We start from the raw sequence: 142,889 nt of genomic DNA on the forward strand, positions 1-142,889 counted from the left end.
CTTTGGGTACCAAGTTTGTGACATCCGGGACACATTGAGCTAGAGACCAAGGAAGTTATTGGTAAAGCACAGCTCAAGTCAGTGCACTCCCAGACATGGGTGCGGGCATGTGTGAGAACATGCAGCAAGGGCTATCCAGGGTATTCATGCTGGAAAAGTGGGCTAAGAATTTGGCTCAGATCTGACATAGAGTAAATACTTCTCTTGGTCATGGGCAACTGGTCCACTTCAGTCATTGCCCACTGGGCACAGATAGGTCACGTTTTGTCTGTGTGTTGTATGTGGGTCATGGTGACATCATATCTGAGCATCCCTTTAAACTAGGGATAGGGAATCTTAGTCTATTTGAATACTTATGGCATCGTTCACAGGCCATATGAAGTTATCAACACAGGCAGACGGCCATGAGCAGCTGAAGAGAAGTGTGCGTGTCAGTCCCACCAGGCACTAAATGCGCTCACAGGCAATGAACAGCCTGACAAAGGCAGGGAACAAAACATTTACAATTTAAGTTTTAAGAAAAGGGTGGGTTCTGGCAGATGCTCCCTTTGAGACAAAGGAGTTATGTGACCTGCTATTTTGTGCTCAAAGAAGTTACTTTCCCTAATATTTCCCCCTGGAATAAGCCTTAAAGATTATCCCACTTCCTTTCCCATAGATTTCAATTATTCAGGCCAGTGGGTAATGTCAGAGGGAGATCCCTGCTATTTTCCCTTTCTTTTTACTAAATGTTACGGCGTAGAAAACAGTGTCTGCGTGTTTCTAATCAAGCTCTTCATTAATACAGCGTTTGGCTCTGAATTCCTGGCTCGGGTTTCCCATGTGTTATTTCCGCTGATCTCTCAGCTGTTCTCAATGGGGTAGCATCCCTGGTCCTCCTATTCACCTACCATGTGCTCCTCCCCACCCCCCAACCCTGGAGGGCCCAGCTTTCTGGGGCCACCTGTGTCAAATCCATGAGCACAGAAAAGAAATTCACTTTTGGGTACTTTTGAGGAACCCCAAATTCCCCTGATTTTCTTGTTTTGTATCATATACATCACCTTGAACTGATTAGTGTGTTCACTCAGTGGACACGGGCATGCTGTTCCGGACATATGGGGAGGTGCTAGGAGGCTGGGTGTTTCTGTAGGTAAGTGGTGGGGTGGGAGGAGGCTTGGACCCACAGCTGGCTGGCTCAGGGCTGGGGCTTCTGTCTCCACACACAGTACCTGCTCTCAACCATGCCAGATTTGTCCCCAGCAGCACAAAGTCCCAGAGAGATTAGGGACAATCGGCTCTGCTGGGTGGCAGGTAGAAGCCTCCAAACACTGGTTACTCATTACATTTTATTAAATGCTGATATGGCAAGCACTCATAAATAGGCCAAGGGGTAGCAAGTCACCAAAAGGCCAAACCAGACAAACAAGGGCCTTACTGATTAACTAGCCCTCTGTCAGGCTTGCCAGCTGCTAAACAGCCTGGAGGAGGCCGGAGCCTTCCACCAACACCAAGGTGGCCAAGGTCAGAGGCTCCTAGCCTTTTGGGCCCAGCTCATGGGAAGTCATGAAGTGAGAAGCAAGAAGGATCCCCTGGACTTTGGCAGAGCTGTCCTTTCAGCCTGTGACGCTGGTGTGGGGACAAGAAATCTTTCGATGGCTTGACCATCGCCCCTCTCTCTGGACTTAGGGCTTCCACTTGCACCCCTGATCTGGCCCTCAGGCTGGATCAGAGTTGGGGACACAAGTAGCCATGACCAGCACTCCTATGACAAGGCCCACAAGGCTTCTTGGCTCCCCAGTGTTCTCTAACAATGTGTGTGCCAGCACCAGAAAAAGGGGAAGAAAAGAGATGCCAAAGGGAAGTGAAGAGGGCTTAAAAGAACTCTGGCAACCACTGTCTCGGTTGATGGCTCTGTGAGAGTCCTGTGGCAATGTCACAAATTACTACTGATTTGCTCTCTTAAGTTTCCAGTGGGTGGAAGTCTACAATGTGGGCCTCTGGGCCTAGAGCCAAGGCAGAACTGCACCCTTGGTTCTGGGAGCCTTGCCCTTCCCAGCCTCTAGAGGCTTCAGCTGTCCCCTGGCTCAGGGCCCCTCAACTTTCGGGCCCACATGCAATGACATTGCCCCTCCCCAATGATTCGGAATGACCTCCCCATCTCTGGCTCGATAATCGAACTACATCTGTGAAGTCCCATGGATAGTGTCAGGTTATGATTTCCTAAATTCTGCAGATTAAGCAAGTAATGTCTGGGGGGGTTATACTTTTAAAAATTATCTTTAAGTAGTTGTACAAAGGAAGCAGTTTATGAATACTAAGTATCTTGAGCAATGTCACCCCTTTCAACATTTTGTCTATCCCTTCCCTATGTACTCCTTCCATAACTCTTCTTAATGTTGTAGGATATATAGTGAGTTCTTGACTGCATTTTTCCCTCTTCTCCTCTTCATTTGTCTACCCCTTTCCACTCTTTCAAGTAGCCACTTTGGGGTATTTATTTTGTTGAACTGTGACTTTGCCTTTCTAAGGAATTGCACTATTTGAATTCTCCCTTGAATCTAGCATATTTCAGTTAATACCTATGTATTCAGTTGTATATAACCCAACATGTTTACATTTATAAGTTTATAAGCTCATTCTAGCTTCCACTTTTAAAGGAAAACATGCTTTCTTTGTCTCTCTGAGCTTGCCTTATTTAAGTTAACATAATTTTTTCCAGGTCTTTCAATTTCTTTACAAATAATATCATCCTATCTAATGAGTGAATAAAATTCCATTATATATATGTGTGTGTGTGTGTGTATACATATCAAATTTTCTTGATCCATTTATCCACCAAGGAACATCTGGGATGCTTCCATACTTTGGCTATAGTGAACAGTACAACAATAAATATGGTTGTGCTGGTGGCTTTATTGTATCCTGGTTTGTAGTCTTTTGGATAAATGTCCAGAAGTGGAATTGCTGTATTGTACTGTAGTTCTATATTTAATTTTTTTGAAGAACCTCCATACTTCTTTCTAGAGTAGTTGAACAAGTTTATATTCCCATCAGCAGTGTATTAGGGTTCCCTTTTGGCCACATTCTCTCCAGCATCCATTACTGTTTGTTTACTTGATAATTGCCATTCTAACTGGGATAAGATGAAATCTCAATGTGACCCTTAGCAGAGTAAACAAATCTGGAGCTATAACAATACCAAACTTCAAACTACTGCAGAGCAATTGTAATGAAAACAGCTTAATATTGGCACAAGAAATTGGCCCAGGACAAATGGAACAGATGGAAGACCCAGAAATAAACCCACAGACCTATGGCCATTTAATATTTGATAAGAGAACCAAAAACATAGGCTGAAAGATAGCCTCTTCAACAAATGGTTCAAAAAAACTGGATATCCACATAGAGAAAACTGAAACTAGATTCTTGCAACAGTACAAATAATCTTGCAATATCACCTTGCAACAATATAGATTCAAAATGGATCAGAGACCTCAGTGTAAGACCTGACACCATGAAATGACTATAGGAAGGAATAGGAGAAACAATAGAACTCCTGGTCACAAGAAAGGGCTTTCTTAGAAAAGATTCAGAAGCACAACAAATGAAAGAAGGACTTGATAAATGGACTATGTTTCTACTATGACAAACCACTGAAACTCTGGACTTGCTAACTCTGACTGACACTTTTATTCCTACTTGCTTAATTATTGCTTGCATTTGTTCATTGAAAAGAAAACCACAAGAATGGACCCTGGTCTTTATGCTTTCTCAGCACCTATTTCCATTGCAGGTCACAGTCAAAGCTTGCTGAACCAATGGGCAAGCCCCACTACCACACTCCCCTCTAGAGAGAGGCGTTGCCAAAAAGTTCTGTGGCTGACCACTCATGGATCTACAGATTCCTAGGGATTTGGTTTCAAGGGCTCAGAATTCTAATGTTCTGCTTTCCTTTCTGCTGAATGCATTAGGTTTAATGGTTGATATTTAATCTTTTTTTCATGCTACAGTAAACAATAAGTTGGATATGCAACTCCATCCCTGTCTCTCTCTCACTCACCACACACACACACACAGACACACACACACACACACACACACACACACACACACACATAGACAGACAGACATGCAGACACACAGACACACACACACACACACACACACACACACACACACACACACAGATGCCCAAGGCCCTTTGTATTATATGCAAAATACTTGACTGAAGTTGGTGGAAGGCAGTGAAGGACTTTTACCTCACACCAATGCCTAAAACTTCCCAATGAAGTCAACAACCAAGTTTTAACTTTCTCTGGCCACTATGCTCCACTACCCAGGTCATTTTGGCACCCTTTCCTCCCATATAGCTCCAGGTGCAAGCTGTCATTCTGTTCTTCCTTTTCCTTCTCCACCTCCCCTCCACCTCCTTGAAGCAAACTGCTCTATTTCTAAGATGGTTATGCTTGTGGTCCATCTTTCACATTCTTCTACCGTGTGACCCTGCCACTCTGCTCTCAAGAGAAGGGAGTCTCTGTTCCCTTCCAATGACTCTAGGCTGTCTGGCTTATCTAAATAAGGTATGGCAGAAAGCATGTCCATATTTTCCTCCATTCTGCCATGGATGAGGCATCACAACGGCCTTCACAAGATTCATTGCCTGACTTTGGACTTCCTAGTCTCCAGCATAACTATAAGAAATAAATGACTGTTTAAAAAATAACAATACATTATTCTCTGTCAAGTATTCTGTTATAGAAGGACAAAACACATTGAAATACTTGCTTTTGGAAACCTGAGCTGACACATCAGGGTCCAACTCTGCTGAGGCCATGGTACTGAAAGGATGCCCTGACCCCACCCAGGGTCATGATGCCCTGACCCCACCCAGGGTCATGACGATGCCACGTCCATCCTCCTCAGCTGAAGCCACATCTACAGAAGGTGCTGAGGGAAGGCACAGATTGATGGCCCCAGCAACCCACGTTTGTGTCCCCAGCCAGCTGAGTCTTCCCAGCGGAGGCCAGTCATTGGTGATTAGGGAAGAGGCCCCTGCTGGGCCCTGTCCCACTTTCTGACTCACAGGTTTTTGTGAGCATGATAAAACTGTTGCTTCTTGTTGCTGGGCTTTGGAGCATTTTGCTTTACAGTAATACAGAAACCTACACTTTCTTGCCTGGCCCTCCCAGGCAATGAATACCCCCCACCCCACCCCACTTTCCTAAGCAGAGCAGTGTGGTCACTCTTTTTATCATCTGCCTTGCCTTCCAGTCTCATATTTTTGCCCCAGGAGACTCTTGGCAATATTTCCCTAAACAAAACCCTCTCTGAGGTCCTCTGATGCCAGCAATTAAAATGGCTAAAGAGTTTTGTCTCTGCCAAGTCTTGAAGCCCTTGGCACATTGAGATGTTCAATTAATGTTAGTTTAATTCCTTTCTTCTTTGAACCCCCTGGGGAGCAGGAAGATGAATGGAAGGCTGAAGAGAAAGCATAAACAAAGTCAGGATTCTAGAAATCTTCCATTGGCTCAGACTGGGCCCAGCATCTCGGTCAAACAAGACTTAGCAGTTGGCTCCTACCAGGAAGCAGAGCAGAGGAAGATCGGTACTGAGAACTAGGTACTAGTACTGAGAACTAGGTACCATGGGTCTGGAAGAGATGGAAAGTCTTATGTGCAGGGTTGCCAGCTACAATATAAGATTGCAAGTTAAATTTTCGTTCCAGACAAGCAATGATTTATTTTCATGTCAGTGCATGTCTCATGCAAATGTGGAGACAACTAGACTCAAAATTCTTTGCTGCTTATCTAGAATGTTAACGTAAGTGGGCTTCCTGTGTTTTTATTTTCTGATTCAGGGATCCTTACACAAGGCATCTCCTCCTCCAAGCACCTGGTGGGCGCACCTGAGGTAAGGAACTGAGTCTGCCCTGTCATGTGAACCCAGCAAGCGCTGGCTGGCATGGCCAGGTCCAGGAGGAGATGTGGCAAACCCCACAATACTACCTGGCTTATCAAGATGGGTGCAGTTTCCAGAAGGCCTTCCAACTTCCTGTCTTCTTATCTCCCTCGGCCTCTTCCTTCCCATCAAGTCAGTGGTAATTGTTTTGTTGTTGTTGTGTATTTGTTGGTTTGTTGCCCTCAGGAAAAAACTTGCTGGGTGGGATGAAAATCTAGGCTAGAAAAAAAATCTATAACCAGCTTGTGTTTTCATCCTACTCTGTGAATTTTTTTCTTTAAGGGTGGAAAAAAAAGAAAAAAAAACTATGACTAGCCAAGAGCCATCGGTAAGGAAGCCTGCATAATATAGCTGGCAGAAGTCAGAACTGAGAGACAAAGGCAAGACAGTACAAGGGTGAAGTGTCCGCACTATAAACCTTCTTATTTAAGAAAAAATACACCATTGGATGTCTACCACCACTTTTTAAGTCTACCTGATGTTTCTGGAAATGCAGACAGTGATCTTGACTTCTTTCCAGTTCTCCACGTTCTACAAATGAGTATATCAAGGTCTAGACAGGTTAAACAATCTGCCCCCAAGTCACATAAGGATGGGGCAGGGTCACTTCCTTGCTATACCAGTAGGAGCACCTCAGCTCTGCAGCAGGTGAGAGGAAGGACAGAAGTCAGGAAATCACTTGTGGGCACATCCATCGCAAAGGATGAGTCTGGAATGGGTGCCATCTTGATCCACGCCCAAGTGACTGGGCTTACACTACACAGGAAATGCCTTCTCCTTCCACTCTTCCTAAAAACATCAAGCTCATTCATTCAGTCAACCACACATGTTGGTATCCAAATACAGAAAGATGGATAAGAACTCCAGCTCTGGAGTCTGATGGCCAGTTGCAATCCTGAGACTGTCGTTTATTGTCTGTAGATGTGAGGCCAGCTAAGGCCACTTTGTCTTCATCTATGCAATGGAGATAGTGATAAGGATGATGATGATGATGATGATGATGATGATGATGATGATGATGATGATGATGATGATGATGATGAAGATGGTGATGATGGTGATGAGGAAGAAGAGGGGGATGTCTACTTTACAGGCCACGCCCCACACATATCTGCTACTGCTCACTGTTCTAGGTCACCTGCATGTAAAGGGCCAGCAGCCATGAATGTGAAGGCCAATGGATCCTTCCCCGGGAACCTTCAGCACAGTGCTAGGTACATAGTCTGTGCCTTAAAGATGTTGGTTCCCATTATCAGAAAGTGGTCTTTTTTTTTTTTTGCCAGTCCTGGGGCCTGAGTTCTGGGCCTGGGAGCTTTCCCTCAGCAATTCAGCTCAAGGCTAGCACTCTACCACTTGAACCACAGCGCCACTTCCAGCTCTTTCTGTTTATGTGGTGCTGAGGAATCGAACTCAGGGCCTCATGCATGCAAGGCAAGCACTCTATCACTGAGCCACCTTCCCAGCCCTAGGCAATGATCTTGATTAGCTGTCATTCCAGGTTCTTGGTGTCTTGAAGAACTGTCCACACATAATGAGAGAAGTGCAGGTTTATTGGGTGAAAGTAAAAATAAAATGGGAATATAATTTACAGTGTGGGAATGGGCTTGAGCCAGAGAGTTCCAAGGCCATGAGAATGGTCTGGCACACTTTAAGGCTGGCTTAGGTTAAGAGGAGGCTGGAGGTCCCGAGCCTCAGGAAGGTCCTTCATGGTGGACGGTTTTGAGCAGCAGGTAGTAGTTCTACAACAACATCTTCACTTTGCATGCCCATTCCCACAATGCCTTGTGTTATAAAGACATGAATGATATTTGGTGCATAAATAAGAATCTTCTGAAAGTTTGTTTAAGAACATTTAAGTACAGGATTGCACATATACCACTAAGGGGGATTTTATTTTACTGAGCAATTGTCTTTGTTATTGGGACATGACAGTCCTTTGCCTGGACATCTCGCAGTACTTTTTGATGGTCATGGATTGAGGAGTTAGGAGGGGGTCTTGTGGGTGCCCCAGACAGGGGTGGAGAAGGAGGTCAGTCCTACAAGAGGCTTATGGTAACCTTGGACCCCGTTTTGTCTTCCTGCTTCAGTTTCTGTTATACATGCTCCTGAGGGTACAAAGCTGAGTCCCTGTGTACCGTGTCACGGGGGAGTGAGAGGTGCAGGGACTGCAGCATTCAAGCTCGTTTTCCTGAGCACTGATTTGCCTCCTGTCCTTAGCCCCAGGGCAGGCAGAGGCTGCCAGTCTGGTCGGCAGAGAGATCAGCACTCTTCTTAGACCAGTGGACATCTGGTCTTGTAGAGTAGTAAAAGAGAAGGGTCTCAGAGGTGAGGAACAGCCCTGCAGAGGTGGGGAGGTCAGTGAGGAGCAGGGCGAGATATGGGGTACAGTGAGAGCAAGAGGAGAAAGGGGCTGGTGCGGAGACTGGGGGTCAGCAGGCAGCAGATGTGGGCCCGGCCCGTGAGGAGCTGGCTTGTCCTTAGTGCCAGGCTGTAGTTTGTGTGGAGTTGATTCCAGGACACTCACTGTGGCAAGGAGGGCAAGAGATTGCAAGCTGAAACCAACCTGGGGCACGGGCTCTTCTGTCCATCGCGGACCCCAGCCTCTCCTCTGACCCCTTACTCCCTCGCAGCACCCAGATGTGGAGAGTGCTGCATTCCAGAGCTCCCGCCCAGCCTAACGCCTCCAGAACAGATTCCACCTCTGTCCCTCACCCTCCACACCCTGCTGGGGGCCCTGGCTGGGCTGGTTCACAAAGAGTTCTTGGCCTTCTGACCTGCTCCGCTCCTTCACCCATGTCGGTTTTGTGTGTGAACCCAGAGACCTTTGAAGTCTAAGGAAGGACAACAGTGCTGCTCAGGAACTCCGCATGGGCCTCTTCCCCCACCCCTGAGCCCCGACCCAAGGTGGAGCAGTGGCCTCTTCTCTAGAACTCTCTGCAACACACAAATATGACTGCAGAGGCCCCAGCCCAGGAGAAAGTCAGAATATGGAATAGTGTACAATGTTTGTGAGAACTTGAATTCAGCATGAAGGAATTGCCTGTGGCAGACTGAGCCCCCTGATCTAGGCTGATCCCCTTCTCAGGTAGACTCTGCCATGTCCAAAGTCCCGGCCTGAGCACTTAGACTCTGGGATGTCCTTCATCCACTCAAGGATGGGGGAGTGAGACCACCAGAGGATGGAGCAGGAAGAGCCTCGTGGAAGCATTCCACCCAAAGCTGGCTGTAGTTTGTTCTCCAAAACCCATACACTAGTGGCTTTGTCCGCCTGTCGTGTGACGGGACATGCAGGAACTATTTTTTTTCATTTCTACAAATATTATTTTGCATTTTCAGAGGCACAGAAGCATTGCACCGTTTGATTCCTCCCCCAAGAATATCCTCCTTTGGTCTTACTGTGTGTGAATTCCTCTAGAGGACTGAGTATTTTATTTATTCCTGCGGTATTTTAGATCTAGCTTCTGCACATGAGAGAAAACATGCACCATTGGTTTCTTTAAGCCTGCCTTAACTCATTTACCATGATCTTCTCTAGGTCCATCCATTTCCCTACAAATGACATACTATTGTTCTTTCTGATAGCTGTGTACAATTCCATTGTGTATGGGTACCACACTTTTGGGATTCACTTGTCTATTGTACAGGGCTGTTTGCATAAGTTGGCTGTTGTGCAGCAATGAACATGTATGTGTAAGCATCTTTCATGGTATCCTGGCTCATTTTATTCTAGGTAGATGCCCAGGAGCGGTATGGCTAGGTTGTAGGGAAGAGCTATGGCTGCTGCTGTTCATAATGGTTTTATCAGTTACATTCCTACCAACAGCGCACTAGGGTTCCACATCCCCATCAACATTTGCTGTGAAAATTCACAACGCTGGCCTATCTAACTGGAGGTGGAATCTCAGAGTTGTTTTGACTGAGACGCAGGAACTCTTAAGAGGTGGTCCTAGGGGGAGGAAGGTAGGTAGCTGGGCAAATGCTGTTGAAGGGGGGGTGGGGACTGGCTCTGGTTTCCTGGACACCATGAGGCAAGCAGTTACTTCTGCCATGAGCTCCCACCATAGTGCTGGGCCTCTTCAAAGCCCCAGAGCAACGGGACAGGAGGCAAGGGACTGAAACTGTGAACCCAACATAAATATTTCCTCCTGGTAACTTGCTCATCTCAGGCACTTGGACCCAGTAATGGAAGGCTAACGCTCACCTTCGCCCTGAGGTTCAGGGGTCAGAGGCGGTGTGTGCGACCCTGCAGCACTGCTGTGGTTAAGGATGGAGTCCCTGGTCCTCTGACTCCACATCCACTTTCCATTGACCTGTCCACCTGTGCAATGGACTTTTAAAAAGGCTCCTTTCCCCCTCCAGCCAGTCCTGGCTGAGCACCTGCTGGATACCAGGCACGAGACTCCAGTCTGAGAAAGCCAGAGAACCAGTCTCCTGATGAAGAGGTCCTTAAGAGAGGAGCAGACAAGCAGCAAAGACACAGTGCTCAGAATACGAGGTGTTTCGCTGAAGGCTGGGGATGTCCTGGGCTGGAGGGCTCGTGGGGGTTGGGAGGAAGTGTCTAACGCTCTGGCCATGATTGGAGAGGGTCATGGGTGATTTTCCAGAAGACTAGAAAGCTACTCCCAGGGAACCACCACAGCTACTGGGTCTAGGACTGGTGACAAGGGGCTGGAGTGGGAGCATGGTTTTTCAGGAGCCCTGGGAAACATCTGGGGAGAAAGACAACCCCCACCCATCACGGCTGCTCGAACGCCCCGCCACCCTGTGCCTGCCTCATCCGGACCCCAAGGTATCTGCCGGGAACCCAGTTGACCCAGGACAGCTGTGACTCTGCACTTCCCACTTTGATGCAGAAAGTTCTGCTGGTAGAGGGAAGCCCGTTCATGTAACAAGAAGTCTGATTTCCAGGACATGCAACGCACACTGTTCTATTTTGGGAAGGATTCTAAAGGCTTCGATTTCCTTAGAAACACATGAAACCTCTGTGGGCTGAGGGGCAATGAGAGGCTCGGCCTTCCTCTCCCATTGTTCCTGATTCTGATCCTCCCTCCCCTGCAATCCTAAAGACTTGCTGCCCAGAATGTGTAACCTGTACCCCTTAATCGTGGCTTCTGGAAGAATCCCCACCCATGGAACATGGTCCCCAGCAGCTCAGGGCCTTGGCCTCTGGCCAGAGGCCCAGCAGCACAGACGGCTCTTCCTGGATTGTCCTTCAACGCAGGGCAGTGAGGAATCCTGGTCTCACCTTTCCACTGCTACAGACGCTTGCGACGTTGAGCAAATCTTGTAATGAACTAGGCCTCGCCTATCAGCATCTAAGAGGAGAGTTGAGCCCATTCAACTCACTTCCCAGGCCTCCTTTGACCAAATTTTGCCAGTGTGTGCCAGTGACTCATGCCTATAATCCCAGCTTCTTAGAGGATCATGGTTTGAAACCAGTCTAGACAGAAAAGTCTGTCCGATTCCAATTATCCAGTGAAAAGCTGGTCTGGAGACCTGGCTCAAGTGGTAGAGCACCAGCCTAGAAATCACATACCCCTGAATTCAAACACCAGCGTTGCCAAAAACAAAAGACGTGCTTGTTTGTTACTTCACAGATTGTTAAAACGGATGTGAAATTCTGACAACACACAGTTAACCATGTGGACACACACTAGTTGTTGGCAAAAATACATCTATGATGTGTGATCACCGTATCTACTTAGTCTCAAAAGTATTTTCATCAACTCCAATTGTAACCCCTTATCTTGTAAGCAGCTACTTTTCACCCCCACTACCCCACCCTGAGGCCCCTCCCTACCCACGTCTCAGGACATTACTAATCTGCTTTTCGTCTTAGAGATTTACGCATGGACGTTTCACGGACATGGATCCTGACCGCGTGCGGCTCTCTCTGTCTTCTTTCACCCCGTCATGTTTTGTGCGTTTGATCCACATCCACGTGAACCCGGGCTATCGCTTCGATGGCGGAGTGGTATTTCCTTGGGTGAACGGCCCCGTGGCCTGCTGCTCTGTCTTCCTGTCGAACGTGAGTTCTGTGTTCCCGTCCTGCTGTCACAGACTGGGCTGAGCAGAATGGAACGGGGCTCATGTCCTGCCTCCCGCTACCCGCGGGTTACGCATCCAGGAGCAGGCTGCTGGGCCATGCTGGCGTCTCCATGTTTAACTTTTTGAGGATCTGCCAAACCGTGTTCTGCAGCAGCTGGGCCTTTCTTCATTCCCAGCACCCATGCACAGGGTTCCAAGTTCCCCCTGTCCCCGCCAACACCTGCAGCTTTTCACTGATGGCTTGATTACCACCGTCCTGGTCACTGTTCCCTCCGGGTGGTTTCCTGATGAGTCACAGTGTCAGGCTCTTTTCACTGTTGTCTGCTTGTGTGTCTTCTTTGGAGAAATGTCTATTTTAGTTTTTAGAGATTTGAACTCAGGATCCAAGCTAGCTAGGGTGGCACAATACTGTGAAGCCATGCCTCCTGCTTTATTTTCCCCTGGTTAATTTTAGGATGGGGACTCATTTCTCATCCAGATATGTGCCAGAGCCACAATCTGCCCACTCTTGGCTTCCTGTGACCCCTGAGTCACAGGTGAGTGCTCCCACCCCTGGCTTCCTGTGACCCTGAGATCACAGGTGAGTGCTCCCACCCCTGGCTTCCTGTGACCCTGAGATCACAGGTGAGTGCTCCCACCCCTGGCTTCCTGTGACCCCTGAGATCACAGGTGAGTGCTCCCCCTGGCTTCCTGTGACCCCTGAGATCACAGGTGAGTGCTCCCACCCCTGGCTTCCTGTGACCCTGAGATCACAGGTGAGTGCTCCCACCCCTGGCTTCCTGTGACCCTGAGATCACAGGTGAGTGCTCCCACCCCTGGCTTCCTGTGACCCTGAGATCACAGGTGAGTGCTCCCACCCCTGGCTTCCTGTGACCCTGAGATCAGAGGTGAGTGCTCACACCCCTGGCTTCCTGTGACCCTGAGATCAGAGGTGAGTGCTCCCCCCGGCTTCCTGTGACCCTGAGATCACAGGTGAGTGCTCCCACCCCTGGCTTCCTGTGACCCTGAGATCACAGGTGAGTGCTCCCACCCCTGGCTTCCTGTGACCCTGAGATCAGAGGTGAGTGCTCACACCCCTGGCTTCCTGTGACCCTGAGATCAGAGGTGAGTGCTCCCCCCGGCTTCCTGTGACCCTGAGATCAGAGGTGAGTGCTCCCACCCCTGGCTTCCTGTGACCCCTGAGATCACAGGTGAGTGCTCCCCTTGGCTTCCTGTGACCCTGAGATCACAGGTGAGTGCTCCCACCCCTGGCTTCCTGTGACCCTGAGATCAGAGGTGAGTGCTCCCACCCCTGGCTTCCTGTGACCCCTGAGATCACAGGTGAGTGCTCCCCCTGGCTTCCTGTGACCCCTGAGATCACAGGTGAGTGCTCCCACCCCTGGCTTCCTGTGACCCTGAGATCACAGGTGAGTGCTCCCACCCCTGGCTTCCTGTGACCCTGAGATCACAGGTGAGTGCTCCCACCCCAGGGTTCCTGTGACCCTGAGATCACAGGTGAGTGCTCCCACCCCTGGCTTCCTGTGACCCTGAGATCACAGGTGAGTGCTCACACCCCTGGGTTCCTGTGACCCTGAGATCAGAGGTGAGTGCTCCCACCCCTGGCTTCCTGTGACTGCTGAGATCACAGGTGAGTGCTCCCACCCCTGGCTTCCTGTGACTGCTGAGATCACAGGTGAGTGCTCCCACCCCAGGGTTCCTGTGACCCTGAGATCACAGGTGAGTGCTCCCACCCCTGGCTTCCTGTGACTGCTGAGATCACAGGTGAGTGCTCCCACCCCTGGCTTCCTGTGACCCCTGAGATCACAGGTGAGTGCTCCCACCCCTGGCTTCCTGTGACTGCTGAGATCACAGGTGAGTGCTCCCGCCCCTGGCTTCCTGTGACTGCTGAGATCACAGGAGAGTGCTCCCACCCCTGGCTTCCTGTGACCCCTGAGATCACAGGTGAGTGCTCCCACCCCTGGCTTCCTGTGACCCCTGAGATCACAGGTGAGTGCTCCCACCCCTGGCTTCCTGTGACCCTGAGATCAGAGGTGAGTGCTCCCACCCCTGGGTTCCTGTGACCCTGAGATCACAGGTGAGTGCTCCCACCCCTGGCTTCCTGTGACCCCGAGATCACAGGAGAGTGCTCACACCCCTGGCTTCCTGTGACCCCTGAGATCACAGGAGAGTGCTCCCACCCCTGGCTTCCTGTGACCCCCCGAGATCACAGGAGAGTGCTCCCACCCCTGGGTTCCTGTGACCCCCCGAGATCACAGGAGAGTGCTCCCACCCTGGTTTCCCTCTATGGAGATGGAGTCAGTCTCTCGGCCTTTTATTCCCAAACTGTGAATCTCCCAATCTCAGGCTGTCCTGTAATTCAGAACAGAAGAGCTCTCTCTCTATTCTGATAGTAGACCATTTTCTCTAGGATTACATTACCTGCACATGTTTTATCCTCTTGTCTTTTAGATGGGTTTGTTTTTGATGCTCATTAGAAATAATTCAAATGAAGCCAGGACCGCATCCTCCACCCCCAAGGGGCCGGGGTGCCGCCCCGCCCCCATCCTGATGTCACAGGGTCCTGCAGCCAGCCGGCTCTGTGTGCCCTGCTGCGTGTCTGCCACATCTTCCCTGTCCATCCACCAGCTGAAGGACTCGTAGGCCGACCCCATTTCCTGACCATGGTGAATAGTGTGGAAAAGACCTGGGGGTTCAAAGACTTCGCATCCACACGCTGATTTCGTTTTCCTGGCTGCATGCCTGGAGGTGGAGTAGCCAGGTCCCATGGCCGTCCTAACTGTAGAGTTCTGAAGCTGTTTCCCATCAGGCTGCACTATCTTACCAAGGACCGAGAGTTGGTGCTCATCTTGATGCAAAATCCTGGAAAGGTTTAACCATAGAGACAGTGCCATCACAGGACCATGCGGACGGTCCTGGGTCTGAGTCCTTGCTGAGAGCCTTCAGCTGCGAGGCTGCGGCATCTCCTGACTTCCTCCTTGGCTTTGCACCCAGCCGTCTATTCTGGTTGTCTCTGGTTATGACACATGGCCCCCAAGACTCTGGAACCTAAAACAACGGTTCTAATGGATCCAGCTCACAAGCCTACCACGGAGTAGCAGGTCCTCACGGGGTGGCACAGCCCTGCTCCACGTGACGTAGTCTGGGCAGCTCCGCTGGCGCTGGAGAATGCTCTTCTAACATGGCCCACTCACAAGGCTGACAAGTTGTGTTGGCCTAAGTTCCTGTCCACATAGCCATCTCCAGGGAACTCCTTGAGCTTCCTTATGCTATGGTGGCTCCTGAATAAGTCTTCTGGGAGATGGGAACTGGAAGCTTCCAGACTCTTGAGGCCTTCCAGACTCTTGAGGCACAATTACATCTACCATTTTGTATCAGCCAAAGAGTTCCAGTGCTTGACTGGGTTCAAGGAGGGTGGATGCCCTAACCACAGCAACGTCGAAGAGGCTGGAGCTGCCTTTACCCCTCCTCCTCGTGTTTCAGAGGATGTGACCAAAGCCAAGTTTTCAATGTGCTTTGTTGGCGGGTTTTGCCCCCTTCCACACGTATGCTGGGCCAAGAAATGTCAGACACAAGAGAGAAGTCCTGGATTGCTGAGGCCTGACGCAAGGTGAGTAAGTGGAAGCCTGACGCAGAGACCTGCGAGTTTGTTATAGATGTATGGGTTGTTACACAGCAGCTGACTGATGCATTGACGCTTGGAATTAGGTAGATTCATTAGTAGTATTACTAATTATTAATTAGTAAAATACCAGCAACATATATTTCAAATTAGTAATTTATATGACGTTGATATTACCCGATTGAAATGTAAGGGCCTAATCTAGGTTGAGGGGGAAAGGCCTGGTGGAGGTGGGTGGGTTTGGGGGGAGGGAGGTTCCTGGAGGAAGGGTAGAAAGAGTGGAGGGGAAGGGCTAGGGGAGAAAGGCTGGCAGGGGAAGGCTGATGAGAATAAGCTGCTGGAATCCGAGGCTTATTTGTTATTGCAGCATTAGCTTGCTTCATGCTGACTGATGCAGAGTCAACTGTGACCCCACAGACAGAAAGGACTCAGGACCCAGTAACGAGACTTTGCTCAGTATCTACCAGGTCACTTAATACCATTTTACAGATTCAGACTGTATGGTTCAGAGAGGCTGCGACTCCCCCTCAGGTCACACAGCCAAGAAATAACAGGAGTGTCAAGGAGAATGGATGCAGATGAAAGGCCAGGAGAAACCCTCAGGCCTAGCAGTTTCTACATGTCAGAAAACAGTGTGCCACACGGCGTTACCAGACAGGCCACAGAGCCAGCCAGCCCAGCCATGCTGGCTTGGCATTTGGAGCTTCTCCAGTTGGGCCCAGACCACTTCTTTCAACCTGTTTACTGAGCTGAATGGCAGAGAGGCCGTCCTTATCTGGGAGGCGTTAGGTTTGTTAGAACTACAGTAGAGGCAAAGTCCTTTCAAGTCCTGATCTTGCACCTGCGCCCCTGCTGTCTGTTCCTAGGCCAGACTGCTAGCCAGCCTCCAGCTGCCAGCCTTGCATGAGCTCCCTCTGCAGGTGGCTCATGGCGCCCTCTGGTGGTCACCAGCACCAGGTGCTCTGCACAGCTGCCTCACCTAGAAGACTTCAGCCCTGAAACAAGCCAGCTCTACCAGCCAGAACTAGCCTGTGGGGCTCACATGCAAGGGACCGTAACCTGAGGCATCCCCCTGCGAGTCTGCTTGTCTCCCCAGGGGACAGGGCTCTTAGACCCCTCACGAGCACTCAGCCCTCACTTCTGAAGTCTTGCTGCACCCTCCATCACCTCTCAGCAGCTCCCCTCCTGACCCAGGGTTTCCTCTGCTGCCTGCCCAGGCCCCCGCTCTGCCACCAGTGTCACCGGGCCGCAGGCATCCTCAGAGCTCCAGTCCCCTCCCTGCCTGGCATCAGGGTATATGGAGATGCTGATTATGGAGACAGTGAAATGTTCGTAAGCGAATTGGAGCCAGTGTACGCAGGGGGTGAATGAGCATCCTAGAGGCCTGTCTTCAGCCCCAGGCACTTTCCTGGGTTAATTCTTTGCCAGAGACTCTGGCTGAGGCCCAGGTGCCACTCAAAGCACAGGACCAAGGGTGACTGGGTGACCTGCTGACCTATGGAGTGGCAGGGAAAACACTGGTGTGCTTCCACCTAGTGGCCACTTGTGCACATTGCAGCTATGAAATGCGCCAACCTATATTGTCTGGGGAAAGAAATCAGGGTGGGAGATGTTAACAACAGAGCAAGCAAGCCTGGGAGTGCAGACAGGGCCTTCATAGAGAAGTGCTAGAGGAAAGAACATTCTAAACATTAAGAAACCACTTGGAGTGCTGGCGGCTTCCTGGGTGCCAGAGGCCCTGCGAAGTCCATGGCCAAGGCAAACGCCTAGTATCCTCAGGACAAGTGTTCATGTAGGCGTTAAGGCACCCCAACTTTACCTGGTGAGGAAGCTGGGCTCACACAGGCTCCACTTCACCCACAGCTCATCAGCCTGGGCCCATGATACTAACGGATCTGCACACTTTGCTCCTGGATTTGCATGTTTTTGCTGTAGGGAGAACTCCCGAGTGGGCCGTAGGAACACTGCGGGGTGTACACAGTAACTAGGAGGCAGCAGGGTGGACAGGAAGCCTAAACCCCACCTCTACTCACCGCCAGTCCCTAGCCTTGAGAATTCAAGTTCCTGCCCAACAAGGTGGTGTGCAAGCTAGAAAGTGCCACACATACCATGGACACCAGCACCAACTTTATCCCAGACTTGTGCTTTGTTTTGGTTTTTGTTCCAGTAGTGGTTTTAGGCCTCAGGGCCTGCATGCTGTCCTTTAGGTGCTTTTTTTTTTTTTTTTCTCAAGCTTGGTGCTCTGCCATTTGAGCCATAGCTCCATTTCTGGCTTTTTAACAAGTTAACTGGGGATACCATCTCATAGACTTTCCTTCCCATGTCAACCTCAAATAGAGATCCTCAGATCTCAGCCTCCTGAGAAGCTAGGCTTACCCTACGTGAGCCACTGGTGCCTGGCTTTTTTTTCCCTCTTCTTTTAAAATGAGAGATTCATGCCAACTTTGAACCTGACTTGTGTGTCCTTCCCTGGGTGCAATGATCTGTCACGAGTGGACTCTTCCTCTGTACATTACGCTGTCTGGCCAAGCAAATACTCAGAGCAGCTGAGCATCCTGAGCTTGTGCTGGTGATTTTACTCTGCTCTGTTGGTTCTCATTTGACCTGAGACTCAGAGAGGTCAGGGGCTCACCACAGTCACACATCAAGGAGCAGCACAGCTGCACCCAGAATGCTCTGCTCCTCCCAGAATTCCCTGTGGGCACTTGGTGGGGGAGGACCCTGCCCCAGGGACTCTGGGGAGATGGAATGTGGAGCCATTTCTCCACTCAACCCATCAGCCCATTGAAACATCCTGTGGAGAACCAACCACACCCAGAGCCCTGGCTAGAAAAAAACACCAAACACACCTGAACAATAAAATAGCTCTGTTTTAATTCACTTTGATTCGGATCATTGTAAATATTCAACAATAAATAAGACAGCGGGGGCTGGAGGCGGCAAACTAGCTAATGTCATTCAAAAATACACCCAGAGCAACTGACACGCGGCTGCAAAATGAACAAAATGAACGTGGGGAGAGGAAGCAAATTTCACATCACCACCAACCAACCAGAGGACATGGCAGAGAAAGAAGAAAAAGTGCTCAAGTACTTTTGGCTTTGGAAGGAGTTGTGATTGAGAGGGCCACACCCTCCCTAGCCTGTGAGGGGAGGGGACAACACACTCAGGTTGAAAGCTTAGCCCTGCTCTGGGCCCTTGACAGGGAGCAGCCAATGGGGGGGGGGGGAATCCTGACCCTTAACCTGGAAGGAAAATGTGGCTTAGAAGCAGGCTGGCTGTTTTGTCACAGGGCTACGCAGCCCCATGCATGGTAAGGGGACACCTAGGCCCCAGCTCAGGGGCCCAAGACGGACACTATGACATCTAGAGCTCATGAGGGCGGGAGATGGCCACTGAGAGCACACGGCCAGCGGCCAGCCTCACAGCTGCTCCAGGGCCTTTCTGGGCTCGGCTCCCCAGGATGGCCACCATGGCCAGATAAGGGAAGCCAAGTGCTATTCCTATGCTCCTTGTTTCAGGGGCTCCTGGAACAAATGTCACCATCTGAAAAGTTCTTGTGGGTTCCACCCCCCTCCCACTGCCCCATCCCAGCTGCTACGGCCCTAAGACACCCAGACCTTCGTGGTCCTGTCTTAACGCTGCCCATGAATCCTTGGTCAACAAACTCCTGGTTTGGGGACTGGATTTTTGGATGTAGCTTTTCCCATCAAGCCCAGCCCATGTGGATTGCTAATCGACGCTCCCAGATTCTCCCAGCCTGCCTCGGGGTGCTTCCTGTCCCTTCTCCTGGGCTGTCAGAGCCCCTCTGTCTCCCCTCCACGGCAGGGCAGGGCCGAGGCACAACCTGTCAAAACTGACTCCTGCTTCACTGGGAAACAAGGCTGGGACAGAGGCTGCTGATTGGCCCCAGGATCCTGGGCTGCCCCTGCATTGGGGGCTTCTGGTCTGGCTGTGGGGCGGGCGGCCCCTTGGCTCCTTGAGGAGGGCATGCTGTTCTCTGCCCTGCAGGCCGCCCTGTGGGGTATCACCCCCTCCTCCTTCAGCCAACCAACTAAGCTTATTGGTGTATTTAATTCTGGCCACCCAGACTGGTTTTTATTCAGCTCAGCACCTGTTACTACAGCGATGAGACACAGGTGGTACCTAGTTAAGTGAAGATGTTGGCCTGGCTGCCGGAGGGTGGATGGATGAGCCGGGCATGCGCAGCGTCCTGGGAGGGCCTGAGGATGGAGCCAAGAGCCCCTGGGCGATTTAAACAGAGCCAACTCTGTCCTGCTTTGGCTCAAGCTGTCCATGAGCACGGGGTCTCACAACAAGCCCTGTCGCCTATCTGGGCCCTTGTTTCTCATAGTAAGGTGGACAGTGGGCTCGTGGGCTGGAGGGGAGGGGCGGGAGGGGGGCAGGCAAGCAACACGGCAGCATGAGCTCAGGGCAGCTGATCCAACTCTGGGACCCGTCCTCCCATGGTGCAACCCAAGGAGCCACAGCCTGGCCTGAGCCGGTCCCTGCTGCCTTCTCCCCTCACCCGGCCCGTGGCAGGAGGAAGGGGTGGGGCTCACACAGCCCTGGAACCCCAGAGGTACGGTCCAGATCCAAGGCCTCACTGTGACTCAACCACCTCTTAGTCTGAAATCTGAGAAGATTGCAAGGCTGAAGATTGCAAGGCTGAAGCAGGTTTGTATTTAAGAAAACAAAAACCATTGGGCTATGAATCTTCGAGAATCTACTAAAAGCTCTGACAAAAATGCTCTGATAGTGGGGTGCTGGTGGCTCACGCCTGTCATCCTCATCCTAGCTACTCAGGAGGCTGAGATCTGAGGATCATGGTTCAAAGCCAGCCTGGACAGGAAAGTCCATGAGACTCTCATCTCCAATGAACCACCAGAAATCCAGAAGTGGCGCTGCGGCTCAAGTGGTAGAGCACTGGCCTTAAGCTGAAGAGCTGAGGGACAGTGCTCAAGTGGTAGAACACTGGCCTTAAGCTGAAGAGCTGAGGGACAGTGCCCATGACTGACCAAAAAAACAAACAAACACAAAAAAATGGCTCTGATACAGACTCAGGAAGAGCACACAACCTTAGTGTGCATTTTCTGGAGACTCTCACCTATGACCTAAAGCCATGTATAGCCCCTGACCAAAGCGCCTTCCAAGACAGTCATCCTTCCCTGGGGGTCTGCAGAAGGGGCGTGGCGAGAACAGAGCCCGCGGATGTGCACCCCGCTGCCCAGGGCCTGCCTCCGCCTCCCCCAGCCCCGTGAGCAGCTGCCTGGACGCAGGAGGTTCCCAGCCTGCAGGAGGCAGAAAGAAGTAAGGGCACAGCTCATGTCTGTCATCGAAGTCACTGGGAAGGCTGAGCTCTGAGGAGGTGGCTCAAAGCCAGCCCGGGCAGGACAGCCTGCCAGACTCCCATTTCCAAAAAAGAAGAATTAAAAAAACAACAACAACAACAAAAAAAACCCAGCAGTAGAGCTGTGGCTCAAGCAGTAAAGCACTAGCCTTGAGCAAAAAGGCTAAGGGTCAGTGCCTAGGCCCTGAGTTCACACTCCAATACTGGCAGAAAGAGAGAGATGGGCAGAGGCAGGGAAGGAAGGAAAGTAGGGAAGAATGAAGGAAGGAAAAAAGGGAGGGAGGGAGCACAAGCTCATGCACAGATCATTTCCCGAACCCCGGGGCTGCACCCCTCACACCCCGAAGCCCGGAGAACCCAGACCCCCACCCCCGTGAGGACTAGGAGAGGGGCGTCCTTCAGCTCCCCGCTCCAAGCTCTGACGCTTAACGCAACACCAGGAGCAGCAGAGCCAGCGCATGCACGCCGTGTCGGCTGAACTTGCTTAAAATACCAATAAATAACCAGGAAGGCAACGAGGCGAGGAGAGGAGCGCAGACAGGACGGAGTGAGACGAGGTATGTAGAGAGCCGGTCGCCATTTCATGGGTGTCCCCACTCCAGCCCCCAGGAAACCAGAGGTGGCCCCTACTTGGCCCAGACCTGAGGCCCCCGGGGGCAAGGCTGGCTGCTGGGGGGGGGCCTCGTGTGGCTTTCGAGGGTCACAGACACCAGGCTGGACGGTGTGTCCAGCCCGCGGACATGCCCTGAGTGACCCCCACCATCCTAGCTTCATTCCAACTCCAGAGCTGGCTCAGAACACTGGGGGGAGAAAAGGATGCCCGCTATGCAGCAAAAGTCGGGGTGCTGGTGGAGCCCCCCCTTTCTGGAGTTGGAGCTTTGGCCTCCTTTCAGCCAATGCATGCGTGTCTCCCCGAGTTCAAAGGCACATGATGCGGGCAGGCGTGCTCTGGGAGGGGATCACGCATGGGGACGCACGTGACTCCTGGGGGAAACGGGCCACGCCCCTCCGGGAGCTTTGGAAACAGAGGGGGACCGAGGGGTGGTCACGCCAAGCAAGAGGCCAGGCTTCATGCAAAGGGCATCACGGCCGCCCTGTGCCTGCATGGCCCAGCGTGGCTGTCCTGGAGGTAACGGTCATTTACAAGCATCCCGGCGGGAGCTGGGTGCTGAGTGCGCTGCAGCTCTCCTCGGGAGTCAGCCTCCGCCCACTTTCCTCCTGGGGGACTGCCTGGCCTCTGGAATAGGGGAGTCCACTGTGTTTTGTGCCCTGAAATCCAAAAGCCCCAGTGATTGTCCTCTTTGAAGCTTGTGTCCTTCCCAGCATCCTCCCACCCTCCCCCGGCCTGGGGACTGCCGTGGGGCAGGGGCCGGGGCCTTCTTTGCGGCCCTGGCACACAAGGGGGCAACTTGGATGTCAAAGGTGGAGATGCGAGAGGCCAGGAGCACGCTGGAGCATACCCGAGGCCGGCCCTGGAAGCTTCCAGAACGGATTGGCTCCAGCAAGATGCTGCGGTCGTGAGCAGAGAGAGGCGCGAGGTGGTGCAGGACACCCCCAGGCCCCCCCTGGGCGTCATCTCCCCTTGAAGATGCGGATTTTGTTGATGGCCGCCAGGGCGGCGGTGACGTTGGACTCGAAGTCCGCGTCATGCACCCCTGTCTTCCGGAAAGCCCCCGCCGATGGGTTGTTCTCCCAGTAGTGGTGCCAGTTCCCTTTGCTGTCTGCCCCAAAGCCGTACAAGTCCACCTGCAGGAAAATCGGATGTCAGGGACAGACAGCAAGGAAGAAGAGCCGGAGGGAATCATGGGAACGGGCCCAACTCCTGCACAGTGACTCCCCCAAATGCCTGCTGAATGTTTTAGCGTCAGAGCTCAGGAAGAGGTGGGGACACAGAGGCTGAGTTCTCGGGGGAAGCAGCCCCCGAGCGAGCCCCTCTCCACCTCGCCAGCACACTCACACACGCATGCACGCACCTCGTCACAGACGTGCATGGAGAAGATGACCGAGAGGATGCCGGTGGACGGGTACCGCCCGTGGCCCTGCAGCCAGTTATCGAAGACGTACTTGATGAAGGCCGGGTGGTAGATCAGGATCTGGGGACAAAGATGGGGCCTTGGGTGAGTTCAAGTCAGCAAGGAAAGGGGTCAGGGGTCACTAATGGGGTACCCTGGCCACGATGGTACGGCTGTAGAGGATCCTGATGAACACCCTCCTCCATAGTGGGTTGGGGCAAGGCACACAGCTCCATTCCTGAGAGGCGAGGAGAGAGCTAAGCGCGACGCAGAGAACTGTGGCCACAACTCCTAGAAAGAGAGTCCCCCAGGGGTGGTGACATTGAAATAGAAATCCCAGGAAACTCAAGAATGAGACCTGAGATCCCCAAACCAGGGGTTTCCCTGGGGTAGAGAGCGATGAGGAAGGATTGGTGGGTCTGCCCGGGAGAACTTGCTGCACCCAGGAGTGACGGTCAAACTACAGCCTGGAGGGCAGGCGGAAGGCCTGGATCCCTGGGTGGCCCACCCAGGGTGGGCTGTGGGCAGGCGTCTGTGTGGTTGGACCGAAGACTTGAATCTGTGTAAGTTTCCCCTGCTTTGTGGGTCTCTCCCCTGCAGCGAGGCCATGCTGGTGCCCCTGCTTGAAGACAGTCTCAGACTCTCTGTAGCCCAATGGGAGGCTGGGAGGAGGCAGCTGGGAGGAGGCAGGTTGAACCCCACGCACCTTATCCTGCTTCACTTTGATCTTCGGGGGGACAGGGACGTAGGTGCTGCGATTAGGGAAGAGAGAAGATGGTTAGTGTGGGAGAGGCCGCCTGGGGACCCTCTGGACAGTGAGGCCGGACCCGGAGAGGAGACCCAGAGGGCCTCTCCAGCCTCCACTCCTGCTTTCTGAGCCACCCTCCTGCAGCAGCCCCTGGAGGACGCCAGGGGGCGATCTTGGCTGGTTTCGGGATGCTCTGGCGTTACAATGTTAGATGCTCCAGGCACAGTGTGAAGAGTACAACACCTGTGCCCAGCTGCAGAGGAGCTGGGTGATGGGTGACTCAGTCCCTGGTGCTCACCCAAGACGTCTATGAAATTAGACTTACTGGTGCCATCCAGGCTGCCAAGTACCCTGAGGGGCCAGGCTGGGGAAGATGGCCGCTCAGAGGGCCGCCTGGCCGGGTCCTCCCTGCCAGGTTCTTCCCTCACTCCCAGGAGGCACTGCCCTACGCAGTTCCAGGAACACAAGATCCTGGGTCGGACTGTGTTCCCAGAAGACCTGGCCTAGGACCAGGAAGGCCTGAGGACCTCTTAAGAATTAGATCCAGATGGCCGCATGGGCTCTGGATCAAGTGGTTTGGTGGAGACTAGCGCTAAAGACAGTGAGGATTTGGTGACAGATAAATCTCATGGACTGGGTGTGGTGCATCATGGGGAAAAATGCCTGCACTCCTAGGGGACAAGCACTTACCAGAGCCGGGCATTAGAGGCACAGGCCTGGAGGCCTCTGATCCTTCCCCTCGGAACTACCACACGTGGAGGCCCTTCTAGTATGTTCTACCCAAGAGTGCCCTGGGAGTCTGGGCAGCAAGGCCCTGGCAGAATGCTCTGGGGCCTGAGGGCACTGTGGTCAGGCCGGGCCCCCGCAAGGTGGCCGGGCTTGTTTGTGGTCAGAGAACAGCCCGGTGGGACACGGGCCGTGAGGCCGCGCGGAGGGACTCACTGGGTGATGGTGCCCGTGGTGGTGGCGCTGATCACCCACTGCAGGTCTGTGGTCTTGAAGGGGACTAGGACCATGCTGACGTTCTCTCCCAGCTCCCGGAAGCTCTCGGGGTACACGAGATGGTGGGTGGTCTTGCTCCCCACGTCGGCCTCAAACCCCATGGTGGGTGCCTTGTTCATCCTGGGGGAACAGAGGAGACAGCGAGGTGGCGCTTAGTGGGGCCCGGAGCTAGCTCTGCGGTGACCTCGGGTGAGGAACCTGCCTCCGTGTCCTCATGTGAACAAGGGGCCCCCAGCCTTCTTGTTGGGCTCTTAGGAGCTCTAGTTGAGCTGACCTATCTCCTTCACAGATCACCGGTCACTAGCAACCACGCCCAGTAGGCATCGTACAGTCTTTCTGTGTGACCCAGGAGACCTGAGCTCAGAATGCACATCCCAGGCCTCGGGGCCCGCAATAGCGGCCCTGAACTTAGTTCTCTGTGAATCTGACTCTCCTCCTCAAGGGGACCTTCCCTTGGACACTAGGAGAGGGTCTGAAGACAGAGTTACCGGATGAATAGAAACACGAGACTTTTCTAGAAGGCGGGTGGACAATAGGCTGCCCCTCCTTGACCTGGGACTCCATCTTGTGAGTGGTGTGGTGAGGATTGTGCGACCTCCTGGGTAGACTCGGGGTCTCTTCCAGGGGTGTTTACTTGGGGACATGGGAAATGCATGACATTAAAAGCATATTGGTTCTGCGATGGCCTAGGCTGTGAAATGGGGGTGAATTCCAATGATTGCCAGCTTGAGTTGATTTGGGGGAGTTGGGGGGCCATGGAGCTTGAAACTATGAGCCTGAGCAATGTCCCTGAGATCTTCAGCTCAAGGCAAGCGCTCTACCACTTGAGCCACAGCGCCACTTCCGGTTTTCTGGTGGTTAATTGGAGATAAGTCTCACAGATTTTCCTGCCTACCCTGGCTTTGATCCTCAGATCTCAGCCTCCTGAGTAGTTAGGATGACAGGCCTGAGCCACTGACGCCCGGCTCTCGCTTGAGTTTTTGTGTGGTCTCCACACCCAGAGGTGTTTCTCCATCTTTCAACAGTGAGGGGAAACTGAGGCCCAGAGTGTGCAGGGAGTCCAGGGAGGGAGCCTTGGCCTTCTGACCTGAGCTAGGACCTGGGTGTGGGGAGGGGCGGCCTGCGCAGGGCACCCACCTGAGCACGAAGTCGTGGCTGTCTATCTCAGCCCCGTAGAAGGACTCCCGCAGGTTGCCCGAGTTGCCCACGACGGCGCAGCGCCGGCAGCCCACCGCCCTCTTCTCCAGCACCGGGTCCACGTCCCCGGGCACTGTGCTGAACAGCTCCTGCACGATGTCGCTCAGGTTTCTGGGCTTCCGCTCCCGCTGCAGCCTCTGTGGCGAGAGTCGGGAGACACAGTGAGGGGCGCGCTGTGCTGACCGCCTGGTGCGTTGTGCAGACGGACACCGAGTCCCCAGGCCACCAGCCGTGGATGGCTGGGTCCCCTGGAGTCCCCAGGAGTCCACACGAGAGACACAGGGAAGAGCTCACACGTTCACTCTGCATGGGTTTGTTGTGTACCTACTAAGCGTGAGGACCTGTGCTAGCCACGAGGCAAGGACGCTGACCAACCTGTGTCAGGCACCTGCCCTGGCAAGAGGCAAGATTCCCACCAAAGGGGGTGTCAGTGCCATCCTGCTCCTGATCCCCCCCCAAGCAGACTCTAGAGCCTGGGCTGCAGGGCTTGTTTATTATGCCCTTCAACAGAGTAGCAGCAGTAGACTGGCGGTGTTGGCTCACGCCTGTAATCCCAGCTACTCAAGAAGAAGCGGAGATCTGAGCATCTCAGACCAGGCAGGAAAGTCTGTGAGACTCTTATCTCCACTTAGCCACCAAAATGCCACAAGGGGAGGTTGTGGATCAGGTGGTAGAGTGCTAGCTTTGAGTGATTTGAGGGTCCGTGCTGGGGGAGGTGCATGATATGAAGATACCCCTGTACTGCGACAGCCCTTCTCTCGCCAGGGCCGGGCCGGGGCCAGGGGATTATCATGACACCGAAGCTGGACCAAAGCCACCACCGCAAAGATGGTGCAAGATGAAGCAGGACTCGGTGAACAGGGAGACTGCGAGGTCACCTGGGGGAAGCCACCATGGCAGAGCTGAGAGCACCTGGTGTCTTTCTACAGGCTAGCTCCCCCGGTTTCCCACACATGGCGGGGTGAGCTCCAGGGGATTTTCTCTGTAGCACCCCATCGGCTTCCCCGGAAGGAATGTTCCATGGAATAGAAGTTACAAGAAAGGGAGGTGGACATGGCAAAAGATGCCCAAAACCAAGACCCCGCCTCCTGCCATCCTGACTAGCTTTGCATACCAACGGTGTGCAGTAACAGATGTCTGCTGCTGGTGATTCCAGCTCCTTGAAAAAGCCTGGGCTGTGGTGCTGGGCCAGGGAGGCAAGCGTTCAGAATGCGAGTGGAGCATGAGTCGGGGAAGGCTGGGTGCAAGGGGTGCTGTCTCCATGGGGTGCAAGGGGCCGCAGCCTTGACTCCAGGAAAAGGTCGGGGGAGGTGTCGAGTGCATCACCCCACAGGGCAGCCCTCTCCAAGTACCACCCGAGAAGCGGCATTTCCACATCTCCTGGCCTTGATTACACCCAGATCCAAGGACACGCATCCTCAAAGAGGAGAAGGAGGCTGGACACAGCCCGGAGAGCCAAGGAAGGAGGCACATGCAGGGCAGAGGCAGAGCAAGACACAGAGAAGCCCCGGAAGTTGGAGGCATCACGGAGGAATGGATGCAGTGCAAGGGTCTCCAGAAAGAATCACCCTTGCCAACGCGTCCTCCACTTTAGACCACTGGCCTCTGGAATTGTGAGACCAATCATTTCTGTCATCTCAAGCCACAGGCAACTCATCAAGAACAATTTGCTCGGCCTTCCAAACCACAGCTACTCGATAGTACTGAGTGAGTGAATGAGGGAACACACTGCGATCATCTACCTCCTGCCCAAGGCCTGGCAGCACCCGGGGGGGGGGGTGCCCACAGATCTGAGCACGTGGCTCTGTGCCCCGCCCCACCCCACCCCTCAGCTCCCACCCCCGGCTCACCAGCCACCACTGGTAGGTGTCCTGGGGCATGAGGGCGTTGTGGGCATTCATCAGCGGCTGCATGGTCTGGTTGAAGCGCTGGTCGAACCAGGCTGAGACCCCGTGCTGGCTGAGGCAGCTGGCACAGGTGCACGGCTGGAATTTGATGAGTTTCCTGAAGTTTGCTGAGAGCTCCAGGACCATCTGCTTGGGGAACCAGGTGGTGGGCACCCCGGTGTGGGAGTAGTTGAGGAAGAAGGAGGTGAGGAAGATGAAGAGCACGAGGAAGGTGAGCAATTTGAGGGTTCGCTTCCTCATGGCCATCGCCGTGGCTTTCCGCGGGGCGTCCCTGCGAAGGTGGGAGGAAATCCCACCCAGCTGAACGGAAATGGGAAGCAGTTCCCAGAGTCACCGTGCGATCGAAGTGGCCAGGGGTCCACAGAGGCCGCGGGGGAGGGGGACTGCTGAGGCTGACGTCAGTGTCGTGGAGAGGTGGCCAGCCTGCGTCCGACGTCTCCGCGCGTCATCCAGCCTGCGTCTGTCATCCAAAGGCCATTAGAGGTGTGCTGGCTGGCTTCTGTCTCTGTCCTTTAGGAAAAGCCCAAGATAATGCCTCTCAGCGAATCGTGATGACAGTGACTTCCTTTCTCACTCCAAGGGGCTCAGGGGCTGTTAATCCTTGTGACAGGCCAGGGACCCTCGGGGAAGGAAGCCAGGACAACTCTTGGGATGGGGTGCAGAGCCACCAGCTAGGCCACCGTCCTGTGTGAAGTGGGGCTGGCAACGGTCCTTACTTACTCAGAGCTTTGCCTGTTCCGGGAGGTGGGGGTTAAGCAGGCATCTTAGTGAAGAGACACAACCTGTCTTCTGCAAAGAAAAGAAGAAAGAGACATGAGAAAGGCGGGCACTGGTGACTCATGCCTGTCATCCTAGCTATTCAAGAGGCTGAGGTCTGAGGATTGAATGGGAAGCCAGCCAGGGCAGAAAACCCAGGCAGATTCTTATCTCCAGAAGAAAAAACAAATACAAAAGGAGAGCTGTGGGTCCCGTGGTAGAGTGTCATCCTTGAGGAAAAAAGCCAAGCAAGAATGAAAGGCCCACACCTATAATCCTAGCTTACGTAGGAGGCTGAGATCTGAAGACTGTGGTTCAAAGCCAGCCCAGGCAGGAAAAGCTGTGAAACTCTTGTCTCCAATTTAAAACTGGAAGTGGCTCTGTGGCTCAAAAAGTGCTAGTCCTGAGCAAGAGAGCTCAGGGACATACCTAGGCCCTGAGTTCAAGCCCCAGGACCACCACCAACAACAACAAAAAGAGTGAAAAGCCTTAAGTTCAAGCCCCAGTGCTGACACAAACAACAACCATGAGACATGCATACTGTGATCTCTCCCATCCTTCCACCAGGGCCTGCCCTGGCTTCCTCCTGCAGAGACCAGCCTGGCAGGGGCTGTGGATGGCTTATCAGCTTCCAGTCTGAGTTTGCAGTTGTGTAAGAGAATAAATCGCTTGTATTATATAAAGCAGATTGTTTTATTTGTGACTAGGAGCAACATGACGGAACCCAGGCCACACTTGCTCTTGCCTCTGGTTCCTGTCCAGAAAACACAGCTCCCTGGCCCCCAGGACTGGACCTGGGGAAGACTGCCCACCCCAGAGGTGAGTTAGGGGCTTCCTACGTGAGCCCCTGTGTGTCATGGGCTAGACGCTTTGCCTCTCTGATGGTTGGCTCCTGAACCCACAAAACGGCATGGATAATGGTCACATGGAGGGCTGAGGTAGGTGACGTGACTTGGAAAAACAAGTGACCAGACCAGAGTAGGGGTGTTCCACACATTAGTTCTGTTCCTCCTCCCCGTGCTCCACACTTGTCACCCACAAAAAAAAAAAAAAAAGAGAAAGAGAAAAAGAAAGAGGAACAAGGCTAACAGGATCCTGGCCTGGGCAGATTATTTAAAAGCACAAAGGGAATCAGGCTGGGAAGTGGACAGCCAGGGGGTAAAACAGCCACGATTCTGACCAGCTGCTCTAGCTGCCTCAACTCCTCCAGGCCCTGGACGGCTGACCCTTTCCTGCTTGCTGCCACAGTGGCCTGGGGCTCCAGGACCTGCATGGAAGGTCTCCAGGGCAACAGCCAGGCCTCAGGTAAGACCAGGCGGCAGCAGGGCTGTGAGGGAGCATGCGTGTGGGTCCTAGGGCTGGCCACATGGGCTGCAGCCAGAGGAGGGCTGCCCGGAGGGCTCCAATCAGTGGGTCCAGCCAGCTTTGGTTCCTGGAGAGAGCTTCCTCCAAGTGTCACGGATGGTCGCCCTGCCCCCTCTGCTCCCACTTGTCAGGTGCTCTGAGTTCTCCTCCTGTGGAGTGCTCAGGCTTACACCTTTGCAGAAATGGAACTTTCCAGGCCACGGCTACATGGGGCTGTCCGGTCATTTGCACTCTTCTTACGGTTTGCACACCAGTCCTAGCTGACACCTGGTAGAGGCTTCGGGGGCCTTGTGTGCTGGGTGTGAATAGTGTAGAAATAGCTGGAATGTACTTTGGCTGACAAATTACAAATAAGGAAACTGAGGCTAAGAGCAGAAAGCAACTCGCTGTGTCCATCAGGAAATGCAGCGCTGGCTTGGACTAGGCCCTTCCTTATCCAACACCGTGCCATCTCCGATCTGCGAGCCGTTTCTAGCCGTCCCTCCCCTCTCCCTTCTTTGTCTGTACAAGACATGTCTTTTCTGAGCTAGGCCGGGGTTTCCAGGAAGAAGATGCAGGCCCTGGTCACTGTGCATTCCCTGGGTGGTGAGGCAGGGCTGGCTGTGTCTGACTTCTGCTGTAATCTGTCATTCAGTCATTCAGAGCTACGCCTGGCTGCGGTGGGCAGACCCAGCCTTGCTCCAGGGACTCCAGCCAGCCCTGCATCTGCTCAGGGCCAGGAAGCACCTCGGGCCTCAGCTGCGGGGGATGACGGGCCTGCTCCTTGCTGATGTCCACGCTCCCTGATCTATGTGATAGGAGATATTCAGAAACCCTCCCGAACTCTGCAGACATAGTTAAGGCCAAAGAATGGGGTCAGGGTTGATGCAGGACTTGTCTTCACACAGCCCGATTCCTATCTGTCTTCCAATTAGTTGTTCTCGATGTAAATGCAGATGCACAGCCCTATCTGTGGCTGAGGATACTGTCCACTGGAGCTGGGGGCTGTCTCCTGCCGCCTTGCTCCCCATGGAGCTGCAAGGACTGGATGCCTCAAACTACATTTCCCAGCTTCCCCTGCAAAGACGGTTTTAGTTGAAATCAGCCAATCACATTTAAGTTAGTGGTCAGGAAGCGGAAGCCAGGGCCTCCCTGCCAGTGGTGAAGACTGATACAGGCCTGAGCCCTGGACTCTAGGCAGGACCTGCTTCTCAGCTTCCAGGCTAAGCACAGCTGAAGATTTCTGCCCTGAAACTTCCTGCCCTCAGAGTCCCAGGCCAAAGCGATGCATCTAAAATAATCTAGGACTCTCCCCACCAGTCATCCTTTCAAAAACTTTGTGAGCACAGATACTACCTTAAATCAAATCCTTCTGCTCCACATCTGTGCCTCAGTTTCTTCTTCACCTACAATGTGGTGGTGTGAGCAATGGCTCCTCTCCAGGGGCGGGGGCACAGAGAGCTGAGGATCCATCACGGGGAGCCTTTCAACGTTGTGCTGGGCACACAGTGTGAGCGCTCCTGGAGCTCCTGAGCATCATGTCTCACCGCCCAAGTCCCTCCACAACTTGCTTTCTTGCATGGAGCAGCAGCCAACCAAGCCCCCAGCCCGTGTCACATTTGTGTTTCACTTCAACTGACACGCATGGGAACCAAGATCAGGAGAAAGGGGAAGTGACTGGTTTCCAAGGACACACAGCAAAATGGTGCCAGTGCTCAAATGAGAACCAAGTCCCCCAACTTCCAGATAGGGCCCACTCTGTTCTCCAGGCTGGCCCGCCCATTTCTCCTAGGCCACCACGTCGCACCCTCCCTCAGAAAGGATCCCAGCAGACACCAAAGGCTGGACCAGCAGGCAGAGGCTTGAGGTAGACGGGACAGGGAGTGGGTTTGGGATCTGTTGCACCAGGAGTGGGATCCTAAAGTGGAAGATCCTAAAGGCGCTGAGCCCTTTGGTGGGCCCGAGGCTGGCAGGGCTGCCTTCCGGGTCTTTCATCTACACAGTCCAAGTGAAAACCATCCCTCCTGAGATGCCACGACAACCAGCAGCGAGGACGCCCACCAGTTACCTCGAGTCTCCTGGCTGCCAGACCTGTTCCAGGCACGGTATGAGATCAAAGTGCTTGTGACCACAGCCTCCGGCCCAGCCAAGGTGAGCCCAGTGTGGTGCCTGGCTGAAGCTCCTTCCTGACCTGAGCCTTGGCCCTGAAGTGTGGAAGGCAGACGCATCATGCTCACTCCATGATGGCGGCCTGAGTGAGGACAGGGTGTTCGAGGATGCCCTGGGCTGGGTGAGGCCCGCAGGAGCCTTGCTTCCCCTCATCTGCTTTGTCTCTGATCAGCCGGCAGCTGGGTGTCCCACCCGCTCTGAGTCACTCAGGAAGCGGGCCGCTGACTGGCCTGGCTGATCCAGGACTGGATCTGCTCTCTGGCCCCAGCATGGGATCAGCCTTGGCTGCTGTTGGACCTGTTTTCACTTCCTCCAGAAAACCTTAGCGTCTGGAGAACCTGGCTGTGGAGAAGTGGAGCTTGAGAGGTGGATGGCCCCGGCCAGAAAAGCTCATCAGGTGAATAGGCTAGGATGGTGTCTCTACCCTGCCACCAGCCATCCACTGCCCTGAGGCAGCTGGGCCTGCAGAATGCCTGGACACAAAGTCACCTCTGACTGCTAGGCAGTCCGTCCTCTCTGTAAAGGGAGGACCGGTCCAGACCCTGCTCACTCTGGATTCCCAAGTGACCAGATGAACGACTGGTCCATCAGCTCTGACAGTCCCTGTATAAAACTCCTCCAAGCATACGGCAAACATTTCCCGTGTATAGGATTGATGTTGGATATGAAAGTTCCAGGAACAGTTCCTGACCCCCAAGAATGGACATTTAGTACCAGGACTGCCACTTGACGCGTGACGTTTTGTTGGACGGCAGAGCACATGGGTGAGGCTGGCTCGTAAGATGGCAATGGAATGGAATTCTTCCTGTTGCCTGTGATGCTGAAGCTACAGCGTGTTCCACATGTATGCCATGGCCCATTGCACACGCATGTCACGGCTCATTGCACATGTGCCTGTCACACCAAAGCACATCCATGCACGTGTACAGAGACACTGGCACAAACCTATTGTGCTGCCAATCACACAGAAACGGAGCAGACAACCATACAGTGAGAATCGATCTATATGACCGTGTTACAGGCTTGTACATTTGATATATTATACACTTTTTCTTTTGAGAAAGGAGCTCACTGTGTAGCCCAGTCTGTCCTCAAACTCAGGATCCCCCTGCAACAGCATCCTGATTCTGCAGTTACAGGCACGTGCCATCACAACCAGCTTCTATTCTACTGTTTATCACAGCTTCTCGCCACACCAGAAAAGCAGGTGGTGTCACACCTGCCACCCGGGCTACCCTGGAGGCTGAGATCCGAGAGTCACAGTGCAAAACCAGCTCAGGCAGACAGATCTGTGAGACTTATCTCCAATTAACCAGCCAACAGCTGGAAGTGGATGTATGGCTGAAATGGTAAAGCACCAGCTTTGAGCAAACGAAGGCATGTGGGCGCACAAGGCCTCAAATTCAAGCTCCAGTACTGTTTGTCTGTCTGTTTCCCTCTCTCTGTCTCTCTCACACACACAGTAGGTAATGGGGAATTCTAGGTGTCGTTATGAAAGCCAAGTGGCCTCAGTAGGTGGAAGCCGAGGAAGTCCTGCGGTGAAAGCGGGGGTACGGGGCTGCGAGCGGAGGGGGTACAGCTGTGCTGTGAGCGCTGTGTACACACAGACAGTCACACAGAGACGCACACAGCACGCCCGGTGCACAGCAGCCCTGTCTCAACCACTCAGCAAGTCTGTCTCTCTGGGGCCTCCGTTTCCCTGCTCCTTCCTGCACCCACATTCTCAGAGACGCTGGGTAACGGGAGAATCCCCTCACAAGTCTTCCTCCTGTCATCCCCTGGTGCCTCTGGGAGTGAAAATGGTGACTCGGAGCAGGCGGTGTGGAGACGCGAGCTCAGAGGAAGCATGGCAGCCAGGTTGCGTCACGTGGGTGGAGGCCCGGTGTGTTTTCCTGTTCTCAGCTGCAGACCAGGAATTTAAATCCTCAAATCTCCTTATGGGCCTGGGCCGGGCGCTCAATCTGGAGTCTGCAGAATCCAGACAACACCCGTGGCTGCTCAGAAACAAGGGGTCCCACACGTGTGCCCCCAGGCCCTGACTTTCCCCAGGAGGAGGCCGATGTCCCGGATCTGAACGGAGGGGACAATCACAACAGAGCAACGCCTACTCAGGGCTTGACAGCGGACTCAAGAGTTTTACTGTCCGGGAGAGGGCAGGAAGAGGGCAGGAGTTCTGCGTGTTGAGGTTCCAAAGATGGCACTGTGGACTAAAGAGGTTCTCCTCCTCCCACGCTCCCTGACTCGAAAGGAACACTTCAACCCCTCCAGTGACAGGGAAGTCTCTCAATGAGGCAGAGAGGCTCTATTGGGGCTCAGCAGGGGAATTCAGCCACAGCATAAACCTGGCTGCTAACACAAGGGAGCCTGTCACCCACCAGCAAGCGTCCGACGTGAACCATCTCCAGACATGAGCTGCGGGGGTGTGACAGAGACAGGGGCTGGGTGGGGGTGAAGCTACCCTGACCAGCCCTCGGAAGAGAAGGGCAGAGCTCACTAGGAAGCCTCCAGATCACATCTGCAGCTGGCCAGGCCCACGCTGCCTTCCGTGGCTGCCCCCTTAGGCTGGCGCTCACCCATGGCAATGGATTGGTGAGCTGTCCCCTGGGAGAAGTGGGGCACAGGGTGTTTACACAGCAGCTGAGGCCAGATGGCCTGGGGGAAGGGGGGCTGGATGGATTAGGGAATAGGAAAGAGCCCTGCTGGCCAGCCTGGCCAGGAGAAGCCATGGAGCAAGCAGGTCAGGAGAGCAGAGGCTAGCAAGGAGCTGTGGAGCATGTCCAGAGCCTGAAACAGTCAAGGAGACAGGAGACTTGGAGACAAGATAGTAGAGAGATATTAGCAGTGGCATCTCCCATGTACCCCTGTAAAGTTCAGGCTGGAGAAAGGTGTGCACACACCTGCTGCGGCCACATGAGGACTGCCCCAGCTTTCAAAGCAGTGGGGCTGGGGTGATTCTGTCCCTTGTGCAGCTGAAACATGGAGGCAGAAGGTTGAGGTCACAGGCTCATGAGCTCATGGTCACATCATGAACAGCAAACCCAGGTGCTTCATGTGGGCAGCACCACCGTGCCTGGGCTGGGGGGCTGGAGCAGGGTGAGGCTGGGGGCCAAGGACACCCCAATGCCTGCCTGTCTCTCTCTGCTGGGACTGACAGCCCTGTGTTGTCTCTTCCCACTTCGGGTAAGAAATGACCATGGCGACCTGCGATCTGTCTCATCTACCATTTGCTTGACCAAAGGGGCTAGGGCAGCTCTACGACTCTGAAGTAGAACTCAGGTCTGGATTCCGTTTCCACGGGCAGCAGTGGGAAGAAGATAGGTTCAGAGCCCTCCTCTTCATCCGCTGTGTGTGGCCTGGGCAAGCCAGTCTGCCACAGCCAGCCGTCCCTGTCCTGGTTTGCAAAATAGAGGCACAGCGACCACACCACTGCACTCTGGACAAGAGAGCAAGGAAGCATGGGTGCTGGCACCCGTTCAGGTCCCTTCTGGCAACAGCAGCTCCTCCCGTGCACCTCTGTGTGCGGAGAGCTCCAGGGGTGTGGGGGGTTTTATTCTGGAATGATCAACACACCTGCATTACAGAACAGGAAAATGAAGCCCAGGGTGCTACTTCTTACTGATTCAGGGAGGGGCTGACAGCTGATCCAAACAGCCTGGCTTCACAGACAGGGTGGGCACCTGCCCCTGAGCCTGGGCTGGTCAGTCCCAGGGCCCCTGCAAAAGACCCACCACCCACCCAAGGGCACGTCCACGCAGAGCAGATGGGACACGCAGCTCAGCCCTGCGCCTCCCAGTCATCACAGAGCGCTACTCACCCTCCATCCGACCCAGGAGAAGTGTGGAGGGGGAGCGGTGCTGGGGACCACGGCCGCCACAGGAGACACCTTTCTGAGGGCGTGGGAAGGGACCAGCCTGTCCCAGCTTTGCTCAGCTGGCAGCAGGTGGGCACACCACACCCCAAGGTTCTCTTTCTGGGGGACAGAAGGACCAGACAGCTTGTCCCAGACTGCCCATCAAAGGGCCGCCCACGGCAGAGCACAGTGGGGAAAACAGGCTCGTTCTGCCCATTGGCTTTAAAACTCACAAGTTCCCCGGGAGGCCTGGGGAAGGTGCCCCTTGCCAAGCCTGGCTGATCTCCTGGGGTCTCGGGGAGGAAGCAGGGGGGATATCTCAGGACGTTCCTGGCATGGGGAAGCATGCAGGACAGGGGCCAAAGCCTCAACCCACAGCCCAGCTCCAAGGCTGCACCTGGAGAGCTCAGGGAGGCTCGGTCTACCCAGAGCCCAGTGCAGGCCGCGCCTCTGAGCGCCGTGACCACAGGGGGCAGGTGAGGGGTGCTCACCAGGCTGGCAGCACGGGGCTCACGCCGCACCCACACGTGGCAGCCCTCGAATTCTTTACTCTTTTTTTTCTGTCGGTCATGGGGCCTGAACTCTGGGCCTGGACACTGTCCCTCAGCTCCTCAGCTCAAGGCTAGCGCTCTACCACTTGAGTCACAGCACGCTACCTCCAGCTTTTTCTGCTTATGTGGTGTTGAGGAATCAAACCCAGGGCCTCATGTATGTAAGGCAAGCACTCTACCACTGAGCCCCGAATTCTTTACTCTTTTATCCCTTTCCAGATTGCTACCTTTTGTCGGGGAGGAGACCAGCATCAGCAAGAAGATTTTAGAACTGCACGTGTCTGTGTGTGCCTGTGCGTGTGTGCAGGCAGGCGCGCCTGGAACACTGGCGCTCTTGACAAGCACCATTACTCTCAGGTAAGAAACGAGAGAGGGTAAATTATTGGGTCAGTTTGCCCTCTCTGGTTAGTGCAGCAACAAGCACGTGGGCTTTGGATCCAAGTTTTATTGATGAGGTCTCCACATGATGCCTGGGCACCAGCGTTCTCTATATCCTACAGAGGTGTGTGTGTGTGTGTGTATGTGTGTGTGTGTGTGTGTGTGTGTGTGTGTGTGTGTGTGTGTGTGTGTGTGTGTGTGTGTGTGTGTGTGTGTGTGTGTGTGTGTGTGTGTGTGTGTGTGCGCACTGCAGGTCAGCTGTGAGCTAGACAGAGTGTGAGCTGGGAAGCTCTGAGGGGGGGCCCTGGGGTCGTGGGTGTCCCTCCAATTGAGAAGAGGGTGCTCCGAGTACCAGAGTGCAAGGCGGGCGTTCCCTCCCACCACAGGGCATCTCCTGGGTCTGACCCAGGCTCTGCTGTCCTCTGCCAGGACCCTGGAATACCAGCAGGCAAACCTGAGACCCGGCTGGCCTGCTGTCCGCCAGCGCCCAGGCCCCCGGGGCCGTCTTCCTGGGCCACCTCAAGCTGACCACGCACAGGGCCGGTGGGGACCAGACTCTGTTCCCTGACAGCGCCTGCCTTCCCAACACCTCTGCCTGAAACGCAGGGTGACGGCCCCGAGCTGCGGGGTGCATCGCATCCCTCTGCCCAGCAAGGACTTCCTTGCAGCTGCATTTCTCCAGCTCTGGAACGTTCTTTCAATCCCCGCGGTGCTCCTGGAACAGGACCTGGAACAATGATCCCCATTCTGTGGCTGAGAAAACAGTCTAAGGCCAGAGATGGTGACAGCAAGTGACCACATCGTACGCTCAGCCGGCTGGAGAGACCAGGGCTCCAAGTCAACACCAGCCTGTGTCTGGGTGACCCGTCCCTTTGGATGGCTCAGGAGGCCTGGCTTTTCCTCCATACCTGGGTCTGTGACAGCCAGTTCGGAGACCTAAGGCAAGGGTTGCTGGCTCCCCAGGCTGGTCAATACTGCCTGGACAGGCCTCCATCTGAGCTTTGTGCCTCCCCCGTCCCCCAGAGCTCAGCGGGTGAGGGAGCAGCTCAGGTCACTCGGTTTCTGCTGGGGAAGACAGTCCCTGCTTTGGGCCCTCAGCCAGGAAGCGCGCAGAGCCCTGAGCCTTGGCTCTGCCAGGCAAGATGAAAGGAAAACGTCCCAGACCATGCTCATCTCCGCTAACGGCTCAGCCTCTTCCAGCCTGGCCGTGCCTGCCTGCCCCCAGGGAACCTGCAGCAGCTGCTGGGTTGCTGCTTAGGGCAGACCAGGGGCAAAATCAACATGAATGGAGAAGGATCACGCAGAGCATTGGTTAGGGAACGCAGACAGGATGGAGGCACACATTCTGAATGTTTACATCCGGGCAACTAATGGAAGAGTGAGTCAAGCCAAGAACTCTGAAGTCTGGCGATGGGGCGAGGGGTCAGGGGCGCCTGCACCGCTGTGAAGGGTGCACATGGGGTCACTGGGCACACACTGGGCCTGTGTGACACAGGTGGAGGCCCCGGTGCCCCATTGGCTACCCATAGGCCGGGGCGGGGGGGGGGGCGGGGGAGAGGCCCCGGCAGAGCTGGACCCACAGCCCAGGCACCCGGGTTCTGGGAACCACGCTCTTTATAAGAAAGTCGCAGGAGCTCACAGACCAGTGGTCAGGCGGAATTGCTTCTGATGATTCTTTCCAGCTGAATGAGATTCAGTTAATGGAAGACTTAATAAGGCTTTCTGGGCCCGAGGTGAAGGCCAAGCTGCAGCTCCCGGAAATGAGTTTTTGGCTCGGGAGCTGCAGGTCTGTGTAGGGAGAGGTGAGAAGGGCCGGAAGCCCGGCAGGACCGCAGGCACAGCCCATCCCCGAGCGCGGCCGTGCGGAGAATCAATCCTGCCAATCGGAGTGCCCGCAGGAGGCCGGGGCCCGGGGACAGGAGGGCTGCGCTGAATATAGACCCTGGGTCTGACAGCCAGGTATGGCCGGCCAGCAGAACAGACCGAAGGAGCCCAGAGGAACGGGCAAGAGTCTGGGCCTGACTGAGATTCCAGTTGGAGGATCTGCTGGCCTCTGCCGCCCTGTGGCCCAGCCTTCACCTGCGGGGCCTCCATCCCCAGGCTCAGCATCAGCCTCCAAGGTACCTTGGTGTATTTTCTGACTACTTGGGAATCTGGTTTCCCTCTGATTTGATTATGAACCACAAAGTGTGCACTGTAGCGTGCTGGACACGCCCAGCTTTACTTAAAAAAATTATGTGCTGAGAGAATAACCACAAAGCAACAACAAGAAGCTATTTTAAAGGTTGCCACGAAGTGCAGTGTGCAGTGTGCAGAGCCACATCCGGCTCTGTCTTTCTTCTGTCCCACCCAACTGTCTCATTCTGTTTTCTTGCTGTACAACTCCTTCAACTACCACCATCACCACAGTCCTACTGACATGGAGGTAACAGACAGAGGAGAGTACTGAGCAGTAGCCATGTTGGGGGCGGGCACTGAGGAGAGGCAAATACAGAAACACATCCTCTGTCTCAGGACCTTTGCATGTGCTGTTCCCACCATAGGAATGTCCTTACTCCAGAATCTGTAATACCTGATCCTTCGTGCCTCCTCTCCTGTCAGTCTCCCCTGCTGGAAGTGTTAGTAGGCCCTCAGAAAGTAAGTGGTAGTGGCTTGAGAGCCAGCCAAACCCAAAGAACAAAGGTTCCTTCAGCCATGTGTGTTGCACACGGCCCGGAGATCTTGTACACATCTGGCCTGAGTCCCATAGAAGACTGATGGTAATAATAATAACAGCAATGGCAAACTTCCACAGGACAGTGCCTGGCTATGGCCAGCAGCCCGTGGTCGTGGGGCCCAGAGCGGGAGGCTCTGCTCTGCTCTCCTCTCCTCCGACCTGACCCCAGCCAGGCAGATCAGGAGGGAAGGACGCACTGAGCCACCAGACTTCCTCTGTCTTGCAAAAACAATGCAACCAAAAATACTACAAACCACACTACGCAACTGTGCACTGCTCAGGGCGTCACTGTGTGTGTGTGGGGGGGGGTGCGGCTGGCCCTAGAGTGAGCCCAGGCTCTGCTTCCTAGACAGCCTGCCACTCGGAAGGACTTCCCTGGAGACAGCCACCATCCGTCAGACATCTCATCGCTGAGCCTAGGGTGCTGGGGCTCTGGGTTTGTCTGCTCAAAGAAGCAAGAGTCCTCTGCTGAAGATCACCACACACAGAAACAGCCCTGCTGGGGCGTCCATCTTCCCAAGCTCCCCGGAAGGAAAAGAACCGAGGGCTTACCTGCTGGGTGACCTCAGCGGGGTTACTTCACCTCTCTGAGCCTCTGTTTCTTCATCTGAAAGACAGAAATGCTCAGACTGACCACCAGGAGAGGATATGCAGAGTGCCTGCCATGGGCTCAGCCCAGCCGTAAGTAAACGCTAACTGCGTGTGCTGAGTGACTGGGCCCGTCAGCTGCCCGGCGTGGAAATGGAGCCGACCTGCATGTGCAAACTTCCTGTCACAGCCATGAAGAGAAAGCTGTGCACGCAGCACGCCTCAGACCACTTCCTGTGCCCAGAGACTGGCGTCCCAGAGAGCTGGAAAGTGCACGGGGACGGGGAGGAGGCAGTCCACGCTGCAGGAGCTTGAGGAGGGCTGGCTGGCTGGCGCAAGCGGGCCAGGGTCTGTGTGCTGCGCGGGGCCAGGCGGGTCCCGAGTCCCACGGCCCCGGGAAGGGCAGGAAGGACAGAAAGCGCTGTGCAGACAGAGCCAGGCTCACGGGCCCAAAGCCGCCGCGGGGCTGGTGGCTGGTAGAGGTCACGCTGGAGCAGGGAAGGGCAGGGGCTTTGCTTCTAGAGCATTCTTCTAAGAGGCAGGACACAAACACGTTGTGGGTAAGAGAGGATGTGGATCTGGAAATTGGGTGAGGTTGGTGGCCATAGTCTAATCTGAGGTCCCATACAGTGAGAACCTGGGTGACGACTCCCCGTGTCCCTGCCAGTGACACCTCCCGTCATCACCATCACCGCCCGCATCGCCTCCTCCCACACACGGCCTCCCTCAGCCAGAGACAATGTGCGGAGCAGCGCTGGTCCCCAGCTGCAGTTAACCCAGCTGGCGCACTTGCGGAGGAACAAGATTGGCTGGTCACGACCGAGCTCTGGGGAGTGTTTGTTACGCAGCGAGGCTGGCAGACCAATGGGAGGAGCCTTTGCAAGCATCTGTTTCCCGCTAGCAGACATCTGATGGGTAGGACCCGAGCTGTGTGGCAGAAGGCCTGCCCCCGGCCTGGGCTCTGCCGCGACCTCTTCACTGCTCTGACCCCCGCTTCTCCCGCATGCTGGGGATGGGAAGTGGCCCATCCCACGCGGTCACAAGGACGGAGTGATGAGAGACGTCAGCGTCCCCACCACAGGTCTCCTAACAGTTCTTCCTGACAGGGGACAGGCTCAGTTCGCTGTGTCAGCCTGGATTCCAAGCAGGTGCTGCCCGGCAGTCACTGCACCCTGACAGCAGGGGCCCTTGGTGCTGGGCCGGGCCTGGGGGCTCTCCTTGCTCAGGAAGGCAGCAGGAAGCGGGAAGCAGGAAGCAGGCTGGGAGGAGTCAAAGGGAGCACTGTGCTTGGGAGGGGAAAGCTACCCACCGGCCGCCCACTGCAGGCACAGACACGCTGGCCAGAAGGGAAGAAGGGAAGGCTCGTGGTCCTCTCCTTTCCTCCACTTTCACCGCCTAGAGGAGGGGCTGAGGCTAGCCCAAACTCCCGCATGGGGCTAGCCTTGGAGCCTGGGAGGAGAACCGGCTGGGGCCTCTTGTCCCTGCCTCCCATGAGCGCAGCAGGAAGGAGGCACACCCCCCGCCGCCTGGGAGGCCAGGGCCAGAGCCAGGCGGACTTTGCCAGAACCTTGTAGAATGTGTCGAGCTCTTCTTTGAGTCACTTGGAAACATCTGTGTTCCTTTTCTGGGAAAGTCTAGCTTTCGCTCCCCAGAGGCCGGGGTCCGGTGTGGGGAGCGACCTGGGAACCAGGAAGCCAATGGGGACACAGAATGGCGGGAAAGGGGCGGGGGGGGGGGGTGGACGGGCTCTGGTTAGGATCACGGCCTGGTCTGATGGTGAAGGTCACACGAAGGCCCAAGGTCAGCTCCCAGGGCCGAGCGAGGGCAAGGCCAGGGTGGTAAGTGGAGGGGAGGTAGGGGGGTGGCTGGCAGGGAAGGTGGGAAGATGGTGAAGACACAGGACACCGGGGCGGAGGGGCTCGGGGCCCACAGGCCGCTCGAGGAATGTATTCTCGTCTTGGAGAGAAGCAGGCAGCCATGAGTAGGAGAATCCAGGGACTGGGCCAGGCTCGGTTTCCCCATCTGACTGAACCCCAGACCCCCAGGGGAAGCGACGCGTGCACCGGGGCTGTGACTCCCTCCCATGTGTCTTCTGAGGCCTGTGGCCTGGCCTGGCCTCTAGAGAGGTGAAGAGACAAGGCCTCTCCCACTGAGGGCCCAGGCTGGCTGGGGTCGGGTATAACGCCCGCTCCCCCAGTCCCCTCCCCTCCCCATGGCCATCTATAAAACAATCCCACAGAACTCAGCTGCCTTGGGTAGCTTGACCCGGCCAAGGAAATGCAAACCTGACACCCGCCTCTCCAGCCGGCCTCTCTGGGGGTCACTGGAGTAATCTGCTACCCCAGGAAAGTCGGCCAAGGGCTCTTGATTACCAAGCCCTGTCCTCCAAGTTGCTCAGGTTCCCTGCCAAACAGGTCTGCTTCACCCGGAGACGTGACCCCCTGCCCTCCCACCCTGGATACCCTCTGGGGCAGAGGGACACCGGCTGCGGGGTGGCATGGGACACGGGGCGGTCAACCCCAGAGGGGAGCAGGGCGTGTCCTGGCTCAGCAGCTCCTCTGCCCAGCCTCGCCCCCTTCCCCCGCTTCCTGAAACACCCCCTCAGTCATCCACTGCCTCCGCTCCCACAGGGAGGAAACGACACCTCCTTGAGCTGGGCTGAGCGCACCCATCAGGAAATAATGTCACAGAACCTTCCGGGCTGACTCAACTTTTTGTTGTACTTGGGGCTTAGGTCTTGGCTTCACAGGAGAGACCAGAAGCCACAGCCCACTCAGCAAAGAACTACGGGGTCCCAAGCTAGAGAAAACAACAATAAACAAGAGGTGCCATCTTCGAGGGACACGGGCAGCTCATGTGTCCTAGCTACTCAGGAGGCCTAGAGGATCGCAGTTCAAAGCCAGCCTACACAGAAAAGTCAGTGAGACTCTTATCTCTAATAAACTACTCCAAGAAAGCTGGAAGTGGAGCTGTGGTCCAACTGGTAGAGCGCCAGCCTTGAGAAAATGAAGCTCAGAACGGTGCCCAGGCCCAGAGTTCAGGCAAATAAACCAAGTCCCTTCTTATCCCATCCCTTACGCCTGAACTGTGATCCTCCTATTTATGTTCTGTCTCGCTGTGCTGAGAGGCATTCCCATGCCCAGATTTTTCTGGTAAAGTGAGGTCTTTTGAATGTTTTTCTTGCCTGGCCTTGAATCACAATCCTCTCCCTCTCAGCCTCCCAAGGAGCTGGAGTTACAGCCTTTCCACGGGTCTTCAGGCTGCCCAATGTGGTACGTGTAATGGCCTTTTGTCTCTGGTCCAGGGGACACGAAGTTCTGCAGCACTGGCCAGCACGCCCATCTCCTTCGCCGTTCTTTCAAGCTCATAAAAGGACTTGCCTCATGTAGCTGTTTCTAATTAAAATTCAACTTCTGGTTTAAACCACACTTCTTCAGCTGCACAAATCGATTAACTGATCAGGGCAACTAATTGAATGAACTAATTTAATTAAAACTACATGTAAAATAAAGGTCCTTCAGGTGCTAGCCAGCCTTGTGGTTAGCAGACATTGATGAAGACAGGGCAGCTGCAGAATAGCCCTGTCCCCAAGAGCTGTATCCGATCTACCAGGGATCTGGCCTGACATTGGGGGCTGTGTGGCCTTTAGCAGGTGATGGACCCTCTCTGAGCTCTGCGTCCTTACCCATAAGATGAGAACACAGGGCCCAGCCCTGGAGGGAGAAGGGTCCAGCGAGGGTTGTCCGGCCAGGGCCTGTTGTGTGCTGTGTGGCCCCCAGGGAAGCGGGGCCTGACCTGGTCAGTGACGAGTCCACGGTGCACACAGCACACTAGCGAAGCACAAGGAAGGCCTCCTCGAGTTTTGCAGGTCCAGCCCTTCCATCTGGTCTGGTTCTGTCCTCACCGAGTGCATGTGTGCCAGAAGTGTGTGCACACACACGTGCACATACACATCCGAGAATACACTCTCACAATGTCCTTCAACTGCACTTAGAGCCCCGAGCTGCAGGCTGCTGAAACACATCAGCCCGGCACACACTCAGCACACCCTGAGCACACGCTCAGTCCATGCTCAGCATACGCTCAGCACAACTCAGTCCACACTCAGCACACACTCAGTCCCCACTGAGCCCACACTCAGCACACATTCAGTCCACATTCAGCACACGCTCCGTCCACACTCAGCCTACGCTCAGCACACACGCAGCACATGCCAGGCTTGCCACTCTCCCTGGGGAGAACTCGCTCCTGGGCGCTCCCCGCCCACGGCCGGACAGCCACTCCCTGCTGCTTGGCATCCAGTCAGCCTTGGCCTGTGCTTAGCTTCTGCTTCGTTTTTATCAAAACCATCCCAGGGTGGCGTTGAGCAACATGGGCCTGACAGTCCCTGGCTGAAGGCGGCAAGCCCAGGCCCCTGCCCCGCTCTGCCCAGAGAAGGTGGGGCGGCATCTAGAATGGGACACAGGGGACTCCCATGACTCCCTGAGACGTCGGGCAAGTCAGTGAATTCTGAGCCTCTGCTTCCCAGTCCGTCCACACTCGACTCGGTCTACGCCACGGAGACCGGCCTCGGGGTTAGGTTTGTCTGCGACGCTGTAACTAAGTTTAAATTGCATCTTCGAATGGCATCTTTAAAATCTCGACATTTCCTGTAAAATTCCAGTGCCTGGCTCGCTTCCAAAACAAAAGGGCAGCAGGAGCAGCCGCAGGCAGGGCTCCTCGGGGTTCAGCGGCCGCCATCTGCTCCCAGGCCAAGTCAGGCCTCACAGTGCATAACAGGCCCTGCTGCGTCTGCAGCCCTACTCACCCTCTACTTTGGACATGTGGGCCCTGTCATCCTGTGAGACTGGGACCCCAGACTGGCCGTGTATCGTCTCAGCCCCGGCTCTCTGTCCCTCACTTGTCTGATCCATCCCAGGGTAGACAATTGCCCCGCTTAGGGGTGAATCCTCTAGAAACACTCTCCCTGACTGCTGGAAAGACAGACCTGTCTCAGCCAGGATCCCAAGGCCCTGGTCCTCAGGAAGACAGTGGCCTGGAAATGCTGGAGGCAGCTGGAGGCCAGCTCCAGCTCAGCGCAGCGGCCTAGGCCACAACCTCCTGTAGTTCCCTACCACAGGGAAGAAAGGCCCATTCACAAACCTCAGCAGAGGTTTTTCTCCCCTAGTAATTTCCTGCTCAGAGAATTTCAGGGTTGAAAGGGACTTTTATTAAAAAGCAAAACATACCACTGGGTCTCAGTGGCTCAAGCCTGTAATCCTCTACTGTGTGGGAGGTTGAGAAAGGGAGGCCGGAGGCTGGAGACCAGACAGAAAAGTTCAAGAGACCCCTTCTCAACCCGTAGTCAGGCGCAGTGGGAAGCTGAGCTTGCTCGTGTGGAGGTTCCAGGCCATACTGGAAACATACAGGAACATACTGGAAAGAGTCCATTCTCCGTGCAGGAAGCTGAATGTAATGGTGTGTGCCTGCATTCCCAGCAGATCATGAAGCCTAAAACAGGTGGATCATACATAGCTCAGATGTGGAGTGTGTGTGTGTAGGGACCATATTCTAAAATAATCTGTGAAGAATAGGGCCCAGTCTAACATGCTTGAGGTCCTGGATTCAAAATCTCAGTACTGTCAGAAGAAGATGGAGGAGGAAAAGGAGGAGGAGGAGAGGAGGAGGAGAGGGGGGGGGAGAAGAAGGAAGAAGAAAAAGAAGAAAAGGAGGAAGAGGAAAGAATCAGCAACAGAGGAGGAGGAAGAGGCAGAAGAGGAAGGAGGAGGAGGAGGAGGAGGAAGAAGAAGAAGAGGAGGAGGAGGAGGAGGAGGAGGAGGAGGAGGAGGAGGAGGAGGAAGAAGAAAAGAAGAAGAAGAAGAAGAAGAAGAAGAAGAAGAAGAAGAGGAGGAGGAGGAGGAGGAGGAGGAGGAGGAGGAGGAGGAGAAGAGAAGGAGGAGGAGGGGTAGGAGGAAGAAGAGGAAGAAGAAGAAGAAAGTATCAGCAGCAGAGGGAAAGGAAAAAGAAGAGGGAAGGAGGAAGGGAGAAAGGGAGAAAGGGAGGGTGAAGAGAAGAGAGAAGAAAGGAGGGAAGGAAGGAGGGGGGGCCGAGGGAGGGTGTGGTGTCTGCCCAGGCACACACGGCCCCTGCCAGGAGGCCCAGCCCCACAGCTCTGCACCCAGCACTAAAGGACACTGCGGGCATTCAGACCGCAGAGCGCTGCCCACTCCCCCCTCCCCGCAGATACGCAGAAAACAGCTCACCACTCTGATACCTTTGCACCCAAGGTTCTCAGTCATCATGCCATTTTTAACAGCACAAGCCAGAGTGCTTCTCCCTGGCCCCAGCTAGGAAGTGAGGAAGTCCGTAGCTCACTCCGAGACTGGCTGGACAGTTCCGCATCATGAACATGCTCAGGGCCCAGCATGGCAGAGCACGCCTGGCGTGCCAGCTCATCAGGAGGGGGACCGCAAGTCCAAGTCTGGCCTGAACAAAAGTGCGAGACTATCTAAAAACACAAACTAAAGCGGGGAAGAAAAGAAAACAAAGGGCTGGAGGTGGCTCAAGTGGTAGTGCGCCTGCCTAGAGTGTGCAGGGCCCTGAGTTCAACCCCTGTACTGCCAGAAAGAGAGACAGACAGGAAGGGAGGGAGGGAGGGAAGGAGGGAGGGAGGGAGGGAGGGAGGAAGGGAGGGAGGGAAGAAGGGAGGAAGGAAGGAAGGAAGGAAGGAGGGAAGAAGGGAGGAAGGAAGGAAGGAAGGGAGAGAAAGAAAAAAGGCTACTGAGATCTCAAAACAGCAGGAGGCGCTGTGTGCTGCTGAGAGCCAGCGTGCACACTGGCTGACACTCATGCCCGGTCTCCGGGGACGCGGGCGCGGTGGCATCTGTGTGTCTGTCTCTTCCGGGCCTTTCTGTTTTTCTTAGCTTTCCAGTCACTGTGGTCTACTTTCCTCACTGGAAAAGGAAACTAACAAGCAAATAAAAATCCTGAAAAGCCAGCACTTCTGCGGTGCATCTCCTCCAGCACGCCCAGGCCCGACCAACTCCTGGGGCTGGACTGGGCAGGCCCCGGGCAGCGGGAGGGGCCGCAATCCACAGAGGACCCTGAGGAAACCATGGGAGAAGGAGGCAGGATGCCAAGACCACGTAAGCCCTGCAACATCTGAAAACACAAACACAAAGCCAGGACCGGCTGGCTCACGCCTGTCATCCTAGCTACTCGGGAGGCTGAGATCTGAGGATTGCAGTTCAAAGCCAGCCCAGGCAGGAAAGTCCATGAGACTCTTATTTCCAGTTAACCGCTAGAAAACCGGAAATGGCGCTGTGGCTCAAGTGGTAGAGTGCTCACCTCAAGCCGAAGAGCTCAGGGACAGCGCCCAGGGCCAGAGTTCAATCCCAACAGACCAAAAAACCCAAAACACCAAACTCAAACAGACAACAAAGGCTGCCCTGGCTGGAGGCTGGACAGTCCTGTATATGGATTCGGAACCTAGTGAGCGCCATGGCCCAACCCTGGACGTCAGCCTTGTCCCCTGTATGGACAGCACTGTCCCTAGAGCCCTGTGCTTTACTATCTGCAGGGCAGTGGACTACAACTCCACATCCAAGTTGGGGTTCTCAGGTTCAGAGAGGTCCATCACGGAGCCCAAGGCAGCATAGCTTGCATGGGACAGAGCAGAAGAGGCCCACAGCTGTGCCAGCTGACTTCTGCAGGCTCCACCCCACCACAGACAGACAGGGAAGGCCTGGGTTCTCACCCTGGTAGTCAGTACCCTGCAGCCCTGAGATCTTGGTGGTCACTCTCTAGGGTTCATCACCAACCTAATGGAGGCAAGGGGTATGGTGCAGACACCTGTAGTCCAGGACCACACACTGAAGAATGTTGGTACCTCCTTCTGTCCCCATTGCTGTCCTGGGGCACACTGTCCCCCTGCCTCCCAGCCACCCTTCCAGCCACCGCGAGGGCACAACGCCGCAGCCTGGTCCAGTGAGATCACTGCAAAGCTAGTGCACATGGAGGAGTTCAGCCTAATCCCCAAAGCCGGAGGTGCTGACACCCCCCCACATTCTGGGCTGTGAAGAGGAGCTGGTGAATTACCCACTGGACCCCGTTCATTCCACATCCGGGCCGAGGCCCAGGCTCCGTGGGAGCGTGCGTGTTCAAGGCCAGCCACAGCACAGACTGGCACAGGGAGCCGCACAACCTATTTCTCCCCGTGGCCTGGACCGTCGGGCCGGGGCTCAGCCAACGGTGCTCCAGGGCCAAAGCTGCCATCCACTGGCTTCTGTGAGTGACGGATCCCACGGGAGCTGAGTGGTCAGAAGATGGTCTGTTCTGGAAAACCTCAACGGGTGACTGTGCGATCCTTTATGGAGCAGGTCAGCCGCCCCCCACCCCCCCTGCTCGCGGCCACCGGGGCTGAGCGCGAGCCACGCCCATCCTGCCCACACGGCTGGGCGTGGGGAAGGGGGGCCTGGAGTCCAGCCAGTCCTGACCTGCGGCCGCAAGGGCCGGGCCGTGGGGATGGCCTCCAGCCAGGGCTCAGTGTGTGGTTGCTGAACATGAAAGTGGCTGACTCCGCACAGGCAGAGCCGCGCACTGGCGATACAGGATTCCAGGAGGATTCCGAGAGGTGCGGGAGTGCCGGGCAGGGCAAGCACACAAGGCGGTGGCTGAGCATGTCTCCCTGCTGGGACACGCCACCAGGGAATGGCTTTCTAACTCTCTCCAGGCAGCCTGGGACCAGGGTGGCCATTCTGCTTTCTAAGGCGGACCCCATCCTGGTCTGTGGAATTTAGCATCTGGAGAAGGAATTATTCTGGATGCGAGGGACAGAATCCTGCCCTGAGGACTGGCTCTCAGAATAGTCTCGCTCTCGGAAACGATGTGGAACGGGTGCCCTGGCCTGAGTCATCAATGCGCTCTCTTGTTGGTTTTAGCGTATGTGCGGCACGTGTGCAGTATGTGTGAGATGGGTGTTATAAACACACACGAATGTAGCTTCCTGTAGTGTATAACATACGCATATGCACAGGTAGGCAGCACGTGTGTGCGGCATGCATACACACACAGATGCACGTACTATGTGTGTGTGTAGGTGTACAGATAGATCGGGAGATACAGCTCACACATCTCCTGCACACCTGGTTCTCGGCTCTTTGTGCTACTATGTCACAGTAGTACTGTAAGTAAGTACAATACCCATTTTCCAGCGGGTTGGAAGTGAGACAGATTCAGTACCTTGCCTGTGGTCATCTGGCTTACTGGAGCAGAGCAAGAAGGTGACCAACCATCTCCTGCCTTAGAGTCCCAAGTAGCCTGCTTTAAAAAGCCAGACCCTTTCCCAGCATTATCTGTGGCTCTCCTCTATCCTTCTCCAGGGAAGGTAGAGAGGGGAGAGGTGGGAAGGGGAAGGAAAGGAGGACAAAGAGGGAAGGGGAAGTAACAGGTCTGGTCATGTTAGAGCACCTCTAGTTTTGCTAGCACTGTCTGGGGTCATCCATGATGCCAGAAGCATCTTCATGCCACCGAGGTGCAAGTCCTTTGCCTTGTCACCCATTCTTAAGGACAGGTGATGTCTGATGTCACCAGTGGATGGGAGCAGAGGCAGAGAGGCGGGAGAGGGTCTGCAACTGCTCCCCGAGCCAGACGCTGAAGACAATACCCACTGGCTCACGTTTTGGTTAAGTAAGTCCTGACTGCTATTGGTAGATGGTACCACAGACGCTGAAGACAATACCCACTGGCTTACGTTTTGGTTAAGTAAGTTCTGACTGCTATTGGTGGATGGGACCACGTAACTTTCAGATGGTGAAATAAACACTGTAGTAGTTTTTTGCTTTTCATAGCTAAGAGGATACACAGAAACAGCCAGGAGCTGTGCAAATGTGCTCGTTGAGATGATCAACAGTTGGTGTCCATCAACAAACACCTTACCATGTTGATCTCCGGTGGGTAGACAGGGCCTCCTGGGCCCCTAACCATGGAGTTCCTGAGTCCCATGCCCTTCCCGGCATGTGTGCGGGGTGCCCCCTCCCTCCCTCCCTGCCTCCCTCCCTCCCTCCCTGCCTCCCTCCCTCCCTCCTTTCCTCCCTCATTCCCTCAAGCATCCATTTACCCCATGAGTGACAAGTCACAGAGCCATTATAAATTAACTCATCCTTTCTGACTAGATTTCCTGCCCAGGAATAAGCCCTTGGCACCTGCTGGGTGCTGGGGCCTGGGAGCCCCGGATTCCTATGGATTCTGCGCACTCCGTCCCCTCTCAGCCCACAGGTGCTTAGATTCCACAGCGCGCTCAGATTCCACAGCGCGCTCGTGCTCTACAGAAATCCTCCACATCCTGGGCCTTCCCTGTGGGCCTTTCCCCTGTAGGTTATCCACACCCTAGGTCTGAAACAGCCGTGGCTCCGGTCCTGCCCCACACACCTAGTGCTCACCCCATCTCCAGTCACCGTATCGACAACCACACAAACAGAGGCTCAAGCACAGGCCCTCGCTCGTGTGAGGGCGGAGTTCTCGTGCCAACCCCCAGCCCTCCCTTGCTGCGGCCCTGGCTCCTTTCCTTCCTGCCCTGGACACCAGGCCGCCTCGGGAAAGCAGATCCACTTGTCACATGACCCTGCTGCTGAGGGATCCCTGGCCTTTGCCCTCAGTTCCTTCTCCCAGACCCAGGGGATCATCTTCCAGCTCCTGGTCCCCAACCTCGCGTCCTGGCTCCCGTCCACGACCAAGTCACACGTGGGGACGGGTAGCTGGAGCCCTCAAATTGTTTTCAGTCTCTCTCTCCTGGGAACTCAGGCCAAGGAAATGCTGAAGTGACACAGGGCTTGTGACAGGAAGACAAATGCTGAGATGACAGGGAGCCGAGGCCCTAACACCTGTTACACACACTGCAGCCTCGGGACAGCCGGCGACGTCCACGTGCCCGCCAGTAGATGGGATATTACAACCACAGCCACAACAATTACGCAATCTCAGGAGGTGATGCCGCCCCTGCCCCTCGACCAAAGCACTGGGCGGAAGACCGCTGGATGGGAGGAGGCTCCCGCAGAGAGAGAGCCCACCTGTGGAAGCTGATGCGTTCTAGAAGCTTGCAAGTCTATCTAACAAAAGAGAAGCACATTCATCTTCCCAGCCACAAAGGCTTTCCCTTCCTATTTTTCTAGTTGTTGTTCCTCCCATGCAGAAGGTAACCTCAATGCCAGAGAGAGAGAGACAGAGAGACAGAGAGAGACAGAGACAGAGAGAGACAGAGAGAGAGAGACAGAGAGAGACAGAGAGAGAGAGACAGAGACAGACAGAGAGAGAGAGAGAGAGAGAGAGAGAGAGAGAGAGAGAGAATGTGCATGGGGCTTGTCTTTCCAATGCCATCTGGATGCACGTTGGTACACAGAACAAATACTTGCTAATGAATTTCAGGCAGGCTGGCTTTGGTTCCTGCCCAACTCCTTTCTCCTCCGTGCCAGGCCATTGATTTGAAAAAAGGGCAGCAAGCTACTTGGGGCATGGTGTTTTGCTTAATTTAGAGGGAAGCATGAGGAAGTATAAACAGTAAGCAACGGCCCACATGCAGACAGAGCCATCACAGAGAAGGGGCCATTGCCAACTTCAGGATGCCAGGCCAGAGACACCGGCTCATGGGTTGCCAGGTCTCCCAAAGCAGAGGCAGGGAGAGACAGGAGGAGGTGTGGAGGGGGCTGGTGGCTGAAAGCTGGAGAAGAAAGACGTGCCTCCACCCCGCAAGGAAGCCGGCCTGGCTCACAGCTGCCCGGCTCACAGCACAGATCCAGCCGCCGGGCCAGCTGTGGGCCGGAGACCAGTGCATAAACTGTGCCTGTACTGCGACTGCCGTTCTCAGTATTAGAAATGCAAAGAGGTGCCGGAGCCACAGGTGCACCAGGCCTACTAAGCGCTTGGTGAGTCTGGAGAACAAGGCATGAGCTCTGCTCAAGGAGCCCAGCACACAACTGCTTACCACAGGACGGCACACGCACAGGGGCCTGGAGAGATGCGGAGGGAGGAGCCGGGGCTGGGGTTGGGGTGGAAATGGGGGAGACGGGGATTTCCAGACATGGAGCAGGTGCTCAGAGTGTGGAAGAAGGCAGGACAGACGGCTCCCCAGGGAGCGGGCGTGGGGTGGGGTGAGAGGGCTCAGGATGAACCCAAATCACATTCATACCACAGCAACGCCGTATCTACACGTCCTCACCCGACAGGCTGTCTGTCTGTCCTGTCTATTCTGACTGAGGTCAGGACAAGGCACTGCACACAGCTAGTGTGTGAAGTGGATTCACGGAGGCCACACGGGCTGTTGCTCTGGGATTGGAAGGAGCGGGCTGAGGAGCAGGTTAGATGGGACTTCAGGCTGGGAGGGGCTCCATCATGGTGAGTCTCGTCACTATATTTGGACTCCGTCCCAAGGCCATGAGGAAGGAATGAGTAAGGACGCATAGATGTCCCATGCAAGCAAGGATTATCTGCAAACGTCCAAATGCTTCAGCTGCACCTGACAGCATAAGGATGAGTCCTTTGTGAGGGATTGCACCTGTGGGACGAGCTTCTAGAAGCACAAAGAACAATTCCTGGTGGTCCTTTCTCCCTGGAACACTGGCACTGCCGGGAGCTCTGGGTCTGGCTGCAGGAAAAGAGTGGGGGGAGTCTCTTTGTCCTGGAGAGATGTCTCTGCTGCTGCAGAAAGGTCCCCGAGCCCACAGGGAAGCAGGCTGTACCTTCTGCCCCTGAAACTCTAGAACATTCCATCTCACCTGGCTCAATGTCCTAACAATATGGTCCCATCATTTAATCCTCACGAAACACAAGCTGGTGGGGAGTAGTATTGTCTGTCTTACAGATGGGGAAATGGGGTCTCGGGAAAGTAGAATACCTGCTCAAGCTCCACAACTGGCAAGGGACATAAAACAATGGCATACCAGTTTCCTTAAGCTCCAGCACATACTTTTGAACCCTCTGTGGCTCACCCATCCATCTCTCCTGGGGTGGGAAGGGCCCCACTTCACCAAGAAAACCACATGCCAGGGATTATGGAGTTACACAGCTGCTGAGCGTCAGGTTTGACAACAGCTTTGTTCAGTGTCCAGGACACATCTCCACGCCAGCTGGCTGTGGGGCCAGGCTGAATCTCTGTGTGTCTAACTCAGGTTCCCAGGATCTCCGCTATAAGGTAGCTGGCCTTTTAGAGAAGAGGAAGCATGAGGTGAAGCTGCAGACCTCAAGCCACCAGCGGGGAGTTCTTGGATTCCTGGTCTAGTCTACAGATGGGGCCCAAGGGCACCGGGAGGTGGGAGTTACTTCCGGTGCCTCACTGAGAGGCGAGATGAGGCTGTGAGCGTTCAGCAGGCTGGATGGGGAAAGCCGTCCACTCGGAAACCATGTTCCTGTCCCTTGCTATTGTGTTCACAGAACGGGGCAGGAGAAACTCTCAGTGGTCCAACCCTGGTGGCTCACACCTGCAGTCCTAGCCACTCAGGAAGCTGCCATCTGAGGATCGTAGTTGGGAGCCAGCCCTAGCAGAAAAGTCTGTGAGACTCTTGTATCCAAGTCATCAGCAAAAAGAAAACACACCCACACCCCCCCACACACCCACACGTGTGTGCGCTCGACGTAGAGGTGTGGTTCAAGTGGCAGAGTGCCAGCCTTGAGCAGAAAGTCAAATGAGCATGCAAGGCAGCCCTGAGTTCACGCCCCACCACCAGCACAAAGTACAAAGCGGCAGCTCTGAAGTTCTCAGTGAGCCTGGCGACGGCTGTGGGGGTGAGTGGGTTGGCCACCGTGACCTGGCAGATGGAGCAGAAGTCTGAGACAGGCCTTGGCACTGGAAACCCTAAGTCTGCCTTGTTCTGGCCTAACAAGGCTTCCCACTGCTGCATCCCACTATCTTGCAAAACGTCTATGTATGAGTCAGTTCCAGGGTGTCTTGCTAGCCTCTACTGTCAGGTGTTTTCGGTTATTAGACATACTCCACACACACCCCATGAAAGAATTCAGCAGCAAGGATCACGGGGTGCAGACGGGGCTCTGCTCTATCAATCCACTGTCACGTTAAAGCCCAGCTCCTCCACCTGCTAGCTGTGTGCCTGTGGTGAGTTACTCCGTCATTCAATGCCTCAGTTTCTGTCATCTGTAAAGCAGGGGAAATGGCATCCGGGTTAGTTTGGGGCTAGTAGAAGTCAATGACTCTCAAAACACTCCACCTGCACTCAGCTAGGCTTTCTAGAGTCAAGTGGTGCTTAGGACTTGGTCTTGGATGTAGGATCCAGGTCAGGCTGAGAGCCTTTGAGAATCCCAGCGGCCCCAGAAAGATCAAGGGTCTCCACTCATTAGCCAAAGGACCCAGAAAACTCAGACTCAACACCAGTGTTCCACCTAATAGACAAGTGTTTGTCAGCTCCAGCAGGACACAGCCCACCGCGGCCAGTACTCCCTGCAAGCTCCAGGGACCCAACAGAGAAAATGCCGTGGCTACCCTGAAGATAAAAACCTACCCACACACCCAAAAGGACCAGCACACATCCAAAAGGCCGAAGCTCTGGCCCCTCAGGGCATCCACTGACCAAGGGCTTGAACTTCATTTTCATTTTATGACTTTGGTCAGCGGACTCCCCAGATTCACGTCCTACAAAGCCAGGACTACACAGGTACCTTCACTCACTAACTAGGGGATTTGTTCTAAGTTCTTACTTAGAGAGCATCGGTGTCCCTCTTACACACTTTTGCTTCTAGAGCTCAGCAAAGTACCAGGATGTCTGAATACGTAAACACCTGAATGAATACATAAACAGATGAGTGAATGAAGGACTAGAAAATTTATGAGATGTGAAGTAAAGTAGCACTCGGGAAAAAGCTTTCTCCCTCTTTCATGCAACGTCTTGGACCTCAGGAGCCCTGTAGGAATCAGTCCTTCACCATCAGACAGACTTGGGATGCTGAAGACACTGTGTGCGCTGCCTCCTCCACCTGCTGCTGCTTCCCAACTCTGACCCGCCCCTCCAAGGTCATCGGCAAGGACAATGCCACCAGCAGGGCACTTCCTCCCTGCCTGCTGGTCCTCTTATCTCCCGGACTCGATGCTGGGCCAGCAGCCCGTCCCTGGGCTGGCTGATAACAAGGCCTGTTGTTTTTAGAGGAAATGCCTGAGTTCTGAGAGAACTTCCAGTATTTGACACCCTGCTAAGGTAACAAACAGGCTGCCTCTCCATGGAGTCCCAGCTTTCCTGAAAATGAAGAAACATGGCCGGCCTGCCCTGTGATCAGAAGTTCCACCCCACTTCTATACCTCAGCTCCAGGCTCCGAGTGCAGGCCCTAACGGCCACACGCCAACTCTGCATTGGCCCTGGCTCCCCTGCCCTCACCCTGCCGCTCACGTGTGCGTGCGCACGTGCGTGTGTGTTTCTTCATCTCCTTCTCCACCTCTGTCAGGAATCACCCGTGGCCCATGGAAGAGCTCAGAATACCACCATCACCCCATGAGTGTGACAGTTCTTCTTGGGGCTGGGGATACAGGCGAGCTTAACTGAAGACCTGTATGCTAAAGCAGCTCTGGCCAGAACAAAAGGCCAGGCCAAGAGAGGAAATGGCCGTTCTGCAAAGATCCAGGCCTGTGGTCACAACGGCACTCCGACGCAGAACTCGATGGCACAGGACACACAGCCACACTGCCCCAGTGCCGTGCCCGCTCACACATACACACACACACAACCCCTCCGTGTGCACACTCACATAGTGCCCACGCCCCACTTCTGCTCTGGCTTGTCTCCTGAGCTGGTGATGTTTGCCTGAGCCTTCGGATGGGCTGCGGTGCCAGCCATCGGGGTACTGACGGTGGGCTGCCACCCCGCCTGGCTGCGGAAGCTGGCCCAGGTGGCTTCCTCAGCAGGGCCAGAGGCCCTGGGTGCCTATCAGCAATAGATTAGAGCAAACCAAGAATCTGGAGCAGGAGGTGAATAAATGTCCCGGTTCTGGAAGTATTAAGTCAGAGGTGAAGGGGTGAAGATTCCACAGCAGGAAGTTTTGAGAAGGTTCTAGAACTCAAGAGTGCCGGTGCTTGGTTTGACTAAGAGGGAGGTCAGTTTAGAAATGCTTGATAAGGCTGGGAAGGTGGCTCAGTGGTAGAGCGCTTACCTCGCATGCATGAGGCCCTGGGTTCTATTCCTCAGCACCACATGAGCAGAAAAAGCTGGAAGTGGCACTGTGGCTCAAGTGGTAGAGTGCTAGCCTTGAGCTGAAGAGCTGAGGGACAGTGCCCAGGCCCACAGTTCAGGCCCCATGACTGGCAAATAAATAAATAAATAGAAATGCTTGATGAGAGCCAGGCGCCAGTGGTTAATATTAAGTGTTGGGAAAGCCGGGTGTTGGTGGCTCACACCTGTAATCCCAGCTACTCGGGAGGCCGAGATCTGAGAATCATAGTTCAAAGCTAGCCTGGGCAGGGAAGTCCCGGTGAGACTCTTATCTCCAATTAACCACAAAGAAAGAAAGAAAGAAAGAAAGAAAGAAAGAAAGAAAGAAAGAAAGAAAGAAAGAAAGAAAGAAAGAAAGAAAGAAAGAAAGAAAGAAAGAAGAAAGAAAGAAAGAAAGAAAGAAAGAAAGAAAGAAAGAAAGAAAAGAAAGAAAAGAAAGAAAGAAGGAAGGAAGGAAGAAGGAAGGAAGAAGGAAGGAAGAAGGAAGAAGGAAGGAAGAAGGAAGGAAGAAAGGAAGGAAGAAGGAAAGAGAGAGAGAGAAGGTAGGCAGGCAGGCTTGGTGATGTATGTGGATGTGTACATTTATAACTGTATGTGTCCTCCACCTCCCTACCTCCCTCCCTCCTCTTTCCCTCCCTCTCTCCCTCCCTCTCTCTCTCCCCCCCTCTCTCTCTCTCACACACACACACACACACACACACAGTTTTCTGGCAGTACACTTGGAAGGCCCAGCCCTGTAACAATAAACCCACTCAGAGATGAGATCTTGGTTTCTTCACACCCTTTCCCCCAGAGCAGCATCTGGACTCCTTGACCCACGTTGATTGCACAGCCCTAAAAGTAACCATTTTCAGACCTGTGTGCACAGGACACGCAGGGAGCGAAGCGCGTCAGATGTGTCCCTGAGCCCCATGGCTTCCCACCAGACGCAGAGCACAGCAGAGTTCCTGCAGCCCTCTCTGGGCGACAGCCACTTCCCATGCCAAGAAGCACCCAGTCCAGTCCCTTACCGATCTGTTTTCAGGGGAACTCTACTATTTTCCCTTTAGGGAGGCGGATGGGCACTTCAGAGGGGGACGTGCTCTTTGTCATAGGGTATCCTTGGTTTAGAAGGCCATGTTCAAAGACACAGAGAGACAGGGCAACATCTCCCCTCTCCCAGTGACACATCACCCACAGAAGGGTCTGGAAAAATCTCTCTTGTGTGGGTGAGAGGTGAGTGAGTCATCTGCTTTGGAAAGCTCTGACCCACAGGAGGAGCTGTTCCGCCAGCAGTCCGGGTGCCGGCGCCCAGGTGCTGGTCACCTCTCACTGGCATGTCCACTTCTAGACGGTCGAATCTGTACATGTTAGCGAGGAGGAAAGCGGGAGTCAGCGTGGACTCAGGCACTGCCTTGGTGAGAGGACTGGAGACAACCACAGGGCCTGGTCCCACGTGCCCACCACTGCCCCCACGTCGCACCTCACGCGGGCCTTCCAGAGCACTGCGTCTGTTCCACACTCAGAGCGGGGACAGAAGGCTGGGAGCTCACACGGCTGCTAACAGGAGTGTGGCAGGGGCACACACAGACAAACGCACCAACCGCTCAGAGAAACGGGCTGCGGGGTCCAAGGGACAGGGAAGCAGAGATGAACTTTCAACCACTAAAGTGAGAGTGCCATTTTGAGATGCTATTCTGGCCCAAACAAAAACATTCAGGCTTGGGGAAAACAAGTGTGTAAGATGGGAAAGAAATGGCCTGAGGTGGGGTGTTCTCAGACCCTTGAAGGTTTCCCTGAGGTCAGCTTGGCCTTTCTTTGTTCAGTGGCACGGTAGCTAGCAAGCGGGACACAATGAACAAGTTCTTCACCTGGAGTCTGCGAGTGTGGCTGGCCCAGTGGTAGAACAGGTGCCTGGCATTCACAGGGCCCTGGGTTCAATCCCCAGTGCCCTCTTACTCAAAGAAAAATGTTTCTGTAGCAAGCCCACCTTTCTCATGGCCTGTCACGTTGACAGACCTCAAACAGGCCTGCCACAGGAAGAGAAGCAGCCTGGAAAGGCCTGAGGCTCCCCAACCAGCCTGGCGGAGCCCCAGAGGTGGTGTGAGGCCATCACGGGTCTGCGAAGCCTCGGCCAAGCTGCACAGACCAAAATCAACACTGGTGGACGCACAGCATCAGAAGTCCTCAGCCAGGCGGGGTGTACAGGTGGGGGTTGTGGGTCTGCCAACCAAGGCTATGCTGAGCCCTTTCCAGCGCTAGCCAGGCTCTGCAAATCATCCGCCGTGTTGACTATAAAAAGAGTGCTTGAAGCCCCGAGAGGGACAGGATGTTTACAAGGACTCACACAGGGGCCAAAGTGAAAACGTCCGGGGGGGGGGGGGGGGGGGGGGGGGGACACAGCCCTGTCTGAAGTCAGAACTCAGGAAAGGGAGGAGTCCCGTCCCAGCCTCCACCTTCAAACTAGCCCCTCCCCCGGCGCCACCCCCTCCTCCAAGCCAGCCCCCTCCACAGCAGCAGCCCACAGCCCTGGGCCAGGCAGAGAGCTTCACCCCACCCCTCGCCCCACCCCACTAGCTCTTCACATTTCCCTGCATGGCCCTTTTCTTTTCTTGGCCCACTGAGATGCCAGAGGCAAAGGAGGATCTCTGCCCCCCCACAGTGTCCCCCCCCCCAAGGTTGGAGAAAGCCAATCGAGACACAAAACTTATCACACAACACGGTGCCATGTTTTCTTTGATGGATCTTCGCCAAGCTCCTGACGGGGGCCAGGGGCCTCACCTTGGGGGGGTCCCTGTGTCTGGGTCAGGTGTTTCACTCACCAGGGGCCAGCAGCCTCCTGGGGTGGGGGAGGGGCTGTGCTCCACCAGGGATGGGCTTTCCCATTTCCACCCCTATAGGCTACTGCAGGGAGGAGCCCCCCCCCCACCGTCAGTAATTAGCGAATGAATGAGCACCTAAGTGAGGAATGAGAATCAATGGGGGGGGGGTATAATCTTGCAGTGGAGTTGAGCTGGTCCCTTAGGTAGCTGCAACCTATGAACAATGGAGAGCCACTGTATAGAGGGCTATGCGGTGCCACCATCTTACCCAAAGACAGAGGGGAAATCTGAGAACTAAGGGCTCCCCGCCCAGCCTGGACACTGTGGATCCACCGCCTGGCACCTGTGACCTCTAATTAAAGCCCAGCCCTCTCCTTGGAGCAATGCACAATCCTGCACCATTCCAGTCATTAGTCTTAGTTGGCTTTTACAAGAAAGCTGAGTTGGCCATCGTGTTGAATTCCAACCTCAAGTGGCGAAGAAGCAGGGCCTCCAAAGACTAGACCTCCATGTCTGAAGTCGGATCCCCACAACAGCCTGTTTTCTCAGCTCCCTCAACACAGCACCGGGGTGTTGAACACACAGAAGGGCAGCGAACCCACTGTCTTCCAGCTGCTGATCCAGGAGCAGCCTCATCACCTGCCCTGCTATCCCATTTACATTAACGAGAGCCCTGCAAACCCTTCCTGCTAGGCCACATCCGCCCTCCATTGCCAGCAAGCCCCGCCACCGATGTTGCTGCTTCCCCAACCCTTCCCAGAGTGCTTCTACTCAAACACAACTGTGCACTCGCCGCTGGGACAGCACTGGAGTTAGTTCAGACGCAGGAATCGTACATGTAGGACAGATCACACAAAGCACCCCTTCTCTGGGGGGCCCGGGAAAGCTCCCTGACTTGTCAAGACCATCAGTGACTACCTCCCAGCCGGACACCGGTGTAGCTCAGCGGTGGATGTGGGGTTCAGACTCCAGGCCGTGTGTGTCCCATGCCAAGCTGACTTTTGACTTTCTGCCCCCGCCCTTCCATCCCTTCACCTTGCTTATCTACCTAGAAGTCAGAAGTTCCAACCAGGATCTTAGCAGGGCGATTCTGGGCTTCAGCCAGGAAACCGGAGGCATTCAGAACACCAACTACCAACTCTAACTAGAGAATAGAGTGGGGCAAATCGCAGACAAACCAATCGCCGGTGTGTTTCTTGTCTCTGTTCTTGTCTCTCTGTCGGGATCTGTACATCGTTTCTTCTTTGACCCTAGGAGTGCATTTTCCATTCACCTGACATTCCTGTCCACTGCACAATAGAAAGCAACACATCTACGAGAGATTTTTGCTCTCATCTTGTTTCTTCTTAGGGCTGGGTGAGGAAACGCAAAGAAAGCTTCATGGCAACCCCTGACCTGCCACTTGGCTTAATAAATTAAGGTGTCTCCCCCTAAACGGGAAAACAATCATCCGAATAAGTGTCTGGCTGAATACTATGGCTGCATGTGTGCATTAAGTGGCCTGTGGACAGGCGGTGTTCCAAAACAGCACTGCGGGCCCACGGCTGGGCGGGCTGACCCCTCCACTGTGCGACTGTACACAAGCTGTCCTCTCCAGAGACTCGCATGTTGGTAAGGCACCAAGTAAACCTGCTTCAACTACTCTTCAGGACCGTGTTGAGAGTTAGAAGTAAACGGAAGTCTTGCATAAGCTCACTCGGACAGTCCAGAACAAACACAACTTTCTCCCCATGAGCCTTGATGGAGTCCTGGCCCAGGCTGCGCCCGGCACCATGGCTTGTCCCGATGGGGACATGGGTGCCTCCCGGGCCCCTGTCCTTGTGGGAAGGGAACAAAGGCTCAGATGCTGGAAGTATGTGACTCTCTACCCTGCCGAGGGCAGTCTGTACAAGCGGGTGGTTTCCTAACCACCGACCTGTCCCAAACAGGACGCTCATGGAGAATCAGAGACTAGGAGTCACTTGGAGCACGTCTGGCTGGCTCCATCTGCAGAAGGAGAGCTGACACGGCAGGGAGCAAGCGCAGACAGAACCTGGCAAGGGCCAGTGCCATGATCCCTTTCCTCTGGCTAAGCCCAGGGTAGGGCTGACAGCAGGGGTGTAGGGAGTCAGATGACGGCTCCCCCCTGGGTACGCTGTTACCCAGGGGCTCCAGGCGGAGGGAGGACAGTAGGGGTGGCTGAGGGGCAGCTTCAGGCCGGAAGCGTGTGCCCCTGTGGGCGGGCACCTTGAGAGGTGTTCTCCAGCAGCTGTCTCTCTGAAGGGGGCTGCGCATGTCTGATGGCCCACACCGGCTCTGCGCCACGGCGGCTGCGGGAGGGTGTCCCGGCCGCCAGTCCATGGGTCACCAGCCCATCCCTCCTCAGGTGCTCCTTCCGCTCCTCCTCTGATTCACGCTGACTCCCACGTGGCGAAGCCCCGCACACTGCTCCTGATCGTAGCTCAAGTGGGGAGTGCGACGGGAAGTCGTCTCTTCTGACCCCTCTGCTAAGGGGGGGTGGCCGGGCCTCCCCACAGCCTCTGCTCTCGCTCCCCAGACAGGTGCCTGGGCCCAAGACGCCCTTGGCCTTCCCCGCTTCTTGTGGGGTGCAGCACACTGGTCCTTAACAGGGCGAGGCAGAGTGGGGCTGAGCCGCGAGGCCCTGGGCCGCGGCCGCCGCTCAGTGTGCCCAGCACGGGGTCCCTGCGGGGGCCAGGAGGAACTGTGACACACAGATGCGTCCATCGCAGGCTGACCGTGCAGTCCGCTAAGCGTCTGCTGGTGAAGCTGATTTGTGGAGGAGGGCAAGGCTGGAAGAAAGCCCACTGAGCACGGACACCCTGGGTGCAGTTCAGTGTGAGCGCCACACAAGTGTCCCTGGTGACAGTCCCCAGAATGCCACCCCTGACGCTGCTACGTAAAGCCCTGCAGTGTGCTTGGCGGGGGTGGGGGGCTCAGCGTAGGGAGCTGGACAGGATGGACAGTGCCGGGCGGGATGGACAGGGTGGACAGTGCCGGACAGGATGGACAGGGTGGACAGTGCCAAGCGGGATGGACGGCACCATAGGCTGTATGCAAAGGGTGATCATGTATGCTGGAGGACTGGTTCCAGAACTTTCCACCATGAGTGGGCGTTCCAGGGACAGAAATGAGCTTGCAGACAGGGGCGGAGCTCCCCTTCACCCCGCTGTGGGGGCTCAGTGAGCCTCATTCCTGCACCTGTCAGCAGTTATAACCATGTCAACGGATGCTAAACCTTCCCTGGAAGGTGAACTAATCCAGACAGACCCCAGCCCCACCTCCGGGGGATACCGAGGAGGAGGGAGTTCTGGGGAAGGCACAAGGGGGAGGGGTGCAGGGGTCACAGCAGGCCCTCCACCCGCAGCGGGCCTGGGAGGCTCAGCAAACACAGCAGCAGGACCCGGAAGCCAGCTCCACTAAGGGGCGGGCCACCCTGCAGTAGAACCTACTCTGAGCATCTTCTGAGCAGTAAAATAGGAGCCAGGGTCCTCATGTCCAGTAATCATACCCTAGTATCTCAGAGCCAGACAAAACCGCTAGGTTTAAATTTAGATAGCTCCTCCCTTCTGCCTCCTCCAGGAAGCCCACCTGGTAGAAACCTGTCTGAGGATTGGCTTCTAACCCACAGAACCTCCCAAGGTTCCACAGGCCACGGTGGGACAGAGACCTCCCTGTTGCAGGGAGGATTTAAGCGGGATGAAGGCAGGTTAGACACAGAGACTCAGAAAGGAAAGCACCCCATAGAGACTGAGCAAGAAGGTTCTAAATGGGGATGATGGTGGCAAATGGTGGTAGGTTGCCCAGAGCATACATGTAACCACGCGGCCCAAATGCCTCCCTAGTACCAACTCACCTAATGTCCCTGCCGCTAGCACCTTCTCAGAGATAGGTATTATTCCAATCCTTGTTTGACAGATGTGAAGACAGAAGCACAGAGAGGTTAAGCAGGTGGCTCAAGGTCACACAGCCAGGAAGCAGCAGACCCAGTACTCTGATTAAATGAACCAATGATTCAATGAGCAACTCGGGAGATGAACTGCTGAAGTGCTGCAGCCGGAGAAGGTTGCACAAGGACAATGCCAAGGCTCATGGCAAGTGAGATTTCACGATTCTTTGTTTCATGCTAAGTGTGCAACCTTGTAACTTCTTGTAACACTGTACCTGGGAGATGGGGAGGCAGACGTCTCCCAGACTATCCCCTGGTAGGTTTAAAGCCGTATTTCAGATATTCCAATCTGACTCCACGGCCAGCCTAGTCCCCCCCACCCTCCCGACATACACACAAACCTCATTTGGTGGTTGGCATTATACAGGGCTTCGTTTCATCTGTAAAAAAAAAAATCCTGTGGTTCATGGCTCACGAAGGCCTCGCTCCGGCCTTCCCATGCCACAGGTAGAGACAGAAAAACAGCAGCTGGCTCTAGGCTGTACCCAAAGGGCTTCTACTACTACTTTTTCTCCTCTCCTCTCCTCTCCTCTCCCACTCTCTCCTCTAGGCCTCTGATCCTGGTCTTTGACTCCCCCTAGTAACCGACTTCTCTCTGGGAATAGACGATTCAGAACGGGCAGGTAGGGGAGCTTGCCCTCTGGGCTCTTCTGCGCCACCTTGTGAAGGCCCAGCCTCTGGTCAGTAAATGCAGTCATTGCCTGTGGCCTGCTGGCTGGCCAGATGTACTTCCAGGTGTAGACTGCAGGTGGCGCTGTAATGTGGACCTGCTGTCCTGTTGCTTATGTTGGTTGGAAATCCAAGTTGGTAATTCACAAATGGAACTTGGATGTGTCTCTTGTGCACCCCCAGAGGGGGGGGACACCTGTGAGGTGCAGACTTGGGGTACTAGGAGAACGCAGATGGCAAATGGGCTAGCTTGTGCCTGGAGAGAGCCTAGCAAGTACAAAGGGAATTTCAGGCCACAGAAGATCAGTCTGCCGAGGCGTGACCTTGGCATTTCACTTCCCCTTGGAGATGTGAACTTGGCATGTTACTTCTCCCTTTTATCTGCAAAATAGGAAATCTATCCTCCAGAGGAGCCTGACTGGGGGCCATCGAGGGTCTTGGCTTCAAACATGACAATGGCTGTTTCCCAAGGCCTTTCACTCCCAGACACCCCTCCATCCCATTATGACTATAATCCACTAAAGGGACAAGGGGACAGGCTCTCTCCTTTCTTATCCAACAATATCAGACTTATTTGGGGTACCCGTACCCATCCAGTCTTCTCAGGGTCTAAGGAACTTTGGATTCTGGAAAGGTAAATGTATAATTAAATGGATTTTTGTCTTTCTCACAGAGCTGTTCTAGTCTTGGGCATGAAACGGTATTTTGGAGCCTAGCCATCTTCTGAGAATCGGCTTGGTTTGCTTTGGTTGGTGTTTTTTAGTTGGGTTTCCTTAAGTCTTCAGCTAACTCAGTAATCAGGAAGACAATTTTTAGCTGCTTGGCTCTATTAGTTTACTGTGCTTTCAAATGGATATTTGTTGTTGTTTTTGTTTAATGTAGCAAAAATCAATTCGAATGACATTTATTTATGTTTGGCTTTTTTTTAACTGGGTAACAAAATTGAGAGAAAATACTTTCTTTGCATATGTAAATGTAGGCTTTCTTAGAGTTCTTGCAATCCTTTTTTAATTCTGAAATAATTTGAATTCTCAACTGCTCTGAATTATTTTCAGCTTCTAATTTGTAAGATTTCAGCTTCTCATAACTGCTCAGATACGCTTTATGTTAGAGAGAGAGATCTATAGACATATATGTATATATACACACATATAAATCTATCTATATATGGAGGGGGGTAATAGAGAATCAGAGTAACTGTTCCAAGCACCTTAGTTCCATTGGCAGAAAGAGCCTTAAAAATCTGCAAATATTCCAACGATATGACTTGAACTCTGAATAGGTTAAAGGTTTCCATGGAGTCCAGCCACCCCACAACAACCTGTTTGCACCTTGACCTTCTGGGAATGAAAGCTAATCTTTTTTGAGTAATCCTCCTGAGTCAGAATCTATGAATTTCATAACAAATAAACTTGTTTGTTTTCCACATCAACTGTATAAATCTCAACCAGACAACAAAAGAGCAGCAGGGGTAGAGGGTACAGGAAAGACATGAATGTGGTCACAGTGCAAGTGTTAGGACTAGAACCCAGGCCAGCCTTACACTGAAGCAATTCAACTTCCCAACAGGTATCTGGGCCTCAGGGTCTGCTGTTGTCAGAGTATGGCCCAAATGGGACCTTGAAGGGCACAGGTTGGAAGCTAGGTCCCAGCGGGGTGACTGACTGGCGGACGGACATGAAGAGACGGCCTTGTGGGAGGTCACCAGGAGGGCTGCGACCTCGCTCACAGACTTCCTGTGTCACCATGTGTCACTTTCCCATACATTCCATCCCAGATACCATTTTCCAAGACACATGTAGACGATGGGGCTGGCTCAACAGGGCCAAAAACTGTGGGCTAATAATAAAAAAAAAAAACCTTTCTTCTTCATCCATTACCCAGCCTTGGGTGTTCTGATATAGCAACCAACCAACAAACTGTCAGGGTCTTAATCATATCTTAGATTGGATGCACTGAATTTACTAGGAATGATGAGCACAGAGAGGGCTCAGCTTTTGAGGTCCACCAGTACAAGGCCTCAGGTGAGGACTTGGACCCTCTTCCCCTCCAGCTTTTTTCTCAAGGTCTGTTGGGAATCCCAGAGAACCCACCCTTCTCCAGGTGGCCCCAAGTCAAAAGAGAGAAGAGGCTAAGCAAGGGATAACCATGTCCACACAACTGACAGCCTCTGGGTTTATCAGATCTCATGAAGGGAGAGGCTCCCTCAGGGAACCTGAGGACTGCTGACCCCTGGAGACTGGGCTAGGGTCCCCTGTGGCCCTGGGCCTGGCTGACCCCGGCTGCGGTTTGTCCCCAGGGTCTCTGTCCACAGGGAGTCTCTCTTAGCCTCCCCTCAGCTTCTGGGACATCCCTGGGGCTGATTTCCCTGAATGTGGCTCCTTTCACTGCTGCAAAAGGCCCTTTAGTTATCTGGCCACCAGGACTTCCTGCTAGAATCCCAGGTGATCAAATGTTTAAATACTTGTGTGTTTGGGTGGGGGGGAGGGGGGAGAGCAGGACACAAAGCTCTTAATACCTCGTAATTGCTGCTCAAATTCTTCTAGAGGCAAGGATCTCCACTGACCTCTTCTAACAGGCTCCTGCCAACTCCCTGGGGATAAGCCCTTGCTGCCCCCTGCTTGGGACATGGAGGGCCAGACATTTGGGATCCCCAGCTAGAGGTGTTTGGGACAGGCCAGGTCCAGAGCCCAGGAGTTTGCTGTGAGTCCCAGGCCAAGAGTTTCCCTACCAGGCTCATTCGGTTGGTACCAGAGCCTGAGCAAGCGTGCAGGGGCCCAGGGCAGACGGAGCCCACTCCAGATCCCGGAAACTTCACCCCACTCACCCTCCTCTGTGGAGCAGCCAAGCTTAGTCAGCTGGCCCCAGGCTGGGGATGAATGTTGAGCGCCCCCACACACACACTACACACCCCCATTCTCTTCTGAAGTTTGTTACTGGTAACAGCACTTCAGGCCACTTCAGAGGCCCCTGTGGAGGCTAGTAATTAGTTCTTTGTATTCCGCCACCGGGAAGCAGAAACTGTAAAAGTTTTATGTAACCCACCTGAGTGAGAAGCGCAGCCCACTCCAGGGCTGCCCAAGGCCTTGGGCTTCCAAAGCCGCACTGCACAGCCATTTTATCTCATAGCCAGCTACCTAGCCTCTGGGGGTCCCCCCACGGAGTCTTCCCAAACTTTTTGACTCCATACCTCCATTTCACACTGGCTCTGGGCCGACGCCATGCCCACACTCTTTTCTCCAATTGGCAAACTTCATTTGGCCAGAACCGGGAGGGTCCCGGGCTGGCAGGTGAGATCAGCCTCAGAGCCCTCTCCATTCATCCTCTCATGGTCCTGGAAACCATGGACCCACAAACCGGGCACACAAGGTTCACAGCCTCCATTGCTCACAGCTGGCCTGTAGGAGGTCACCGGTGATAACCCAGAATTCCCCACGACTGCCTGCCTGCAGAGCCCTTCCACCCTCCCCAATCAGCTACTCCAATCCAAAGGGAGCTGAGTTTTATGGTATAAGTAGTTACTTGGGGGCTGGGAGTTCACACCTGTAATCTCAGCTACCCAGGAGGCTAAGATTTGAGAATCATCTTGAGAAACCAGCTGGGGCAGGAAAGTCTGTGAGACTCTTATCTCTAGCGAAACACCAGAAATCCAGAAGTGGAGCTATGGTTCAAAGTGTTAAGAGTTCAGAGCACTAGCTTTGAGCAAAGGAGCTCAGGGACAGTGGCCCAGATGCTGAGTTCAGACCCCACAATCAACAACAACACGATCCGCTTAGCCTAACCCCCCCCTCCACCTCAGGAGCCACTCTACTATCTTAGGCCTTGCTGTATGGCCAAACTCTGGGGACACAGGCCTTTCCCGGAAATTAAATGACTCAGAACTTATCAGGTGACACAGGCAGCTGCAACCATGAACCTCAACCCTGCCACAGGAAAACCCCTGCTCTCACTCACCTCACAAGTTCACAAGCTCCAAGTCCCACAGAAACCAGACTGAAGAGTCCTACCCACCCGCCCCTCGGGAAATTCTCCACCACGGCCTAGCCCTACAAACCCCCTTGCTCAAGGACAAGTGCTGATCCTGCCTGAGAGGCTCAGCCTCTCAGCAACTTTGTTATACATGACTCGTCTTCTGGGGTGAGGCTTTCAGGTTCAAAGCCAGCCTAGACAGAAAAGGTCAAGAGACTCTTATAAAAGCCAAGCAAAATCACAAGGTCCTGAGTTCAAGTCCCAGCACACACACACACACACACACACACACACACACACACACACACACACACACACACACACACACACACACACACACTTTAAAATAGAGCCAAAGGCTATATATATGATCATAGTAAAGGAAAAACAAGCACCAGCCTTCACATGCAAGCATTCTAAGGCCCGAAGCTCATGTAAGCTCATACCATGAGGGTAGGGACTTGGCTGCAATAATACATCCCATAATATCATCCAGCAACCAGGATACACTGAATGGAAACTGGTATCAAAGCAGGGAAGATGCCAGGCGCCAGTGGCTCACGCCAATAATCCTAGCTACTCAGGAGGCTGAGATGTGAGGTTCAAAGCCAGCCCAGGGAGGAAAGAAAGTCTGTGAGACTCTTATTTCCAATGAACCACCAGAAAACTGAAAGCAGCCCTGTGGCTCAAGTGGTAGAGCACAGCCTTGAGCTGAGGAGCTGAGGGACAGCACCCAGGCCCAGAGTTCAGGCCCCACGACTGACAAAAAAAAAAAAAAGCAGGGAAGCCCTCAATCCCCAGTGTCCTTTTCTCTTGAGCATCCTACAGGACAGGCCATGTAGACAGTGATTGTTATCTAACTTCTGCCTTTCTTGCATGCATACAACACAAGATACCTGATCTATGCTGATCCATGCATTGAAGAAAGTTCATCTCTGTTGAAAACCAAGAGCTACAAGAACCCTCAGGTTTCACAGGCTTTGTGGCCCAGGGACTCCTCCTGTGAGCCCCTTCTGCGTGGTTCTCTACACATGCGAATTTCATTCTAGCACAAATGACAGCGGGCACAATTTGTCACGTTCCCTGTACCTCCCTGCCACACTGCACTTCTAGGATGACACAAGAGCCAGCCCTATGTCTCCAGCGTCCTGCAAGAGGCCGGACTGGAGTAAGCTCCCAATAAAATGCCGGTTTCGCTGAGATCCAAACAATCCATGCACTATACCACTGCAATCAAAGAAACTACAGCCTTGAACTTTCTAAGTGTGTGTTGCTTTCCAAAAAGAAACCCAGGACTGAACTGAATGGAGAAGTATGAGTTTGGAGAAGAGTCTCAGAGTCCACCCATCCGCAGTGTTACCACAGTCCTGGCTGGTGAGCCTCTCGCCTCATGCTTTTGTCCTATAGTGACAGAACTACAGAATCAGCCCGAAGGTCATTTCCAGCAGCTGAATGGGGAAGGTCCCCGGATTGCCCACATCTTTACCCTGGGGGGAGCCTCCCAGACGTCACTCAATATCTGAAAGACCCAGGCCATCTCTGGCTAATATTAAGAAGTGTTGGGAAAGCTGGGTGTTGGTGTCTCAGGCCTGTCATCCTAGCTACTCAGGAGACTGAGATTTGAGGATCAAGGTTTAGAGTCAGCCCAGGCAGGAACGTCCACAAGACTCTTATCTCCAATGAACCATCAGAAAACCAGAAGTGGCGCTGTGGCTCAAGTGGTAGAGCGCTTGCCTTGAGTTAAAGAGCTCAGGGACAGAGCCCAGGCCCACAGTTCAAGCCCCATGACTGATGGGGAAAAAAAAAAAGTGTTGGGAAATAACTTGGCCAGGGGCCAGGTGGTAAAGTGTTTGATCAACACATGCAAGGCCAGGGCTCCATCCTTAGTGCATAACTAACTAAACAAATAAAACAATAACTTAGTGAGTGCAGGATCCAAAAGTTGCCCTGTGAATGGAGGGGAAGCGGCCAGGGCAGGGGTGGTAATAGCCAGTCTCCTCAGGTAGGCTGGTCTGCCCTGCTGGCTCTGAGGAAGAATCCAGAGCCAAAACTGCAAGACACAGGAACTATGCTTACCAAGGAAGGCTTTCCTAACTGTCCATGGGCCCACAACACCTCTCAATTTACAGGAGAACCAGGACCCAGAATAGCCTGGGTACCAAACTCCAAAGCAATTGAGCCCTGGCACCAGAATCTGAACCCCAACTCTGCCAGGTCCCCACACATGGGCTTCTCTGACCAACTGAGCTACAAGGGTAGGAAGGGGAGATGGTCTACACAGGTCATGTGATTCAACAAAGCTTCCTGTAAGCTTTGTTCCAGAATTCTTCCTGACCAAGTCTGGCCCTCCTACAGCACCGTGCACTCGTATGCATGTAGTACCTGCCGCTCCCTCTGTGGCTTCTCTGTCCAGGCTTCAGTTACTTGCAATCAACCCCAGTCTAAAAATAGTGCATGGAAAGTTCTAAAAGTACACTAGAAGAGCTAAATAACTTTTTTTTTTTATCACTGTGCATTGTTACCACTGGCCTGTTTTATTATTAGTGAATGTTAACCTCTTCATGTGCTTAATTTAAAAGCTTAAACTTTTATCATACCTATGTAGGGGAAAACAGTGCCTGTGTATCTAGGTTCTTCATTAAGGTCCCCAGCCTCCACCAGGGAGTCTCAGGACACGTTTGGGGGTAGGGGATCGCTCTATTAGGATGACTGGTAGGTTTTATTTTTCTCTTTCTTGTATGTTTGCAGGGGGAGGGACTTGTATTAGACTCCTGAAGGACAAAGCCCTGTCTAATGAGGAACCTACAGTCAGCAATCTTCTAACAAGAGCTGACCCTGTGGGGGAGGGGAGCACCTCCAGGCTCTTTCTTTGGGGGGGGGCTGCTTGGAAGGCAGGGCCATGGAAACCCACCTGCCATGAAGTTCACCCCCTCCCTGGGGCTCAGAGAGCCCCCATCCTTGTCGGGTACATCTATGGAGGTACCTTGGAGATACAAAGCTTCCAAATGGGCCCTAAAGTTTAGGAGGCGTGCTGGCAAGCCCAAGGGGGTTGGAGGCAGCCTGCAGTCTATCCCCAAGTCTCAGCAAAAGTGAGTTTCCTCCTGTTGCCCCAGAGCTGTGAATGGACCCATTCTTAAAGAAACCTTCCTTAGCTAGGTGCTGGTGGCTCATGCCTGTAATCCTAGCTAGTCAGGGTGTGGGGGCTCATGCCTGTAATCCTAGCTAGTCAGGGTGTGGGGGCTCATGCCTGTAATCCTAGCTAGTCAGGACAGTGAGGTCTGAGGATTTTAGTTCAAAGCCAGGCTGGGCAGGAAATTCTGGGTGAGGCTCTTATCTCCAGTTAACCACCCGAAAGCCAGAAGTGGAGCTGTGGCTCCAAGTGGTACAGCACTAGCCTTGAGCAAAAGAAGCTCAGGGACAGTGCGCAGGCCCTGAGTTCAAGCCTCAGGACTGGCGAAGTTAAGAAGGAAGGAAAGGATGAAGGGAGGGAGGGAGGGAGGGAGGGAGGGAGGGAGGGAGATCGGTCAGTGCTTCCAGCAAGGCGGTGGGTGGGATGCTGAGGTCTGCAGCTCAGGAAGGTGAGGCTGAGCGCTGCTCAGCCTGGGCTTGGGGCTGGCCGGGGCGGTACTGCCCAGGAGCGAGGCAGACGGAGCAAATCTGAGGTCTTAATCAGACTTTTATTTCTTTACTTATTAGAAGCCAGGGGATGCGATCCTGTGTCCTGGGCCTGCCCTCTGCGCGTTCCTCCACGCGCATTCTGCAGGACATCCTTACAGATAGAAAGAAAAAACCAAAACCGGACTCTAGGAGGCTGCTAGATGCTCCCAGAGGCGCGCAGGGGAGGGAGGTCAAGAGCGGGCCCGCACTCTGCACGCAGCCAGACCAGGACAGAAGCAGGGGCAGGGAAGGGGGTGATCTGCGGCGGGTCATGTCAGCGCAGCAGGGCCCCAGGCTGTGGAGCAGGAAGGGGAGGTGCAGGGCAGCGCGGGGCGCGCAGGCCGCGGGTCCTCTCCCGCACCGGGAAGCCCAGCGGCTGTACCCGCGGCGGCCGGCAGGGGGCAGTGCACCTCGCCTTTTAGGCGAGAGCCAGCCCGGGTGCCCGGGAACCGCAACCGCCGGTTTCGAAAGGAACTCGGGGCACCGCCCGCAGCCTCCCAGGAACGCGCCCGAGGCCGAGCGCGGCACACAGTAGGTGCCCCGGGGCACACGTGGAAGCCGGAAGGCTGGTCCGAGTGGATCTGACAGGGGGATAGCCATGGGGAGGGGGGCGGGGTGTCCCAGCCGCGGCCAGCCCCTCCGATCTGGCGGGCGGCGGGGGGAGGGCGGGGCGGGGCTGAGAACCTACTACGTGCCGGCGCGCGGTGGCGACGACTGCACACTTGGTTCCCAAGTTCCAACTCCAGCTCCTGCCCGCCGGATCACCTCCCTTTCTACCCCCAGCCCCAGCTCAGAAAGGGAGCCAGCTGGGCACGAATCCGATGGGAGAAGCGAGTGGATCCCCCGCCTCCTCCGGCCAGAAACCCTACGGAACGCCGGGCCCGGACCAGCTGCGGCGACGCAGCGAGCTAGTTCCGGCCCTCGGGTCGCAGCGGCTCCCCCACCTCCCCGCCCGGCTCGGGGCCCCGGGACTCCGGGGCGAGCGCAGCCCCCTCCCCGCCTCCCCCGATCGCTCGGGTGGCCAGGCGCGCACGTGTCCCCTCGCCCTGCGCGTGGCGGGCGCGGGTGGGACCCCCGGGGGTGGGGAGAGGCGGGAAGGGGTGGCCCGGGGATGATCCGGACACCGTCTCCCAGGCAGGGCAAAGGCGCCCCGGGCGTCTGAGGGCCAAGTCGGGCGCAGGCAGCCGCTCCCCCCCGCCCCGCCTCTCCGAAGTTCGGCCGCGCTTCCTCCCGCAAGGTCAAGCGCAGACACTCCGCGGAGAGTGAGGATCGGACGGGGGGGGGGGAGTAAAGTTGCGCCACCGTCCCGGCGAGCGAGCGAGCGGCGGCGCCCCGCGCCAGCCCTCCCCGCTCCCCCCATCCCCTCCGTGGGCTCCACGCCAGGGCGGCCCCGGCCCCGCGCGCGGGTCACACGCGCTCACGCGCAGACAAGTTGCTAACTTTTGTCATTTTTGGTTTCTTGGCAACAGCTCCACCTAACAGGGTTGGAACGGACTGCCGACTTTGCAAAGCACCCCCCGAACCCACACCCGGGCCGCGTTCCCTTTGCCCACTCCGATCCCCCGTTTCGTGCCGCGCCGCGCGTGCGGCTGCTGGGGTCCCCGGGACCCAACTTCTCCCCAGCCACCTCCCCGCCCTCCGCGACCCTAAGCTGCGCGCACACGGTAGGCGTCCCGGGGCCCGAGCAGCCTCCTCTCCGGCTCACCGCTCACTGAGCACCGCGACACCCGCGGCCCCCGAGCCCGGGACCCCCCCCGATGCGCTCCGGGGATGCCCGCGACACGCCGCGCCGCGGGGCCCACGCTCCCACCCGGGACCGGGCACCGGAGGGGCAGCGTTCCCGATGCGGGAGGCGGTGTCACCGGGGACCGCTCCCCGCGGGGCTCCAGGTGTCGTCTGGGGAAAGCTCCCCAGACCCCCCGAGCCCGGTCCCCCGCACCCCCCCTCTCCGGAGACCCTGCCCCTGGCCGCGACCCCGGTGCCTGGGGTCGTCTGTCCCCCGTCGTGTCACACCCCTCGCGGCCCCCTCCTCCCCGCCGCCGCGGATCCCGGCTCGGGACCCTCAGCCCGGCCCGGGGAACACTCTCCAAACTCGCGCGGGCGCAGTCCCCGCGCGCCCGGCAGCGTCCGGCTCCCGCGCCCGCTCCCGGGCTGCGGACGGCCGGAGTCGGGGAGGTGGGGGGGGGTGCGAGTAGCGTGTGCGTGTGTGCGGTGGGGTCCCGAACCCTCACCCCGCGCCGGCTCACCTCGCCTCGGCCTCCTCCCCCTCGTTCCTCCCTCGGGTCCGGGGCTCTTTGTCTTGGCGAAGTGTCGAAACTGTCTGGCATAGTGGCTCCGCCGGCAGAGGCCGGGCCGGGGAGGCGACGGGAGCGGCCTCGGGAACACCTACCCCCGAGTAACGGGAGGGGAGGCGGGGCGAGCGGGGCCCCGCCGGGGCGGCACCCGAGCGCGCCCGAGCCCCGGGGCCGCCTCCGCGGCGCGCGGCCCTCCCCTGCCTCCGCCCAGCGCCCGCCCCGCCGCGCCCGGCGCCCCGGCGCCCCTCCCGCCGCCCGCGGCTCGGCTTTCCCCGCGCTCGGGGCTTCCCGCGAGCGCGACGGAGCCGCGCCGAGCCACGTGGGTCGTGTGGGGCCGGGCCGAGGCCGGGGAGACGCGCCGGGCGCGGGGCTTGGGGGCCACACGATCGCCGCCCGGACTCGGGGCTCGGCGAGGACAGCTCCGCCGGCTTCCCCTGGCGGGGCCTGGGGAAAGGCGGCCAAGGGGTTCGGAGCCCGCGGGAGCCCGACCCCGGGACGCCGGCGAGACCGTGGCGGTGTCCCGAAGAGACCCCAGTGCGGTGCACCGCGGCGAGAGAGGCCGATCCCCCCTACCCCCGCTGGCGGCCGGGCCTGGCTCCGGACGGACTCTCAGGGCGCGGGACTCGAGGTGGGATTGGGGGGGTCGGGGGAGCGCGGCGGGGCTAAGGAACCGACGAGGCCTGAGCACCGGCCCGCGCGTCCGGGGATCGGAGCCGCGGGGTCCGCCCGGTGGTTCCCGCCGCCCTCCGCGGGGGCTTTCCTCCCGATTCAGGGGCTGCGGCGCGGTCCAGAGTCCAGGATTTGGGGAGGGAGGGTGGTAGTTTGCCCTCCTCCCCTCCCCCGCCTTCCCCTCCCCCTCCTCGGGTGAAGCAAGGGCGGTGGAGACTTTACATTTGGTGAAGGGCAGGAAGAGGAGAGTCTTGGAGGCTAAATGTGTAAGACATGTAGGAGTTGTTGCTTTTCAGCTCGGATCCTCCCAACTTGGCGGTGGAATGTGAAGAGGAAAGGGGCAAAGCACGCCTCGGGGGTGGGGGTCCTTCCTGCTTCCAGACCCAGAAGCTCCCCCAGATGCAGCTTCGGTCAGTGGCAGAGGAGAGAAAGCGCCGCCTGGCCCCCAGCATCCCCTCATCCGCGCGCTGGAGGGGAGAGATGGAGCCCAGGTGCCCGATCTCCAGCTAGTCCCCCAATACCTCCACTTACCAGCCTTTCCGGCCTAGCTGCCCCTCTCCGCCCTCCGCGCCCCCCCAGCAGGTCTTTGTGTGTGGTGAGGTGTGGGTGGGGATGAGGGGAAATCCTGCTTGCGTTCTAACCCCCCCCCCTGCTGGGGTTGGAAGCTGGGAGGGAGGAAGGGACTGGATTGATGGTCTGCCTGCAGGATAGAGGACTTGTGACACTTGAGAGGAAGGGAGAAAAACTGATTTAAAAGGGAGAAAGGGGAGTGAAAAAAACCACTCGATTGGAAAAAAAAAAACAGAGGGATGTAACCGTCCAAGCTGCAGTTGTCTGGAAGAGAAAAAGATCCAAACAAACAAACAGCACGTGGGAGCAGGCCTAAGCCTGGAAACCTCGGCTTACTTCAGGGGTCAGAGACCAGGCAGAGTTCAAGATCAGCTCTAGCTAAAGTGACTGAGACCTTACCTCCCAAACCAGGCTGCTGGGAGAGCCAAGCTTAAGTGGGAGAGAGCTTGCCTAGTTTGAGGCTTTGGGTTGCATTTCCCCAGGACTGCATTAAAAAAAACACGGATCTAACAAGCCTTTTTCAAGGCCCCCATCAGCACTAGATTCTTCCTGTTCTCAGCTTTCAGAGATAAGGTTTCACTATTTCTTGGCCTGTCCTGGGCCCTCTTACCTCGTGGAGTTGAGTTTGGAGTTCCAGTGTTCCACAGGAGTTGACCCCTGGTCCAGCCTGAGGGTCATCTTGCTGAGACTTTGATTTTACTGTATCTTCTAAAATGTGTGTGTGTGAGAGAGATGGGCAGTAAGTCACAGTAGCCGTCTCCAGCTATGGCCATCTCCTATAGAGCATCTTCTCAGCACCCAGACTTGATGCCTAGTGCATCACCCAGGTGAAACAATAGCTCAAATGGTCACTGCTAATCTCCCAGGGACAATACAGAATCAGCTGGCCCCTTGTTCTGTCTAATCTTGCTGTGGATGGGGAGTGTGCTGTGTTGTTTATTGCAAGGAGGATCAAATAAAACAGTGCATAGGGAAGTGCTTGAAAAAATGGAAAAGTGAATGTTCAAATATACTCCTAGAGCGTGGATTCTGGGGAGATAGGTTCAGCTTAGGCAAATAAGAAGTGGCCCTGGGTCACCCAGCTGGTGTAGCAGCAATGTTTCGGCCCTGGGAATGTTGGCTTCGCCCTAGACTACTTGCAGGATGAGATGCCAGTTCCTTAGTGAATGACATTGGTGAAGCATGAAGAAATCATCTTATTAAATGCAAACTCCTGTCAGAAGCCTCTTTCTAGCCTCTGGCTAGGGAGCTCTAGCTTTCTGACCCACTTACTACCTTTCTGTTATATGAATCCTCAGTAGGATGGACCTCTCCCCATATCCCCCATGACCCCTCCTTTTTTTTCTAGGTTGTGACAATACAGGCACATGGTGCTCTTGATACTGGACCATTTCCAGAAACCAGAGAAATAGGGCTGTGTGTCAGAAGTGTTTGCCTGTGTTCCTGTTGCTCTGTTTCCCTACGGGTCCTACTGGAGAACCACTGGAAACAGTCATTACTGGGAGTGGCTACCCAGTTCATCCCCAGGGAGCCCCCTGATTTGGATTTCATGCTCACAGCCACAAACCACTTCCAGAGCTGTCAGTAATGAATGCTAAAAAATGGATTGCATCCCCCCCCCTTTTCTGATCACATGACAGTGGAAAGATACCAGTGGGTCTCGTCCACATTCTGGTGATTGGACAGAAAAGCAGAAGGCTTCCTGGCTCATGACATGCATATGGAGGTACAGGGTACACCCCATTTTGTGTTTTGGGCAGTGCTTTACCTAAGTCTCTGGGCTGAGAGGAACACCCCAACCTTCCTTAGGGGAAAACAAAAAGAAGGTGAGGTAGGAGGAGAGATTTCCACAATCCCTCCCCACACTCCCCACAAGCTTCCTCTGTTAAACTTTGGGGTAGTCCCTAGAATTTTCTTTATGTATATCTAGCCCTCTAATAGGGGCCAGCTTCCCAGATGGACCTTCTCTGATGGATAGGTCTCATTCTTAGGGTCACAGGTCACCAGCTATACCTGATTAGGCTTACTGGGTCTACCCTGAGGAAGGAAAGCCCTCTGATACTGCCCCCCCAGTCCCCCCCCCAAGTCCTGAGAGTGGTGGAGGGCATTTGAGTTGGCTGAAGGAGGCATTCACGGAAACATTTGACTCACTTTTCATACATATTAGACTCAATACCTATGCTCAGCAGCTTCTGTCATACCTTGCCAGAAATTGACTCCAGAAAGAGACTTTTGTCTCAGTCTGGACCAACAAAACTAGGAGATCAACATGCTTGAGTCTTCTAGGAAAGATATTCTGAACAGGAAGGAAGCTCCTTGGTAGAGCCCTTATGTGGCATGCAGGAGTGCCAGATCCTGGTACATTCTGTCTTTCTCCAGCACGAGGAAGAAAAAAGAGAAAAGAAAGCCGTGAAAAGTGTATTTCCAATTGGGCATGAACAAGAACTTTGTTGTACAATAATAGTGATTGGACTCAGGGCCTCACACAGTCACATTCCTGGTCTGAGGGACTCAGAGACAAGAAGTACAGGGGAAAAAAAGATGAGATTTTAATGGCTGTCTCGCACCATTGGGTATTTGATGGCATTCATGCTCTGAGGTGGTTGTTTTTTGGTTTGTTTTTTTGTTTTGTTTTTTCAGTTGTGGAACTTGAAGTCAGGGTCTGGCTCTGTCCCTGAAGCTCTTTTGCTCAAGGCTAGTACTGTACCACTTGTTGCCACACAGCCACTTCTGGTTTTTGAGTGGTTAAGTGGAGATAATAAATCTCATGGGGATTTTTCTGCCCCAGCTGGCTTTGAAACATGATCTTCAGATCTCAACCTCCTGAGTAGCTAGGATTACAGGCATGAGCTTTGGTGCCCAGCTCTCTGAGACAATTTTATACCAACTGTGTATATCTCTCCTCTCAAGTCCTCACTGGTCTTACTGCTCAGGTTTACATTCATTCTGGGACATCACCTAATTTAATTGCTTTCCGTTGGGTAATTCGAATACATGTACCTCTTGAGGTTGGCGAATTTTAGAAACAGGGTTTGGACTATCTTACCCCTGGCCCCTTGCTCTTTTGTGGCAGGAAGGCTCTTCTGCATATGTGTTTTTTGGCTGGTACACAGTTTCTACCATTTTCTCATTTTATTATGGTCCATTGTTTCCCTCTCTGATTGGCCACTAGTAATCCATAGGTTAAAGGCTTAGTCACCTGGCAAAAATATTGGGTGGTGTACCTTGAAGAGGTGGAGCCTTGTGAGAAGTCCTTGGGTTACTGGGGATGCCTCTGATGGGGATTCTGGGACCCTGCTCTTCACCCTTCTGCTCTGGTTGGAGATCTGACCATGTTCCTTCAGGATGCCCTGGCCATTCTGGATTCCCGCCAGAGGCCACCGGAGCCACCTAATCTCAGAGGCAAATAGACTTCATTTCATAAGCAGCCTGTGTCAGGCAATTTGTTGCAGGAATGCAAAGGAGACTAACTCTCTGGTAGATTCAGAGTTTCTACCATACCATATTTAAATCCAGGTTTTCCACTGCATGAATCAATTAAAAAAATTGTTTAGGTCTCTGTTTAGCAGTTTAGAACCTCCCTTTGTGTTCCCACTCTTAATACTTTTAATTGTTAAGAACATTCCAGCTATATCATTTTGGTGTAAATTATTGGGAAACATTGTCTCTTTAAGATTAATGTACATTAAAGAGTGAATAAATGTGGCAGTGGTCCCACTGGACACTATGTTGAAAATGAAATATACAATTGTGGTGTGGATGGGAGGAAAGGGGTGATAATGTCTAAAAAGAAGTGTACTCTTTAGCTGACTTTTGTAACTATAACCCTTCTTTACATCACCTTTTTAGTAACAAATATGTTTTAATTTTCAATAAACACTAAAACTGAGTATATATTGTGAGTGTTTTATTGTAGTATACACACACACCACCCATAAAACTTTGGAGTTCTAAAAGGTTTTATATACATTATTTCATTGAATCAGGGAAGCAGTGTCTCCATTTCCTTGGTTGTTATAAAAATGTATCACAAACCAGGTGGCTTAAGCAACAGAAATGGATTGTCCCCCCTTTCTGTAGGTTAGGGGTCTGAGATTAAAGTATAGGGGGCCACATTGCTTTCCCGAATGCTAGGCCTCCTGTCTTCACTTCTGATGGGTCCTTGGGTAAGGGTAGGACCACTCCAATCTTTGCTTGGTCCCCTTGTTGTGTATGTGGCCCTGTGTAGAATACTTGATACTAGGTATATTGGTCAAAGGCTTACCCTTCTCCTCTGTGACCTTCCCCTGTTTTCTTTTTAAAATATTATCTTCAAATAACTTACCTGGGGTTTCAATGGATTGTTTACGTGAGTAATACATCTTGATCAGAGCTGCTTCTTCCATCATTGTCTGCCCCACAGATCCCTTCTCCCACCCGCCTCAGCCTCATTTAGTTGCTTAGTTCCACAGACACATACACTGACCATTAGGACTCTGTCTGCCCATCATTTGTCTGACCGCCACTTCCTTCAGCCCTTGCCACCCCTTGAGTCAAGACTTGTTTCAGGCTTGGAAAAAATTATATTAAGTGAAGTAAGCCAAGCCCAAAGAAACAAAGGTCCCATGGTTTCCCTTATTTGCAATATCTAGAATATGTATGAGTCAAGCAGGAAAGGTCAGATAATGTGATGTAAGGAAAATGAACCCTTAGATAAGTATTTAAATGCTTTTTTCTTTCATGCGTTTGTTTCTAACTCATTTATAAGATTATTTCTTTGTAGCTTTGTAAGTCCCTCCCCCACAGTACAACCCCTGCTTTCACTATATTTGATGTCGGTATAATTTGTGGAGGAGATGGGGAAAAACAAGTCATTTAAGGATACAGGTGGACCCGATGCAACTATGAGAAGTACAAGTCCTCATGTCAAAAATGAACTTTACAACTTTGGTTGTGGGGGGGGGCGGGATTGGGTGGGGGGGTGGGGGGATGCTGGGAAGGGATGTGAAGGGTAAACAAAGGAGGAGGCTGCAATGCTTGATAAGAAATGTACTCATTATCTTGCCTATGTAATTGTAACCCCTCTGTACAGTATGTTCACAAAAAATTAAAATAAAAAAAAAAGACTTGTTTCAGCAAGCTGGTGTTCAGTTTGTTACGCTGTTAGTTGTTTGTCTCACTCCTGAATGTACCGTCCTTCAGTCAGCTTGGTCAGTCTTATATGCACATAGACCTGTAAGTGTTTTCATCTATAGTTTAGGTCCAACTTCCAAAGAGAAAACATGTGCCCTTTGTCTTTCTGAGCTCGGCTTCACTCAATATATTTGCCATTGAGATGTATCTAGTACTTCTCCGGGCAGAAGCAGCGCCAGCAGGCCTAACAGCCCAGGAACACTGGTTCCGTTACAGGTTCGTAAGACTACATGGCCCAGGAAGACTTCATTGCTGATTATCATGGCCTCTCCAGGCCCAGAGGCTCCCCAGAGCCCTCAGGTTTCGAGCAAGGCCCACAAGGGACCTGCCTCTGATCTTGGGGGGAAGCTGTTGTCAGTGGTTCCATTGCTCCAAGATGCCAAGATCTTGTATCTCCTATATACCCCTGGTATCTCTTATGACTGGAATCACTGAGCATGTCATTACTACCAACAGCCACCATGGGAAACACACCCAGAGCTTCCAACAGTATACAAAGTTCATTTGCACACACCTTTTAGCCTTGCTGTTATCCCGCTGGCAGGCAGTGTAGGTGGGTTGAAACTGTGTAGTTTCAAGATCCACGGGAGCATGATCCAAGTGTCACCACAGCGTCCCATCTTCCCAGCTGGAGGAGCCATGATGCAATAGTGGGTATAATGCAATCACTCCAGGGTCAGGTCCCCAGGCTGTGTGTGTGTGTGTGTGTGTGTGTGTGTGTGTGTGTGTGTGTGTGTATGTGTGTGTGTACACAAACAAGCTTTATGTACTATTGGAAGCTCTGGGTGTCTTTTCCATGGTGGCAGTTGGCAGTGATGGTTTGTTCAGGTATTTCAGTCTTAGATACAAGGGCTCTGACCTATGGAGGCAGCCTAGTTAGAAGGATCTAGTGTCAGAAGTGGCATGGGTGTTGGAACATATTCAGGGCTGATCAGGCACCGAGGAGAAGGGAAGAACTCACATCTCGGTTCCTCATGGTAGTCAGAGGCGTCAGTCCCCCTGTCCATCTCCTACTTCCTTACAGTAGAACACTGCCTGCCAGTGGGATGACAGCAAGGCTAAAAGGTGTGTGCAAATGAACTTTGTATACTGTTGGAAGCTCTGGGTGTGTTTTTCATGGTGGCAGTTGGTAGTAATGACATGTTCAGTGATTTTTCAATCATGTAAGAGATACCAGGGGTATATAAGAGATACAAGATTTTGGCATCTTGGAGCAATGGAACCGCTGACAACAGCTTTCCCCCAAGATCTCTCGTTCTGTGAGAGAAGAAAGACAGCCCAGTCTTAGTCCTGTTCTGTACTGTACCACATGGAGGTTTTGCTATTCTTATAACCTGTTGACAACTGTGACACCAGGTGGAGAGTGGCCGGCTCCAAAATACAGAACCTCCCAGGAAGGAAGAGAGTTGAGGAGCTTTGTTTTTATAGATTATACATCCATTTGGAGCTAAACATTTATTTGCAAGTCACTTTGGTTACCAGTCTCAAATAACAAACTACCCGAAACCGAGAGGCAGGAGACAGCTGTTGGGTTATGAGGCTGGTCCTGGGGGGCAGGAATCTAGAAGGAACCAGCCGGACAGCTTACATAACTTACACAATCCCCGATCCTGTCAGTGATTTCTAGACGATGGCAGGTCATCCCTAATGTGATCTAAACACTATGTAAACAGTCGCTTGAGTGCCATTTATGGGAGGAGGAGGTCTGCACAACTTCAGTGCAGGCGCAACTTGTTGAGCTTAGTTTTGGTCTGGAGACACAGCATCAGAGGATCCAGAGTGCTGTCTGCCCTCAATGAGAGGAGTGGTCAAGGGTTGGTGGCTGTGTTTTAGAAAGTCGTGGGCAGGTGACTTTCAGGCTGTAGGTGCTTGGCTGGATTGACAGACAAGAGGTAGTGGAAGCCTGGTGAGAAGCAGAGGACCAAGGGGTATTGTGAAAAATGAAAAGAGCCAAGAATTGAGCCCTCCCCGGGACATGCCTCCCTTGTTAGAGGCTGCTGAATGAGAATTCACTCACAAACAGGACACCGTAAGGGCAGCCATCTTTTGCTGTAGCCCAGGTAGGAAAAGGACCTCAGCTATCTGAGACTCAGGTTCTTTCTGGGGCCAGACTTAGAATTCTGTTCCTGGAATTTTAGTGTGCCCCAAAATGACAGGAAGCTCATTGTAAATATACCCCCCCAGGTGTCCCTCTCCCAGAGATGCCAAGGCAGTCAGCCTGCCCTGGGGCCATGCCCCTGTCTTTTGAAACCAGTCCCTGCTGCTTGGGCTGGGCTGGCCAACTCAGGTTAAACCAGAGCAGCATCAACCAATTTAGCAAATCATCATTGAATGTTTGCTGCATGCCAAGGTCTGTTTCTCAAGTGTGGATGCAAAGAATGGTTGTGTCTGCCCACGGGGTGGGGGGTGGGGGTGGGCCTGGTATGGAGATTACAGAGCAAAAGCTGATGGTTGTTATGCAAAGTGCTTCAGAGGACCACAGGGTGTTATGAGATGATGGGTGGGGACACAAAGGTGGCCCTGTGTGTTTGTGTGTGTGTGTGTGTCTGTGTGTCTGTGTGTCTGTGTGTGTGTGAGACACCATGGGACCCAATTTGACAGGATGGAAACTATAGCTGAGATAAATCCAGGGTATCTTTGCAATTGGAAATATAGTGTTCTATAATGTTCAATGATGTTACTACTAAATAAAGTCAAAGCAGGTGCAGAAATGGAGGGATAAAATAAATGCATCAATGGGGCTCCCTAGACTCTATGTTGAAAATGAACTATACAACTGAGAGCAGGTGGCTCACACCTGTAATCCTAGCTACTCAGGAGGCTGAGATCTGAGGATCGCAGTTCAAAGCCAGCCTGGGCAGGAAAAACTGTGAGACTCTTATCTCTGATAAACCACCAGGAAAACAGAAGTGGCGCTGTGGCTCAAGTGGTAGAGCACTTGCCCTGAGCTGAAGAGCTGAAGGACAGTTTCCAGGCCCAGAGTTCAAGCCCCATGACCAACAACAAAAGAAAATGAAAAAAAGAAAATGAACTATACAACTTCTGGGTAGGGACCAGAGGGAAAAACTGGGAGAGAGCCAGGGAACAGGTGGCATTGTCCAAAAAGAAATGTGCTCTGTATCTGACTTATATAACTGTAACCTCTCCATACATCACCTGTATAATAACAATTTAAAAATTTTAAAGAAAAATCAGACAGAATGAGATTACTGCGCCTGAAATTGGAGACCTCAAAGTTAGTTTGATCATCCTTGACAAGCAATTATAGGACTTTTAAGGGACAGAAAATGTGCTGTATTGTCATTGGGTGGCCACTTAATATCCAGCCCTTTTAGTTAGAGATTGAGACACCAGACAGAGGGAGCTGAGGCCCAGCCCTGCCTGCCACTGGGGACCCCTCACGGGCACTGCTGGGCAGAGGTTTGCACACCTGAGCCTTCATGTGAAATCTGCAAAGTGGGCTTCATTGAATCCGCCTCTCAGATCATCTTAAGGAGAAAACTATCTTAAGAAATATTGCTCTCCTGGTGCCAGACACTTCTAAAGCTTTCAGTAAATGTTGGTCATTACTAATTTAAAGTTCCTTATATAAGTTCTGCTTGTCAACATTTCTACAAGATTTTATGAATGAGGATGAAAAATTACATAGTTTGGGAATTGTCAAATATCAGGGCTCTGCTGGGCCAACTACATCTGTCTAGGAATAAAGTACGGCAATTCTTTGCCATGATTCCTTCCTTCCCTCCCTCCTATTCTCTCCCTCCCTTCTTTTCTCCCTCACTTCTTCATTCCTTCTCTATTCCTTCCTTTCCTTCCTCCTCTTCTCCCTCCTTCCTTCCTTCCTTCCTTCCTTCCTTCTTTCCTTCCCATATTCCTAAGTTTACTTTCCTGGAGACCTTCATTGTGACTGACAAATATACAGAATACAGGGTCACCTGAGTCACTTCATGTGTGTGAAGTGGAGCTTAGTGAACATAGCCAAGGCACATACCCACAGCTTGCCTGCCTGTGAAATGGGGGGAATGGCAGGCTCAGCCTTCTAGGATGGCTAGCAGGTTCCGCGAGGCGATGAGTGAATGGGGCATGCACATGCTTCATGCTTGCTGAGTCACATACTGGTGTTTGTATATGTATCCATCTGCCAAGCATTTTTGGTGTTAACTTACATATTTGGAACAGCAAAGTCATAGAAGAGAAAAGTTAGTGTTAGCCTCTTGCATTTCACGGTGTGCATTCAATGATTCAGGAGGCAATTGAGTCTACCCTGAAGTTGTGTTGGGAGCAATGGCCTCAGTTTTGAGATGTATGACGTCCTCACACTGATTTTGAGTGGCAATTTGATAAAAGCCATTTGCAAGTTTTTTGAGTCCCTTAGGACTGCATTTTTAGCCAGACCTGGGCAGGAGGCTGCACTACTGAAGTTTCCTGTGGGTTGCGGGATGAAGGATTCACAATTTTATCTCTGCAAATCCGATAATGGTGTCTCTGGCCCTTAAGATTGTATTTTCTTGTAGAAAACTCAAAAAACAACAGCCTAGTCATTTTCCTTTTCCAGACCCTGAGAACATGGCTGGTAGGGCATTTTAGAAGGCCAGGTCCCCGGCTTCATCTGCCTTGTCATTCTACAACTTACATAATAAAGAAACACCACCCACATCCAAGCCTGTCTTACAGTACAAATTGCTTACTCTAATTCATTACTAAATCTTTGTGCTAGGCATCCAGAAAGAAAGAAAATAATACTCTTTACCTTTAAGGACATTTCCTACAGATTCCCCACAACATTTCTGCTTAAATCTTATTCCTCCTACCATTCCTAATGATCTAACTTTGAGAGATACTGAATAAATATAATCGTAACTCTAGGTACCCAGGAGTTTAGGGAACACTCTAAGCCTGATATTTGGGAACAAATAGCAGTCTGCGCTGCAAGGCAATAGGGGTTATATCACTAAACTTTGCTTGAGGCCAAGGGTACCCGACCTGGGTCCATCTGGAGAATGTGAACTTGTAGCATCTTGTGGCTGTACTAACTAGAAGATAGAACATGCACAACTCTGATGAAGAAAATTTTGTGCTTCCTCTTAGAATCCTGGCCAGAAATCTTGGGCTGTTAACTTGTAAATCTAGGACAGCAATGCTCTTGTTTATCTACCCAGTGCTGAGTCCCTTTACATATAGGAAAAGCTTGGGGTAACAAAGAGAGAGAGACAGAGAGACAGAGAGACAGAGACAGAGAGACAGAGAGAGAGAGAGGTGAAAGCAATGTACAGGCTTCTATAGGTGGTGATCAGCCTAGCTTTGGTCTTTGAGCCTTTTATTAAAGATAGATTGGTCTTTTAGTGGCAATTTAAAATGCAACCAAGTAGTCATTTATTTCATTTATAGTTTCATTAGTTTATTTACTAATTTATTCACTTAATACATTGGCTTTATTTTTCAGTGAGGAAAATTTTCCAGAAATATTGGCAAACTTACCATGTTGGATTGTTTAATAAAGGGTGGAGAATGAACATCTGGCCCGCAAAATATTGCAGCTGCTATAGACTTTGCCAACTGATAAAGACAGATGTAAGACAGGGGATACTACTCTGCTATCAGAGTTGGAGACACATCCAGCCCTCAGATGACAGGAGACACATGTCTTCTCATTAGCTGCTTGAAGTCCATCTGCCAGTATTGATAATTTTGTGTGGTTTGTGAATTATACTGTAAATACCCAAATGGTCCTGGCAAAAAAACAGAAGTTGTCCCAAGAACAGAAGTCCTTCTGCTTGTAAGTTTACTTATTGCTTTATGCTTTTGAGTTCTTTTGCTTGTCAGTGTTGTTTAAATACTGGGGGTGACTTTAATTAATTTGTTATCTGGTCTGTGTTTAAGAAGATTCACCTTTTTGCAACATCGAAGAGACCCTTGGAAGAACTGGTTAAAACAGTGTCTCTGTTTACATGGATTCACAAGTTGAATTCAAAGACCCAAGGAAAATTGTGTTCTCATTATTTTCTTGTTAGCACACTTTATCAACCTCTAATACTCTTATTCCGATGCTCAAAAGCTGCTTTTTATACAAAACAGGATATTTTTTTCAAGTGCAGAATCACCTCCATCTTTGTTTCTGTAACCCAAAGACACACAAAATAAGAAGACTCTAGGAATAATTTATTTCAACACCAGCAGAGCCATTATACCTTTATTTGTCATCTGTGACTCTTAGGGGTGTCTTGTGTTGGCCTTTGTTTCAGAAATGATCCTCCCACATTCCAAGAGCAGCCAGTCAGCTGCCCTCTCCCTCAGAGGTAGATGGAGGTGACTCCTGTCACTTCCCCTGGCCTGCTGCTTTGTGGTTTCAGCATTGTTGTCAGAATCCCTGACACTGAAGCTAGTTTGAGTGTTCAAACCAAGCTGATACTTTCTAGCTGTGTGACCTTAAGGTTCTGCACTTAGCTTTTCTGAGTCTCAGTATCCTCCTTCGATTCTTATTTCATAGGGGTGCAATCCCTTGCTTGGGCGTCTGCATTTCTTCTTCAAAGAATGCTTCCAGAGGCACAGACGGCCTTACTAGTCTACTGATGGATCCCCCAGCCCCACTGGAGTGATTTAAGATACTCAGATAAACACACTTTGAACAGAATACCAAACTCATCTGTTAGGGTCTGCCTGGGAGAACAGCCTGTCTTTCTCTCAACACCACAGCCTTACCAGAAATCACCTACCTCAAACTAGTTAGCACCTGACTGTCAATCACCTGACTGTGAGTCAGCAAAGGACCTCAGGCTCTGAGGTCACTTCCTCATCTGCTGAGGTCACTTCCTCATTTGCTGAGGTCACTTCCTGAACTGCCCTGGTTACACCTCCTTCGGACAGTGAGAGGTTCCCTAGGCTCTGAGATCACTTCCTTATCCGCTGTGGTCCTACCTCCCAGCTTATCTATATCATCCTACTTAGCCACAATCTCCTCCCTCTTTTCTTCTCTTCTTTCCCCATGCCCCTGTCTCATGGGGACCAGCAGTTTTCTCTCTCCCTAATAAACTCTTTTCTGCCTGTACCACGTGGCAGTCTCCTTCCAGACAACTTACTCTACCATTTAATGTATTTTGCATATCTCTGTGTGCAAGCCCACTAAGACCTTAAAGGAAGACACCCCAGGCACTCAGACTTGTCTTGCCCCAGCACCAGAGCCCAACCCCTATCACAGAAGCTTGGCAGTTACAATCTGTAGATGCCAGGGGCAGTGTCTGGTTCTGTGATGCCATGGTGAAAAAGGAACACATCAGCACCACTTTCTCGGGGCGGTGTGACAGTGTCAAAACAAGTCACAATCAATGCCATTAGCTTGGACTGGAGAGGGGAGATATTTGCAGAACAAGATCCGAGGCAGAGAGAAGACAGTGTGGGTGGCTGGCTCCTCCCTTCTCCTCCCTGCAGAGGGTTCATCCTGACCGCCCTCATCTACAGAGGAAGACACAGGCTCTGGAATTCTCCAGTGCTGTTCTATTGTGAAAGTGGCAAAAGAAACCACAGGGTGTTTATTTTCTTTAACCATTTCTCTAATAAAATCTGAAGTGTTTGCCGGACCCTGGTGGTTCATGCCTGTAATCCTAGCTACTCAGGAGGCTGAGATCTGAGGATCCTGGTTCAAAACCAGCCCGATCAGGAAAGCAGAAACCACCAGAAAACCAGAAGTGGTGCTGTGGATCAAGTGGTAGAGTGCTCATCTTCAGCTGAAGAGCTCAGGAACACAGCCCAGGCCCAGAGTTCAAGACCCATGACTGACCAAAAAAACAAACAAACAAAAAAAATGAAGTGTTCCATGATAATACAGATAGCAAACAAAATCATCTTTTTATGTTATTTTTGTGGTTTGGAGGATTGAACTTAGGGAGTTGTACTTGAGATGCTCTACCATGTTCCAGACCTTTTCACTTTAGGTACTTTTTCAGGGAGGATTTCAGACAGTGAGATCCTCAGACAGTGATCCTCCTACCTATTTTCCTCCCACAGTTGAGATTACAAGCATGCATCACCATGGGTGCCTGGCCCTGTGTAAATCTTTAGACTATCCATGAGTGCTGGCTTGATGCCCAAACTTGCTACAGGATTCTTCATTCACATCTCTTCTTTTATTGATAAAGAAACCGAGGTTAGAGAATCTCACAAACTCTCGTCCCTGTATGTGAATCCATTTATGTGGGAAGTTATTTACTGATTTTCCCATTGAGTATACACTTCAGTCATGCTCTTATGACAGAAACTGGTTGAAGCAATTCACAGAAATTAGCACATTTAATCGGTATAATTATGCCTCAACACATCGGATCATTACTTGTCACACTCGACAGACAGGAGGTGGAAGTTTAAGCAGTCTGCACAATCACACAAGCACTGGAAGAGTGAACAGCTGGATGGATGTAGAATCTGGTGTCCACAGCCATTGTCCTGGTAACCATGGCCTGTGACACTCCAGCTAACAGCCAGATTGCTCTCTCTCTCTCTCTCTCTCTCTCTCTCTTTCTCTCTCTTTTGTGCTCTGTCCCTCTTTCCCTTCTTCCTCAATTTCAGCTGTCAGCATTAATAATAAACAGTAGTAGTTATTTTCATGATTGAGTCGATTGGGAAGCCAAAACCAATGGGAAACTGGGAAGAGGGAAAATGGCCAAGGTACAAGATGATGTGGGAAGTGGGAGGAGCGGAAGGGTGTGGTTGGGGAGCTGAGGGGCTCCTGGGGCCTCGGCAGCTGATAGCAATAGGCTATCTTGCCTATAGGATAAAGGACAAACTCCTTGACACGTTACATTTACCTTGTGCCAGGAAAACTGACTCTGCAAATCTTGAACCTGCTCTTATCTGAGTGCATGGACTTGAACCAGTCATTTGAGTCCCCCAGTTTGGGACCAGGAGTCCTTATCTGCACAGGAGACAGCACCTCCTTCCCAGATCTGGACAGCAATTGAGCCAAGTGGAGATCACCCTAGCTCAGTGCCAGGAGCCTCAGGTCAATGCCTAGTTTCTACCCTTTTCCTCTCCCAGACTTCCACGGATGTTAGGTTGGAGCACATCTGTCTCCTTCCAAATATCCCAGTCAGTAATCTTTCCCTGTTTCTCACATGCCTGGGCATCAAGAGCAAACACGATGCTTTAGCACACAGGAACTCAGCTGATGTCTGGTGAATTATGGCTGAAACTACTGAATAACAAAGTTTACAACAGGGGCTCTGTAATCAGTAGGATTTGACTTGGTGAGAGCCGGGTGTGCCGAGATGGAGCAACAGGAAAACATGAGAGGAGAGGCTGGGTCTCCTCAGTTCTACCATCTACCAGGAGCCTAACTAGAGTGGGACTGGAAATAATGAACAGCACAGGGCCCTGGCCTGGTTTCTAGCCCCATTGTCCCAGTTCTTCCAAACCCCTGCACAAATGAGGCACTCAAGGAATGTGTCTAATGAATTCATGGTTGTGTCCTTTGCTCCTCTGACTAACAGCTCAGCAGGAAAAACAGGCAGGCTACAGATTCAAATCGATTGGGGGTAATTTCCTTCTACCTTCTTCCCACTTCTTTCTGTGTCTGTGTATTCACACACACACACACACACACACACACACACACACACACACACACACACACACCACCAGATTGTACTTCCATCAGCATGGAAGTTGTAGTCCCACCCTCCTACATTCAGCTTTCGAGTGGACTAAGGCTAGTGAAGGTAGAACATTTCTCATTGAGAAGGAAGATAGGCCTGTGCACTTTTACCTGATCTCAGGCCCCACTGGGTGGGCCAATTGCACTCTGGGTAGACTCTGGCCATTGCTCAGCAGCCAGCCTGTCCCTGGGCTCATGAGCATACAATGATATACACACTAATTAACAAGATGAGCATGGGTGGCAGGGAAGGGAAGAAGACCGTGAAAGGCCATGTTCCACTGTCAGGTAAAGAAGCAAGGGTTTCTGGGAGCCTGCCTGCACCTGCATGGGCAACTATCAGGACGATGTCCCCTTAAGTGGCCAACCTACCAGTCATTCCACACAGGAGTGTGATGAAAATGCAATCAGACCATGTGTGCAAAGGACCGGTGGTAGAAAGACACGCTATGAAAACTTTTCACTTAGTGTGTTAGCCACGTGATTTTCATAGTATGTAAGTTGAATGCCATGTTCACGTGTGTATACATCTCTGTAAAGAATTGCTACCTCAACCACAGGACAGCAGAGTAGGGAACAGAGAGAGATGGGGCAAAGAATTTGTTAGGTTTTTAAAAAGAGGTTGCTGAGTAAGAATAGCACCACACACTTGGTGTTCAGGTAAGGGGTAGGTTTATTCAGTAGACCTGCTGGGACCAGGCAAGGTTGGCACTCCACGCGGCTGGCAAAAGGGAGGCTGTCTGGCCGTGGGTTAGGCCTTATATAAGGTAGGGGGCGGGGAAGGGTGTGTCCAGGTAAAGGGAAGTGGGACCAGGTGGGAGAAAGTTGTGGCCACATCAGATTCAGATGTGACCTCAGCGGATGCGGCTGTGACCTCTTCCAGGTGTCCCAGTTGCCTAGGTAACGCAGGTACTGGGCGAGGTCTGTTCGCCGTCCAGGAATGGACCTTACAGAATTCTTTGAGTATATGTTTCTTTCTTCCTTCCTCCCCCTTTTTTATACCGATTGACAATCTCCCCCCTCCCATTCTCTTCCTCCAGTTCCTGCCTTTCAGGGACTGAGAACTTCGACATGGAAACAGAAAATGACTAGGAATCTATCCTAAGTCATTGCTGCTCTTGTGATAGGTCAAGACATCAGGACGAATTTGTTAATTTGTTCTTGTCTTCTGATGGAGAAATGAGGCTTGGGAAAATGAAAATTTAGAGCATCCCTGGGAGCTGAACCAGAACGTGACCTGGCAGGGGCCATCTGTCTACCTCTGTGGCTTCCTGGGCAGTGAAGAGAAAAGGAGAGGGATTTCAGCTTTATTTCCTTGGCATGAAGTGATGTTTGCACAGAATCACAGGCGAGAATGCTTACGACAATGATGTGAGTGCCAGCTTGTCAACACGGCTCTGAAGGTGTCTCTGGATTTCAACATCTTCAGTTTAAGCAAGTCCTGACCGCAGGGCAGTCCTCTGTACTCCACAGATAAAGTGGTGATAGGTTTAAGTGGATACACATGTGGCGTGTGAAGACATGCACACACACATACACAAATATGCACAAGTATACACATACACACAGATAGAAGGGCTTTGTCAATGCTTTGCCTTGAGCAGAAATAGTGAAAGTTCTGAAGAATAAGCGTATCCATTGCTGAGGGTAAACACAAGGTTTCTGGAATGTCAGCAGAGAGTCTTTCAGTGTAGTTCTAGGTCCTGGATATGAGCCAGAAATAGGGGCAAGGAAAGGAACGTGGCTTGGGTTGTGTATCTGTCCATGCTCCAACCCATCGGTACATTCACTACTGAGTGCCTAATATTATGCCCAGACTGTGCTGAGCTGGTCTGGGGTATGAATATGAGCAAGAAATATTCCTTATCTTTGGGACTGGGAGTGACCAATATCACATGGTCTTGGCCATCCTGGGTGTGTGTGTGTAGAACTCTGAAGACAGGGCCTCCCTTTCCTGGACACTTCTATGTCCTTTGTCTCTACTACAGGCTCAGCAGCACATGGTCTTCATAATACCCCCAATCCTGAACATGAGCATGGGGCTGACTTCTTCAGGGATCAGCGAGGTCCGGGAAGCAAGTCATCCCACAGCTCATCAGCTCTCAAGCTAGCTAAGGAGAGCTGTTACTCTGATTCCATGATTACACAGTAGAGTCCTCACCTGTGGAGGATCACGTCTAGCCTGTTTCCTTCCTTCTTCCTCCATTTTCCTAACAGAAGGGGTCTGGACAGGGATGAGGAGGGTAGAGCGTTTTGGGAAGAAGAACAAGGGTGCAGGAAAGAAGCCCAGAAGCGCCGGGAGAATGTGAGGCGAGGCTGGATGTGGAGACGTGCGGGCGGTGTGGCAAGCCGGCAGCTATGAGACGGCGTACGGTGGGCAGTCCACTTGGTTCCAGTCTCTGTCTGGACAGTGACGATGAGATACATCCTGCTTGGCCATTCCCGCCTCTTGTCTCGGGTGAGGGCTCTGCAGTTAAATTCGTGGAAGGCTATTGGGGCTCTTTTGGTTCTTCTTCTTATCTTTAAGTAGGTGTACAAAGTCTTGCCATTCAACCAAGCAGTTTATAAATGCAACCAATCTTAAGCAATGTCGCTCCTTCCAGCATTCTCCTTCACCCCTTCCAACCTCCCCCTCCCCTCAAACGTCTTAGTTTTGTAGGATATGCATTAAATTTTATGACTACATTGTCCCCCCCCTCATATTCCCACATTTCCGCCCCCATTGTCCCCCCTCAGCACTCCCATACTCCTAGCCCCTTGATCCCTCCCACATCATTCCATAGAAGGGCTACCTCTGGGTTCTTAGGATCTATAAAAGGCTAAACCCATTTTGGTCACTAATACAAAGAACACGATTCCAATCTCACTTGGAAATGTCAGCGTAGGAGTTTACCTCAAAGACCATCTTGAGGAAGAGCCAAGTAGAGGGCACTTAAGCAAGTGTCCCAGGGGTGGAGCAGGCAGGAGTTTTCCAGAAACTATTCCTGATGACTCATTTAGTGTGATAAGGGGCCTGCTCTTTCATCTCTCCTCCCCTAGCCTGATCTGAAGACAGTCTGGTAGTTTTATAACACAGCCAGCTCCTCTGAGCTTGAAAAGAGTCTCTTTTTTCCTTCTTATTAACTATTATGTGCTTATTACACTTGCCTCCCAGGCCTTCCTCCTAGGAAGACACCCGGGGAGGCCGTGACATTCTGAAGTAGTATTTTGTGGAAGGAGAGGCCTTTGTCTCAGGCCTCAATTCCTAGTTCCATCTTCTCACTACTTTAGATGGATTTTTCTCTCCTTCCCTTGGAGGTTTCTTCCTCTGACTTCCTCAAATATGAAGGTGTGAAGGAGAAGGTGACCATCTCAGTCCCAGGAGGTGGGGGAGGGGAGGGAACGGTTTCTACACATCTGTGTTTCCTTACAGAATTGCAGCGCTGTAGATGGAAGCAAGAACAGACACAATTGGCTTGACCAGATGCTGGCTGCCTGGTTCAAAGTCTGACTCACCCGGCCCTTACAAACAGCTTCAGTCAACAAAAGAAAATCAGAGCTGTTTAACTGTTTATCTTAGCTCCACAGTGACAACAAGCACTTCACTGAGCCTTCCTCCAGCTGCTAACAAGCACAAGGGGAAGCCCGAGCGCTGGGCGGGTCTAGTGTCCTAATGTTTCCAAAGCTATGAGTCCTACAGGTAAGGTGAAGCCACTGGTCCTCATATGCCAAATAAAGCGGTGAAGGGCATAGCATGAAGAAAAAGCACAGTAGCCCATTTTTGGCCATCTTTGGGGTACAGACACTATGCCCAGGATACAATAGGGAAAGTCAGGAGCAGGGATGAGAGGTTATGCACAAATAAAACAGACCAGTTCATAGATATGTTGGCCTGGCCTGAGGAGACCAGAGATAACATCCCTTTGGCCGTTTGGCAGTCCCTTATCTCTAGATTGGAAGGTGAGACCTTGTTACAAAGAGAGCCATTGACTCCCAGCTGGTGGTCTGGCCTTTCCTTTTCCAAGGTGACTTCTAAGAAGCATCCAGACAAAAGACCTGGATTAAAAGGGATGAATTGATCAAGAAAAGGGGGCCAATGCGGGGAATCTGCTTTGTTCTCATTACTCCAAGTTACTCCCACCTCCTGCCCTCCTCCATCCCCTCCTGATTTTTGGGAAACTTCACTCCTGATCTTATCTGAAAGTGCAGGATCAGGGTCTGCCTTATCTAAGAGTGCTGGACACCATAAATCCCAAACTGGGCAGGACAAAGACATTCCAAAGAAGATCTAACACTCAAATGTGTAAAAACTTAAACCCCCAACAATTCCCGTGCCTTGCTTCATTTATGCTGCTCAGGGTTACATAGAGTCCCTCTGTGGCAATTATTAGAGCCCTTCTGATCTCTTGAAGTATCTCTGCCTTCCTTCTCTACTTTTGTCCACTTGATCTTTCCCTAACAGTATTTATATACAATGGAATTCTACTCATCTACTACTCATGTTAGTAAGTAAGAGAGACAAAGGATGTATGTTTTCCCTTATATATGGAAGCTAAATTTAGCTTATAAACTTATAGGTAAATACATTGGGTAGTATGCAAATGTATACAAATATAGAAACCGAAATACAGTAAATTCAAAGGAGAACTCAAATACTGTAATTCCTTAGAGAGGCAAAGTCAAAGTTCAGCAAAATAAAACACCAGGAAGTAGATACTCAAAAGGGGGAAAGGGTGGGTGAATAAGGAGGGGGGTAATTAGAATGTACTATGGCTCAGTGGTAGAGTGCTTGCCTCACATGCATGAAGCCCTGGGTACCAGTCCTCAGCACCACACACACAGAAAAAGCTGGAAGTGGTGCTGTGGCTCAAGTGATAGAGTGCTAGCCTTGAGCAAAAGAAGCTCAAGGACAGTGCTCAGGCCCTGAGTGTTGAAAGGGGTGACATTGATCAAGACACACTGCGTTCATAAACTGCTTTCTTCATTTAAATTTTATTTGTTGGTCATGGGGCCTGAACTCTGGGCCTGGGTGCTGTCCCTCAGCTCTTCAGCTCAAGGTCTAGCACTCTACACTTGAGCCACAGCACCACTTTTGGCTTTTTTTTTTTGCTTATGTGGTGCTGGGGAATCAAACCCAGGGCCTCATACATGCAAGGCAAGCACTCTACCACTGAGCCACCTTCCCAGCCCCATAAACTGCTCTCTTAAATGGTGATTCCTTTGTACAGCTACTTTTAAGATCGCGTGCTTGTGTGTGTATGTGTGCGTGTATGTGTGTGTGTGTATTGGAGTCTGGCATGCCTAGCCTTTCTCTTGATAATAGTTTGTGGGCCCAAGTAAGGAGCCAATGTTTCTCAGGAAAAAGCAATCTCCTCCTTATGTTTGAAGGTTTTTCTATTTGAGGATTGAGGGTGTGAGCCAACCTGGATTAAATGAAAAGGAGGCAAATGGCTGAAATATATAAGTCAAAAGCATGTGTTGAAGCTAAAAACTAAAAACACTATTATAAGACAAACTACAAGGAAAAGTAAAAGTCAGAAGACTTTCAATTAAATAAATTGCATAGTTGATCCAGTTTTAAATAACTCCATGTGTATGGACTATTAAAAAGATACATTTGGACCTGGCAGAAATAGCCACCCCTGTCTCTACTTGACCAAAAATATGTTTGCCTTCTTTCAGAGGTGCCGGCAGCTTAATGTTAGATGTCAGGCAACTCACCCTCATTAAGAGGCATAGTCAGGGAAGAGAAAGATCTATTATGGGACTATGGGAAGACAGCCTTTCAGTACAACTTCCGCTGTCTTGGGGTAGGAGAAGATATGAGTTATATGCTTAAATAGACAGGGAGCTGGCGGAAAGGGGGGCAGAGGGTGAGAGGAATACATAGTTAAAGAGTCCCAAGTCCCAAGTGTGTTCAGAAGTAGTTAAAGGTAGCTAGGTGGTGTGTAGGGTAGGCGTGGGTGAGAATGCAGAAAGATCAAGATACAGTATATTTGTAAACTGCTTGTTAAATGGCAACTCCTTTGTACAGTGACTTAAAGATAATAATAGTTCTTAAAGGAATCAACTGGGAGAGAGTGAAGGAAGGGGTTACATTGTCCAAAAAGAAATGCATTTTGGGGTCTGGAAATGTAGCTTAGTGGTAGTGGTAGAGTGCTTGCCTAGCATGCATGAAGCCCTTGGTTTAAATTTCTCAGTACCACATAAACAGAAAGATCTGGAAGTAGCACTGTGGCTCAAGTGGTAGAGTGCTTGCCTTGAGCAAAAGAAGCTCAGGGACAGTGTCCAGGCCCTGAGTTCAAGCCTCCAGGACTGGCACAAAAAAAAAAGAAAAAAAGAAAGAAAAGAAAAAGACTTATATAACTTACATAACTGTAAACCCTATGACATCTTTGTATTAATTAGAATAATTTTATTTTAAATAGTCAGACATTTCATTGTCTCAGGATTGGTCAGGTTGTGGCTTGGTACGATGAGAGTCATTGAGGTCCTACAGGTGGTCTGGTGTCTTAGGTACTTATTCCTGGGGTTTAAGATGGCCACGAAGTTTTTGCAGGAGAGACTAGCTCAAATCAGAGGGCAGAGATACAAAATGGAGGAGTTTGGGCTGCCCCCATGTTTTTCTTGTTTCTAGTTAATTTATGGGCCCAAGTAAGGAATTAGTGTTTCACAGAAAAAAACACCTCTTACTCAGGGTTGTAGTAAATGTGAAAACTAAATGATATTCGCATTCAGTGGATAGCAACACCTTCATGGAACAGTGTGGTGGTGAAGGATGGTAGGTCCCCGAGCCAGGCAGCCTGGGATCAAGTCCAGGCAGTGATCTTGAAGCCGTTCATTTTTATCTAGGTCTCTGTCTTGTCATCTGAAGAGAGAATGGTGACAGGGCTTTAGTTATGATGGGGATAGAATTTTTGGAAATACAGCTTTCGGCTCAAGAGTAGAAGGGAGAGAGCACATAGGAGAACATGCTAGACCAAGTGGTCCAGAATTTTAGGCAAAGACCCCATCTGGGCCACCGAAGTCTTGTGGATCTTTCTCAGTCCTGATGCACAGGGTGCACTGGTGGGTAAGGACGCCGTCTCCAACAGCAAAGTGCTCTTGAAATACTCAGGTGAGGGTCAGAGCTTGTGCGGTTGCTTGAACAGCTGCCTTGATTCATTGGGAAGTCCTCCGTCTAGTTAGAAGCATCCACCACCTAGTCAGGGCTGGGAATCAAAACCCAGATGGGATTCCCTTAGTGTTTTCTGGCCAGGTGGGGACTCTGTTTCCTGAGCCTTTTTCCATCTGCATTCTCTATAAGTATAACTCCATTCCATGTCAGAAGCTGTTCCTGCTGAAGACAGTACACATGGAGGGAGCTTTGCCGACTTCAGTGTTCTGCAAACATTCATTAACATTATCATCAGCCACGGAGTCCCCAGTGCCCCTGCCCTTCCCCAGGGAGGAAAAGGAATAGTTATTTGTTCTCAATATTCTTCAGCTAGCTTTTTAAATAGGCAGCAGGCCATGTTTTTAGAAAGATTAAACATCCCCAGGACATTTTTTCCCTCTCTCTACATTTCTACATTTGCACAATGTCCTTCAATTAAACCTAAAATTAAATCATGTTCCCCTTGAGTGGTCATTTTAATATGTTCAAGTTTCCTGGGAAGACAGATTAGAGGAGCAATTGATTTCATGAGACCTCTCATCTGCCAGAGATGCTCTTGACATCAGCACAGTCCGGTGATGGCTGAGCACACAGTGTGGCCATACACTGGACTCCTTTCCTGGGCACTGGGCCTCTCTCCCAAGCATTGGACTCTTTTCCTGGGCCTCTAAATGGGCTTCAACTCCACCTCCCATTCCCACAGATACAATCTTTCCTGGAATATCTAGCTTGGCTGTTCCTCAGGCCTACTGAAATTTTGTGCCTGAAACATGCAAATCCATGGATGATGCTCACGAAGCCCACATAGAAACAGTTGAATGAATGAGGTCAGGATGTTTCATTTCCCTGCATAAGGTTCCTTTGGGGTGCATCTATTATTAAACATGTCCAACCCAAAAGCCTTGGGACTGGCCTTAGAAGATGTCCTCATCTTCCTCAATGTCTTTCCAAATGGGCCTGGTGTCTCCAAGAGCTAACCCAGAGCAGGCCAGCCTGGAGGGCTGCTGGATCTACCAGATACCAGTCCATGCCACCCAGGGAAATGGCCTCTGAAACAGATTAAACTCAGCAAGCCGAGTCCTGAGTGAATTAGAAATTCCTTTTGATTAAAAAAATACCTTTTAATTCAGACACATCAAATCCAAAAGTGCGTTGATGTGTTTAATAAGCTGTTCCATATTCCGAAGTTGATTTTGTTTTTCAAAGTGGGATGAAAGGAAAACTGGGGGTGGGGGAAATAATTTATTAATATTGGTCCACACTGCCAGAGTGTTCATTAATAAGTCCCATTTCTACGTGGGAATGTGTAGGTAATGATTCATGATTTGGGGGGACAGTGCCTCACAGCCCTGTGAGCAAGTTGGGAAAGGGAAGGGTAGACTTAGTTTCCACACTGGAGCATTCGGCAGCTCCAGGATTGGAAGCTGCCTATACCCTCACCATCTCCGCGCAGTTTCATGTAAAGATGGCCCCATCTCCAGTCCCAGGCACTCTGATACCCAGTCTAGCCAGAGGCTCCAGAGTATCAGCAATCTTAGGTGGAGTTGGAAATCTCCTCTCACCACCAGCATCTCTGAGTCTCCTGTAGTATCAAGTCCCGCCTCCTCCAAATCCCCTGCAGCTTATATTCATCATAGGGAGGGGGGCAGTCATTGCAACATTTGCATCCGTACATCTCATTTTACTCCAATCCAATTTTCTACCTCTCTCTTTCTCCACCATCTCCACTCACCCCCCCCCCCCCTTAGGACAATTGCAACAACTTATACTTTCCTATAAAATACTTTGACCGTATTCTTCCCCCTCCCTCCCTCTCATCCTTGGTTCTTTCTCCCCCGCCCCCACCCGGGGGGCCTACCCCACCTAGCTTGTTTTACTTTCCTGTCATGCACTATTTTTTCTCTTTGTCTTTTCTTTTTTGAGCAAAGATCGCTTGTATAATTCACACACATGGGTAATTTTCTTTCTCCCGGGGTTGGAGTGCTAGCAGCCATTCATACCACTTTCTCTGTCTCCTACTCCCGCCAAGGCGCTGTTTGTTAGACACCCAGCACAAATGGCTGGGCAGAGTTCTAGGTTCTCTGTTGTGGGATTCTGCAGACCTGAGATTCCGACCTGTGTAAAATCTCAGGAGAGTTAGAAGGCATCTTAAGGTTGGTCAGGTGGAATGCTGAGCTCGTGGGCTGATGTGCGTCAGTAAGAGGAAAAGATCGCTGGTCCTGGATTAGACAACCCAGCAGCGAACTCATCCACCCTGTTTCCTTCCTACAACATCCACTTGTTCCACTAAGGCCTGTTCTGAGTATGGCCTCAGGGTTTGCAATGGATTACCTTGTTAGCTACTGTGCTGGCCCAGCAAGTTAGTCATTTCCCTATTTCCCATCCTTATTGGCAAGTCTCAACTTTTATTCTTTTTTTTTTTTTTTGCCAATCCTGGGGCTTGAGCTCAGTGCCTGGGCACTGTCCCTGAACTTTCTTTTGCTCAAGGCTAACACTCTACCGCTTGGGCCACAGCGCCACTTCTGGCCTGATTTCTGCTTATGTGGTACTGAGGAATCAAACCCAAGTCTTCATGCATGCTAAGCAAGCACTCTACCACTAAGCTACCTTCCCAGTCCCTCAACTTTTATTCTTTTCTTTTGTTTACAGAGCTGAGGACCAAACTCAGGGCTTTGCACTTGCCAGGCAAGTGCTCTTCCGCTGAGCTAAATCCCCAGCCCCGTCAACATTTGTTCTCGATTGACCAATCAATGCCTTCTATGGCTTGTGGCACTCTGCCACATCTTCTCTGCCCCTGCTTCTCTTCTAGCCACATCTACAGCTCTACCCTCTCCACATGCTGTGTGTACTTGGGCCTCTGCTCTTAAACACCCTCATCCCTTGGCTAGAAACACCTTCCTCTTTTTCTCTGTGAACTCTTACTCATCCTGCACTGGCTAGTTCACATACCCTTTCTCTGGGAGGCCCTTTCTGACCTCTCCAAACACATTGAGTATAGCCAACTTTAATTTCTGCAATATATCTAATCGACCTGGTACTTTACTGAAAAGAGGTTGACATGGAGATTGAGATAGGTCCGAAAACATTGGTCTCTATTTAATACCAGTAAGCAAATCAAACACTACAGTGCAGCATGATGGCAGCCTTGGCAGAGCAAAGTGCAAAACTCAGTGGCAACCCAGAGCCCTGAGCACCCTTGGCTGTAAACTTATACCTCCAGGCCTGACCTCTAAGTTTCACTGAAGGTCCATATTTCAATCTCCTATTTTTTTTCTTGAGTTATTCCAAATTTAATACGTTCCAAACTAGCTCAGGGTCTCTCCTTATTCTTTATATGTGTGTGTGTGTGTGTGTGTGTGTGTGTGTGTGTGTGTGTGTCGGGGGCTCAGGGAGGGTTGCCAGTCCTAGCTTATGAACTCGGCCTGGGTGCTGTCCTTGAGCTTATTTTGCTCATGGCTAGCACTCTACCACTTGAGCCACAGTGCCACATCTGGCTTTTTCTATGTATGTGGTACTGAGGAATGGAATCCAGGGCTTCATGTATGCTTAGGCAAGCACTCTACCACTGAGCCACCTTCCCAGCCCTCCTCATCCTTACAATAGTCTATTCCTCTTCTGGAATTTTCTCAGTCCCAAATGGCATACTCATATTCTTCCCAATCCATTAATTCACCCACCTGCCATCTTTCCCTTCCATCTGTCCACCCACCCATCAATCTATCCACTTTTTCATCCTTCCCTCCTATCCTCCATCCATTTATCCATCCATTTATCCATCTATCCATCCATCCATCCATCCATCCATCCATCCATCTGTCCATCCACCTGTCCATCCTTCTTGCTCCCCCTTTATCCATTCAGTTCCTTAGCAAGAAGTATGGAAATCATTTTCAACAATTTGGGTGTTTTTCCAACTAGCAACCCTGACCATCATAAAATCCACTCACAGGTTGTTGTGATTTTTGTCTCCTACATATTTCTGGGCCCCCTTCCAATTCATTTTCCTACAATCGCTAGAGTGCTACGCACGTCTGGAATTCCCCGGTTCAGTAAGTTCCCCATTCCCTCAGGCAACACGGACCAATGTGTTTAATGTGGTCCTAATGGCCCTGGCAACTCCCAGCCTCATCTAGATCCCTCCCCCTCCTCTCCTCCAGTCAATGGCTCTCTCCTGAGTTCTTCAACATTTCCTGCTCCCTTGCTTTTTAGGGAATTAATTTTGGGATTTTCTCTACTTTCTGAATATTCTTACTTTGTCGGCTGTTAGTTCTTTGGATTTCATTTCAATTGTACCTGGCTCAGAGAAACTTGTCTTTCTAGACTCCTGAAAGATCTCTTTTCCACAGCATTTATAGAACTGTTACCATTTTCTAGTATGCATTGATTGGTTAACATTACTCCCTTACTGGGAGAAATAGAGCTATCGCTGTTTATTGTTGCTTCCCTGCTGTGTCCATCCTGGTGTCACAGAACTCAGCAAGTCTGTGCAAGCATTTGACATGTACTGGATGGGTGGGGTGTGTGCTCCAGGTCTCAAACACGGGTTACCTAGGCTTGGAGTTTTGTCCACTGATCTCTCGCGATACACAATTGCACTGATGCTGTCCAACCAGGCCTCCTCAGTTCCTGACAGCCACAGCCACTGGCAGTGAGTATGAAGGCAGAGACCGAGAGAAGGAGGTAAGGGAAGAGGTGGGCTATGAAGCTCCTACTTTTCTTAAGAAGAGGGATTCCAGAAACTTCTGTTACTCCAAGGAGCAACCCAGCCACACAGCTTAGTCAAATTATTCATATCCTCATACTCCATATCTATAGGCAGAAGTAATGCATGTATGCATGCTTCTAAAATTTATTTCTACTAACTAGATGTTGGGAGTATTTGCGTGTACTGGAAATATATAAATTATTTGTTTTCTTAAATAATAGATGGCGTATTTATGGCAAGTGCATCGAAACCGTGAGTGCACTTTATAAATAGATAATCCTGTTTGCCCACATCCATCACCTGCTCGCCGCGTGCCCAGCTCTGTGCCCAGCACTTGGCAGTCAGTATTGTATTGCCTCCTCACTATCTTATGGAGAACATAGCATGTGACGGTCCTTGACATTTTTTTGTTTGTAAATTGAAACTACATTAAAAAAAAAGTAAAACCTTTTATGGAAACTCCATTAAGCAGAGGAGATGCAAGCTCTTGGTGGTGGTGGAGGTCATTCTGCAAAGTTGTCCTGGCTGGTGACCCCCTGGGAGCTGGAGGAACGGTACTCCTGTACCCACCACAGTGAGGCTGTTCTGGGTAGTCTGTTCCCTGCTCAAACACACAGAGCGGGGACCAGCAACCTCAACATAGCCTTTCAGCAAAGACCTTAGCTTGCAGGTGCTATGAGGAATGCAGAAGCACCAGAGCCAGCATGCTTTGAGATGGGGCCAAGGAAGAGCCCTGCAGAAGCCCCCACTGAATACATGGAGGTCTGTCAGGAGCAAGTTTCTCTCACCTTGGGTGTCTGTGCTGGTCACCATCAAGTGCTAACCACAGCCAGGTGTCTCTTTCCTGCTAGCTCAGCTCTTGAAGTCCAGAAGCTCCTTTTTAATACTTTTCATTTTATTTTTTGTGCTAGTAATGGGGCTTGAACTCAGGGCCTCACACTCTTTTTTTTGGGGGGGGGGGTCAGTCATGGGTCTTGAACTCTGGGCCTGGGAACTGTCCCTGAACTCTTCAGCTCAAGGCAAGTGCTCTACCACTTGAGCCACAGCACCACTTCAGTTTTCTGGTGGTTAATTGGAGATAAGAGTCTTATGAACATTCTTGCCTGGGCTGGCTTTGAACCGTGATCCTCAGATCTCAGCCTCCTGAGTAGCTAGAATTAGAGGTGTGAGCCACCAGTGCCCGGTAGGCCTCATACTCTTGCTTGGCCTTCTCAGTCAAGGCTGGCACACTAACACTTGAGTGTCAGCTTCACTTCTGACTTTTTGCTGGTTAACTGGAGGTAAGAGTCTTTTAGATTTGTCTTCTCAAGCTGGCTGCAAACCTGGATCCTTGGATCTCAGCCTGCTGAATAGCTAAGATGACAGACAGGAGCCACTGGCTATTTATTATTTTATCAGTACAAATTATTTTTACAAAGAGATTTCACTGTGGTACTTCCATACATGTCTATAATGTACTTTGTTCAAATTTACCCTTTTGTTGATTCTTTCTTATTTATTCTCCCATTCTATTAAACTATTTTACTAGGTTTCATTATTGTAGGTCATGGGCTTGAACTCAGGGTGTGGGTACTGCCTCCCTGACTTCTTTTGCTCAAAGCTAGAGCTCTACCACTTTGAGCCACAGTTTCGCTTCCATTTTTCCAGTGGTTAATTGAGATAAGAACGTCATGGACCTTCCTGCCTGAGCTGCCTTTGAACCACAATCCTCAGATCTCAGCCTCCTGAGTAGCTAGAATTATAGGCATGAGTCACAAGCGCCTGGCTCACTACCCTATTTTTATACATGCATATAAAGTACTTTGGTCACAGAGACTCCAAGTAACTAGGAAGAAAAGCTGGTGTTCTTGGGCACAGGATCCATCAGCCTGAGTATCAGCCCAGGTCACAGAGAACTGGCCTGTGCATTCTGCTGGAGGTCAGAGCCATGGGGGAGCTCTTTCTAAGTGAGCTGCATTCAGAAGAGGGACTAGCTGCCCTCCAGAACTGTACTAAGGGAGCAGATGCTTTCTTGAGGGCCCACTTGGAGCCACATCCTTAGATACAGCTCAGTTCTCTGGTCCTTACCCCAGCTCTACAAAACATCTTGATGTTCTTATTCCTGTTCCCCCTAGACAGCCCGAGGCTCTGAGAGATTGCATATCTTCCACAAGGTAGGACATAGTGCCAGCCCTGGACTTTCAGACTTTACTAGCACCCTGCCCTTCAACTGACCTAAGTGATCTGAGCTCGCTTTTGCTAATTAGAAGAAGATAGCAGGGATGGGGAGGGATCTGGAGGGTGTATTCAGAGATCACCATATGTTGCCCCAGAGCTGGCCCAGCTGCTCAAACCTGGAGTGCATGGGACCTCATGGAGGGATGGTCCCTTTTGTCCACTGAATTAAATAATGCCAATTTATTTCTCACTCAAATCCAAGGTGAGGTATAGAGGCTCTAATTAATACTCAGAAGCAAGGATGTGTCCGATGGGAATGTCCCAAGAACGTGTGCATATGAACTTGTCCTCTAAACCCATCTCTAATACTAATTAGGCCCACAAGCTCTCTAAGGGGCCCATCTGCTAATTTAGAGACTCCTCTTTCCTTAGCCTTGACGATCAAGGACACTATTTTCTTCATTTCTCTGATCAATGTCATGTTCATAGTTGAAGGAGGATTATCGGGCTGTCAGTGGCTCTCCATCACCTGGTTGTTTCCTCTCTGACCTCAAATTTTGACATGACTACTACATGACTAACTCCATGGACAGCACTACCTTTGACCTCATGCCACTGGACAGCTGGGGACTTTGTGTTCTAAGATGGGACTACCAATAGGAAGCCAAAGGTATTTCAAAGATATTCCTGTTTTCCTAGCTGAGTACAGAATGTGGTGTGTGTGTGTGTGTGTGTGTGTGTGTGTGTGTGTGTGTGTGTGTGTGTGTATGTGTGTGTGTGTGTGTACATATAAACACACTTTATTTAGTTTGGTTTTGATTTGCTTGAGTTTTATGTAACCCATCCTACACTGGAACTCATTCTGTGGCCCAGGCTAGCCTGGAACTCCTGACCTCCTGCTTTAGTCTCCATAATGCTGATATTATAGGAGCAGCTACTGGAAATAACGTTTAGAACCGTGCATACATGGATTACTCATGCATACATATATATGTATATGTATATAGAGTGTGAAGATATAAATGATTTGACTCTATTCCGTCTTCTTGGGTTGTTCCTCAGAGTAATTTAGAGGTTTCTGGAATGTATCCTCTTAAGAAATGTGGAAAGTAGTTTGATGATCTACCCCCTTCCTCCTCTCCCTCCTCTCCTTCCTGTCCCTTCCTTCACACATTACTGTCTGTGGCTTTCGGCAACTAGGCAGCCTGGCTGGACAGCATCAGTGCAGTCCACTGCTTTGCTGTTATGTATCAGGAGAGATCAGTGCACACTTTCCTAGGACCCCGGGGTTCTGGCACCTTGGATGGGAATAGTATTTCTAGGGTTTTGGCACTCTGAACTGCCCTGCAGTCCACTGGCATGGAAAAGTTCTTCAGCCCATGAATTGGATATATGCAGACCAGTATCTGGTATTTTAAAACATTAGCATCAAAACGGGTTTCATAAATAACAGACACTCTCCTCTCCAGCTTTGGAGTAGGAATCACAGGTCTCCATTTGTATCCTAGCAGAGTGAACCATTGTTATAAACCACTCATCAAGGCAAATTTCCAGCCTGGGTTTTCCTCGCTATCGTTCACATGAGATTTGTGGTAACAACAGAGGCATTTTCCGATAGTCTCAGCATTAGGATGAACCCCCAGCAGGAGAACTCACGATGATCCGCAAAGGGCAGGCCTGGTCCACAAAAGAATGAAAGAACCTGCTCAGTGACCTGGACTGTGGAGAGACTGTGGAAGGCAGCTTTGAGGAAGCTTCCGTAGAGTCAGGGAGGGAGGTGCGGAAGAGGAAAGGGCAGTTCACCTCCATGAGGGCGGAAGAGCATGGAGAACCTCCCACACATCTCAGGTATTCAGCAGAGAGGAGCCAGCAGCAGTCGGGAAGTTTGGAGACATGCAGCGGCAGTGAGAAGGGAGGTATGTGTGTGTGTGGTGGGGGGGGAGCAGGTGGTTAGACGGCAAGGACAGGTCAGTGACTTCCTCAGCGGCCTACCAAAGCCTTGTTTGGGTGTGTGCAAGTGACTGTTGAGGACAAAAATGAATGTGGCTTCTCAGATATCAGGGCATGACTTGGGCACCTGCCCACGAGGGTCTCTAGAGGATCAGTTCAAGAAACACTGATTGGATGTCTGGTGAGCTGAGCCCAGCATGAATGAGGAGAAAGACTTCTGCCTGTCTGTCTTTTGCTGTCCCTCTTCTTTCTCCCTGGCTCAGAAGGGTCCAAAGCATGGAAGGAGTGGCATCATGGTCTGGGAATACTAGATCTCACCATCTTATGTCCTTGTATTGCTGGTTCTTAAGTCCAAAGGCAGCCTGGCTGAATGGAAAAACTTACATCCCACTCTGGGCCCATTATAATTCCTGAAGGTAACCTTAAAGCAGTGATCTTTATCAGAGATGTCGTTCAGGTGAGAAGAGAGAGCTGGAAGATTATGTCTGAGGAACCTCTTTGGTCATCGTCCCTAACTAAACTAAGCTGTCCTAGAAACTGAGTAATCACCCACAGGAATGATGACATGGAAGTGTCAGCCCACAACAAGTTCACTGTAAGGATGCGTCTAGCATTAGACTCTGAAACATGCAAACCTCCACTCTGTCCATTGCATTGCTTTGCAAAGTGTGCATTTTCTTCTCCCTGAGCCTTGGCTTCAGAGACTGCAGCATGCTGTGTGCATTTATGTGCTGCCATATACACCTGGGAGACAGGATGCTAAGGGACACTTCTATCCCGTTGACCAGATGCCAGGATAGGTGGTACAAAGCAAAGGTGGGCAAGGCTCCTACTTACTAAGAAAAGAGGGTTTTGAGTCAAGGGGAGAGCCAAGGGAGGCCTTTTTCTCCAACAATTATGCATGTGCATAAGCTTAGAGGTGAGAAAGCCCAGGAGGAGGAAAGGAAGCACCCTCCTATCTGCTGTGTTTGAAGGATGAAGTGTAAGGTGTGTGATGTGAGAAGGCTAAAGAATGGGGAGCTATGGGTAGACGCTGTCCAGCTGGGTGCCCTTCTCTAGAGCCAAGTGAGTCCCTTCTATTGTGCACAGAGCTGACAATGCTTGGCATGGTCCAACTGCATTGTGGAAGGAATACTGTAACAATAGCTCAGGTAGTGGGTGGTGAGGACTGGGGAGGAGAGGCAGAGATACTAGCTCTGAGCAAAGGAGGTGAGCACAGGGCAGGTAAAGCTGGAAAGTAGACTGCTTATCGGATTTACAGAGGACAGAAGTGGTTTCCCGAGAGAAATGGAAACTTAGTTGTGGTCACAGAATGAAATTCATTTTTGTTTCTATGGTCCTTGGAGAGAAAGAGGTGGAGAAAAGGGACCTGAGGGTCAGAAGAGACCAGAACTGAAAGGAAAAACAAATATAATCCATTGATGAGAGCATAGATTCATCAAAAGACTCACACATTGATCTAGAGCCTTCTGCATGTGGACAGGTAGGAGAGTGTGAGATCAATGCATTAAAAACCAAACCCATTCCTGACTTTTTCAACCTGTCCAGTTACGTTTGTTACGTTATGTGATTATTGTTATGCTATGTTATGACCCATGCACAGGATTGCTGCAAGTGTGAATCCCTGGGAGTATGTATCATCCCTCTCCCCCAAGGTCTTCAGAAGATTTGGAATTGTGCAGTCTTAATGATGTGCCTTGGTCCCAGACTTTCGGTTTCCCCAGAGAGTCAGATATCTGGAGATGAGCTTCAGGAGCGGAAAGCTGGGTGTTGTGAGGGGAAGGCAGTCTATACTCTCATAGTCATTACTTCTTATTCTCAACATACTTGCACTTCTAATTGGCATCATAAAATGTCTCTGGAGAGAGAGAATTGCAAAACACTTTATAGCTATCATGGTCCTAGGTAAAAATAACGAGCTGCAGGGGTGGGAGGGGGGACGCTATTGAGCTCAAAAACTGCTTTTCCTTAATTGGTCAAAATTCAATAGAATAAATGAGGACCTCATATTTAATATACAGCTTTTATAGACCAGACGCAGTACATATATTGCTTTCAAAATAACGATCTAAACAGGATGCGAAGGATAATATGCCTGTTTTAAACAATGGGACATTGATATTCAAGAGATCTTAATGACATACCCAAGGTCACGCTATAAAACATCCATGTAACTGCAGTGCAGTGCTCTTTCAATCACATGGTAGAATTGAGGCCAGGGTCCCAAAGCAGGTTGGTTGATGGGTTCAACAGCACTGGAGAGATTAACAGAGGATACAAGGAAGGACTTACTGATCTCTAGTGGGTGGAAAAGGTGGGCATGTTATGGACAGCACAGGTTTGTTCAGTTATGACTATTGGTGTTGGCTGGAGTCAGTTCCTTGCTGACAGCTGTGCTGGTCTCTGTTGCAGGACCAATGCATGTCTATGGTTACAATAATTAACAACATGCCAGGCAGTCTTTACATTGACACAATGAACAGTGTGCTAGGCACTGTCACTTTGGATCTTTTCAAAGTTGATCTCCTTCGATTCTGAGGAACTCTGTGGGGCAGAAGTGATCGTTTTCATGTACATAAGAAGGGGTCTGTACCTCAGGGACACCTTCTGACTTGCTCAACATCACACCATTGTGATACAGCTCTCTCCCTGCCCTGAGAGCTTATGTTTATTTTACTGTGTCAAAGGTCTGAAGGTGCAGAAGAGTGGATGGAATGACTCCATCAAGCTGTCATTTTTCTAACAACAGTGTGGCGGCAGGTCTTAATTTCCAAACAACTAAATCGTGTCAGAGGGTTTTACACCAATCTGTTCTGCAAGGCAGAATTGGGTGTAATGTTGGTGTTGGGAGTAACCGTCCAAGGGAGCAACTTCTGACTTTCCTTCACCCAGAGCTGACTCCTGTACCCTTCTCACTGAGCATCTGTATATTGGAAGCACCTCCACATCCTTCGGCATAGGCCCAGGGAGCCTCCTTTCCGTGGACTTCCCTCCTCATCCAGTCACCAGCGCTATTGAGTCCCAGTAGGGGCTATTACTGCCTGATTGCAATCAAGGAATAGAACTTTGATGCTGCAATCTGTCAAGGTTTGGGGCACAGGTGGTTTTGGTCAGAGTAGCACGCACTAAGAGAAAACCTGCTGACATTCAAGGGGCGATCAGCCTGTGGAGAAACCAAGGAACATGGCCATCAGTTACTTGCATACCAGGAGACCTTCTGAGCGAGTGAGATCACAGGTGCCATGTTCTTGGATCCTCTTTCAAGATCCAGAAGACCGATGACCTCTACCAGCAACACATTAAAGCTCAGGAAACCGAGGCCTGGGAAAGTTAGTAACTTACACATATAGTTGTCTGGCAATACAGCATTAATTCTGGTTCAAGTCTTTTTGATGCCAGCATCTTCCCACTTACGATTTCCAACAGTCATGGAGTGGATTCCTGCGGTGCTGCTGATAGCAAAGCAGCTCCTGTCTAGGTCTGGGAGTGGGGGTGAGGGAGACCGTGGTGAGATTCTTAGAGCAAATGGCAAACCCAGAAAGTCCTGATTCTCCACCCTTCATTTTGAGAGATGCTCCTCAAAGCAAGGTTGCAAAGGTACTGGTCTAAAATTCGAAGTTGTAAGCTAAATCAGATACAAATCCAATCACAAAGAAATAGGGATGCCATATTTTGAGAGGTCGAATAGGGTGTCTTTATTAAAAGGCCGGTGACTGCATGGTGGACGCCTGTGTAAAAGACCAGCAGCCAGCAAATTACACTTAACACTGTTAGGAAACTGAGCCATGAAGACCAGAGAGGAAAGAAAGAACAAATACAATACCAGCAAACCAATTCAGCTCCAGTGGTGAGCTGAAGGATTCAGGCACGCCCATCACCTGGGAGGCGGGGCTTCACCTTCTCCCACCAATGACGGTTAAGATGTCAGACCCTGTCATCCACGATGTGTCTAAGATGGCACAGGCCAGCCCCAATCTCCCTACTTCAAAGTGAATGGCACCTGGGTGGGCAGAAAAGCAAATTATATCCACTCACAAGGTATTTTTCTGGTAAAACAAGGCAAATTGTATTAATCATAGCTGGTTGGGGTGAAGTGGAAGGAATCCAACTGGGGCTTGTTTAAAAGGGTGAGAATGAATTCTTGCAACAGGACTATGGTTGAGCTCAGGAATGTGTGAAGCAGGGATGGAAACACAGCGGGATTCTTTCTAGCCTGCTTTTGGCTTGGCTTCTCGTTGGAAAACAGTTCTTTTCTTCTGCACTCCAATCTCACCCAGCTGTCATCAGATCTCAAGTTCTCATACCTTATGTTTCGGCCACCTGGAAAGACATATCTTAATTTCATTTGCAAAAGCCTGAAGGGTAGGGGGAACTCTGAGTTGGTGGTGGTATTTGGTCCCTAAACAATGAGCTGTAGCCTGGGGTGTGGTTAAATGGTAACTCCTGGCCAATGAGAAGGCATTAAAGTAGGCAAGTCGCCAAGCTGAGACAGGAAAAGGAATGTTGCCACCTCCTTGTTTGAGATATCTCAACCAGAACAAGCTCCCCAGGATCACAGTGTCAGCCACCCTCCTACAGAGGCTCCACAACTGGGCTTCGTGGACACGTGTCACATACTATTAGGCAGAGTTAAAGTGGGACCCAACAATCCACGCCAGCAGATTTCTCTGACTTGTTACCATACAGAGGACCTAATCAGGACAGCTTGGGGCAGGTAGTCTTCACCCGATTGCCTGCCTTACATCTGGAGGTATACTGTTCCTGCTTAGGCAGACAGACTTTCCAAATTTCCCATCCCCCATCTCTCTTCAGGAGGTGTGTACTGTCCACTTCTGATAAAAGCCTTGCCTTTACACAATAAAAGTCTCTTTCTAGGTTGTATTTTCCTTTGTCTGTTTCTTCTTTTTCCCACCATAGGGGCAGCTCTGTCATTTTAGACAATGTATCAAAAGACCAAAGTCATTACAATACCATCATACCTAAGGACCACTGAACCTGGTAACAGTGGAAAGATCCAAGACAGCTCTGAGGATGGGCAGGCAACTCTGTCACAGTGAAAGAAGCATGTGTAATAGAGAATATTTAGTCTCAAAAAAAATATAGTTGGAAATAAAGAAAGAGAATATAAAGGATCCTCCAGCCCGGAGGTGGCCAATGGGAATTATCTAGTCTGTTGCTTTATTATAGTTTTTGAATGCGATGTTCTGCTATTGTTGTAGCATTCCAAGGTAGTTTGTTAAAGCACATAGTTAAAGCACAAAGATAGTTTGACTTAAAGTGTTATAAGGTAAATCATCCTGGAAGCCACATTTTAAAATACAGAATATTGGAGTCTTTATTGTATAGTTAACAGGCTGCAGGCCGCAAGTTGTTACAAAGGCCTGCGGCATGCAAATACACATAACACAGCTAGGAAACATGCTACAGAGGAAAGAAAGAACAAAAACCATGCCAACAAGCCAATTCAGCTCCAATGGAGAGCTGAACTGGGATGCCATGATGACTGGAGATGAGCCAGGAGACAGGACACAGGACACGATTACAGAGACACACGTGGCATGGAGTCCCGTGGCTAGGCTGGTCTGGGCCTAAATAGGTCGGTGCAGGGGGCAGATCCTCAGGAAATCCCCAGTGCCAGGCACTGGACTGACAGATTCAGTAACCTATCAGCCAAATGCCTGTCCCTGCCTCCAGGGGTCCAGGCATGCCCATTACCTGGGATGCAGGTGATGAGTGGGGGGAGGGAGAAGGGGTTCCTTCCCCCAGCGTGAAGACAAGATGCCACACCCTACCATCCACCATGGGGCCAGTATGGCACCAGCCAGACCTGACCTCCTTACTTCAAAAGCACAGTTAACAGATCAATTCTAGGTTTATGTGGAAAATATATTAAGAGGGGCTTATCAGGTAATTCTAGCACAAAAAGAATTTTTTTTCCCAGTTGAAATCAAACACAAACTTAAATATAAAAATTCAGGACTTTGATAATCTTTACATTTGCATATATATAATTCACTTTTAGTAAACATATAATTAGGGCCTATTTAGGGAACACAGTGGGAGATTTCAATGCAACATGGAATGATCAGATCAGGGTAATTGGTCTAACCAGTATCTTAAATATTTATCATTTCTTTGTGTTGGGAGTATTCAACAAACCACTTGAGTAGCTCTGTGAACTACGCAATTAGGTATGAGACAGCAAGGCAAGGTCACCCTCACTGTGCTGCGGGCCATTAGAAGTTCATCTGTAGCCTTGAGTCATGACTTTGATGTTTGGAGGTTTAAGAGGATTAACTCCTTACTTTACCAGCTCTAATTTGCTCTTCCCCCATATAACTCTGTTGGTCTTGAGCAAACCCAAACTCCTTGGCCAGGACCCAGGAAATGTGCTGGATTTTGCCAACTGTAGTCAGATTTGTCTCATAAGAGTTCATTGGTGGATCTACTTATATTCTTTCCTTACTCACCCCACATTTATCGGTTAGGAGCTGGAGACACAGGGATGATTAAGACACAGCCTTGACTGGAAGGGGGTTGAGTAATCAGGAAGCATCTAGAAGCATCTAGCAAATTAGGTGGTAAAGGGAAGCCCAATGGAGTTGGCAGGCTCATAAACCCAGAAGGGAAGGGCAGGGTGATTCAGGGAGGGGAGGAAGGCCAGTTGTAACTTGATTTGGCTCAGATCTGGTAAACTATAGTCTCTAATTTTTCCACAAAACTGGCATGGAAACCTTTATGACCTCCCTCCTGGGATTGCCATCTGCTTCTGTAGTATCTCCAGGTACCCAGTGTGGGAAGGAGGTGACACCTTTGTCTCCAGGCCGCTTCCGCCAGCTGTCCTGTGACTATTCCAGCTCAAGCTTCCTGAGGGGTGGGCCTCTCTTCCCACGCTGCCTCCCCTCTAGCTCCATCCACTGTCATTTCTCAGTGCACACCTTCATTGTTTAACAAGGAAGGCCTGCCTGCAAAGCTTTTGGCATTTGATCATTCCAGTGGTCAAGTATGATTGCAAGAAAAGGTTCCTTTTCCTTCTGGGTCCACTGCTTATTTCATAATGGAGACACAGTAGGAAGATGTACTTAAACAGTGAAATTAATCATGAAGAACTCTTGAAGCTTCTGCCCAATGTCTGCCCAGATGTTCAGATGAACCAGGCATGGTAACTAGAGTCTGGAGGATTTCAACATTGGGTGTGTGGGAGGGGGAGGTGGTATAACTCATGTCTACACCTGTGTGCATCTCTGCATCCATTCATGTGTGTGCTGATAGGTCACTTGTGGGACATGCCGGCCTATAGGCACAGACAGCCCACGTACAGATAGCTCAGGAAGGGCAAGATTCACACATTCACCCACTAGCAGCAGGTGTAAAGTGGATGAGTATTCTCTTCAATATTTTTATATTCGTTGGTGATACTGTCATTTGATCTCAGGGCCTCCCACTTGCTAGGCAGGTGCTCCACCAATTGAGCCACACCCTCAGCCCTTTTTGCTTTAGGTATTTTTCAGGTAGGGTTTCAAGTTTGTTTTGTTTGTGCTCCCGGACTGACCTGGACTGGAATCTTCCTACTTATCCCTCCTACATTGTTGGTATGACAGGCACATGGCACCATTCCTACCAGGTTTGTTGAGAAAGGGTCTTCCTAACTTATTCATTTTTCATGAACCTTAAAACTTCTGATTTCTGCTTCTCAAGTAGCTGGGATTATAATGGCGAGCTGCTATGCCTAGCTTGTTACAGATTTTTAGCTATGCACTAGGTACCTAAAATTGAATAGGTGAGTTTTCAACTCCCAGCAACACAGAGGGCCAAGAGCAAGGGTGTCAATCTGGGTACTATTGGGGAGGTTTTGGAGGACTGGATCTGGGGCATTGTAGGGTGTTTAGCAGTATGCCTGGTCCTTATCCACTGTCAGAAATACCTCCTGGAAAATGACAAGCTTTATGTAGGAAGCAAAATTATCCCCAGTTGAAAAGTACTATTATCAAAAATACTGAGGCAGGCAACGTGGTAATTAGAGGGAGTCAGCCTTCCATATCTGTATGTTCTGTGCCTGTGGATTCAACCAAGCATGAGTGGAAAATATCTGGAAAGGCACTGCATCTGTGCTGAGCCAATGCAGACTTCTTTCATGTCATTTTCCCCAAACAGTGCTCTGTAACTATTCACTATGGCATTTGCATTGTATTTGGTATTGCAAGGGCTCCAGGGATGATGTATAGTACACAGGAGGATAGCTGTGAGCAGGTTATATGCAAATGCAAACCTGTGCTCTTTTCTATATTGGACTTGAGCATCTACAGAGGTTGCTGCTTAGGAGGAAGACTGTAGCTGCTTGGAGATCCATGCCACTGCTCTGGAGCACAGGGGAGAGGTGAGAAAGATAATTTTAATTGTGGGAGACTTTACCTAGCAAGCCTAGCTCAAAACTCAAGGCCTTTCAGGTAGGGTGGAGAAAGGGAATTGGCTGGAATAGAAAGGGTACAAGGATAGGAAGATTCATGTGAACTCAAATGACTGTGGCCTCCTTCCAAGGGTAGATCTTAGGCTGGACAGGGGGCGGGGGGGGGGCGTGGAGCATGAGGAAGATAAAGAGATAGGTTGCCATCACTGGGATCATGGATGAGGGCAAAAGGAAGGAAGACCAGATAGGGAAGGAAACCCAATGCATTTCAAAGTTGGCTCCAAATGAGTGGGAAGAGAGAGAGGACCCTTGCCAGGACAATGAGGTCAAATTTCAGACAACCCCCTACCCATCTTTTCTAGAAATGGACAGGTGGAAAATGTGTGACATGGAGTGGGTGGCCATTAACACTAAGGAGAGCTGCATCAGCTCTGGGTCTCCCATTCTGGATGCTGGCCAAGATCTTCCACTTCCTTCTAGAAACCTGATGAGGGAAGGCTGGAGAGCAGCCCTAGGTGGCAGCCCACTGCCACCGTCATCACAGGGCTTCTGTTTTAGTTCTCTGTCTGCCTCGTATCGTGTTTCCTTCATAGGGCTGTGGGCAGCCCCTCCCCATGGCTGCCCCCGTGTTATTTACCAAATGCTCTGGAGATGACATCACCCCAGGGCACTCTGTTGCTTAGGCCTCTGACAGGCAAGGTCACTCAACTGGGTGGCAGGAGCAGGTGTCACCTGTGAGTCATCCAGGGCGGGGTTCTCAGGAATGAGCCCGGGCCAGGAGAGAACTGGCTTTTCTCCATCCACTGAGTTGAGTTTTCCTTTTCGATAAGACATCTATAAATAGCCACCAACATAAAGGGTCACTGGCCTGAAGTGTCCAAGCGGTGAAAGTCCCCACTTTTCCCACGCCAGAACCTCTTTTGATTTTGTTTGCTGTGTGTTCCTAGGCTGGGGTGGGTACCAGTGGATTATTCTGGAAGTCTCTGGCCTGGAGGGAGCTCTGTTGCTGCTCCCACTGGTGGGAGGTAAGGAAGATCTGGGATCAGTGTGGGGCTTCAGCTGAGCTCAGACTCTGGGGAGAAAACAGTCTTTGAGCCTCCTGTCATCTGTGAAGAAGGGGAAACTATAGACCTAGGCAGATAGCCAATTGGGGTGGGATTGAGCATCATGATCCTCAAATCTGTGCCAACCAAGTATGCCCAGAACATGCCAGCCAACATGGCATGAAGACACCATGGAACAAACTGGTTAAAGCACCCCTCCAGCTCCCTGGGTCATCCTGGAAGGGCTTTCCTACTTCTTCCCTCCCTCCTTCCCTCCCTCTCTCCCTCCTTCCCTCCCTCCCTCTCTCCTTCCCTCTCTCCCTCCTTCCCTCCCTTCTTCCTTCCTTCCTTCCTTCCTTCCTTCCTTCCTTCCTTCCTTCCTTCCTTCCTTCCTTCCTTCCTTCCTTCTCTTTTCCTTTCCTTTTCCTTCCTTTTCTTTGTCTTCTTCATCCTTTCCTTTCTCTTCCTCCTTTTTCTCTTCCCCTCCCTCCCTCTTCTTCCTCCTTCCTTCTCCACCTTTTTCCTTCTTTCCTTCTTTTCTCTTTTCTCTTCTACTTATTTCCCCTCCCTCATTTTCTCCCTCCTTCTTTTTCTCCCTCCCTCTTTTCTTCCCTCCCCTTTTGCCTCCCTCTCTTCCTTCTTCTTTCCATTTCTTCCTCCTCCTCCTCTCTTCTCCTTCCTTTTCTCTCCTACCATCCATTGCACTTTCTTTCCCTTCTCTTTTATTTTTAGTCAACACATTACCATTATATGATTGTATAGGCATACCATGACATTTCAGTGCATGTGTACTGTGTATAATATTCAGTGTGGTCTGCATATCCATTTTCCAAAACATTCACCATCTCTTGGTGTTGGAAGAATTCAAAATTTTCTCTGTTCACTATTTTGAAGCATATTTGTTATCAACCGTAGTTAGCCTACTATGCTATGGATGGGTAGGAGTCATTCCCCCCTCCCATTGTGTTGAAGATTACAGAAGTGTATTTCCACATTTTCTGCAAACTTTACAGACCTGATAACAATAGGTTAGGGAGCCACCTCTCTATCACTATGTCATGACAGCCTCAAATATGTTTAGGTTGAAAGGTCCAATGTTTTCCTAGTTGTTGCTCTATTGTGACAGTTTCCTGTGCTGAAAAAACATAAATTATTGAGCTGGGGCCAAGTACAACTAGTTCAATATTTTATTTTTCTTCAGTATCCCTGGTGTTGATAAAGGTTGATGAGAATGATCCGGGCACAGTGGCTCATGTCTGTAATCTTAGCTACACAGGAGGCTGAGATCTGAGGATAGTGGTTTGAAGGCAGCCCAGGCAGGAAAGTCTGTGAGACTCTAATTGCTAATGAAATCATAGAAAAGGTTGGAAGTGGTGCTATGTGGCTCAAGTGGTAGAGCACTACTAGTCTTGAGCAAAAGGAACTCAGGGACAGTGGCCAGGCCCAGAGTTCAAGCTCAGGACTGGCAAAACAAAAGAAAGAAGTTAGTAGAGCATCACTACTGGTGTGGGGAAGAAGCTGGTCTGGAGGTAGCACAACTATTCTTGGCTAGTCTGTTCATTTCTCCAGCACTGAAGGAAACAGGGCTGGGGCCTGAGGCAGCCTCTGAAACCAGTGAGCTGGTCTGAGCAAGGTGGAGGCCAGTTTCTCCTGGCTGCTGTGACAAATTGACACTAGCCTAGTAGCTTGAAAGCATAAATGCACCCCTTAACAGTTCAGCAGCTGAGAGCTTAGAATCAACATCTTCTGCAGGATTGTATCCTCCTGGAAGCTCAAGGAAACAATTGATTTCTTTTTTCTAACTTCTAGAAGCTTCCTGAAACTCCTTGGCCATGTAGCTCTGACCTCTATCTCTGTCACCAAATCCAACACTTTGCCTCTGGCTCCCTTGCTTCCCTTTCATGGGGACTCATCTTCTGACACTGGGTTTATGCAGACAGTCCAGGATGACTCCTCATGGCATGGTCCTTGATTTTATCACATGACACAGTCCCTTTGTGCCACGGACTGAGTGGCTGTGACTTCCACAAATCCACACCTCAAAGCCTTCAGGGGGCCTTCAGGAATCAATTAGGTTCGATCCCTAAGGGTGAAGCTCCCATAAAAGGACTCAAAGCATCACAAGAGCAAGCCCAGTGGAAAGACCACACGAGGAAAACTCCAAGAAGGAGGGTGTTTTGAAGCCAGAAAGAGAGGTCTTTCTTTGATCTTGGGGTTTGCAGTCTCCGGAAAAGTAAAATACATGTTATTATTTTTGTAGTGTACCTAGTTGAGAGTATTGGACTTGGGCAGTCTGAGCTCATTAAGGCAGGTGAAAGACAATATCTTTGTAGGTTGTGAGAGAGGACATGTCTTTATTAGGTCTATTCCACTGCCAGAGAGCCTCAGGCTGGGGTAGGCTTGGGCAGGTAGCTTTCTCTGGGGAAACTCCTCTCAGTGTCACAGCTTGGAGATTCCCTGTGAGTCTGAACTAATACAGGCCATATTTCAGCACCTATTTCTCATGTGCTTTTCCCAGGATTCATGCCTTTGGGATGGGTCTCAGGGTCTCTTGTCCTTCCCAGCCAGGCAGGGCTCATGCATAGGCCACAAGCAGAACCCTTCAGGGCTCCAGTTTTGAACGCTAGGACTATTTTCATCCTCTACTCCCACCTGGCTTTTGGCGTTTCCTCACCCATTCTTTTATTCTTTTATTAGTGGATATTATTGTTTATCTCCAGAGAATAGTTGTCATAGCAATTATGCCGTAATGATAATTATGATGGCCCAGGTATGTTTGTTTGTTTTATTGGTGTCTCACCTGCTCTCAGGCACTGAGATGCACATCAGTGATCAAAGCAGGTGAATATTAGATGTCGACTCACTGAGTGTCTCTGTCAGTGACAACTTCCATTAGAAGTCTTTCATTTTCCATTCACTTTCCCTGTAGCCCCACCTCCCTTCCTTCCTCTCCCCGTCTGCCTAATTGTCCCTGCTGAAATGCCCTGTGGGGGTCTCTCCCCCTCCTCCCTACCAGAAGTGTCTCATGGGAGCTAGACCCTGCCAGGCAAAGGCTCCCCACTTGGTGTAACTCCTGGACCTATTGCTAAAGGTCACCATTAATTTTGACCTTGCTCCCTTCCTTCCTCCTTTGTGAGTCCTTTGACCATTCCAAGTACCTCTGTTACTGGGCTCTTGTTTCTCCAGCAACACCCAGACTCCCAACTATTGCTACAGAGAAAGGACTGGCCCCAGCACGGGTGAAGCCTTGTTTGCAGACTTCTAGTGGCTGCTTTCTCCTACCCTGTTGCTGGGTGGTGGGAGGTACCCTGTTCTTGGTGTTAGGGTCCTACTCCACTCCACAGCTGGTGAGGAGAAACTGATCTGATGGTGTCTTGAGGCAACCAAAGCTGACATGGAGACAAGCTGCCATTGACAATTTGCTTGAGAGGAACTATGGAAAAGCTACTCCAATTCCTTCGCTGGGAGAGGGATTAACAATCCATTTGGGGAAGAAACTTGGGGACACAGTCTAGCCACCTTCCATTGCTTCATGTCTGCAATGGAGAGCACAAATGGTTATTGGGATTGATGGGGCGGATGGATATACAATGCCTGGAGCATGGAAGGCACTCTAGTATGGAGACTTACAATTGCAGCGTTCTGTTTGTTGGTCTCACTCACACTCCACCTTCTGTCATTTGTTGGAGCTTCTCCAGTCATGGTGTCCAACAGTCGCAGCAAGAACTGTGTGGCTGTACTTAGGGTAAGCAGACAGGCCTCTGTGGGTATGAATTTGGACATGCTTATCGTTTTATATCTCTACAAATTCTCTGAGTGGAGAGATGAATTTCTTTCCTGGGCAGCATCTCAACTAATGCACAGCAGCCAGAATGTGAATAATTCCACTCTGTGTGGGTTCAACATGTTCATTCTGAAGATCTACTTTGTCTTTGGCTGTCATGGTCTCAGCCACTCAGGCCGACTTTTCTCCATGTGGAGTTATTGGTCACCACTCCCCTTGGGTCAGAAGAGTATCACTAATGAACACGAAAAGGGAGGGTGGGCTTTTCTGGGAGCAGATTGGGCAGAGAGAGGCCTGGGCTGAGGGAAGCCAGCCAGTGCTGGAAGGTCCCTTCTGTACTTCTCTGGCTACACATCCAAAGCACAAACCCTGAATCAGGGGCTGCTGGAGACCTGTCTCCTAGGGTGGGAGGATTTGGCTCTCCTCATTTCTGTGACAGAAAAAAATCATTTGTTTCTTCACCCTGCTGATCACTGTTTTCATTTCTTCTTTGAAAATGCTTCTGGAGACATAGCCATTTGAGAAGATTCATTGCTGAAATGAAAACTCCAGGAAGGAGGAGTTGGGAAATAGCTGGTGAGTAGAGTGGAGTTTTCTGTGATGGAGACAACCTGCTGTTCAGGTGATGAAGAGCCTGGTGGGTGCAGGTGAGCAGGGGTGCGGTGGAGACTCCTGGAGTTGGCACTGGGCAGCTTCCAGGCCCCAGGCCTCACCTTTGCTCCCACCACGAACACATATTCAGACAGCTGTGTGTTTTTAAACCCGCATCCTCAAGCTTTTGTACTGAGAGCTAATGAAAGACTACAGTTGTACAGAGAGCAGCTGTCTTGAAATAAAGACACTGTATAATCCCGAGAAGAGAAATAGTGGTTGGAAGAAGGCATGCACAGAAAGAAGCTTTCTAGAAAGTGTGTGGGTGGATAGATAAGAGGGCAGGGTGGGTAAGGCAGTGAAGGGCTCCAGTCTGGCTCTGTGGCGAGACTTGCTGTGACTAGATTGGAGCCTAGCCCTACCCTTCCCCAGAGGCCTGGCTACAGGGAAAGGCTCTCCCCTGGCTGGGCCTCAGTGGACTCATCTGTTAAATGAGTGACTCTCACATGATAGTTAGCATTTGACTCACTGTAGTTTAAGACTAGATTAGGAAATGTAACCTGTTCAGGACAAAGCCCAGTACTTAGCAAGGATTCAGAAATATGAGTTGTTATTAAAGTAGGTTGAGATATCTCAGTGAAATTGAGAGGAGTTGGGAACACTTAATCCTAGAGAATTTTGCCCGGTGTCTGTTCACAACATGGCTACATGACTATTTACAACATGACTATGTTCAACATGTGCCAGTCCCTGGGCAGTCACAAGAGACCGTCAGAGGGAAGCTGTGGCCTAGGCTTTTAAGGTCCTATTGTCTAAGAGATGGAGTAGAAGATAACAAATTGTACCTTTCCGAAATTCTTAAACCAGCACAAAATAAACCTATGTCAGGGCATTCTGTACCAGGATGTCACTCAAATAGAGATGGAGAACTCCTGGCCAGTCCTTGGTTCACCTATGTCTTGTTTTTGATTTTGAGATGGAAAGAACAGACCCAGAGGCACCAAGTGAGCCATGCAAGTTTCACAACTGGTAAAAGCCAGGGAAGCCAAAGGCAGAATTGGGCCCTAGGCATCTCCCTTCTGGAGTACGAGGTATTTGGAAAACAGGTAGCCTCTTGCCCTCCTAATTCTGAATAATGAGGAGGCAGATAATCTGCAACCCATAAATAAGCCTGTTTTTCTAGATGCTGTTTGTCCATGGGTCATTAGTGATATATATCTAAGTATTAAACCAGAGAAGGAGAAGCGAAAGACATTTACCCTCCTGCTCCAGTCCTCTAATTTGCAGCAGCAGCAGCAGCAGCAGCAGCAGCAGCAGCAGCAGCAGCAGCAGCAGCAGCAGCAGCAGCAGCAGCAACTGTGCCCTGAGAGCACAGGTTTCAATACTGAAGTTGGGGGTGAAGACACCTGGGGATCATCTGGAATCATCTATGTTCTTGGCCAGACACAATGAGTTTTAAGTATTGGGATGGGCGCTGGTGGTACCCAGATTCACTATGATGACATGGCAGCCTTGTTGAGCACCAGGCAACCTGGTGATGCAGCGCTGGAAGTGCAGAAGGCCAGGTTCTAGGACAGCCCTTGTGGTAGGTACTTCTAGGTCCTTACATGGCTGGGCTGTAGTGGCCATCATTTATCCGAGTCTAATCTTCGTTTTCCTGGGCAGGTATATGACAGATGTTGACTTTAATAAAGCAGATTTCCTTAGTCACGTGTATCCATCGGCTGCAGTCTGTAAGTTCAAAGATTGGGATTTTCTAGAGAAGACACAATGCTGCCCCAGAACTGTAGCACCCTCTTCTGCCCCGCAGATTTTAGACTAGCCAGAACCTGAGCCTTTATTACATAATCTCATAAAGTAAATGTCTTATCTACAGATATCTGTATAGGCAAATATAGATAGATGTCTTACTAGCTCTATGTAAATATCTATATGTATATATATCTCCATATAGAAATCTCAATTTCCCTATATAATCCTATGTGACATGGTCTCCTCCCTTTCCAGGCCTTTTCCCTGTTATTCACAGTCACCCCTTCAAATTACCTTCCTTGGATATTAGCTTCCATGTGCTCTTTGCTGTTCTAGATGAGAGTCAGCACACAGTGCCCTCAGGCCCAGCTCCCTCTTGGTGGTTATCATGTAGGTCACGTTTACTGGGCATGGCCACACCCACAGTCTCCAGACCACCAATGACTTTCCAGCCACGGTAACGGACAGCCCCATACATAGTGTGGCCTGCAAGGCTACAAATATTTACTCACTGATCATTTCTAGAAATAGTTAAGAATGTCCACTCTAGGTCCAAATATCCATCTTCTCTAAGCATTCGTTTGGCTTTTCCTGGGCACCCCCAACCTGTAGTGAGCCTACCTCTTCCCCTTTGTTTTTCGAGGAAACTTTGTCTCGGGAACAGCTATTAAAACCCCGAAGTCAACTTTGATTTTTCATGATCCCATCTCGTGTAGTGTGACACAAATCCAGTTTTCTCTCTCCAGCACCTGGCTCTACTTCCTACAAATGCTTCCTCATGTCCCCTCTATCCAGCCTGATCACTCTCCAGCCTGCCCCCAGGAAACAAGAGAACTTTCTTGTACCAGTGCAAGGGACCCCAGTGAGTGGCTTTTCTTTTTAGAGAGTAACTTATCAGTGTTCATCCCAGGCCCTCTACTTAGGCATCTACTTATCTCCTAAGAGTCTGCTACTCAATACAACTTAGGTTGACCTCTGTCAATCAGCTTCTGGAAGCTGCCATGTTCTTACCAGATTCTGGAATGCATGAACCCCGCACGCTCCATTTGCTCTGTGCTCAGTGCTTTTGGTTGGTCTCCATCCCCAGCTTCCTCGGAGGATCTTCCCATACTTTTCCAGTTGTGACTAGGGCCTTGGACTTTCTACTATTAGACCAGCCCAGTGAATCATAGACAAACATCACACGATTGAAATTTTGATCTTGTTAAAATGTCCCCTCTCCAGCATCACTTTGCTGAAGGCAAACCTATCTTGGCTACAAAGAAAAAAGCAGCCTGGTCCCTGCCCAGTAGATCCCCCTGTTGACATCAGTAAGACAGACGAAATGAGCAATTAGCGATGGACACCTCCGTGCAGTGCTGAGGATGGCTTTCAATTAGCAGACAGCTGCGGCGCTCCCATTAGTTAATGTCGCTGTCCCTGGGTCGATGCTGCAGGATAATTGCAGATGTACCAACGTGTATTTTTAACTGTTCCCTTTTTGTTATTCCTAATGGAAAGAATGCTATTCTCTTTATGCAGAAGCTCAGCTGTAGCATTGTTGTCCCTAGTTAAAGAAAAAAATTAAAAACATCCTGAGGCAATTGTCCTTTAACAAGTGGCCACATGAAACCATAGTCTCTCAGTCTAAAGAGAGAACAACATTGTTTGATGTTTGGAACCAGTTTGAGCAGCTTGCAGGGAGAGGGAGAGAGAGGAGGGAGAGAGACACAGAGAGAATATGGATGTGTGCATATGTGTAGAGACTGGTGAAAACACCCACTATGGATGTCATTAGAATGGAAGGGGTCCCCAAATGCCCATTTAGTGGGTACCCTCTCTTTTTGGTGGGGGTACAATCTATAATGGGATGCCCATCAGAGAAATAGCTTAGACTTAGGGGAAATACTTGTTTTTATTTTAAAATTTATATTCTTTTAAGTTTTTCATTTTGGAATAATTTTAGATTTACAGAAAGGTTGTAAGGATTCCTTCGTGAGTTCCTCCATACCTCCTATCACTCCGCTTCTCCTAAGATTGCCATCTTACATTATAACCAGAGTGGGAGAATGGACAAGGTGCAATGCATGCTGAGACAGTGCTCGTAAGAAGCTGGCTGCCCTGTCTTCCCACACATGTTGCTTTACTAGTCAGGGCCCGATCCACATGCCCACAGTGCATTAGTTGCTCATCTCTTTGCTTCTGTCTGACCCCAGACCTTCTTAGTCTTTCTTTCTAATTGATACCACAAATAGTTTTGAAGCCTGTTAGGTATTTTGTAGAATGTCCTGTCATTGAGACTTGTCTTATTAGACTGAAGTTATAGATTTGGGGGAATAATATTGCAGGTAACATGTCCTTCTAGTTGCATGATATTCAGGGATTTAGGACAGCTCCTGACTGGTGTTGGCAGGCCTGGGGAATAAGGAGGTACACACTTTTCTGGGATGTGTGGCCAATAGGTAAGCTCTTTAGAAGGAAAGACACTATGCAGAAGACAAATTAGCGGACTGTCTTAAAGTCTGAAGGAAGAAGTAGCAAGCAAGGAAACATTTGTGGATGTCTTAAGTAGAATTTTGATAAAAAAAAGAAATAATCCAGAGAGAGTGACTAAGAACCCCTAAAACTTACATTTTGCAATGGCAACATACTTCTTACAAGAAGTAGGACAATGTAGGGAAATGTTCAGGATGATTTTTTTTTATCGGTCCTGGGGCTTGAACTCAGAGTCTGGATTCTCTTTGTGCTCAAGGACAGCACTCTACTACTTGAGAAACAGCATCACTTCTGGTTTTTTCTAAGTAGTTTATTGGAGATAAGAGTCTTACGGACTTTTCTGCTCAGGCTGGCTTTGAACCGTGATCCTCATATCTCAGCCTCCTTAGTAGCTAGTTGTGAGCCCTAAGTGCCTGGCAACATAGAATGAATTGTTTAGGGAAAATAATATAGAGAACATGACAACTTACTTGGAATTGTGAAAACATCTGGGCATGTGGACAGATTTGGGAGGCAATTCTCAGCAGCAAAAACCTGCCTCTATTCCACAGGGGGGGAAAAGGAGAAGGCAATTATGTACAATTTTAAAAACCTTCTCTTATTTTTAAGTGTCCAAACCAAACAAGCTTTACAAGTTAAGCAAAATGGAAATAACTGCTATTCAAATTTCCCTATGTTTTGGAATAAATATGCCAATAGTCCTTCTGCATATAGTCTGCATATATAAATGTTTTCTCAAGCTTTCTCTTTCCTTATGAGCCCTACAAAACTCCTGAAGAAAATTAGTATAAACAACAGAACCACTTTTAAAGATGAGAAGGAAAAATTTCAGAAGAATTAGGAGTGGAAGATGTGGTGGGGGAGGGGCAGGGGCAAGGATAGAAAAGCCTTTTTTATACATTCTTAGTAGCTTGTTACGGCTGGAGACCATGTTGTTGAAATCCCAAAGTGACAAGTGTTAGGGTCAATCTGTCACCAAGCCTGGGTCCTTTAATGAGTACATTGATCATGGCAGAGAAACCAGAAAGCACAGTCTAGAGGCATTGCATGAATATAAATTCAGCCTCATTGAAGATCCTCTAGTCAGCCAGTTCTACCCTGACAGCGACAGCAAAAGGAGAGAAAAGCAATTTTGGTCTTTAGTCTGGAGTCTCTTCACACAGTTGGCAGGTTTTAAGAAGAATAAATTATGAGTATTTTCCCTCTAAAAGCAATAGGAACTGGTAAAAGATGTCTTCCCCAGAAGTGACAATTAAGAATTAGTCTATGCGGTCCAATGTTGAATCTGGATTTGATCCATTCACCGGGGCCAGGAAGCGTTTTCCAACCTGTCGAGTGGTCCAAAAATAGAGCTTCTTCCCAGACAGGCGCCAGTGACCTATAGCCTATCCAGAGGACAGGGGAGCAGAGTGGCCGGGCCACTGGGCAAGATGCCTCTGGGGACTCAGGAGTGGAAAGGAATTCTGGAAAGAGGGAAATCAGCTGCGGGATCATCCTTCAGGTGACTCCAGGGGTAGTCTGCCATCACGGAAACAGCCTGAACATTGACAAGGATGGCAGGTGTTTGGCTCTAGATAGAGGAAATTTTGGATTCAGGTCTCACTACAGTGACACCGGCCTTAGTGTCCTAGATGGTATGCAGGGTCCAAGCCTTGAATTCAGAATTAGAATGCTATATTACCCAGCTCAGGTCTGTCTTGAGATTTTAAGGTACAGGAGATACGCTTTTTTTTCTTGTCACAGGGCCTGTGGCTCCATGCACAGCTAGTGGCTTGTCTCCAGAGCAAGCTGGTGTGTGCGGAGCCCTTCTTGGTGCCTGGCTCCTTCACCCTTGTTTGCTCACATCATTTCTCTGTTCACCTTGGGATGGCAGAATGATCACCATGCATTCCTGAGAACAGTGAGGTTCAGAAAGGAACATGACATCTCCAGGGTCATACAGCTCCTGGAAGCCGTCATGTTTTCACCGGGCTCTTATGCTCAGGCTGCCTCACACAATGTTTCGTATTTCGTCCAGGCTCAGTAGAAGCCCCTGGGGATTTGACTCACTCCTTTCCAACTTCCTCCTGGGGTTCTGTCCTGTTCTGCAGTGCTATGTCCTGTTTGCCTGTGCTGGGGTAAGGCCTCACTCCGCCCTGCGGTCCTCTCTCCTTCCACACTCCAGTCCATCCGCACCTTTTGATCTGCTCTGCCTCTTCAGAAGTATTTTTGCCACAAACAATAGTGCTGGCTTTGGCCTTTTCAAGCGGCGTGGGCACAATTGGAGCAGATCTGGCATCTCATTTTGATCATCGCCTTTCAGCAATTCACTCTGTGAGCCCCGACTTGACAGGCCTCACTGTGCTGTGAAATCTAATACTATTTTTATGCCTTTTAATCTATCGGTTAGCAGCCTTGTCATGTGGAGCTGCAGGCCCTGGACTCACAGAAGCAGTTTTTTGAGAGTGGTAAGGACAGCCGTGGCCTGTCTTAATCAAAGGCTCTGGGAGCCCCTGTCTGTGGTCCTGCTCGCTCCTCCACTTCCCCTATGCTTCCCTAGTGCTATTTTTAGGATGACCTCAGCAGGGACTTCCCTGGTGCCTGACACAGTCCCTGCTGAACAACTGCTGAGCTCTCTGGAGCAGGAGGTCAACAAACAGCTTCCCATGTGTTGTAGATTACACAGTAGACATTTTCATCTCCTCTCTTTATGGCTAGGAATTGATCTTATTGCAGCCACTAGGAAATCAGTATGGAGGGTCCTCAGAAAACTAAACATAGAACTTGTATATGGCCCTGGTATTCCACTCCTGACCATATATCCAAAGGAATGGAATTGAGCATACACTAGAGACATCTGCAAGCCCGTGATTACTGTAGTAGCCAAGTTATGGAGCCAGTCCAAGTGCCCATTAACCAGCAAAAACCTGATATATACATATATATATATATATATATATACACACACACACACACATACACACACACACCAGCAAAAACTGATATATATATGTACACACACACACACACACAAACACACACACACACACACACACACACACACACACACACACACACACACACACACACACACACACACACCAGAACATTGCCCAACCACACCAACTGAAATCACATCTTTTGCAGGAAAGTAGATGGGACCAAAGCTCATCACGATAAGTGAAACAAGACAGATCATGAAAAACAAATATGACCTATTTACTTTTCCATGTAGTATCTCGACCTGAAAAGGAAGAAAGACACAAATGTCTCACAGGGTCTGTTTGGAAGTGAGAATCAGCAAGAGTGGAGAGGGCCAGAGGACAAGTTGGAGGGGTGAGTAGGATAAAGTATTTCATACACCTGTATGGAAATAGAATAATGAAACCTGTTAAAATTGTTTAGAGGAGGAAGACAAGAAAGTAAGAGTAATCAAGTAAAATTTGATTCAAGAACACTGATACCAGGTGTGGGAATTTACAATGAGGCCCCTTTGTACATTTAATACATACAATTAAGTATTTCCATTGTACCTGGGTTTACTCCACCGAGTCTTCCAGATAGGAAGGGCAAAATGGAAACAGGTGTTCAAGAATCAAGGATCAAGGATCAGGGAAGGGTGAGTAAGAGTCACTTCCTTTTGATGGGAAAGGAGCTGGCAGTTACTTTGTCTTATTAGGGACTTAGTGGGGAAAGCCAAAATCCTGATCCTAAAACTCACTGACCCTGTTCTCTGAAGACCAGACTCAGACAACTGCACACACAAGATCAATGATAGCCAAGTGAGAAATGAGCTTCTTGGATTAAGGTGTTAAGAAAATGCATGATGTTATGTGATTCTTTTGTTTCTATTGTATGTTTTTCCCCCATGTTTTTACAACCTCTATTTTCACTGGATTTGATGCTGGTGGCACCACACACACACACACACACACACACACACACACACACACACACACACATATGTGGAAAGGGATATTGCAGAACTGCTCTGCACCACACACACACACACACACACACACACACACACACACACACACACACACACACACACATACACACACACACACACACACACACACACATATATGTGGAAAGGGATATTGCAGAACTCTTAAATGAGGATGCAGGCTGACCCATTGTGATGACGAGAGATATACAGGACACTATATTGAAAAAGAACTTCACAATGTTGGGGTGGGAGGGCAGGAGGAGTTGGGGAGGTGGGGAGGGCAGTGATAGTAGGGGGAAAATAAAGGAGGAGGTAACAATGCTCACTATGAAATATACTCATTACCTTACTCATGTAAGTGTAACCCCTCTGTACAACATTTTTATAATTTAAAAAATTAATAATAAAAAAGGAAAAAAAGGATGGTGTAACAATGTAACCCCTTTGTACAGTGTCTTTACAATAAAAAATATATATGGAAAAAATGCATGATGCTAAGTGAAATGAACCCAAGACAGGGTTTTATCCTTCTTGCTATTGTTTTTAATGTACTTATAATGCATTATGTGATTCTTTTGTTTCTTTTGCAGGGTATAACCCCTGTTTCCACTGTATTTGATTCTAGTGTTCTGCATCTTGTATATACATCTTTCTAATTTGGGAAGGGGAAGGGATATAACAAAATGCTTAAATAAGGATACAGGTTGACCTATTGTAACAATGAGATTTCAGCACACTATGCTGAAAACAAACTTTACAATTTCGGTGGCCGGGGGAGGAGTTGGGGAGGTGGGGAGGGAAGGAAAAACAAAGGAGGAAGTAACACTGCTCGATAGGAAATGTACTTGTTACTTTACTCATGTTAACTTTAACCCCTCTGTACAGTATTTTTACAATAAAAATATATATGAAAAGAATAAATGAGAGGTCTTGGATTTGTACTGAGCTCCTGTTCTGGATAGGCTCAGCGACTAAAGCGAATTGGAGTTCTAAATGTGGATATTTTTACACCGTAACCCCAAGCTAAGGTGTTTATTTGACTGCCAAGAAATCAGGAGAGAGACAGACCCAATCTCTATATAGACAGTGCTCCTCAGAAAGATGAGGAAGTCCCTCCTGCACTAACCTTTACCAGGAGAAGGACTCTACAATCATGGTTTTGTTTTTTGCTCTGCCTTCTTAGCCTTTTCTGCCTGTGAAGCCAAACCTCCTCTTCCTACCACATGGGGATACTTAAAGGCTAAGGTGTTCCTTGATTCCAGCACTGCAAAGAGGAGCCAACTTGTAATTTTATCTTTTGATGGACAGAATAGGTAGGCCAGAAATGTGTGTCCTTACCTCTGGGTCCTGGGATAAGCAGGATGAGAATGAAATTGGGCTTTGGGTCCCACAAGGATATTCTGATTTCACCAGAGACCTTCACCCTAAGCCCCCAGGTTCAGCCAGACCAGGAGATTGTCCCTGAGAGCTTAGTGACACCATCAGAGTGATATGAGGAACAAAAAGACCGCGAGGTCAGCTTGTCTAAAATGGCTTGCGAAAAGAGCACAGGAGGCAAAGGGGAGCAGGGCTGTGGTTCTAGGGACTGAAGCTTGAAAGTTGCACCCTTTCGTTTGAGCATGAACTTTCCCAGTGACTTGCAAGCTTATTAGAAATAGTTCTTCTTCCCTTTGGGAAGAATGGGAATAAGTATTTCCTCTTTCTGATTCTACCAGGATTCAGGAAACCATAAGCAGAGATGTAGAAGGGCTGTACATGCCTCACTGACGTTGAACTGAATGGTACGTCCAAGAAACTCAGGTCACTTTGCTGAATGCAGGAAAATACACATTCCCCCACCATCATTCCTACAGAGGAGTGCCCAGAGCCTGGGAGCCCTCTTCTACCTCTGTCTCCTCTTTTGGAGGTGGGATGTTTCCTTGTCTGGTGATTCTGATCCAGCCACTTTGCCACTTATTCTGCAATGAGGAATGAGCGGTAACTTCCCTTAGTTCCCTTTTCTGCCTTTGATGTTCAAAGAAAGAGGAGGTCTCTAGGGCCTCCCCTTCCACACAGGGTTACTGGTAAGAGATCTTACTTCCTGCTACATCTCAAAGCAATACAATTCCCTTCTCTTCACTGGCTTTGTCTTCCCAGCCCAAGAGCAAGCCAAGAAATGCAGAATGGAATGCCACCTCTCAGCCAAGCAGAGTTGCATGCGAAGGCTTCCCTTGGGGGTACTTGAAATTTGTAGTGTTGTCTATCCACAGGCATGCCTAGAAAAAGAGTACCTTTAGTATTATACCCCAGATCTCAAGAGCCCAGATTGTTTTTCTAAAGGATATTGAGGCCCAAATGAGATCCTATGTGATCATTTTCACCTCCCAAGGTCTCTGTCATGAAACCAAGTATTTGGCTAGTATGGTTATAGACTCTTCCTCTAGGAGTATAAGCAGGCCTTGGACACAGAGGGCCCTTAGTTGATTCTCAAAGGTGGTTCAGGCTCAGTGGTGGAGAAAGGAATCACCCTTCAGAGCCAAGGAAGTTGAATAGACAAAGCACAAAGGTTCAAAGTGTCTTGGAAAATTTCAAGTTTTAATTGATTATGTGTAGTTAGAGTCCATGGGGCAGGTGAGAGCAAACAGAAAGAGCCTGGAAGGACAATCCAAAACCAGAACAACCAGGTGCCTACCTGTCTCTCCAAGGTCACTCCACGGCGGCTTCTCTTTCTTTCTCTCTCGCTCCCTGTCTCTCTCTCTCTCTCTCTCTGAAAACTTTTGGAAGGTACCATGAGAACATTTGGAAGGTACCATGAGAGGTAACTTGTTCTGTCAGTTTTAAGGAAGCAGAAGGGATTGGAATTTTCCTTCCACATTGTACCACTAAACAAGTGGACAAAGCACACAAAATAGCAGCTTTCATATATTGGAAAACAAGCACCGCAGGACAATGATCTCTGAGAAAAGGGGCCCGGAGGGCAAGCTTGGGGACAGTATTTTCTCTGGTGCAGGGAGGAGAACACAAAAGGAGTCTAGTAGCTCTCATCATTTTGGAGATGAAATTAAGAATTTTGGGAGGCCAGTGGCATTGGGATTCTCTATGATACACCTCAGGAAGGACCAGATCTCTACAAAGAAAGCCCTAGAGATTGTGGAGGAGATCTCTGGATTATTCAGTGGATAGTGAAGCAACATTTGCACTAGAGGAAATATCTGACACTAAGGAAAAAAAAAACACAGAGTAGATGGAAAATTTCCTTGAGACACATAAGACAGGGACTAAATCATGTCCCTAACAGCCATTGTAAGAGACTTCACAATACACAGAATAACAGGACAAATACTCAAGAATGTTGTCTAATTGACAGGAAACAATCTGGCCTGGTCCAAAAGGTCAGAGGTCTATAGGTGAGCCCTAGGGAAGCTGTGTGCACCTGTGTCCCTTAACTATATAGAAGAACAAACTCAAGAATTTTATAGAGTAATACCACTTAGGAAATTTATTGATGGAGAGAAAACTCAGCCTCTGACAAGTTAAAATCATCCCTAGCAAATACAACTAGATGTTCCTAATATGGCAGGTGATCTACCACTCAAGCCTTGTCTTCAACCTTTTTTGCCTTTCAGTTATTTTTCAAATAGAGTCCCTCTTTTGGTTAGGTTAACCTGTACCACGATACTTATTTATGCTGATTTATGCTTCCTGCCAAGTATGACAAGTTCATACTACCACACCTAGTCTTTTCTGCTGAGATGTCGAGTTTTTGAACCTCTTCACTGGGTTACCCTTGACCCATCATCCTCCTGATTTAGCCTCCTGAGTAGCTAGGATTACAGGTGCTAGCCACTAGTTAAAAACATTTACTGTCTTTTTTTTCTCTCTCTCTTTCCTCCTCCTCCTCCTCCTCCTCCTCCTCCTCCTCCTCCTCCTCCTCCTCCTCCTCCTCCTCCTCCTCCTCCTCCTCCTTCTCCTCCTCCTCTTCCCTCTCCTCCTCCTCCCCCTCCTCCTCCTCCTCCCCCTCCTCCTCCTCCTCCTTTCTTCTTCTTCTCTTCACAGTACAGGAGCTTTTACTCAGGATCTCAGGTCTGCTAAGCAAGTTCCCTACCACTTGAGCCATACTGCCGGTCCTAGTGCTGAACTCTTAATACATGCAGTCCTTGGTGTAGAGTATGTGCTCAAACAAGTAAGTATTGGTTCGAACGAGCAAGTTCCTTGTCCAGGCATCTTCTGAGGACCCAGGGAACATAAAGGGATTAAAAAACATAAAGGCCTAGAAATAAAGGAATTATCAATTCCTAATTGGAAACCTGGGAAGCACAAAGACAAGATTGATATTTTTCTTTCTTTTTCAAAATTGTTATTGTAAAGGTGATGTACAGAGGAGTCATAGTTACATAAGTCAGGTCATGAGTACATTTCTTTTTGAACAGTGTCACCTCTTCCCTCTCATTCTCTCAGTTTTCCCCTCTGGACCCTCTCTCCCCCACAAGGTGTATAGTTCATTTTCAACACAGTGTCTAGTGAGTATCACTGCTGCATTTGTTCACTGTTTGTCCCTCTAATTCTGTGTGGACACGATGAGAACTTCAAGGCATCTAAGTGCCTTGGCCTAGTGGTGTGCTGCATGGTGGAATGCACTCCAAGACCTGGCCAGAAGCTCCGAGGGATCACAGCACGTATTATCTGGTGCCCAGGTACGGACTGCATGAGGAGCCATGGGAGAAGGGACTGGGTTGGGAAAGGCCCGGAGTACACACTACGCTTTACCACTTTCCACGCAGAATCTTAGACTGAGTTCGCGAGGAGGAGAACACTGGACATAAATAACTATTTAGTATCATTATTCTGAGGTGGGACCCTGTATATATTGTTTCATGTGGTAAAATAATCTTGGGAGAGAACATACATTTTACAGAAGGGGAAACTGAAGTCCCAAAATGAAAATAAACTGTCCAGTTTGATCCAGTTAGGCAGTGGCAGAGAGAAGGTTTTGTGCCAAATGCATCTGTACGCCCTGTCTTATATAACAGCATCTTCACAGAACATTTTAATATACACTAGCTCTGCCGCTCCGCCTGTATTTTGTAATGATATTTGTGCAATGAATTCTTGGCTAAACTCATAAATAGTCCTCATAGAATTATGATCAAGCTTCCTGCTGAGCTAAGCATTGTGCACTTACACAGGCTGTCTCCTAGCGAATTTTATTTGACCTGGAGTTAATAATTGCCTTGATTTACTATTGTTTACTCTCTTTGTGCTGACTGTTATCTTTAGTGAATCTCCATTTTCTGTGATACGCCCATCACATGCTCTCTACTCAGCCACAGTTATACGCTGTCAGGTTTATCTTTATGCTGTTAGATATCTACCTTCTGCCTGGATATCACCTTTTACCTGGGCATCTGAGTCAATCTGTTCATTAGGCCAATGTCCATTGAGGTAGTCCTGGCAAGTCTGAAACAGATTTCATTTTCTTTTAGAATTGCTTGAGAATGTATTTCTAGGGCTGGGAAACATATTGTGAATTCACTTACCCAGGAGCTATTTGGTCCTCCCTTTTTCTATCTTCTTTCTTGTAATTCAGAGTCTGGGAAATTAAAAATACATTTCACGGGCTTCCAGCCACGCACGATGCAGAAGCTGGTACTAGATTATCTTTTCTGCTGTAAACCAATACAAAACTGGAAGAATACATGAGAGCTGCTTTCTGGCGGTTGGTAATGGGCAATGCAAATCTATAGTCCTCAGAAGGAGGGAACATCCTGAGGAGAGTCTCATGATTATCAGCTTTATGCCAGCAATAGCTTCCTGGTTGTGGGACAATGAGCTGGAGACCATGCAGAGGAGACGGCCCCAGGGAGCTACAGAAACAGAGTTTAGGGCTTCAGGCAGAGGAGATAGGATCCTCAGTGCTGGGCATTAGAGAAGAAGATTGTACACATTGGTATGTGTGAGACTCCCAAAGATTCCTTGGCTAGGGGTCAATGGTAACGTACATAGGGCAAGTCATCTAAACCTTCCATGCCATAGCTGACTTGATATGGAGAAGTTACATTAAAGATCAAGCAGGGTAAGAGAAGAGAGGGGCTGGGACTTTGGAGACTTTCCCTGGCAGATGGAGAAGTCTCCTTAGCACACCATCAATACACCTAGCTAATAAAGGGGAGAATTCATTAACAGCAAGCACCAGACCATGGGCGTGGCCAGCCGATGCCACACAGAGGATACTAAGAGGACAATATAGCCCAAGTCTGGGGCTCAGTTATTTATGGGGCTTGGAAAATGCCTTAAGCTTTTCAAAGATTTAAATGAACAAAATAACTAAGCCTTTGCATGGTCCTGGACTCAGTTTTCTACAATACTTGTTCTAAAGAACTCAGCGTACAAACTTCACTAAGCATATGAAGAAAAAGGAAGGTGTGGCCCTCAGGGAAGACAAAACAACAAAATCTAATAGAAAACAAAGATAATACACGTTTTACTTAACAAGGTCTTTACAATTAATATTAGAATTACGTCCAAATAAAGATTTGATTTTAATGTAAATTCTCACAAAAATGTGATGGAAATTAATTTTTTATTATCATTATAAAGATGATATACAGAGAGATTATAGTTACATATGTCAGGTAAAGAGTATATTTCTTTATGGACAATGTCACCCCTTTCCTCACTCTCTCCCCGTTTTTCCCTCCCATCCCCACCAACTAGTTGTATAGTTCATTTTCAACATAGTGTCCAGTGAGTAAGTACTATTGCTACATTTGTTCACCCTTTGTCCCTCCATTTCTGTGTTTCCCTTATACTCCCCAAGACATATAAATGAACAAACAGAACAAAAAAAGAAAACAAAAACAGCAAAAAGAAAAAAATCCCTTCTGTCTTTATTTCATGTTTAAATGGGAATTTTAAAAGAGTTAATTGGAACGAGAAGTTCACAAAGCAGATGTGATAGTGAATTGAAGACGATAGAACAAAGAATAAATTAACTTTGTGATAAATCAATAGAAATTGCTTAATTTGAACGAAAAAGAAAAATGATTAAAGAAAGCTTTTAGTAATCTGGGAAGGAGTAAAAGAGAAGAATGGAGGGTGAATAATATGGAAATGCATTAGGTCTGTGTATGAAGATGACAGAGAAAACTCACTGAAATCTGTTGGAGAATAGGGTGTAGTTAGCCTGACTAAGACAGCCATATTCATGTGCACTGTATCTCAGTGACACCTCTTAGAGCAATTAGTATACATCATATAATGAATGACAGAAATGTAAACATAGTCTTGTTTAGGGGTAGGTACATGTGAGGGGCAAAGTGAAGGGAGAGTGAATCTGGTTGAAGGTCTTTCAATGCATGAGTGAAATAGAACAATGAAACCTGTTGAAAATGCTTTGGGGGGGGGAGGGAGGAGAGATGAAGGTGTCAGTTTGATCAAGAGGTATAAATATATATGGAAATGTTATAACGAAACCCTTTTGTACAAGTAAATATGTTAATAAAGATGTTAAAAAGGAAAAGCCCAGAAAAAGACGAGAGAGAGAGAGAGGGAGAGAGAGAAAGGGGAGGAGGAAGAGCAGGAGACACTGTGAACACTATTCAATTTGACATGTTGAATTGAAACCCCTTTGTACAACTACTTAGAGATAATAATAAAAATTATTAATAAATATTCTAAATATAGATCCAAGAAGATAATCAACAGTACTATAGTGTCTACGGGGGAACATCATATCTAGTGGTGGTATGAGGAGAGATAGATAAAGTCTTGAAAGGAATCACAAGAAAAAGACTTTTTCTGGACGGGGAAATAGTTTAAGGTGATTGCTGACTTGTGAGAAATAATAGAAACTAGAAGAGAGCGAGATAACATCTTTGAAGCACTGAATGAAAAGAAAACAATAATCAAATCAAACTCTTAGTACATTCTGCATCTAACCAAAAAAATTCCTTTAAACAAGGGCAAAATAAAGACATTTTTAGTCACATTTCATCTCCATCAGAGTCACTGTTTTTCCCAGAATTGCTGGAGCAAGTCCTTCAGACCAAAGGGAAATAGAATCAGCTTGAAAGTTCTTTCAAGGGAAAGAACTAAGGATAGAAGAAAATAGGTGAAAACAAAAATCTGATTTCTTAGTTATAATACATAAAAGGCAACTGGTTGTTTAAAGCACAAAAATATGGTAATCTTCTAACATGGGATGATCTTCAGTACCATCTGTTGCCATTGGACACTTACATAATTTCATTCTTCTTTATGGCCAAATGGTACTTCATTGTGTACATATCCCATCTTTCCTTGACCTGTTTATCAGTAGTAGGATACCTAAGTTGCTTCCATAGCTTGGTTATGATGAATAATGCTGCAATAAACATAGATGAGTGTATCCTGTCTTACAGTCCCTTCCATAAATACTCTAGAGTGATACCTCTGGACTACATGTTTTATTTTCATTTTATTATTCTTTTTTGTCATCAGCTGTAAGGCTTGAGTTCAGGGTCTGGGCACTGTCCTTGAACTTTTCTGCTCAAGGCTAGCATTATACCACTTTGAGCCACAGAGCCACTTCTGGTTTTCTAGTGGTTAATTGAAGATAAGAGTCTCACACAGAATTTCCTGCCCTGACTGGCTTCCAACCATGATCCTCAGATCTCAGCCTCCTGAGTAGCTAGGATTACAGGCCTGAGCCACTAGCACTTGGCTCAGTTTTGTTTTTCCCTTTTCTGAATCTTCATATTGACTTTCATAGTGACTGTTGTAGTTTACATCTTCACCAACAGTGCATGAGAAATTCCTTTTTCCCAGCCTTTAATGTTATTTGTATTCTTGATAATGACCATTCTGTTTGGAGTAAGATGGAATCTCAGTCTCATTTTGATGTGTATTTCCTTTATGGCAGGAGTGTTGAACATTTCTTTATATACTTATTGGCCAATGATATTTCAGAGAGATGTCTGTTCACTTTATTTGCTCATTTGTTAATTGGATTGTTGATTCTTTGGGAATTTACTTTTTTTCAAATTCTTTATTGTGATTAAGTGGTTACATAATTTCCCAGATTTCACAGTATTATGGGATAGTGATGCTTAGTTAAGGTCACAAACACATTCTAACTTTCCTGGAGCAAATTGTCTATCGTAGTCTATAACATTTATGAGTCCTATGAGCTTTCCAAAACAGTTATTTCTTCCACATTGGGTGATATGTACATTTCTTTTGTTATGCATAGCGTCAGCTGTTCCCTCTTTCCCACTTGTTCCCTCCCTCCCATCGCTGCCATTGAGTTGCTTAGTTCATTTTGGTCAATTTCCAGTGCAGCTGATGGGTCCCACTGTTGTATGTTTTTCCCTGATTCCCTCTAGTTCTGTGTTGGCCTCCTGGTTTCCCTCTGGTGTGCACATATATACCATATATGTGATCAGCAGCATGGGTTTTTTTTATAGTAGTGATTCGACCAGATGAGTGGAAGTCCTTTGTTTCTTAAGCCTTGTTAATTTTGTCCTATCACCTTACATTTTGGATTTAAAATCCACTTATCAGGGAGACCATGTGCTGTTTGTCTGTTTGCTCTTGGCTTACCTCACTCAACATGATTTCTTCTAGCTCCATCCATTTCCCTGCAAATGCCATTATTTTGTCCTTTCTAATGGCTGCATAATATTCCATTGTGTATAGATACCACAAATTTTGGATCCATTTATCTGTGGTTGGACATCTGGTTGTTTCCATATCCTGGCTATTGTGAACAGTGCTGCAATAAACATGGAGGTGCATGTGTCCTTGTATACTGGTTCCTGTTGTTCAGGATAGATGTCTAGAAGTGGTATGACTGGGTCGTAAGGGAGGTTAATATTTAGCTTTTTGAGAACCCTCCAGACTGCTTTCCAAAGAGGTTGTATAAGTGTACATTCCCACCAGCAATGTAATAGGGTTCCTCTTTCTCTGCAGCCCCTCCAGCATTTGTCGTTGGCTGACTTTAGGATGTGGGCCATTCTGACTGGGGTAAGGTGGTATCTCAGTGTTGTCTTTATTTGCATTTCCTTTACAACCAGGGATGGTGAACATTTCCTCATGTGTTTCTTTACATTTTTATCTCTTCATCTGAGAAGTCTCTCTTTAGTTCCCTTGCCCATTTAGTAATTGGTTTGTTAGGTTTGGGAGAGATTAGTTTCTTGAGTTCCCTGTATATCTTGGGAATTAACCTCTTGTCTGATATATTGCTGGTAAATATTTTTCCTGGTTACTTGGTTGTCTTTCTAGCTTGGTTACGATAGGTTTAGCTATGCAGAAACTTTTTATTTTAAGGTAGTCTCATTTGTCGTGTCTCTTTCCAATTTGTTGTAACCCTGGGACTCTTTCAGGAAGTTCCTACCTGTGCCTTTAAGTTCAAGTGTCTCTCCTACTCTGTCCTGCAGTAGTTTCAGAGATTCAAGTTTGATGTTAAGGTCTTTAATCCATTTTGAATTGATGTTGGTGCATGGTGATAGGCTGAGGTCCACTTTTAGTTTTTTGTATGTGGACTCCCAGTTTTCCCAGTGCCAGTAGTTGAAGAGGCTGTGTTTCTTCTACTGTATGTCTTTGGCTCCTTTGGGGAATTTAATTTTTTAAAACTCTGCCTACATGTCTCTTTATGCTCTTTGGGCAGGTGTCATGTTGTGTCTAATCCTCTGGAGACAGGAAAAAATCCCAGAGAAGTGGCTCTCTTCTACATTTCCTTAGTTTCTCCTGGGTGACTTTACTTTGGCTGTGTGGTTTGGCTAGCAGTTTTCTAGTTTGAAAGTTTTTTCACCAGGTCAAGTTGTCTGGTTGCCAGGTTCTCAGTAATAAGTGAGTGAATGATTGACAGGTTTATGGACTGTGTGGATGTGGATGGGTCTCTCTGATGGCTGGCTGTCCTCTCTGGGGACTGTGTGTGTGTGTGTGTGTGTGTGTGTGTGTGTGTGTGTGTGTGTGAGAGAGAGAGAGAGAGAGAGAGAGAGAGAGAGAGAGAGAGAGAGAGAGAGAGAGAGAGAGAGAGAGAGAGAGAGAGAGAGAGAGAGAGAGAGAGAGAGAGGTGACTGTTCTCCAAAGCAGCAGAAATGGCATCTGAAAACCAAGGATGAGGCTTTAGGACTTCTGGCTTCTGTGCCCCAGTTTGCTCTGGGAATAATAATAATCCCCAGCTTCTCAGGTGAGCCACAATGTATTAATAATATGGTGCTGAGAACAGTGCTGTGCACACAGGAAGCATTGCTCACACCGTCATTGTGGCTGCCGTTGTTCCTACTCTGGGGTTGCCTGTCTCTAGAAAAATCCCTCTGGGTAGAAGACACTTGGCTTCTGGTGTTCTGCTAGTGAGGAAGCTTGAAGGTAGTCTCATCAGATCCTCCCAATTCTCTTCTGATTTTTGTCTCTTCTTTCTCCTATGCCTGGATCTCTGGGTAGGAGAGCTCTTTCATGCAATTTGTCTGGACAACAGCGCTTGGTCGTGTGTGTGTGTGTGTGTGTGTGTGTGTGTGTGTGTGTGTGTGTGTGCGCATGCATGCGCACAGGTCTGCACACACCGTGGGGTTGGTTGCCTGGTGCTTTGTGTCAGGAGGGTGCTGGGTTCTGAGTAACTGCTTAACTTTCCTCTGCATTTGTATTTCTAGCCGCTCCTGGCTCCTGACTTGGTCTGTGTCCTCGGTACCTTTCTACCTGGGGTCTTTTGGAACCTCTACTGGCCAGTTGGACTCATTTGGGTTCTGCTCTGAAGCTCACCTGCCTGTTTTTCTGATTTCTAGCCTACTTTTTGCTTCTGTGACAATATATAAATGATAATCTTATTCCACAGGAAGACTATAAAGGGGAAGGCAGCAGAATTTCAAGGATTCTGGCCTGGTGCTGACACATAGAGGGCTGATGGTAAATGGAATCTCTCTCCTTTCCTTGCTACTACCTTCTTTCCTTCTCCTTTTTTTCTTCCTTCTCTTTATTCCCCCTCCCCAAAATTATGCATTCATATATTTTAACCACCTCAGGCTGTGTTCAAGACTGCGGTCATAATTACTGCTGCAAGATGTGTAATGTTGGTGGCAAATTTATTCCCTCTCATATTTCTTGTAAATGTTTCTGGTGCAAAATGAATGCTTGGGAATCACTCAGAAGCAAACAAATGAGATGGAAAACCTGCTGGTAATAGCCAACATCATGAGACACGTGCTTATTTTCTATTTGTTTTTATGAGAAAAGAAAAACAATCTAAGCACTGCACAATGTTTATATGTGTTGTAATATCACAGAGCACCTCAATAGTAAGAATATTTTTGTGTTTAAAAATAAATTTAATTTTAATTTAAAAAAACACCATGAAAGCCCAACTATTCAGGAGGTTGAAATCTGAGGGTTGTGGTTCTATTTATTTATTGTTTAACTGTCTCTTCTTTGTCTTGAACTGGAGCCAATAAGAGACTCATTAAGGAGATTGCAATCTGCCCACACCCCCCTTTTTTTGGACAAGTTTCCTCCTGAGCTATCAGGTACAATGGCCAGTCCAGATCTCTGATCTCAGTCTGGAGCTCTTAGAAATGGCAGAGATCTTGGAGATGAACCTTTGGAGGAAAGGGAAGCAGGGACTCTGAGACTGGAGTTGATGTCTTTATGATAAGCCAGTAAGTGGAGAAGGCTGACCCCAAACCTGGGTCTCAGTGACTCATGTGTCATGGTCCAGTTCTGCCCTTTCTCCTTCTGGCTTCTCCATCCTGTGCCAGTTCCTACCTTCCAGTCATTTAGTTTTAATGATGTTTTTATTTGTAATTAATTTACTCACCATCTATCCATGGTGCAGTCCATGGTGCATGGACATGGAAGAATCCTGGGTAGCGAGACAGAGATGAATGAGATTGTATTTCTGCCTTCTGGTTGCTCACAGGACTGGGGGAAGACAGTCTTGGGACAGATGTCCCTTGTTCTGTGACAGGACACATGATAGTCCGTCCAGTGGGTAAAGATGGGACCTCTACCTTTCCAGGCCTCCAAGCAGCTACTTGAACTGAGTTTAAAGGAAAGAAGAGGAAGAAGCCTGTCTGGTGGTGATGGGAGACGTGCTCATGTATGAGGTCGGAGCTGGAATTCCAGCTCAAGTTCAAATGGCTCCAACGGCCAAGTTCTCACATCCTGACCACACAGCCCCTGGGATGAAGGCCAGGCAGATGTGTAGGGCTGCTCCTCCTCAGACCAAGACATAGCCAGGATGATTTCAAGTTTAAAACCCCGTTCATCTTTGGAAGTAAGTGCTCTGCAAAGACCAGTCCCGAGTGAGTCACCCTCCCACAGCCTTTTAGGCTCAGTCAAGGAGCCACTGATCCAGGGCCACAAGAGGGCAGTGATCAGGGAGATGTCATAGGACCTGAGGGCTTTCCGCTGGCATGGTGTCTCCTGAGGCCTCCCTGTACCTACAGCCTCTCCCATCATTACACACAGGCTCCTCACAGCCCTGCGCTGTCACCCTGCCCCGGACCAGATGATATCTCAGTTATAATTCACATTCTATGTCTGTACTCATAACATCCAGGGATTTTATTACTGCATCTCTAATCTAGGGCTCATTTGAGAAATCTTTCCAAGGTCACACAGCTGGTCAATGTAATCGAGATGCAAACACAGGTGTGTCCCACCATTTCCCTGCCACAGGAAACACGAGGTGGGAGTTTCCCTGTGGAGATTTCACATCGTCTCATCAGCATTATATAAAACTCCGAAAGGAAAGAAAACAAACTCAGCAGATGAAACGTCACTGGGATTTCACAGGGATCAGTGTAAAAACCCTGGCTTCATCCTCAAAAAAGCCCACTGGCTTAAAAATAGATGGAAGCAAACTGGCTCAGAGGCAGATCATGTGTCCTGTATCTCGGGCTTTATTTGTTCACATGATGTTGTGACCCAGATCCTTAAAGCCACACTAGGAGCCCCGGTGGGAGGGTGGTCAGCAGGGACTAAGACAGGGCATTGCTTGCCGTCTGTCCCGAGTGTCTATGAGCAGCACAGCGGTCCCTGTCATTGGGAAGGTGGAAGGACGGACACTGAGTTAATTCATCTTCAGTTGTTATAAGGCTGGGTGACGTTTCACAAATGAAGGCTTATTTAGCTTCTAGTTCTGGAAGTCTGAGAACATGGTGCTGACATCTGCCTGCCCTGGTGAGGATCTGCTTGGTGGAGTCACATGACATCATGTGCTGGAGCGTGAGTGAGAAGGACGTTCATAGGGAGAGACCGGAAGCCCGAGAGAGTGTGGAGCAGCTGAGTTTACGCTTTTATGAAAATCTTCTCTCTAAGATGATGCAGGGTCTTGTGAAAACGATGTTCATTTCTACCTGGAGCACGGCCCCTTCCAATGACTGTACAGACTTCTACCACCTCTCATACCAATGCCCTGAGAAGCCCGCCGTCCACACATGACAAGCCTCTTGCCAAGCTTCTCAGAGAAACCTTCCTGCCCAGACTGGAAGTAGCTGGGTGGGCTAAGTGAAGAGGAGTGAGAGAAAGAGGCCATGGCACATGGACAGAGGGCCTGGTCTCTGCCTGTGGAGTCAGAGACACATGACAAACCCAGAGGGAAGGAGATCCACAGGACATCTGCAATCCATAGAGCACACGGTGGGGCCGCCGTGGAATCAGGAGCTGTGGATATTCTACGCAGTCTTTCCAGGCACAGACTTCTGCCTTGGACTCAGGAAGTAGAGCGGACAGTGTTACTCCATGGGGGGGGGACTCTAAATGCCCTTCACAGTTCAGGCTGATGGAGCTGCAGGCATCTATCACAGGAGGCTTAGAGGACCAGACCTCTGAGTGCAGCCTCCAAGGGGTCAATGCCTACCTCCCCACCATCCACCTCCACGTATGATTGTGTGAGGCTCTTGTTCTTACAGGAAGCTGCATCTGCCAGCCTTGACTGAAGGATGGGGCAAGGAAAAGGTGGAAAAGGGCTGTCAGGATGGGGTTGAGAACCTTTTCGGGACAGGTGACCTAGATGTGAAAGGGGAGGGCAGGAAACAAGGTCCCAGACCGGAGGGTGGAGACGGCTCTCCTCACCCCACACAGGAGGGCCAGTGAAAGGGGCGAGGGTGTTCCTTCCTAACAGTCTCCTTTACCTTAGATCTTTCTCCACAGCCACTAAGTCTGATTTCCAGCCAAACTTAATTTCTATTTGGGGAACGTTCCCATATGGGCTACTCCACTGAGGTACTTACCCTTCACCTGCACAACAGGCTCAGACCTGA

General features: G+C 50.3%; 1 protein-coding gene across 3 annotated transcripts; it reads right to left on the reverse strand.

The window, feature by feature from the left end:
• Nucleotides 1–18,459: 18,459 nt before the first annotated feature.
• On the reverse strand, nucleotides 18,460–73,791 carry St3gal1 (ST3 beta-galactoside alpha-2,3-sialyltransferase 1). Of its 3 annotated transcripts, XR_011365714.1 has the most exons (10): nucleotides 73,643–73,791; nucleotides 40,140–40,194; nucleotides 28,544–28,612; nucleotides 27,767–28,333; nucleotides 25,857–26,053; nucleotides 24,660–24,839; nucleotides 23,676–23,721; nucleotides 22,931–23,050; nucleotides 20,587–22,703; nucleotides 18,460–20,538 (listed from the first exon to the last, which is right to left on the reverse strand). XR_011365714.1 is itself a non-coding variant. In XM_069991448.1 (9 exons), exons 4-9 carry the CDS (start codon nucleotides 28,067–28,069, stop codon nucleotides 22,530–22,532), a joined length of 1,020 nt encoding a protein of 339 aa, XP_069847549.1. In that variant the 5' UTR covers nucleotides 28,070–28,333; nucleotides 28,544–28,612; nucleotides 40,140–40,194; nucleotides 73,643–73,791; the 3' UTR covers nucleotides 18,460–22,529. The 3 variants fall into 3 exon arrangements, 2 of the variants coding, with proteins under 2 accessions (XP_069847549.1, XP_069847550.1); XM_069991448.1 differs by having other exon boundaries at nucleotides 18,460–22,703; XM_069991449.1 differs by lacking the exon at nucleotides 40,140–40,194 and having other exon boundaries at nucleotides 18,460–22,703.
• Nucleotides 73,792–142,889: the final 69,098 nt, after the last annotated feature.

The sequence above is a fragment of the Dipodomys merriami genome, unplaced genomic scaffold (assembly GCF_024711535.1).
Source record: "Dipodomys merriami isolate MVZ:Mamm:240054 unplaced genomic scaffold, mDipMer1.0.p SCAF_4, whole genome shotgun sequence".
NCBI lineage: Eukaryota > Metazoa > Chordata > Mammalia > Rodentia > Heteromyidae > Dipodomys > Dipodomys merriami.

What these genes read in the sequence shown, in the direction of transcription:
- St3gal1 (XM_069991449.1), bottom strand. Translation starts at nt 28,069, where the DNA reads ATGGCCATGAGGAAGCGAACCCTCAAATTGCTCACCTTCCTCGTGCTC. An exon ending in ACCACGGGCACCATCACCCA is followed by an intron (nt 23,722 to 24,659) that starts GTGAGTCCCTCC and finishes CCCTAATCGCAG; the next exon opens with CACCTACGTCCCTGTCCCCC. An exon ending in CCATGCACGTCTGTGACGAG is followed by an intron (nt 22,704 to 22,930) that starts GTGCGTGCATGC and finishes ATTTTCCTGCAG; the next exon opens with GTGGACTTGTACGGCTTTGG.